General features: G+C 40.6%; 2 protein-coding genes, 2 non-coding genes and 2 pseudogenes across 8 annotated transcripts; 1 reads left to right on the top strand and 5 right to left on the bottom strand.

The window, feature by feature from the left end:
- Nucleotides 1-40556: 40556 nt before the first annotated feature.
- On the bottom strand, nt 40557-46703 carry LOC119620306 (cAMP-dependent protein kinase catalytic subunit PRKX pseudogene; annotated as a pseudogene).
- LOC119620421 (U6 spliceosomal RNA) lies at nt 43601-43707 on the bottom strand. The gene has a single exon (XR_005236947.1). It is a non-coding gene; the product is annotated as a U6 spliceosomal RNA (small nuclear RNA).
- Nucleotides 46704-48186: 1483 nt separating the features above from the next.
- LOC119620401 (U6 spliceosomal RNA) lies at nt 48187-48293 on the bottom strand. The gene has a single exon (XR_005236929.1). It is a non-coding gene; the product is annotated as a U6 spliceosomal RNA (small nuclear RNA).
- Nucleotides 48294-61606: 13313 nt separating this feature from the next.
- LINS1 (lines homolog 1) lies at nt 61607-90639 on the bottom strand. Of its 5 annotated transcripts, XR_005236787.2 has the most exons (8): nt 90506-90639; nt 68914-69410; nt 68730-68819; nt 67361-67502; nt 66017-66607; nt 64277-64448; nt 62824-63038; nt 61607-62490 (listed from the first exon to the last, which is right to left on the bottom strand). XR_005236787.2 is itself a non-coding variant. In XM_007990573.3 (7 exons), the coding sequence occupies exons 2-7, from the start codon at nt 69310-69312 to the stop codon at nt 61611-61613; spliced, it is 1974 nt and encodes a 657-aa protein (XP_007988764.3). In that variant the 5' UTR covers nt 69313-69410; nt 90506-90636; the 3' UTR covers nt 61607-61610. The 5 variants fall into 5 exon arrangements, 4 of the variants coding, with proteins under 4 accessions (XP_007988764.3, XP_072869067.1, XP_037843562.2 ...); XM_007990573.3 differs by lacking the exon at nt 62824-63038 and having other exon boundaries at nt 66017-66307; nt 90506-90636; XM_073012966.1 differs by lacking the exon at nt 62824-63038 and having other exon boundaries at nt 66017-66148; nt 90506-90636.
- A 110-nt stretch (nt 90640-90749) lies between these two features.
- Nucleotides 90750-140449, top strand: ASB7 (ankyrin repeat and SOCS box containing 7). The gene is made up of 6 exons (XM_007990571.3): nt 90750-91431; nt 91614-91712; nt 98141-98262; nt 100526-100787; nt 118234-118839; nt 137056-140449. Exons 4-6 carry the CDS (start codon nt 100577-100579, stop codon nt 137193-137195), a joined length of 957 nt encoding a protein of 318 aa, XP_007988762.1. The 5' UTR covers nt 90750-91431; nt 91614-91712; nt 98141-98262; nt 100526-100576; the 3' UTR covers nt 137196-140449.
- LOC103228766 (ribosome biogenesis protein WDR12 pseudogene) lies at nt 133525-135020 on the bottom strand (annotated as a pseudogene).
- Nucleotides 140450-144179: the final 3730 nt, after the last annotated feature.

Raw genomic sequence — 144179 nt, 5'->3', positions numbered from 1 at the left:
ATCTGAGAAGCGACTTGTAGTTAGAATATGTAAAGGACACTGACAACTCAATGAAAAAAACTGACAAATAATCCAATTTAAAAATGAGCAAAGGATCTGAATAGGCATTTTAACAAAGACAATATAGAAATGGCCAATAAGCACATGAAAAGATGCTCTGCCTCAGCCATGAGAGAAATGGAAGTCACAACCATACCCAGAGATGCTCTTCACACCCACAGTTGCCATCCAACAGATCACAAGTGCTGACGGGGTGTGAAGAAACCAGGACCCCCTCCCCAACCAGACACTGCTGGTGGGAATGTGACAAAGTGCCACTGCCATGGAAAACAGGCTGTTGGTTTCTTAAATGGTTAAATATACAGTACCCATAAGACTTCGTAATTCTATTCCTAGGCATATACTGAAGAAAACAGAAAAGATTCATGCTCAGTATGGATGACCCTTGAAAGCATGATGCTAAGTGGCCAGACACAGAAGGCCACATATTGTATGATTCCATTTACGTGAAATATCCGGAAGAGATACAAAGTAAGTTAGTAGCTCCTTAGTGAGGTAAAGCAGAAGTGGGGACAGATGGGGGAAAATGAGAAATGGCTTCTGATGGATACAGGGTTTCTTTTTAAGGTGGCGAAAATGTTTAACATTTGAATGTGGTGTTGGTTGCACAATTCTGTAAATATACTAAAAAATATTGAATTGCACACATTAAATGGGTGAATTGCATGGTATGTAATTTATACCTCCAAAAAAATTAAAAAGTTAGGAAGCCTCCTTCTCAGCTTCATCAACTTTTAACCTTTATACCTTTTAATCTATGGCTTATCCTGAATTTCATGCTGCAGCTGCCTGTTTTTCATTTCTCCTGAGTCAAGCTTGCATCCACGAACCCCAAAAACTAAATAAAAGAAATAAAGACTATAACCAGGTTCAGACTTCAGCATGACTTTAAATTTCATGACTTCATGGAAGAAAAAAAAAACGGTATGCTTTAAAAAGTAAAATTGAACTCCCCTGAAAAAGTGTCTCTCCCAGATGATGGCTGCTTGAAAATAAGGGTGGTCATAGACTCCATAAGCCAATATTTCAGCTCTGGGCATGGGCTTTAATGGTCCAGGCTATCCCTCCAGCCAGCCTCATCGTCCCTCAAGATGAGATCAGAGGCTAAACAGACAAAAGAAGTGAAGACTGTGACAGTCACTCTTCTCTAATCCTCTCTGCCACTTCAGACTATTAGCAAGAAACAAGTCACATTCTCATGGCTGCTCTAAGGCCACAGCCTGTGGTAACCCACAGCCAGAACCTCTGGGATCCTTCAGAGTCACATTTACCTGATCCTAGTATACTGGACATGTCATTTTGGACATGCCACCAGCTCAGCACCCAGCCCACATAGTAGTCAGGGAAAATTGCCACCATGTGTGAAGTTGGTGCGATGCCTTTCCCACTGTGAATGTGAAAGGGGGCCATTCTCCATCTGCTGGCATTGACCTGACCTTAGAGCTAGTCATTCAGATGCTTTTCTTGGGACTGAATCTGGAGCAGATAATGCTATCCGGCAGTAGCAGCAGATGGCATCCTGCTGAGGCAGCGGCGGCCGTGACTGCTGCTGCTGAAAAGATAGTCCCGGTCTCTCAGCTTCTTGGATTTCCTGATTGTCTTGGTTTCCACTGTTATCCAAGTCTAGTCCACTAGCCTTCCTTCAATGATGTGAGTCGCCTCCAGTGAAGTCTTTTATTTAAGGTACTAAGAAAGAGGTAAAAGAGGTAGATTCTATTGCCTACAACCAAGAACCCTGACTTATACGTCCAGCATCCTCCACACCCTCCTTTAGAGAAACTGATGACTCCAATTTGGTTGTCTGAACCTAAAGTGTAGCAGAGGTACCTATTTTTAAGATTCATAACTGGGAAGTACACAGCCTGCAGCATTTGTCAGTTTCTCCCTCTGTTTAGCCTCTGACCTCATCTTGCTGACAGTGGGCACTCACTTGCTCATTTGTCCCTTTTTCTTCTTTCTCTCCCATTTTTGTCCCTGCTCTTCCTGTTGGAAATTTGACAATGACACTCTTAGTTACTGCTTAAGGTGGTTTTTCTCCATGTAAAGGAGGCTGCTGGCTTCCCTGAATAGCCTTAGAAAGATGCTTGGTGGATGAAAAAAACATATCACCTATACTGTGAGTAGAACGATACATTTGTGCTGGGTTAACTATGTAAGTATTGTAATACTTCAACAATACTCAGATGGAAAGGACAGTTACAAAATATTGAGATGGAGAGATATCTGCATTTTTAAAACCCCACGTCACTGCTGTGAAAAATTCTTGACCCTTCACAGCAATGATTCTGTCATTTAAGGACCCTGATTGTAAGTCACTCACTTTTCGGTCAGTCTCAGGAGCCCACTGATGCCCACATTAAGTTCTTAGCCCATCTCCCATCTTTAGTCATTTGACTCAATTCTAGCAATTTCTGGCAATTTAAAAATAAACTCTGTTAACAACTCTTCAGTATCTCTGCTTGGAATTCTCTTGGAAGCAAATGTACTTATTTACCCTTGGGTCATTCCCAGTTCCTTTTTCTCTCTTCAGCTACTCAAGGCCCCTTTTTCTCATCCCTTGTGCATTCTCTAAGTTCTGCAATTTTTACTCATATAAAAATATCAGAAGAAATTCTGATTTTATTTACATAAAAAATATCTGAGGCTATTTTTTAAATAAGAAATATTTGCAAGAAAAATGCCAGCGGTTATTTCTTTGTACTTTGGGGGAAGCAATAGGAACGGATGAGGCATCTCAGCCCCAGCTGTGTTTTTTGCTAATACTGTGGAATTCTTAAACCCTATTTTCGACTTGGCAGCTGCCAAAAGTTTCCAAGAAGACAATATAGCTAACGTGGGGGGCTCATGGTCATTCTTTTCTAACCTCATAGGTATAGAACCTAATGTGTAAATGAAGACTGCTGAGCTACTTCCTCAAATGGATGCCATTCCATTCGACCTTAGGACTGAAGGAATAAAACTAACTGGGCCACAAGTTTATCACTATTCGAAGCAACATTTTTGTAAAGTTTTAAAAAATATGACAGTCTAACTCTCGCTGATGTAAGAACTCCAATCCACGATGAGGCTTTGGACAACATCTGGTAATTATTCATCCTATTCATACTGTAAGTTCCACACCAGCTTAGAAGATATCGCTATAGAACATATCCCTCAGATAGAGGAGAGCAACAAGAAACTATCTCTACACAACAGAAGGTCTCTCTCAGACAGAGAGCAGTAACAAGAAATGGCAAGGTGGGCAAACAAGTCAAACCGAAGTAAAGGTATTTTTCTGACTGACAAAGTGAAAGGATGCGCTTGAGTCAATATTCGCAATCTCTGAGTACTATTATGGTTGGAGGATATGAGTTGGCGAGAGCTTTTGAAGGTCAGGTGACCAACTAGGTTATAAGTGACCAGCGTTCTCTGGCGAAGGGAAAGTCAACTCTGTAACAGAAGGACCTTCTCTGTCTTGCTCACTATTGCCTACTCAGCGCTGGCCACACAGTAGACACCAAACAAGAATTTATTGAACGAATGGATGTAAAGCTTACTGGGGCTAGAATGCATTTTTGAACAATCAAAGAGTGATGCTTCAGCCAAAAATAAAATCTGATTCAATTATCTAAAAACAACCTCATTTTTGTTAGTTGTAAAACAATCCTTAAAATTTGGTTAAAGGGTCGGATAAACATGTTTATCTACATTAGTCTGTTTGTGCTTTCTTTGGAACCAGCTCTACAAACCCAGCCAAAAAAAAAAATGGTATGACTTTAAGATAAAACACAAAGGAAAACATTAGCATCTACGCACCTCCTGTGCACACCGTTAAGACCAAGCCCACTGTAAATTCCAATTCTAAATGCATTTAAAATTGTACCGTTTCACACGAAGAAGGCAATGCAAATGATGGAACAATTTAACCTTGAAGGATATTCACTGTGACTAAGTTAGTGCATTTAAAAAAACTATAAATTCTTTAGGCTCTAACTGTAAAAAAACTGAAGAGAAAAAAAAAGAAAAATATCCTGTACTTTCATGTAGAGGAGCAATTAACTTACTATAAGACAAAAAATAATTTTAAGGAATTCTCCTATACAAAATTTTACAATTATATTAATTTAAAACCTGGAAGAAATTCATAATAGACTTAGAGATTTTTTTTAAAAAAAGAAAAATTCATAATATTTGTGACAAAAATATGCTATCACCTCAAAGATGTCATTAAGTGGTCAGGATGCTCCCAAGTATCCATTTATTCTTTTTAGTCACACACCCCCAGCCCCCACCCAAGTTACACCTGGCATGTAGCTGCCTGCTCCATGAGGCGGTATTCTCCAGCCTCCCCAGATGTGGCACGTGTGACTATGCTTGGGTCAATGACATAGGGGTGGAATTGATTTGCATAATCTCCCTAAAGACCAAGCTGCATGTCCTGGTTTCTCTCTGCCTTCCTGATAGCTGGAGATGCAGCTGATAGGACAAGAGTGATTTTTAAAGCCAATTAGCTCATTAACCCTGGGCCACTCATATCTGTACTGTTACATGCAAGAGAAATCAACTTTTATCTTAGTCATTGAATTTTGAGTTCTCTTTGTACAATAGGTGAGACTGTGACTCTAATAATACAGAGAAAATAATAGAAAAGATAAGTAAACAAGAGCTATCATTTGTGTTGTTTCCAGGTAGACTGTAAAACATGGAGACTTTTGCTCATCAAAAGATACCATAAAGGTTGGGCGCGGTGACTGACGCCTGTAATCCCAGCACTTTGGGAGGCTGAGGTGGGTGGATCACCTGAGGTCAGGAGTTCGAGATCAGACTGACCAACATGGTGAAACCCCATCTCTACTAAAAATACAAAAATTAGCCAGGTGTGGTGGCAGGCGCCTGTAATCCCAGTTACTCAGGAGGCTGAGGTGGGAGAATCTCTTGAACCCTGGAGGCGGAGGTTGTAGTGAGCCAAGATTACACCACTGCACTCCAGCCTGGGTGACAGAGCAAGACTCCATCTCAAAGAAAACAACAGCTTTAAGAGAATAAAAAAGTCACAGTACAGACTGGGAGAAAATAAGTGCAATATAAAGAACTTATATCTAGAATATATCAAGAACTTCTATAACTCAATTTAAAAAAATAATCCAGGGAGTTTTTCCATCATAAGTCCATTGGGAGACTGGGTTTCCATTAATACTCTGTTACATGCTCTAGAGAGAAGCATCATAAGTCTTCGCTCTGCTTACAGGGCTTCTTTTATGAAGCTTGGGCCAGTTGTCAAGTTAATGCCTCTCAACTCCAAATTCATCCTTTTTGTCTGCTCTGGGAAAATGGATTCAATCCCTTTATGTATTTTCCCTTTTCCAGCTGGCCAGGAAACTTTGCCAGAAGAGGGTCATGGAGCAACATGGTGGGAGGAAAGGGTTTCGCTTTTGTGATCTGGGGCACTTACAGTGAAGGGCTCCAGCAGCCCCCAGCCGCCAGCAGATTTTAGCACCTCCTTTGGGGGTGTTGTGGCACCGTGCCTCCAGGGAGATACCTGCTAACAAGCAGCTCTCCTAGCACCCTATAGAGCAGATTTATGGCAAGTTCCAGAGGGCTGGTTTCCAGCAAGTTCCACTATTACCATAAAGACTCCTTTCAAGAGGGTCTGCATGTCAGCCTGCAGGGAGCCTCTTCCTTGGGTGCTCGATATCCCAGAGGTGTGATTGCTTCTTATACGTGCTAGTCCAATATTCATCAGAGTTGTTACTAGCCAATCTCCCATTATTCTAGCCCTGACTGGACCCAGTCTGCCTTGATGGAAAAGTCCAACCATCTTTATGTGCTTACTCTAATACTAGATATCAAAGGCTGAGGGTATTCTAAGCAAGTCAAAAAAAGCCTCTGAAGCCCAAATGAGAAGGGAGAGCCCTCTCATTTTCCCTCCTATCACTGTTGGTAGAGTTTGCTTTACTTTATCGTGTTTATAAATTAGGTGATGACTTGAGGTTTCAGGATGATGTGATTCTGCCCTTCTGCTCCCACTGATTCCAAAATTTAAATTAATGTCTCTATGAACCAGCTATCACTCTCTACTAGGGTAATACTTTCTCGTTGTTACTAAATATAATTGGGATATTTTCCTAGCAAAACTAATAAACCTCAAAAATGCCAATTAAACATTTGGCATCTGTGTGTGGTCAAGTTCCCTTTCAGGCCAGAGCTCTCCCCTCATGCTCTTCTCTTCAAGATGTGTTTCTCTTGGCTCTGAAATAAAACTCCACGATACACTGTGATCTAGGTTGCCATCTATCAGCCCCTTCCTAACCTAAATTTTGAGCCAATGAATTAATTCTTAGAAATGCTCCAGGTAACTACTGCTGTCTCCTGTTGTGTGCAGAATAAACTCCACCTGGGGAAGGTTCTGTCAGAGGCTTTTTGTCCAAAATGAGTCCGCCTCTGTCTGGAGGCAGCTCCCTATCTTACCTCTACCTGCACTCTCCTGTAACTGAGATGCTTGCAGGAGGGCCCTGGTTGGTTGGACCCCTGCCTACTTTTCCAGTCCTTCTGTGCCCCACTTCCCCTCAGTCTGTGATACTGCAACTGTGAGGGGTCTGCTTTCTAATCTTTGAAAGCAAAAGGCAAAGTTATTGTTTTCTTTACTTTTTTTTTTTTTTTTTTGGAGATAAGATCTTGCTCTATCACCCAGGCTGGAGTTTAGTGGCATGATCATGGCTCACTAAAGCCTTGACCTTCTGGGCTCAAGCAATACTCCCACCTCAGCCTCCTAAGTAGCTGGGACCACAGGTGTGCACCACCACACCTAGCTAGTTTTTCATTTTTAGTAGTGACAAGGTCTTACTATATTGCCCAGGCTGGTCTCAAACTCCTAGGCTCAAGCAGTCCTTCCACTTCAGTCTTCCAAAGTACTGGAATTACTGTCAAAGTTCTTTTTTTAGCCTTAAGGCATTTGCATAAGCCATTCCTTCTGCCTAGAATGCTCTGCTCACCCCTTCACCTCACTCTCTCCTCCTAAATCCTCAAGTCTCCATTTAAGCGTCTATAAGATCCTCATCTAGGCTTTCCAGAGCCCCAGATCCCCCAAGGTTCCATAACCTGGCATACAGAAGGTACAAATAGTAAGTGCTCAATACATATACCACAGCAGTCAAGCACATGGACTTTGGAGCCAGGCTCCTCAGGTCTAAAACCTAGTTCTGACACTTAACTAGCCACGTGCCCATGGACAACTAGCTCAGTTTCTCCATCTACAAGATGGAGTTGATCATTGTACCTTACCTCCCACGTGGGGGACTAGCCACGTGCCCATGGACAACTAGACCTCAGTTTCTCCATCTACAAGATGGAGTTGATCATTGTACCTTACCTCCCTGCAGGGTTGTTAGAATGAGTAAGTGGGTAAATGCTTGTAAATCGCTTTATTTCATGTCCGTTAAATGATAAATTGGAGTGAAGCTATTAAATACCGTGAAATTGCCCTTCTAAAGAAGGGAACTACATAAACTTCCAGGTCCTAAAATTCTTTAATTGACACGTATTAAGTTAGAAGAAGTTATTTAAAAATAATATTCAGTGCAAACTACAATATAGTAAAATTACTACACGCATCTGTTACTGGTGGCAACATAAATGATAGTATCCTTTTGGAAATGAGATAATAAATTTTAGGAGTCACTAAAATGTTCAAGTGTACCTGGGAATATACATAAAACTGGACACAATTTTTGAAAGCTACAATTAATAAATAACACTTCAATGTCAGTAATAATAGTTTTTAAAAACCAGAATGTTTAAGCACATTTGAAATATTAACTCCAGATAATATCCAGCTAACGTTAAAAATTATAAAATGTATCAACATGAAAAATCCCATGACATATTTAAAAGTAAAACCCAAATTCAAAGTTGTATCATACTATGATTATATGATGCATATGATCTCATTATATGATACTATTTTATACATATCATATGTATGTGTGTGGGTATAAAAATAAAAACTAGAAAGAAACATAAAAAATAATTGGTATACTAAAATGATAAATTCCGGGTGGCTTAAACTTTTAAAATATTGTTACTACTGATTCAACATTAGGAAAATGTATCACTGTTTTCTTATTTGATTATTCAAATAAGTGAAAGCAAATTTTATTCTAAAAATCATGCAACATCTAGCCCAACGCTATAAATATGATGAAAGTGAGTCCCAGGGAAATAAAATTGCTTTATCTGAGTAAAGCCAGGAAAGCCAGTGTTTTTCCAATACACACCTAGTTCCCCCTGACCAAATGATGATTTGTTTCACATTAATACTTTAAGAGGCTAATTTTTTATAGTAAATGTTTCATATACAAAAGCTAATGCCTTCACACAGATAATATGTGGATTAAACTGATTTGAAGTAAGGCAAGTTTGCTACCTACATAAAAACTTATCACAGCCATTTTACTCACACAAACAGTTAACTACTGGAATCTTTTGGATTTTAACAATTTCAGAGAAAATACAAAGTGTACTCCCTTAGTCAGTAGGAAGACAGGCTCTTGAAATCTACCTGTAAACTGACTTTACAGTGTGGAGGTAATAAAGACACAATAGCATATGGCTTTCCAGGAGGCAGTGCTCACCAAAATGGAATTCTCCCAAGGCCCCTTCACCTTAATCTGCTCAGGCTCATCTTTGCCCGATCATTACCTTGATAGAGATTATTAAAGACCCACTCAGGACCCAGGGTGGTTAAGTGATCCAGGAAGTTGACTTAGACTGGTAATGTGGATAGAAATTTGCAGAAAAAACAGGTATGACTGAAATCAGAGGGGTGTAAAGCAAAGTTAACAGAACAGAAATGTCTTAGAAGAATGTAAATCTTAGGGTTCCAAAAAAAGGGATCCAAGGTGATGGGGAGGAACACTATGAGATTGATAGTTCTGTTTTCAAAGGTAGAACTCCCCTCCCCACCTTTTTGTTGGTTCACTTTAGGAATCTAAAATGTACATTGGTGGCTGGGTAAGTAGGCAATGGTGTTGCAACATTAAGAAATGTTAATCCAAGTAGCATCCTGTCAGCATTTCCTTTCCAATTGCTGGTAAACATCTTGCTCCTCTCCACTGACCACCTTCGCGAACTCTCCTCCCTCGCCTGGAGAACACATCTTGCCTCACAAATTACCCTTTTATTAGTGTCGGTAATTAGTGTCTGGTCCAGGCCAGAGCAAAGGAATTGGGAACCTGCTGCCAGTGAGTCACAAAGGGCCTAAGGTGAGTCACCTGGTTCTGTCTCAGTTTTCCCATTTGAGGGACTAAAGGATTGCCTTAGTGTCTGCAAAGACCTCCTATGTGCCACTCAAGGTTGCTGCACTGGCTTCCCGTCACCTTATCTAGTTAGAAAGGGGTGGGTAAGGCCGTTATACAAATTGCAAGCTGGCAATTGATGAATACAATAAAAATAACAAACAAAAATGAGTGAATGCAGCACTTCACATACCACAAGCAGCTATAAGTCTTGCACAGAGCCTAAAATCTTTCAAGAGAACTGTGGCTCTACAGTCAGGAAACATGGTTTGAGGGCCAGTCCTGTCACTTAGTAGCTGAGTGACCTCAGGCAACTCAGTCTCTCTGAATCTTTGTTTACTGGCCCTGTTAAATGGGGTTAATTCCACCTACCACAAAGACCTGTCATTGGACTAAGGGAGATTAGGTATACAGCCATACGTGAACACAGTAACCCACAAAGCTGGGTAAGTGTTATGTAGTAACCTCATCTTATTATCCTCACCTACTGGGCACAGGAAAGAATCAGATGTCAGGCTGGTTTAAACAATAAAATTAAATACTAAGTTTAAACAGATTCCTCAGAGAGAGAAATGGGAGAACCTCCTACGGCTTCATAGCCTCCTCCCCCATCGTGTTCTCATCTCTCTCACTACTGGATAAAGATAACTGGTTTCACAGCCGTCTTTCAGTAAGGAAAGCCCACATAATGGGTACCAACTGTGCTGAGTAAAATACCCAGGGACGGGTCCTGGAGAGTCTGTGTTGCAGTGTCAGGTGGTTCCAAGCTTTCCAAAGATGGGCCTCACCTGGGAGAATGCCCAGATTTCCCTCCCAACCCCAGCAAACGGGAGTAGGATTTCCAGGACAGGACATGTGAGAACCCAGGACCTAGTGACTTGCTAATAAAAGGAGTTTGGGAATCTGAATGCCATTTTCACCACTTTCCAACCACATGGCTTAGAGCAAGCGATGTTTTCTAAGCCCTGAATTCCTCACAAAGCCTGAAAACTTAGAACTGTGGTTCTGGAGTCAGGAAGCCCAGTTTGAAGGTCAGTCCTGTCACTGAATAGCTAAGGGATCTTGGGCAAGTCAGTCTGTAAAAATAGACACAACATTTTATGTTTATTTTGTAAGTTCTAGGTTAGGATTAAATAAAGTACATCATGTGTCTCAATTACCTAATGTAATGCCTGGCACAAGGCAAGTGCCCAATATACTGTTGGCATTGGTACTGCAGTCACTATTTACATTTCCTCATCAATGGCACTGTGCCTTCCAAGTGGCATGACGGCCAGCCAGCAGTCCCTCCTTTCCTACAATACCCTGATCAGGGTTTAGGTCAGCCTGACCAAGTGTTGGTGGGGGAGTGGCTTTTCTGAGGGATAGTGTCACTTGCAGGTTGACTCATTTCCTCAGTGTCAGCAGGATTTCTTACCTCATAAAACTTGCTTGGGCAGTGCCACCAAAGGAATCATTTTATGAAAAAGAGTAGGACCTAGAGGAGGGTGTGAGGCCACCTCTTGATCAAGAAGGAATTTGGAACATCTGTCTCTCACCCACAGATAAAGAGGAAGCTGGGTCACTTTTAGGAAAGGATTTGGGGTTACTAAGGTACACTGATGAAGCAAGCTCCAAATTTTAATATTTTAAAATAAGTTTTTGTTATGTAATGTTTGCAGTCAGCATTTCCTGTTGTACAGCCCCCGCAAGATAAAGCACCCCTTGGAAAAGAACAGGATGACAAAGATTCTAGTAGTTCTTGGAGGAGGGTGGGGTGCAGCAGGTATGAGCGCCTACAGGAGAGGCAGGGAAATGGTGAAGGAGTCCAGAAAAACATCACCCAAATACAGTCTCAACTGCTTTCTTTTCAGACTCTGAAATCACAAGAAAAGTCAGAGCAATATCTCTGGCCAAGGGCCAATGGCACTGAGCTGGGGGATTAGGCACCTGTTGAAATAGTTACTGTTTTCTACCTTGAGCAAATGGGGATTGGTCATTCATCTCTCTGGCCAGGGCAGCTGCTCCCTCTGTCAGTGATCACCAGCCCTTGCTAATTACCCACCAAGAGAAAATAAACCATAAGACTTCACACTGGAAACAGGCTAATCTTTTCTGTCTAGCCCTGTCTAATGCAAGAACCCTCTTAAAGAAAAAAATGTGTAACACCCCGATTTTAAATAGATAGGGGGGTGACAGAGAGATAGACAAAGACAAACACAGAATGAGAGAGAGAGGGACAAAGAGAAAGAGACAGAGAGACACACACACAGAGAGTGACAGGGAGAGACAGGGACAGAGAGAGAGAGAAGGACAGAGAGAGAGAGAAGGACACAGAGAGAGAGAGAAGGACACAGAGAGAAAGAGCATGGCTCATACAGAATATTTGCAGTGCCTGGAACATTAGAGAAAAAATTTCATTTATTCAATTTTTTGATTAATGATTAAATCTATGACTTTGAATTTAGAGATACTTCACTTACAAAGATGTCTGGCAGAAAAAGTCTTGGGCATATTGTTTGAAAATGTAACATATTATTTAAAAATAAAAATTTCCAGACTTTTCAAATATACATTCTTTCAAAGGAGTATCCTTAAATTTCTGTCAATATGCATTTACACAATTTTCACATCATCTCTCTGCCTATTAGTGAAAATCAGCTGGTATGAATGTGAGATGATACTGTGCTAATAACATACACAAGATTTCCTACCTCAACACTACACCAGGCACATGATCAGCTCCTTTTCCCTGGGGGATCAGTCAAACATGTGCCAATGTGATCTTCTGATTCTCCTCTATTGATCTGTATCTGGGGTCACTGAGTTCCTAAGCCTTCTTTTTAAAATGCTTTCTTTAAGACTTATTGGATATTTTATTTTAAAAAATTCCGCCAGACTGGGCGTGGTGGCTCATGCCTGTAATCCCAGCACTTTGGGAGGCCGAGGCGGGCGGATTGGTCAGGAATACGAGACCAGCCTGACCAACATGGTGAAACCATCTCTACTAAAAATACAAAATTAGCCAGGTCTGGTGGTGTGCATTTGTGATCCCAGCTACTCAGGATGCTGAGGCAGGAGAATCACTTGAACCCGGGAGGCAGAGGTTGCAATGAGCCAAGATGGCATCCCTGCACTCCAACCTGGGCGACAGAGCAAGATTCTGTCTCAAAAAAAAAAAAAAAAAAAAATCGCCAAAAAATATACTTGGCCAAAGTGCTACTGTGAATCACAAGTCCAGATTTTGTGGAGGAGAACGCTGGAAATGAGACAGTGATGGAAGTGGACTTGGAATTGAACTGACTACTCCGACCCCCTTCACTCCCATCCCCACCTTCCAGCAGCAGCTCCAGGTGCTATGTGAGGGGACTCAGAGTTCCTCAATGTTACTCATGTTCATGAAATTTAAATATAGATATCTTTAGGTTGCTCTAAAGGAAATAAATGCTCTGAAAAAAAAAAAGTGAACAGAAGGGTCATAGGATATTCAGCTTCAAATATACCAACTATTACCTGGAATATACATATAAAAGACACTAAACCTACATGGATTCTAAAAATATACCAAGAGTCACCCATCTGAGCCTCAGTGATGTCCTCTTGTTTGGGGAGAGGGAGAGCCTTGGATTGTTTCTCTTCCCCGCCCAGTGAAGTTTTTTCTCAGTAAACTGCTCTTCCTGTTAGCACACAAGGTTGGGAATGTCACTCATCTGCCATCTTATGAAATCTCAGCCACTCCAACCTTTGCCACGCTTCTAGGTCGATGTTTATGGAACATGGAGGTGGAAGAAGAGCAATACTTAGATATTCCACAGCAATTCTGACATTGCTCAGCCTTTGTCACTCTGTCGCACATCAGTCAAAGGTATGATTAAGTGCCATCTGTGTACAAGGACGCTGCGCTTGATCCTCAAGAGCAGCCCCACCCTTACATCTGGCCTTAATTTAAAAGACCCCCACTCTGGCCCTCCTCTGGCCTCACTTCTTCCTTGCATGAGGAGTCCATGGGTTCAAGGAGACATGCACACCCACATCCATGCCCCCTTTCCAGACTTGCTAGGTGATTAAGGATCCTAGAATTCCCTGCCTGAGCAGCTCTGAGCCCACTTCCAGGACCTGCATGGGCCCTTTTCTAGGTCTGCCCTCTTGTAAATGACAGCACAGTATAATGCTAGGCCTGGAGAAGGCCCAAAGAAGACTTGGGGAGGGGAAGGCAGGGAACGTAGCATGCAGTGGCCACACACATGCACACCAGGCTCCTAGCGGAGCAGGACATAAGTGGGGCTGGGAGGAAAGACCGGGCCCAGCTGAGGGCTGGTGCCTCCATTTGTATTCTTGCCCCGTGTCTTGCAAATCTTAGGGGTAGGCCTGTTCACAGGGCCTTGGGATAGGTCTGAACCTCCAGAAGTCCCATGAATTCTGGAAACCAAAGATCTGTTCCGGCTGTGTAGCCACCAGAGGGGCTGATAGCATGACCAAGACAGACATCCTTATGTGACTCCTAAAGGTCTCACTGGACTGCTCCTTCCCACAGCAAGCACTTTCTTTGTGAGCAGGGAGTATTTCTGCCTCCCATTAGGCTACCTGTTCACCACTGTCACCTTCACTAAAAAGCAGGCTGGGAAAATACATATGTGATGACCTGCCTTTGCTGTTTAGCAAAACTTTTGGTAAGAAGGTGTAGAATACGATAGGCCCAAGGCAGGGCGTTGCCTTGGATGGGAGCCTCTTCTGCCTGAGCCCACCACTGTCCCATTAGGAGTGGGCAGGGTAGAGAGGAGGGGAAGCTCTGTGTGAGCAAGCACAGCTGGTGCAGGGAGAGCATAGACCTGGGATCAGACATCCAGCAGCATGAGTATCTGGTTCTTGCAGCTGAAAACTGGGAATAATAACACCAGCTTTTCACAGACCATTGCAAAAAGTAAATGAGATGATTAAAATTATAACGAACAACTGTATATACCACAGCTTACAATGTTGCACCCACAAGCATCCACTCATTGAATCCTTACAACAATAATAATTATTCATGCTTCCAATTTGCAGGTGAACAATGACAGATAGATTTAGAGAGATAAAGCAACTTGTTCAAGGTGATACAGAGCCAGTCTCAAATTTAGACATTAACGGTAAAAGTGCAACTCCTCCCCTCTATGTACCTGACTTTGCCTTTCATCAAGTCAATATTTGTGAACATGCTTCATGAATGACTTCCTCGTACAAATGATCATTTTTTATCATTTGGGGTCATATTTTATGATTTTGAAGGAATGTGGTTTTGAAAGTTCCTCCTTACAGGTAAGACGTTGGAAGCTAGAGGCCTGCCCAGCACTGCCAGCTCTTCCTTCCTTCCCATCAGAACAGCAGGTGTTGTGGGGGAGGGAAGACCAGAGCACAGACAGCAAATGACACCGAATGATGGCTCTTTGCTACCTGCTGCTATCACATGAAGCTTTCTCCTGCATCTCCCCTCTCAAAAGGAAAATATACAAATCTATAGTATTTCATAGAGAATAGCATGGTACTGGCTTTGCCCAAAACTCCACTTGTCCCCAGAATATGCAAAACAGTGACAGATAATCAACTTCTGAGTCACAGATGTTAATTTCCCAAGCTTATAGTTAAGAAAACACAGTAGAGATAAAATAAAATAAAATAAAGATAATTACCTGAGTATATATGATAGCTTTCTACTGAGGAACTCAAATACTATATGTATGTATATATATAAATGTCTCCTTTTGTTTCACAACATCCCTGCAGAAACAGAAAAAGATAAACATAATTAATATACTATACAACTGTGCCTGTAAGCATCCTTCTATAATAGGTCTAAAACTTAAGTCAGAGTTTCAAACCAATGGGAGAGCTTGGTGCTGGCAAAGTTGGGCCTACTAGTTTGGACTGGTGCATGGGGCTTTAAAACAATTTCAGCCAACACTGAAAATTCAGGAATTTGCATATAGAAATCCAGATTTGCAGCTTCACTCAGAAACTCAGAAGATTGGCAAGAATCACTGGAGCCACAGGCCTTAAATGGAACACATGGTTACCCACCTGGCCAACTGTTTTCAGGGACCTGACTGGCTTTCTAGGGCAGTTAACTTTGTGACTCCTTATGTTGCTAATATTTCTCAATATGAATTATGTCTTCAAGTCAGTGTAACTTGAGCAGAGATAATAAGGACCTAGCACAGCCTGGTGTAAAAATTACAGTTTGTCATAGCACATGGGTTTTCAAAGGACCAGTCGTGAACCATTAGTGCACTGGTTCCCAACCCTGGTTCTACATGTGAATTCCTTGGGAGAGATTTTTAGACTATGCTTTCTACCTAACCAGATCAACTAAACCAAGATTTCTGAAGGTACAGTCCTGGTATCAGTATTGTCACTGCTGTATTGTTACTGTAATATAACTACTGAAGTATAACATACAGATGGTAAAGTGACAAAGCACAAAAGAATACGACCAGCACCCCAGACTCTTCCTCATGTCTCTCTCTGTCACCACCATGGATTCATGTTGCCTGTTCTTGAACTTTATGTAAAAACAATTGTTTTGAGCACATTCCTTGGCATCTGGATTCTTTCACTCAACTTTCAGGACTGAGACGCATCTCTGTTGTTGTATGTAACAGTAGCAAACTCATTTTCATTGACGTTTTATATTCCATCCCATGACTATATCACAATCTGTTTTCCCATTCTGTTGTTGATGGAAATATGGGTTTGTTTTGAGTTTGGGATTATAACACTTAAAGGTGCCATTTATGAACATTCTTGCACATGCTTTAGGTAAATACGTGAATGCATTTCTATAGAACACATACCTGGGAGTGGAAACGCCAGGTCATAAGGCATATGTATATTCAGCTTAATGGATATTGCTGAACAGTTTTTCAAAGCTGTTGTGACTATTTACACTCCTCCCAGTGACGTATGAGAGTTCCAGTGGTTTCATATCCTTGCCAACATTTATAATGTCTATCTTTTAAATTTTCACCTTTCTGATGGGTGTGTAGTGGTACTTCACTGCAGTTTTAATCTGCATTCCCCCAGAAAGCTAACAAGGTTAAGTATGTTTCATGTTTCTTGGCTCTCTGAATATGTTTTTCTGTGAAGTACCTGTTCAGACCTCTTGCCCATTTTTCTGTTGTGATAGTCTATCTTTCAGAATTGCCTTGTTTCTGTTTTGGATAGGACTCCTTGTTTGTTACATGCATAACAAGTCATGTTATATGCATGACTCCCTGCATGTTATTTGCATGGCAAATGTCTCCTCTCCTGCAGTTTGTCTTTTACTCTTTTAGTGGTATGCTTTGAGAAACAGAAGTTCTTATTTTTAACGTAACCAATTTATAGATATTTTTCATCATGTTAGTACTTTTTGTATCTTGTTTAAGAAATTGCCGGGTGCAGTGGCTCACACCTGTAATCCCAGCACTTTGGGAGGCCTAGGTGAGAAGATCACAAGGTCAGGAGATCGAGACCATCCTGGCTAATACGGTGAAACCCCATCTCTACTAAAAATACAAAAAACTATCTGGTCATGGTGGTGGGCACCTGTAGTCCCAGCTACTCCGGTGGCTGAGGCAGGAGAATGGTGTGAACCAGGAGGCAGAGCTTGCAATGAGCCAAGCTTGCGCCACTGCACTCCAGCCTGGGCAACAGAGCAAGACTCTGTCTCAAAAAAAAAAAAAAAGAAAAAGAAATCACTGTCTACCCAAGGTCATACACATATTCTGTTTTGTCATCTAGAACAATGCTGTTCAGTAGGAAAAAAATGGGAGTAACATATGTAATTTTACATTTTCTAGTATTTCAGGTACTCAATAGCCACATGTGGCTAGCAGCTGCCATATTGGACAGTGAAGATCTAGAAGTTATATTGTTTTACCTATCACATCTAGATTAATACTTAGAGCTGTACAAATTTTAAGATGAGACTCAAGAATCATTTATTTGTACATGGACATTCAAATGGCCGTCCTTTCCTGTAGTGCCAATGTTGTCATAAATCAAAGGTCCAAATTTGTGGAGGTTTTTTTCTATCATCTTAGTCCATTCCATTGGTCTATTGTTCCCTAGTTGATTATAATTTTCAGAGAGTATTGAGAACCACTACCAGTAGGTCACAAAATTAATCAGTAGTTTATGACCAGAAATTTTGTAAAGTGTAATGAAATGAAATAGAAAACATCAATATCTATAGGTATTGTTTTTATGAAACTATTATTTCAGAATTGTGTGTGTGTATGTATCCTAAGTTGAGATCTGAAAAGTATTTCTTACTATCAGTAATGGTTAAAAACGTTTGAAAATCACTGCAATAGTGTAATCTACACAACAATCACTTAGGAAAATTCAAGTTGCATACAATTTTATAGTCATCCTAAAATAGCTCTGAAGTTTTACTCTTACACAATTAGTTATAGCCCAGAATTCCACATAAGGCAGATCTCTGTTGGAATCAAGCCAGGAAAAGCAAGCTACAGCTAATGGGATAGCAATAGCTCATTATGAAACCCTGTAACTTTGACCCAAAGTGGAATATAGTAATGATCCTGTGATGTGAATGTTACAAATGAAAATTGCTAATCTGCAGAATTTGACATTTGTTCAGCATCAGTATATTGTATGTTTTTAAAGTTTTAATCATGTGTCAAACAAGAAAACAAACTTTGAGGGGAAGAAATTGAAGCCAAGTTAGTTATTAAATGATGTCAAGTAATCTTCATTATTGAAGAAAATGCTTTCAGAATGTTTTACTTAAATTTTGAAATAATTAGTTTATTGTTCAGCTGTGTCAGGGTCAATCCAATCAACAAGTATTTATTGACTATCCAGTAAAATATGTCTGGCAAAGAAATCAAAATAAAACAAATAGACCTTATCCCAGCAGAGAATTAAATGGATTATCACATGATTTTTCTTCACTAAGTACTTCATCTTAGAACATGAATATAGTAAGTAAAAATGGCTTCAAGCTCCTTAATGTAATATTTTACATTTTCAAATAACCTAAATATATGCCTTACCTGTGAATTTTACACTTTTCTCATCACTGAGAAATGTATGCATCTTTTGGTTGTGTTTTCATATTATGCACATACACACATACATGCACACATGCACACGTGTGTGTATGCGTGTGAGTGTATGTTTACCAATCCTGAGCAGACATATTTGGGAATTTTGGTTAAATATCTTAGTTTCCTGGTATTTCCTAAAGATTTAACTCAGGAAACAATAAAAAGGAAACTTTCCATTAGATCGAAACATACAATCCCAACACCAGCACAAATCGTCTCCACAGATTTTCCAGCGGCCAGGTAGGCCAAAAAATAAATAACCAGAACCCTTTAATTTTATATTTGAGTAGCAAGAAGATACTCACAGATGGAGAAATTTAAAATTCTCATATTTGGGAAAGGTAAAATTTATTTCATGGACATCCAAGTCAAATCTCATCAGAGCTATTTTCTATTTATTAATGGAACTTCTCAGCCTTGAAATTATGATAATAACAACCTTTGGAAGTGATCTAACTGAAGCCCATTTACAACTGAACATCTGTCCACCATCAACAGAAAGCCCTGTGGAGAATTGTGGCTGTTACAGTTTTATACAAGGTCAAAGATTCTTAATCTCTCCGTTTACTTGCCAATTGGGGTTTTTATACATAACCCTAATTTATTTATTTTAATTAGACTTTTAGCTTCATTTGTTTTCATCATTTTAAATTCCAGCTACAAGGACAAATCTTAAGGCAGTACGTACAGTATGGCTGTAAAATGATGGACTTGATTGTTGCACAGGACTTAGGAAAATAAATCCTGCTACTTTAGAATGCCTTCTTTCATACTGCCAACTGTCTGGTCTAGGGTTGGCACAAGGATTTCTTCAGTCATCCTAGGTCCACTCAGTAAATAAAACCACAAACTCAGCCTGTATAAGATCAGTTAGATTGTTGTAGTGTGTGTTGAGGTGTTTCCAGGAGAAAAAAAGAATCTACCTGCAGCTGATTCCAGAGAGAGCTTCCCTGTGTTCCCCTCTGCTATCTCTCTGCTATGATCTGCGGTTTCTCCAGATTCAAATATAGAGAGATTGCCAAAACACCATTCTTGATGCCAGCTGGCCTACTTGATGAACTTGACTGAAGGCTTTTTGCCAAAACATAAGTCAATCGCTTTTGTCCCAAATCCATCCTTATAAAGGTGTACATCTGCAGGTCAATCTTTGCATCGCATCCCTAAATTCGTGTTGGGGAGGGCTTGGAAAGTCCAAGCTTGTTGTGTGGATGGCTTGGGGCCCAAGATAAATGAACAGTTGCCACGATACACTCCGTGCTCTGTGAGCGAAGGGAGCTCCCTTGGAGCCAGCCCAGCACCCTCCTTCTATGAGCACTCCGCCAGCTCCTGGCAGTGCTTCTGCTGTGGTGTGGAGGCCAGGGAAAACCCACATAAACTCTGTGTGTGTGTGTGTGTGTGTGTGTGTGTGTGTGTGTGTGTGTAAAAACATAACTTTCCTGGCCTACCACAACAAACTGACTTTTGAAAAAGAAGTATCTGATGTTCTTGTTCTTTGCCTGATTTTACTGTGCTTTGGGGGATTTTTGGCATAGGACATTCATTACTTTGCTTAAGAGGCTGTTTGAAAGCTGGATCAGCTCCACAAAGGAAGATAATCGCAAAGTGATTTCCCAAGAAAGTACACTAGGATATAAGGAACAAGTACCAGTGGAAAGACAACTCCCTGAGGGCAGGGACTTGTGTACTTTGTTCACTGGTGGTACCCCCAGTCCTAGAACAGGATCCAACTTGTCAAGAGCATGAAGAAATCACTGCAAAATGGGGAAATGAATACTGTTTACCAAGGGCCTACCCCTGTCAGGTCCTACGGAAGGCATTTGACATACCCTGCCTTTTTATGCCTTATAATAAACAACCTCGTTTGATGGATGTTATAATAATTATCTTATAAATAACTGAGATTTGAAGAATTTCACTGATTCCAGGGTCACACCTGGAATCCCAGCACTTTGGGAGGCTGAGGTGGGCACATCACTTGAGGCCAGGAGTTCGAGACTAGACTGACCAACATGGCAAAACCCCCATCTCTACTAAAAATACAAAAAAAAAAAAAATTAGCTTGGTATGGTGTCACATGCCTGTACTCCCAGCTACTTGGGAGGTTGAGGCATGAGAATCACTTAAACCCAGGAAGCAGAGGTTGCAGAGAGCCAAGATCATGCCATTGCACTCCAGCCTCAGTGACAGAGCGAGACTCCATCACAAAAAAATAAAAAAGGAATTTCAGTGACTTGCCAGGGTCACAGTTAGTAAGCAGGATGCAGGAATTTGAATTTTGATCTGTCTTTCTAGTCAATGTTCTGTCCACCACGCCAAGCCTTCCCCCAGCAGCAGAAGCAGGCAATAAATTGATTGATTTTGGCCTTTTGTTATAAGACATCAAGTTAGAGTGTTTGAATATTATCATGGCTTCAGGAATCCCTCCACACAACAAGGACCCTGTGAGGGGTTAATGGAATTGAATGGGAATATAGAATGGGCTGAAATCATATACCTTAGTGTGTAGAAAGGCAATAAAACTGTGGCTTTCTCACATCCCTACTGTACCACTGTAAATCTCACTAAGCCTCAATTCCTCATCTGAAAGTGGCGTATCATGAGCCCTAAATGGGAAAATGCATGTACACACAGCAAGGACTTAGTAAATGTAGATTATTATTAGCCTAGAATGATCGTCAAACTTATGTAAATCAATTTGATTGATACTTTAGAAAAAGGCAGAAATATTGTTAATGAGAGGACCACACAATTATTACCTTTATGAACATATACTTATTTTCTCTTTAAAGAATTTGTCCCTTTTTCCAGAAATTCTGTTGATGAAATTAGAAATGGAAACTCCTTTTAAGAAAAACAAAAGGCTTGTAGGGGTAAGGCAATGAAAAGGTGAAGTTTCAAGTCAAACACTCACTTACGGTAGAGAAGGCACTTGAACATTGTGGGTTAATGAATAAATTAAAATTCATTATCTGGTCAGCCCTAAAGGTTTATTTCCCTTGCTTTGTGTAAAGCTTTCAAAAAAATAAAAACGCTTAACAGAACATTCTTGCTAAACGTTTGCTTGGATTAGAAAAAGTAGTTTGATTTTGTTTCATTTTTTTTGCATGAGACTGGCAGCCTTAGAACTGAACAGCTAATTTCTCCTGGCATGACATTGAGCACTATACCTCTCAGGACAGAAGCAGCTTAGGAAGGCTTGCCACTAGGGGTGAGCAAGTCCCACCTTGTTCTCAGTTTAAGGCACTCTGAGACGGTCTGAAATGGCCTTTGCCATGCCACCTGGCAAAGATCTGTGGTGACCCCTTTCATTCCGCCTGGAGTCAGGGCTTTCCTAATAAACCAAGCTATGCTGAGCATTCAGCGCATGTGATTTCATTGCCCAAACCATTCTTCCTAACCCTCAATGAATCAGTTTAAACTCGCCCGAGAGCAGTGCAGGTCAGGAGTGGAAGTTTGGTCTCAACATTTACCCTCCACTACTAAACACTTACAAGCAAAACTCTACAAAGCAAAGGGCCCCAAGTCTGTCTTTTCTGTATTTCTCCCAAACATCAGACTTCATTTAGCTGCCTCTCCCCCACTCTCTGTCTCCTCTCCCTCTCTCTGTCATGCACCCAGGCACACATACACCCACAAGCTCACACACGGAATCACGGCCACCTTGGTTTTTAAAGTCGTCAAATTCTAACTACATCAATGAGATGGTGCCTACCTTTCTGAAATGTCAGTCCACCAAAGGTGCCCCTTGCTTGTGAAGTGTAGTCAGAGAGCAGCTTCCAGCATTCCAGCCAGCTTCGTTCTCCTCAGAGAGCAACACACCTCATCTCTGCGTAAGCCCTGAAATTCCTTCAGAGACCCACCCTCCAAAGTTGCAAGTCGAGATTTCTGACTGAGGGCAGTCAGTGACGTGAGGCAAAGCTACTGGATGGCACCTCAGGTTCTTCCTGATGGGATGTTGCTTCCTGTTTCGCCACTTTGAGAAAAGAAAACTGGAATTCCGTCAGACATTGAGTTACAAATGCATCAATTGCCTCATCGTTGTCACCTTTTGGTGCACACAGTCATTCATCAACTGCTCAACAGGATGATCTTGCTGTTTGTATTAAAAGGAAAGGGCTTATGCGCAGAGAACCCCAAAACACCAGTCACCACCCTGCACTAGGAGCTGGTTTGACAAGTATAGTACTCTCCAGAAAACAGGCAGGGCTCTTGCTAACTAAATCACCACCATGCCACAAAACTCATCCACTAAGGGCATTGGTCCACAGGAATGTGATTTATCTGCCTTCTTCCTAGGAATTGAGAAAAAAAATTACTTTTTTGAATCATATAACCGCCAAAAAATAAAATAGTCTGGCAATCTTTTCTTTTTAGAACAGTCAGATATAATTTGCATTTTTATCTGTTTGTCTCTAAGAACAATCATCATAGGTAAAGACAGATAAGCTCATTAGTATCAGGAAATAAACATTGTTGCTTGTCTCCATGTGCTTGAACCACTACAATTTCAAAGGCAAGTGTGGATGCATTTTATAGTGTAAATGCATTTGAGATGTAACCTTTGAAGCCATTTTCACTTTCTCTTGCCTGAAGATGAAACAACTCTGGGCTTGGATTATTTAAAGGTGCTTTGACAAGTAGCGAGCTTCAACAAGTTGATTCCTGTATCACTCATAAACCAAACATTAGCAGTACCGCCCACTCTGAGAGCCTGATTCTCATTAGCTGTCTTCAACTGCTGAAAGACAGTTTTCCTTTGTCATCAGCTAACAGATGACCGTAAATTAAAAATGGACTGGATGCAGATAAAGGGAAATGCCAGTTTCAAATTCATTGAAGCTCCAAAGTTTCTCAGATTTCACTAATGAATTTAGTTCAAAGAGAGAAGATTGATAAATGCCCTTCCTTTCACTGGGTACTTCTCACTCAATGCTTCATAATCTGCCTTTCTCTTCGAAGACTTCTCTTTTTCATTAATGGGCTCATACATTTTTAAAACCATCTGGCAGAAGCGTTGAACTTAAAGCACTGAGATAGGCTCAGCTCAGGTCTGCCTCATTTCCTGCCAGGAGATTTACTGCAGAATTGGTTTCCTGACATGAGGCTTTCTATGTCTGGTCCATCTTCATCCAATTGTCACCTAACTCATGTTCCCATTCTCATTTCTTTTTCTTCTGCTGATTAAACTCTACCAGCCACCTTCCTCCTATAGGATCAAGACCAGGCTCCTTGGCACAATGGCCTGGTTGCAACCTGCTGCTCCAGGACCTCCTTTTGCCCTTTCCCACTACATTCCAGACACAACATTGGGCAGCTTCTGAGCCCTTGCCATGAGCTGCTCTCTCACCTCTGTGCCTAATGAAAGTCTGAATCCTGCTCAAGCTTCTCTAGCCTCGGCCCTCTCTGTTCTGTAGGCATACCTTTATTGCAACACTTACTACACTATCACAACTTAACTGATTTTTGTATCTGCTTCCCCACTACTTTGGGAATCATCACTGGACAAGTCTTAGATGTCTTTCTATCCCTGGAGCTCAGCTGTTCAATACTGGTCAAACAATTAGTACCCCAAACTGTGATCATCCAACACTCTTTAATCCAGGGATATCTTGGAAAAGAATGCTCCTGAACCCTATTTTGGACTCTCTTTCTCAGAATTAAACAAGCCAAAAGAATATTGGGGAACGAGGCTGGGCACAGTAGCTCACAACTGTAATCCCAGCACTTGGGAGGCCGAGGTGGGAGGATCCCTCGAGGTCAGGAGTTTGAGACCAGCCTGGCCACCATGGTGAAACCCAATCTCTATTAAAAATACAAAAAATCTCTACTAAAAATACAAAATATATATATATATATATATGGGCGTGGTGGCGGGCCCCTGTAAGCCCAGCTACTTGGGAGGCTGCGGCAGGAGAATTCCTTGAACCCAGGAAGCAGAGGTTATAGTGAGCCAAGATCACGCCACTGCACTCTGGCCTGGGTGACAGAGCGAGACTCTGTCTCAAACAAACAAACAAACAAACAGACAGACAAACAAAAAAACCCAACATTGTAGAACCACATGTTTTCATGCTTTGTTTTAGTCACTTCTATAATGAAACACATGTTATTTGCTGATAAAATATAATGTTCAAATCAAATCGGAACTATTCAGACATAATTCTATAACTCCTGTTTAATCAAAAGAACCCCGTCAGCATCTGCTATCTTTTCTTGAGTCACCGTCAAGGTGTAATTCTTCCCTCTTCTTCAGGGATAAGATGTAAAAATGAGACTATTGCATAACTTGTGCTAGAGGGATGAGAGTGAGGAATTTTGAGGGTTTGCTGGTGAAGACTTTGTGGGAGCTGTGGATCTATGTGTAAGTCTAGTCATCTCCCCATAGCTCCTCTGAGGAAAATAACCAAGGGCAGGAAATAGGCCATGTGTGGAGTCAAAAACAAAAGCAAATATGGTTCTCTCAAGGATTCCTAAGTTGATTCCTTTTTTCTTCTCTTTCTTACTTGTGCCTCACCATAAATGTATCAGTGCATTGCTAAGAGAAAAGACAGAACCCCAGGAAGCATTATAGGAAAGAGCAAGATGCATGCATGTGGGTGTCATTTCTCCTAGGTAGTACTTAGCTGTTTCCTTTTATGAGAAAACTGAAGCCGTGAGTTGAGACATTAAATCAGTTTTATATTGTGAATCCTCATGAATAGATATTAAGTCACTTATTAGCATGTTAATGATTCACTGCATTTAAAAAAGTGAACATCAGACCTCTGACAAATGAAATGTAGAAAATTAAGCATGACAGTGGAGAGGTGTTGGGAGCAGTAGAGGTGCATTACAAAGCGTCTACTTGGTGACTTTCACATAGTAAATTGGGAAGGAGAGAGATAGGAGCAGTGTAGACCAGAGGCAAACCCAGTCAAGGTTCTGGAGGGCCACTTAGGAACTAGAAGAGGAAAACACAGTAAGCCGGATGCAGGAAAATTGACTCTGGGCGCCAGCAGCAAGATACTGCGCCAAAAGCTCTCCTAGCCAAGGGCAGAGGTCCCATAGATGCATGGGTATAGATGGGGAAGAAGGGGAAGCAGGCAACTTCTAAGCTGCATTTTATGCTTTCAGCCTATCCTTAACCTAATTTCCTAGAGAAGAAAATGTAAGAATCAACCAACTTTTCCCTCAAAGGAAGGAATCCCTTCCAAGAAACTTAACGAATACAGTTTTGGACTTATTGTGCTTAACCTAACTGGCAAAACTTTTGAGGTTTTACTATCAACAAACTGTTTTCCTCTCATGTTTTATCTTATCATTTTCATAGACCTTCCAAATGCTATTTGTTCACAGACAGAAATTTAAGTCAAAATGCTACCAAACTACCAGGTGCAGTGGCTCACGCCTGTAATCCCAGCATTTTGGGAGGCCAACGCAGGAGGATTGCTTGAGTCCAAGAGATCACGACCAGCCTGGACAACATGGCAAAATCCTGTCTCTACAAGAAAAAATAATAATAATAAAAATAGCTGGATATGGTAGCTGTGGTCCCAGCTACTTGGGAAGCTGAGGTGGGAGGATCACCTGAGCCTGTGAAGTCAAGGTTGCAGGGAGCTGTAATCCACCCAATACACTCCAAACTGAGCGACAGAGTAAGACCAAACTGCATTCTTTAAAGAAGTGTGTGGAAAAACTCCTGTGGGATAATATGAAACAAGCAAATGTCTTCACAAGTGGTTCCCCACTACACTGGGAATTCTCAAGGGACATGACTTAGGCATCTTTATATCCCTGGATCAATACCTGCCCCAATCAAATTGGAAGCCTATGTCTTATCGTCATAAAATCATCTCCCCTCCCTGACACAATGATTCCTCTAGATCCCCACATGGATGATAGGATGAGAGGACCTGAATTTTATCTTCTCTTCCCCCCTCCACTCCGCTTCCACACTCACCCTGGCCCAGGGTTGAAAGCCTCTCTGCCGGATGACCTGAGAGGCCATTTGGTGACAAAGTGAGAAAACTAAGGAGAAGACCGTCTGTTGTCAAATTATTAGGAGAACAAGTGCTTTCCTGCATCCAGACTCCCCTGGGGGCCTCCCTCCCTACAAACTCCAGCCCCTCTCCTGCTTCATTTTCCTCCACATCACCTGTCACCTTCTAACTTACTGTATCTCTTATCTGCCTCTCCCCCATGTAAGCTTCAGGAGGACTGGAATTTTCATCTGCCGTGTTCAGTGCTAAATCCCCAGGGGTTAGAACAGTTCCTGGCACAGAGTTGACACTTGATGCTGACAGCATACATTTATGTATCTATATATTTGCCATTGTGTCTCTTCCTCGCTACCACAGTAGGTAGTTACTTTTTGAAAGCCAATTCACTGGGCTCCTTCCTTCCTCCCTCCCTCCCTCCCTCCCTCCCTCCCTCCCTCCTTCCCTCCCTCCCTCCCTCCCTCCCTCCCTCCCTCCCTCCCTCCTTCCTTCCTTCCTTCCTTCCTTCCTTCCTTCCTTCCTTCCTTCCTTCCTTCCTTCCTTCCTTCTTCCTTTTTTGAGATGGAGTCTTGCTCTGTCACTCAGGCTGGAGTGCAATGTCATCATCTCAGCTCACTGCAACCGCTGCTTCCCGGATTCAAGCAATTCTCCTGCCTCAGTCCCCCAAGTAGCTGGAATTACAGGCACGTATCACCATGCCCAGCTAATTTTTTTCTATTTTTAGTAGAGACAGGGTTTCACCATGTTAGCCAGTATGGTCTCAATCTCCTGACCTTGTGATTCACCTGCCTCAGCCTCCCAAAGTGCTGGGATTACAGGCGTAAGCCACTGTGTCCAGCCCATTGCGTTCTTTCAAAACTTGAAGTCAGTATGCTGTGTCATGAAAGAGGTCAGCTCTGAGTTTGCTGGGAAACCGGGGGATTTTTCCCTTGAAGAGTTTAGTCAATACTGAGAACTTCATGCAAAGGAGTCTTAGAATTAATTAGCATGTACTCTGGGAAGGCTACAGTGCTATATGCAGGCCAGACCATGTCACCATGTGAGCAGGCTCTCAACACAACTGTCTCTCTCAGCTCACCACCTCCTCTGAGGGCTGGCCAGATGGGTAATGGCCACTTATGCCTACAGCCCCTGGCTATACGTGTGGCTGTCAATGACGGGACAGGACATGGCTCAACTTGCCTCCTCCAGAAAATGTTCATTGCTAACCCCCAATACCACTTTGTGCTCACTATGTGACCTTATTCTTATTAGCTGTGTGACTCCAGACAAGTTACTTAACCTCTCAGTCCTCAGGTTTCTCAACTTCAAAATGAGGAAAATAATAGTGATACTTACAGAGTTGTAAAAACATTGAATGAGTTAATATATTGAAAAGCACTTAGAACAATACCTGGCTCATAGCAAGCAGAATGTGAATATTAGCTAAGATTATGGTTATGATGACTATAATTATTAGTAGTATTGTAAAAGGAAAATAAATCTTGGGACCCCAAAATCACTAAGCTAAAGGGAAAAGAAACTGGAAATTGCTCAGGGCAAACCTGCCTCCCATTCTATTCAAAGTCACCCCTCTGCTCACCAAGATAAATACACATCTGATTGCCTCATTTGCAGAGGCTAATCAGAAACTCAAAAGAATGCAACTCAAATTGCTTAAGGCAAACCCTAAGCAAACCCGAAGGAATTTCCAGTTTATTTTTCCCTTTAGCTTAGTGATTTTGGGGCCCCAAGATTTATTTGCCTTTCACAATACTAATAATAATTATATTCATCATAATCATAATCATAGCTAACATTCACTCTGTGCTTGCTATGACTCAGGTATTGTTCTAAGTGCTTTTCAATATATTAACTCATTCAATGTTTTTACAACTCTGTAATTTGTCTCTTACCAACCTATGACCTGGAAGTCCCCTCCCCACTTCAAATTGTCCCACCTTCACCTCAAGTTGTTCCACCTTTCCGGACTGAACCAATGTACATCTTACACGTATTGATTGATGTCTCATGTCTCCCTAAATTGTATAAAACCAAGCTGTGCCCCTACCACCTTGGGCACATGTCTTCAGGACCTCCTGAGGCTGTGTTATGCATGTGTGTCCTCAGCCTTGGCAAAATAAACTTTCTAAATTAACTGAGACCTGTCTCAGATTTTGGGGTCCATAGTATATTTAATTATTTTATCCTTATGTTACTTTGTAACAGCCTTTATTTTATACACATAGACTTAGTTTTTCCACTTAAATTTTGAGTACAAGGATTGTGTAAAGTTTCCAAGTTGCAGGCATTACTGTTCTCCGAACATAGCATTCAGTCATTAACTCATTCAGCCAGTATTTATTGGTTCATACTATGCGCCAGGCTCATCACATCTTTTGAAGGACCTAAGGATGTCAAGAATAAAAATATAGCATGACTGCCAAAACAGACACAAGCACACACTCACAGACCAATTATACAGAAGTGCAGAAAGAAGTATCCATATGTGTATGTGATGTGGGTATATTCATATGCTCATATGTAAGTATGAATTAAGACCACAGAGAAGATTTACTCTCAAGATTTACTATTTCATATCCCACATCCATGAAAGAATAAACCGTGCATTTTATTTTTTATTCTTGTTTTTGAGACATGGTTTTGCTTTGTTGCTCAGGCTGGAGTGCATCAGCGTGATCATGGCTCGCTGCAGCCTCAACCTTCTGGGCTCAGGGATCCTCCTACTTTAGCCTCCCAAGTAGCTGGGACCACAGGCACATGCCACCGTGCCTGGCTAGTTTTTGTATTTTTTGTAGAGACAAGGTTGCACCATGTTGCCCAGACTGATCTCGAATTCCTGAGCTCAGATGAACTGCTCACCTTGGCCTCCCAAAGTGCTGAGATTACAGGCATGAGCCACTATGCCTGGCCTAAGCTGTGGATTTTAAATGAGGAGCTAAGACTACATAATATGAAATTAGGAAATAGAAGTAGGCAGATAAAGTGTCCACCTCCCCAAATAACCAATCCCATGACTGTCTTAGTTTGGAAGATAGAACTTAGTAGCTCCAATATCCACAATTCCTTTACTGAACACTGTGCTGGGCATCTCAGTCAATGTTCCATGTGCTTTGAATAGATTTATATGAGTTGTGCCACCACTAAACAGATAGGAGGCCTAAAGAGGTAAGAGGGCAATGAGTGTCTGAATGATATCTGGGCTGTCAATACCATGTAATATCTGAACAAGACAATGAAGAAACAAAATGCTTCTTATTCATCTAGCCATCATTCATCTGACACATGTATTGCACAAGGTACTTGAAATACAAAGATGAAGGCAATATCCCTGATCTCAAGGAGATTATGATCTAGCTTTTCCCTCTTCCTGCTGTTCTACCACCTATCCCATATCCTACCCTGCCACTTGCTAACACAGAACTGGGAGAACTACTTGGGAAACCTAGGACACTCAAGAAGGGGTACCCTCTCTTCAGCCTGTGAATTCTCTAGTGAAATTTTTTAAAAAGCAAAATGGGGTCCCTATGAAAACATAAGCTAGGCTAAGTTTCATAATGTCAGCCAACTATGACCCATTCCCAAGAAAAAGACACTCACACTCTCTGCCTTCTCATTAACAAAAGATTTGGTTGTTCCAGAGGGCATTAGAGAAATGGAGACTAAGCTTGAGGTTGAAGTGAGCATGTGTAGCATTGTGGCTGTATTGGTCCATTTTCACACGCTATAAAGAACTGCTTGAGACTGCGTAATTTAAAAAGCAAAGAGGTTTAACCGACTCACAGTTCAGCATGACTGGGGAGGCTTCAGGAAACTTACAATCATGGCAAAAGGCAAAGAGGAAGCAAGGCAGCAGAAAGGAGAAGTGCCCAGCGAAGTGGGGAAGAGCCCCTTATAAAACCATCAGATCTCATGAGAACTCCCTCATGATCACAAGAACAACAAGGGGGAAACTGCCCCCATGATTCAATTACTTTCATCTGGTCTCTCCACTGACATGTGCAGATTATGGAAATTACAATTCAAGATGAGATTTGGGTGGGACGACCAAACCATATCATCTGTCCTGGCCCCTCCCAAATCTCATGTCCCTTTCACATTTCAAAACCAATCACATCTTGTCAACAGTCCCCCAAAGTCTTAATTCATTCCAGCATTAACCCAAAAGTCCAAGTCCAAAGTTTCATCTGAGACAAGGCAAGTCCCTTCCATCTATGAGCCTGTAAAATCAAAAGCAAGTTAGTTACTTCCTAGATACAATGGTGGTACAGGCATTGGGTAAACACACCCATTCAAAGTGGGTGAAATTGGCCAAAACAAAGGGACTACAGGCCCCATGCAAGTCAGACATCCAGCAGGGCAGTTAAATCTTAAAGTCCCAAAATGACCTCCTTTGACTCCATGTCTCATATCCAGGTCACACTGATGCAAGAGGTGGGTTCCTGTCGTTTTGGTCAGCTCTATCCCTGTGACTTTGCAGGGTACAGCCCTGCTCCCAGCTGCTTTCACAGGCTGGTGTTGAGGGTTTGTGGCTTTTCCAGGAGCACAGTGCAAGCTACCAATGGATCTACCATTATGGGGTCTGGAGGATGGTGGCCCTCTTCTCACAGCTCCACTAGGCAATGCCCCAGCGGGAATTCCGTGTGGGGACTCTGACCCCACATTTCCCTTCTGCACTGCCCTAGCAGAGTTACTCCATGAGGGGTCTGCTCCTGCAGCAAATTTCTGCCTACACATCCAGGCATTTCTGTACATCCTCTGAAATCTAGGCAGAGGTTCCCAAACCTTTATTCTTGACTTCTGTGCACCTGCAGCCCCAACACCATGTGTAAACTGACAAGGCTTTGGGCTTGCACCCTCTGAAGCAATGGCCTGGGCTCTATATTGGTCCCTTTTAACCATGGCTGGCATGCAGGACACCAAGTCCTGAGACTGCATGAAGCATCGAGGCCCTGGGCTGAGCACACAAAATCACATTTTCCTCCTAGGCCTCTGGGCTTGTCATTGGAGGAGCTGCTGTTAAGACCCCTGGCATGTCTCCATGCCCTGGAGACATTTTCCCCATTGTCTTGGTGATGAACATTTGGTTCCTTGTTACTTATGCAAATTTCTGCAGCTGGCTTGAATATCGCCTCAGAAAATAGGTTTTATTTTCCATTGAATCATCAAGCCACAAATTTTCTGAACATGTATGCTCTGTAATTCTTTGAAACATAAGTTCCAATTCCAAATCATCTCTTTGTGACTGCATAAAACTGAATGCTTTTAAGAGCACCCAAGTCACCTCTTGAACACTTTACTTTTGAGAAATTTCTTCCACTAGGTACCCTAAATCATCTCTCTCAAGTTCAAAGTTACACAGATAGCAAGAGTCAACTTTATTCCAGTTCCCAACAAGTTCCTTATCTCCATCTGAGACCATCTCAGCCTGGACTTCATTGTCCACATCACTATTAGCATTTTGATTAAAGCCATTCAACAAGTCTCTAAAATGTTCCAAACTTTCCCACATCTTCCCGTCTTCTGAGCCCTCCAAAGTGTTCCAACCCCTGCCTGCTAACTAGTTCTGAAGTTGCTTCCACATTTTTGGGTATCTTTATAGCAGCACCCCACTCTCTGCAGTACCAATGTACCTATTAGTCCATTTTCATACTGTTATAAAGAACTGCTCAAGACTGGGTAATTTATAAAGGAAAGTGGTTTAACTGACTTACAATTTGGCATGGCTGGGGAGGCCTCAGGAAACTTACAATCATGGCAGAAGGTGAAGAGGAAGCAAGGCACCTTCTTCACAAGGCAGCAGGGAAGAAAAGTGCTGAGTGAAGTGGAGAAGAGCCCCTTATAAAACCATCAGATCTCAGGAGATCTTGCTCACTGTCATGAGAAGAGCATGTGGGAAACTGCCCCCATGATTCAGTTACTTCTACCTGGTCTCTCCCTTGACACATGCGGATTATGGGGATTATAATTTAAGATGAGATTTGGGTGGGGACACAAAGATTAACCATATCAGGTAAGCTTGGTCACTCTTTGATCATTTCCAGACCCTCTCAAGGGAAAGAGCAAAACCAAATGCATTTCCCCTTATCAGTTGCTTCTGTGCCACCAAAGCATCCCAGGAGAGCTGGCCATCAGTGTGACTGAAAATGGTGCTGAGATTCCAGTCCTGGGAGGCTGTTTCCCTTCCCTTTCTGGTCCTGAGGCAGAGCTGTCCTCCTGCTTGCTATTCCAAGTAATCTCAAAACACAGCCCCTATCAAATTACTTTCTTGCTCCAGAATTTATGGCTTCTTTATGCTGATTACGTTAAATCTAAACTTCTAGGATTATCTATTTCCTAAACCACCCTCTGAAGTTCTCTCCTTCAGTTGAGTCCACTGGCTATGATCACTCTGACCTTAGCTCAGGCCCCATCTGTGATCCCTCATTATCCAAGTCCCATCCCTTTCCTCTGGGAAACTGCTTCTCAGATTAACCTTTCTTGGCCAGGTACAGTGGCTCATGCCTGTAATCCCAGCACTTTGAGAAGCCAAGGTGGGTAAATCACCTGAGGTCAGGAGTTCGAGTCCAGCCTGGCCAACATGGCAAAACTCTGTCTCTACTAAAAATACAAAAAATTAGCTGGGTGTGGTGGCAGGTGCCTGTAATCCCAGCTACTTGGGAGGCTGAGGCAGGAGAATTGCTTGAACCCAGGAGGCAGAGGTTGCAGCAAGCTGAGATCGTGCCATTGCACTCCAGCCGGGGTGACAGAGCGAGACACTGTCTCAAAAAAAAAAAAAAAAAAAAAAAAAAAAATTAACATTTCTCTTCCTAAATTCTTTATGCTAATTATCCAAATTACACCATTAGCCCCATTTTATATGCAGCCTTATTGTTTAACAGTACCGCACAAACTGCTTCTGCAATACAACTTGATCACAGTATGCGTGTAGTGCATGTGTGTATATGTGTGCACACAGGTATGCGCTCTGTCTCCAGTAAGCTCTTCATCCTATGAGTCCAGATCTCACCCCAGAAACACTGTTGGGTTGACAAGAGACCCCCAAATGTATTAATTAAGAGTGGATAACACCCTGTTACCTGAGGATGATATCAAACTCTTAGCAGATTATAACAGTCTCTACCTCTTTGTTTCAAGCTATGTATACTTTCTCCTGCTGTTCTTCTTTCTTTGGTGTTTTCATGTATTCAACAATGATTTATTATGCACTTTTTATGTGTCTAAAAATAGAGAAATCACAGTGAACAAGGCAGATACCATCCCTGCTTTCCAGCTACTGAGAGTCTGTAGCTTTGGTTGGAAAAAGCTAGGACATCCCTGAATGCCAGCAGACATTCACTCTCCCTCTGTGGGGGTCTATCAACAGATCAACTGAGCTACGTGGCAAGCAGCAAGTGCTGGGGTCCAGTATTTTGGAAGGCACTTAAGAGATATGAAGAAAATCATAACATACTAAGTTGGTTAAAAAGTGTCCCTCAGGTGGGCAGATCACCTGAGGTCGGGAGCTCGAGACCAGCCTGACCAACATGGCAAAACCCTGTCTCTACTAAAAATACAAAAATTAGCAGGGCATGATGACACACGCCTGTAATCCCAGCTACTCCGGAGGCTGAGACAAGGTATTCCTTGAACCCAGGAAGCGGAGGTTGCAGTGAGCCAAGGTCGTGCTACTGCACTCCAGCCTGGGCCACAGAGCGAGACTCTGTCTTTAAAAAACAAAACAAAACAAACAAACAAACAAACAAAAAAAGTGTCCATCACTGGCTTTTACTAAGACCTTAATAAGGAAAAAGAAAAACTAGAAAGAAACTGGAATCTTTGTTTTTTTAACCTCTGTTGTACTGGACTGGTTTTGAATTAGAAATTCAGATGTGAACTAGCCTGTTTCTTTGTTGGATGCTGTTTGAACATGTTCTGTAGGACAGGATGATTTCTATTCACTCATCTCTGTTCAGACAGATGACTTATTGCTTCCCTGAAAAAAACTTGCCAAAAATTAGTCTCTCATTTAAAAAAAGGAGTAAAAATTCAGTTTACTAAAAAGTAATAACACATCACAATGCTTAGATAAATAAATTATAACATTCATTCATTCATTTATGGAGCTCTCATCAAAGCAGTTATGACACCAGTGAGTATGGTTAAAATAAAAATAATTTGCTTGATCCTGTTAAACTCTCTTCAAGGCCTATTTACAAAATGGGATACTAGCCATTTACAATTAAATGTCTGGACTAACCATTAGAGAATAAATGGTATACCAGGAAATTATTTCCTAGAAATATAGTCCATACTTTCAGCTATTTAAATCCTTAAAATCAAAATCAACTAACGAATCAATCAAAATAGAAAATATAAAACTAATTATTACAATAAGCATTAAATGCTTCAACCTTTGCTCAAAATTTAAAAAAAAAATCTTTTATGAAAGCTGAAATGAAAATTATCTGACTTGTTAATAATGAAACCCCTTCAGCCTCAGGAATGAACTATGACCAAGGTCCTAAGCTTTCTGAGAAAGTAACATAATAACTGGAACAGACAAGAAAACTCTTGGACTGTTGAACTTCTTTACTTTGTTTCAGCAGAAACAATGTAAAGCAAAAGATCCTTATTTGGTCACACATGCAACAGGAGAAGTAATGTATAAATCACGCATATTTTCATGGTAACAATAATGGCTCATGGCTTCCATAATCGGCAACCGCCACAGTGACTGTTCTCACATATTGGAACAATTCTGCCATTGCATTCCTTACAAGTCAGGAATGATCTATTCTTAGTTTGATAGATCAGACACTCAAATGCATGCCATGCTAATACTATGTAAAGTAAAGGTAAAACATGGAGCTAATAAGTGCATAAAATACCATTGAACTCTTCTATAGTTCCAATCATGTAAATAATTAGTATGCAATAATTATTACTACCATAGGGCACTTTCTGTATATGTAACAAATTTATCCTGGTTCAAACCCAGTAACAATTTTAAGAGTGTAATTCACAATAAATACATGTTATATCATGATCTAATACAAATACCTACAAATATATATGTATATGTATGAATATATACATATATATACACACACACATATATATAACTGAAACCACATTTTCACAAAATAATACTTATCTATGCTGTCCATTTATGATACACTCTATTGCGTATTCAGGTCTAATTTTTTTTTTTTTTGAGATGGAGTCTTGCTCTGTCACCCAGGCCCGAGTGCAGTAGTAGGATCTCAGTTCACTACAACCTCCACCTCCTGGGTTAAAGTGATTTTCCTGCCTCAGCCTCCTGAGTAGCTGGGATTATAGGTGCCCACCACCACACCTGGCTAGTTTTTGTATTTTTAGTAGAGGCTGGGTTTCACTATGTTGGCTAGGTTGGTCTCGAACTCCCGACCTCAGGTGATCCACTTGCCTCGGCCTCCCAAAGTGCTGGGATTACATGCGTGAGCCACCATGTCTGTCATATTCAGGTCTAATTGAGACTCTTTATTTTGAAAACTGTTGGTGTGGACCCTGGCACTGGTTTTCTGACGGTTAATGCATGACGATGCACACTTACGCTGCCCAAACCAACCTAACTGAACTAACTGCTTTACCATTTCTACACTCCACATGCTACTTAGATTTTGTTCTCATTTCAGGTGATTTAAAAACATTTTCTAATGAGAGTTTTGAAATTGGGGGTAAGCTCAAATATCAGAGTGATTCAGTCCTCTGAACTATAACCACAAGTGAAGGCTTCCTTCCTTCCTTCCATTCCTTCCTTCCTCCCTCCCTCCCTCCTTCCTTCCTTTCTTCCTTCCTTCCTTTTTTTTTTTTTAAAAGAAGTTTTGCTCTTGTTGCCCAGGCTGCAGTGCAATGGCCTGATCTCGGCTCACTGTCACCTCCACCTCCTGGGTTCAAGTGATTCTCCTGCCTCAGTCTCCCCAGTAGCTGGGATCACAGGTGCCCACCACCACACCCGGTTTATTTTTGTATTTTGAGTAGAGATGGGGTTTCACCATGTTGGCCAGGCTAGTCTCAAACTCTTGACCTCAGGTGATCAGCCCGCCTCGGCCTCCCAAAATGCTGGGATTACAGGTGTCTGCCACCGCGCCTGGCCGTGGGTGGATGCCTTTCTTACCTTTGAGGTCCTAGCATCTAGAATTGTAAGTTCTAGGTACATTCTGGACCCTTGATACATGTTTTGAATTTCAGAATAAGTTAAAGGGTATCTTTAGTGTTCGTTTAGTCATGATACAGGGCTAATAACTTACACCTGGGAAAAACAAAGCGCACTCCAGGAGGCTTTGTAGCCGGGGTAAAGGGGATGGTGGCAGTGGAATCACATCCAGGCCTCCAGCACGTTTCCGGGCAGTCTCCAGGGCTTCCCGCTGAATCCTGTGCCTCAGCACCCAGCAGGAACCTGGGCCGGGGACCTGTTTACCTGGGTGGGGTTAGTGTCCAGAGGAGGGGGGCCCAACCCAGCAACCCTCTTCTCAATTTGCGACATATAAACCCACGAAAGTAATCACAAACTTGTTAACCGCTGGGCACTGTAGCCCTGGAGCACTCTTAACGGACTTTGCAAGGCCCAGTACCCAGAGGCTGCAGCGAGGGGGCGGCGACTGGGCCCCAGGACACCGCCTGTGCAGGGACAGGGACTCTGGGCCTTGGCCTGCGAGGGAACAGGCGCCCTCTGTCGGCCTTGACCTCCGCGGGGACACGGGCCCCCTTTCGGCCTCGGCCTGGGCCTGGACAGAGACGAGGACTTTAGGCCTAGGCCTGCGCGGGGACAGGGGCGCTCTCTCGGCCTTGACCTGCGCGGGGACACGAGGCCTCTCTCGGCCTCGGCCTGGGCCTGCACAGGGACGGGGACTTTGGGCCTGGGCCTGCGCGGGGACGAGGACGCTCTCTCTCGGCCAGGGCCTGCACGGGGACAGGGACCCTCGGCCGGGGTCTGGGCGGCACCTGCTGGGGGCGAGGTCGGGCAGCCCCACACACCGCAGCGGGCAGGGCCTGAGGACCGTCCTCCCTCCACTTCCCGTCCCCACATCCGCCCCGGGCCCCCCACCTGCCTCCTCCTTGTCGTGGGCCGAGGTGGTTCCGCAAGCGGGGGAAAGAGGTCCCCGCAGCGGTGCATCCTGGGACACCGCTGCACAGCTGGTGCCGGGCACTGCTGGGGTTTGCACCTGGGCCTTTCATGATTCCAAACCCAGTGCCTTACACAACCTCTTCAGAAGGTGAAAACACGAATGGTCTACAGGCTGTTGACAGGAAGGGGAAGCCGTTCTAGAATAATTTCATAAGCACCCGTGGAGTATCTCAGCTGGCAAGCCCAGGTGTGCAGTCATTTCCCATTGTAAGGTTGAATTAACAGAGACTGAAAAATAGAAAATAGATAAGATGAGGCAATGAAAACATCCCCAGCAAAAGAGAACAGGGAGCACTCTTTCTCTGAATATTTGATTAAAATACAAATCTAGGAAAACCATTTACATGCAGTGAGCTGTGATGGCACCACTGCACTTCAGCATGGGTGACAGAGCGAGGCCCTGTCTCCAAAAGACAAAACAAAACAAAAAAACATTTACAGAGGAGACAGTATAGCAGAGTAGGGGAAAACAGGCATCATAGCCATACAGCCCTGGGTTTAAACTCCGACTCATTCACTAACTTTGGGATGTGTGACTTCAGGCTTTTTAGTGCTTTTTTTCTTTTTCTTTCTTATTTTATTTTATTTTATTTATTATTTTTATTTTTTAAGACAGAGTCTCACACTGTCACCAGGCTGGGGTACCGTGGCACGATCTCGGCTCACTGCAACCTCTGCCTCCTGGGTTCAAGCGATTCTCCTGCCTCAGCCTCCGGAGTAGCTGGGACTACAGCCGCGCGCCACCATGCCCAGCTAATTTTTGTATTTTTAGTACAGACAGGGTTTCACCATGTTGGCCAGGATGGTCTCAATCTCTTGACCTCGTGATCCGCCTGCTTCGGCCTCCCAAAGTGCTGAGATTACAGGAGTGAGCCACCATGCCTGACCTCTTTTTTTTTTTTTTGAGACAGAGTCTCACTCTCACCCAGGCTAGAGTGCAGTGGCACAATCACAGCTTACCGCAGCCTCAACTTGCTGAGTTCAGGTGATCCTTTCGCCCCAGCCTCCTGAGTAACCACAGGCGTAAGCCACCATACCAGACTAATTTTTGTATTTTTTTGTAGAGACGGGGTTTCACCATATTACCCAGACTGATCTCCAACTCCTGGACTCAAGCAATCTGCCCACCTTGGCCTCCCAAAGTGCTAGGATTACAGATGTGAGCCTCCACACCCAGCCTTGTTAGTGCTTTTCAATAGCCTTTTGACACACGAATTCCCTCATGAGTAAAACCTACTTTGAATGTAATGAATTGAATTGACATGGAAGAAGATCAAATCGGGTATGAAGAAGTAAAGAGGGCCGGGCGCGGTGGCTTACACCTGTAATCCCAGCCATTTGGGAGGCCGAGGCAGGTGGATCACCTGAGGTCAGGAGTTCGAGACCAGCCTGACCAACATGGTGAAATCCTGTCTCTACTAAAAAAACAAAATTAGCCGGGCATAGTGGGGCATGCCTGTAATCCCAGCTACCTGGGAGGCTGAGACCCAGGAGGCGGAGTTTGCATTGAGCTGAGATTGTGCCATTGCACTCTAGCCTGGGTAACAACAGCAACTCCATCTCAAAAAAAAAAAAAAAAAAGAAGGTTCAGATATTCTCCCAGAACACTCAGGAGAAGATGAAAGTGGTAATTAAACATGGAGATTGGAAAGCAGAAACTCAATTTACAAATAATTCCTTAAGACAGTGAAATGTAATATTGAAGGATGGCAAAATAACTTGGAGAAAAAAATATGTGTGATGGGTCTATAAAAGACATCATATTGCCATTAACAAAAAGAATGGCAACCAAAAGACATACTCTGATACACAGTCTGAGAAAATATATCTTTCTTCTTAGGAAATTGTTGGGATGCAAACATAACCCAGTCATTTTTCCTGGAAACATTACCAAAGAAAGGAACCCAAATTAAGATTTTCTCATTAGACACATCATGAAATAAAGACTAAATAATAAATATAATGGTGATAACAAAATGTAGTGTAAAAGTCAAGAATAAAATTTGAGAAGATACATAATGTAAAAAACCACTGGGAATAGCAATTTGGTTTATAAATTCAAGTGAAATTGACAACGGCCAGAAAGCTGGCGGGGGCAGGAAGCGCATTGCACGCAGAATTTACTTCAGTCTTGGCTTTGATTACTGAAAAAAGGAATTTTCAAGCATATTTTTTGAAAAGAGGAGAAAGGTGCCTGGGTACAGAGGCTCATGCCTGTAATCCTAGTGCTTTGGGAGGCTGATGTGGGAGGATCACTTGAGGCTGAGCTTGAGACTAACCTGGGCAACATAGTGAGACCCAATCTCTACAAACAAATTTAAAAGGCTGGGCATTGTGGCACACACCCATAGTCTCAGCTACTTGGGGGGCTGATAGGGGAGGATCACTTGCACGCAAGAGTTTCAAGGGTGGAGTGGGTTACCATGATTGTGTCACTGCACCCCAGCCTGGGTGACAGAATTAGACCCTGTTTCCAAAAAACTAAAAAATAAAAAGCATAGAAAGGCAATGATTTGGCTGGGCGTGGTGGCTCACACCTATAATATCAGCACTTTGGGAGGCTGAGGTGGATAGATCTCTTGGTCAGGAGTTGGAGACAAACCTGGCCAACATGGTGAAACCCTGTCTCTACTAATGATACAAAAGTCAGCTGTGTGTGGTGGCGCATGTCTGTAATCATAGCTACTCAGGTGGCTGAGACAGAATTGCTTGAACCCAGGAGGCAAAGGTTGCAATGAGCTGAGATCATGCCACTGCACTCCAGCCTGGGCGACAGAGCGAGACTTGGTCTCAAAAAAAAAGAAAGGCAATGATTTAAAACAGATATATTTTCCAAATAACTATAAGAGAGAAATAGAAATCACTAACAATTCATATGCAACCCAAAAGAAAGCAAAAGAAACACTAAGACTAAAATAAAATGGCAAATATGTAATTTATGACAAGAAAAATTATTTAAGAGGTTACACCTATGTATGTTTTACTTTAATAAAAAGGGAAAAGAGGCAAAAGCTTGTCAATTGTGTTTATAATATAAAATTCATTTATTATCTACTACTTATAAACAATCAGGCCAAAGAAATTATACCAAAAGGTTTAGACTTTTAGTCACATAATGGAGGGTGGAACCTCAAAGCCTGGCCTTGGATTATCCCAACGCATTTTCCTGGATATACTACAGTGTTTTTTGTTTTTGTTTTTTTCTTAAAAGATACAAAGTTTTATTAAACAAACCTGGAATCAACAGTATTATTACATAAATTAGACAGCAGTAAGATTTTCCTAGGGCATATGCACAAATTACAGTGATTTCCATCGTGCAACAAACAGACAGGATTAAAAATAGGCACTCCCCGCCCCGCATGAAAAGGTGAGATCACCCCACTGGGCTCCCAGTTCTGGCTCACCAAGGGGTGCACAAACCTGCAAAGGCACTCCACCTGTGTGCATGGCATCCGCCAGCAGTAACAGGGGCCCCAGAAGCACATTGGCAACATGGTGAGGCTGCTCAGCGTTCAGCGCAAAAAAAAAATTCGGCTATGACAGCTGAGCAGAGCTCAACAGCCATCTCAGAGGACAAGAACTGTGGAAAGCCTTCAGATCCCATCTGCTAAAACACACATATAAATCCTTTTACATACAGAATAGACGTGTCTACCATGGAAGATCAAACTAAGCCTCAACAGAACTTCCCAACACATGATAATTTACAGAGAACCGTGACAGGGCATCCACCTTTTATTAGGAAGGACTGTTCTGCTGGGTGCAAGGCCATAAGGTTTGCAAAGCAAACTTGATTATGAAAAGGCTTGGTGTAAATACAGCCCCCACCTTCACCAAGACACACACACACACACACACACACACACACGCACACACCCAAAGAAACTATCCAAATACATTTAGACACCTGTTCTTGTGCTTTTCTTCTTGCTTTTGTTAAGCGAATCCCATCGGTTTAAGTTAGACTAATTAGAAGGCCTTCCTGCCTCTGTCGGCAACAGGGAAAAATGGTGCAAATGACTCCTCCAATGTGTGTAAAATTCATGCTAGCTAGATTGAAGGAAAAATGAGAGGAACCTTGGCACCCCATTTCAAATCTCTGCAACTGGAGAAATCAAAGGTTGCAAGGACTGTGTAGACTTGACGCAAAGTTAATGCGAAAATAAAACCCAAGCCAGTGCTGTGTTGTACTCTGTTCACTCAGTAGCTAGAGCAATGAATGATTGTGACATTCTGGTGTGATATTTGTGCAGCCTGAGGTACACCCTGGGCACAGAGTTGAGCCTTGGGATCTTTAACAGTATTAAGCCATAGTTTCACAGTTACAATGGTCCAAAGAACTAGAGGCCACATAGGTCAAACAAAGAAATGGTGAACACATCCCAAAGCACTCAACTGTTTAGTTCCACTGGAGATTTTTTTTAATGGGTAGTGATTTCAAATGATTTGGTCTTTTTTTTGTTTCGTTTCGTTTTGTTTTTCTTCAAAGCAAACAAATGATTTGGTCTTTAAGTATGGACAGAAAGAAACAACATGCTGAACGAGAAATTCACTAACAACTGACTGTACAGTTGTTCCATGGGCATGGAGAGGGAGTGGGGTTGAACAGCATTTTGAGGGGATGAAGTGTGCAATCTTATCCCCTGGGGGAGGGATTCTGAACAGCATTTTGAGGGGATGAAGTGTGCAATCTTACCCCATTGCTGGGGGGTTTCTGCTTCTTATTCTATCATGCTGACAGCAAATATAATTTGCCCATCACTGGCTATAGATAGTTTAGGCTAAGCAGGATTTAGACTTGTGTTGGGAAGGAATTAGAATAATTCAGTAGATACAGCGTATACTATTCGGTTGTGACCTTTTCTTCCTGGCTTTATCAATGCCTATGAAAGCAGGCTGGTGGCATTTCCCTTGAAGAAAACAAGACTTGCCCCACTATACTTCCTGTTGTGGCATATCCATTTCCTGAAGATATTCTCTTATAGAGTTCCAATTTGAGAAAATACTGCCAACTCATAAAATTACATGAAGCAAAGTAAATTTGTAATTTTTTCTGATACAAATTTTGTGATTATTGTAATGAATTGTCCTCCACATTTAGCACAGTAATTGTTTCATGTGATCATCTATGCGAAAATTTTGGAATGCCATCCAGATAAACTATTTTTATTTATTTTATTTTTTATTTTTTGAGATGGAGTCTCACCCTGTTGCCCAGGCTGGAGTGCAGTGGCACAATCCCGGCTCACTGTAGCCTCTGCTTCCCGGGTCCAAGTGATTCTCCTGCCTCAGCCTCCCGAGCAGCTGGGACTACAGGTGCCCACCAGCCAGCACGCCTGATTTTTGTAGTTTTAGTGGAGACGGGGGTTTTGCCATGCTGGCCAGGCTGGTCTCGAACTCCCAGCCTCGGTTGATCCACCTGCCTCGGCCTCCCAAAGTGCTGGGATCACAGGCGTGAGCCACCATGTCCGGCCAGGTAAACTACTTAAAAATTATACATAGTGATTTTTCCATGTTTATAGCTCATTTTGATTAAATTAACCTCTACATGACATTGGGCCATTTAAACTATGACCCCACCATGGGGCAGTTACCAGGTAGCCTGTATCACTTCAAATGTTGAAGTGTGCATGACGGTCCAAAGTGGGTTTCACACCATCACACGTTCTTGGAAGCGCTTCTAATTTCTCATTTGTTCTGTATGACTGGAGGCTTATTACAATGTCTGTAAAGAACAAGGTCATCAATCTGCTTGCATATTTCATTTTCCTGCATATCTGTTCACAATTACGGCAAGGCATTTCAGGCTTTCCTGATGCAAATTTTCATCAGTATGAAATCCTGGATAACAAAACAGGCAACCCAAAAATAGGCATGTGGACTCGTGGGTCTATGTACTTTTTAAAGTGTGCTCAAGAAAAGTGTTTCATTTACGGTTTTATTAATACTTTTTAAAGTAGAATGTTCAATAATATTATTACTATGATTTATTTTTATAGTCAGCAAACATGAGACTTACTGCTTTTCCTTCTAGCTCCACATATCAGTGCACAGTGTAACATTTTTTTAAAAAATATGGAATGCTGCATGAATCTGCGGATCTTCCTTGCACAGGGGGCCATGCTAACCTCCTCTGTGCCATTCTAATTTTAGTATACCTGCTGCCGAAGTCAGCACCAGTTTCACCTTTTCACATTCGTAGTAAAACTGATGGGAAACTGAATATGAAATGTTTAGACAATGATGGCCCTCAACTGTTAATCCCAACAGGATGGTGACTGAGGTGCACAGGCTGAAAATACAGTTGTCTAAAACATTTCCACATTTCACTATCTGAACATCATTTTCCAATTAATAACATAGTTATTAATTGTAAAGAGTTTATTCTACTCAACCCACTAATTATTCTCACCTACTTGAGTTGACCTCAACGTGAAGAAAAGGTCATTGATGAAAAAGGGTGGCTATGTTCTGTTTCTGCAATTTCACTGTGTTTTAACATTTTTTTCTTTTTACAGAGATGGGGTCTTGCTATGCTTCCCAGCCTGGTCTCAAACTCCTAGGCTCAAGCAATCCTCCTGCCTTGGCTTCCTCAAATCCTAGGATTATAGGAGTAAGCCACCGCACCCAGCTTCACTGTCCTTTAAAGTCTTAAGGTGGATGTTCTCTTCATTCCACCTTCAAAGCCATTGCCTGTTTTTGTTGTTGTTGTTGGTTTTTGTTTTTGTTTTTGTTTTTAGACAGGGTCTCACATGTCACCCAGGCTGGAGTGTAGTGGTGTGATCTTGGATCACCGTGGCCTGGACCTTCCCGGGCTCAAGCAGTCCTCTCATCTCAGCCTCCTGAGTAGCTGAAACTACAGGCACATGCCACCATGCCCGGCTAACTTTTTTGTATTTTGTAGAGATGAGAGATCTCACCATGTTGCCCAGACTGGTCTCCAACTGCTGGGCTCAAGCAATGTGCCCACCTCAGCCTCCCACAGTGCTGGGACTACAGGAACAAGCCACTGCACCCAGCTTAGATGAAATTTTTGAAACTGACACAGAAGGTGTTTTTAAATACAGTATATTCCTCCAACAACTTCAATGTCATTGTAGATTCTTGGAATAAATTCATTCCCATATCTTCTCTTTGTTTCTTCTTTTAAAGTCTCAAGTTACCACGTAGGAAGCACTAAAGCTACTGAAGGTGGATCTCCCCATGATATTTTTTTCACCCAAACTAAAAAACGCATGTGAGGTGATTTTTTTAAATCCATGCAACACACCCTTCAGATGTTGTCCCCAAGAGAAGAGATTTTTGAAAAAACAAATTGAAAAATAAAAATTATAGGCTCTGTGAAGCATTAACATTTACATCACTGCACAATTTCTGTGGATCTGCCATAATGACTTCTATATATACACACAGGTACACACACACACACACACACACACACACACACACACACATTTGTGGTTATAATCGAACAAGTCCAGTTCAAACTTATAAACTTAAGTCTATGAGAAAAACCAAGACATCACAATAGAAACACAACACTAAAGGATAAGACAAAATCTACAACCAAACAACTTTCAAAACCTTTCTACAGTGTGGAATTCCAGTTGCTTAAATAATGCCAGTTACATTATTTTCATCTATGCTCTGATCTGTTTCTGTACATACAGGCACACAGAAACGTGGAAATGTCCTTATCACGTGAAGAAGACATTGCTTCTGGTCTGCTTAGGTACAGGTCTTTGTTCCAGGCAGATTCCAATCTTCCTGTTTCTTCCAGATGTGAGCTCCTGTCCTCAGAAATTCTCGAAGATTTCTAAATCCTTCTGCGGCATGGCGGCGGCTGTGTCCTAGTCATTCTCTGGGTAAGTTTCGAAGTTGGAGGTGTCTCCGTCGCGGGCTATCTTGGGCACAATGGGAGGCTTCAGTTTTCTCTGCGGAACAGCTTCCCAGTCCACGGAGCGGAACCACCGATGGCGTTTCACATCATTAGCCCTGTTCTTCATGTTTCCTAACCGCCTTGTTCTGTCAACCACGAGCAGTTTCTTAATGAGGTCTTTTACACAGAAATCTAAATGTCTGGGGAAATCTATTCTGCCTGCAAGAATTTTCTGATAAATGCCAAATGTGTTATCACACACACACACACACACACACACACACACAAAAAGGAGGAAACCCTGAGAGCATCTCGAATATCAGGATGCCGAGGGCCCACCAGTCCACGGCCCTTCCATGGCCCTCGCTTTGAATGACTTCGGGGGCCAGGTACTCGGGTGTTCCACAGAGGGTCCAAGTCCTGTCTACCAGCTTCTCGGCGAACCCAAAGTCCATGAGCTTGATGTGGCCGCCCCTATCCAGCAGGATGTTCTCCGGCTTAAGTTCCTGTAGACGATCTCCTTGGAGTGGAGGTACTCGATGGCACAGGTGATCTCCGCAGAGTAAAAGAGACCCTTGGCGCTGGAGAAGCGCCCCCGGTTGCGCGGGTAGCTGAAGAGCTCGCCGCCCGGCAGGTACTCCATGAGCCTGTAGAGGAAGCGCTAGTCATGCCACGTCCAGAACAACCTGATGAGGAACGGGTGGATGACTTCCTTCAGGACCGACCTCTCAATGTGCACGTGCTGCTCCTGCTTCAGGCGATGACGTCGTTAATGCTCATCACCTTGAGGGCGAAGAAATGCTTGGCTGTCTTCTTCTTCACTGGTTCCACCCGCCCGAACATCCCAGTGCCCACGGTGGCCAGCGTGTCGAAATCCTGCAGGCGGTAGGCAGGCGGCTCGGCTGGGGCAGAGCGCGGGCCCCCAGCTGGGGGTCTCCTCCGCCACCTCTCTGGGTCCCTCTCCGCGGCGGCTGCCTGGTCCAGTCACGGCGGAGAGCTGGCCCAGGCTCTCCACTCAGGTCCGGGGCACCGGGCCAGGCCGGAGCGCTCTGGGAGCCGGGCTTCCCGGGACGCAGCCTCTGAGCGCGGCGCGGCGGCGGCACCAACGGAGGCTCCCGGTGCGCGCCCTCGCCTCCCGGTGCTCGGCCCGACGCTCGGCCCGGCGCGGCTGACTAAGCCCCCCGGGTGGGAGCAGCCGCCGACCTCAGGGGTCTGGCACCGAGTGCTGCGCGGTGGCGGCGAAGACGGGGACCGCGGCCAGGGCTGCCGGGGCAGGGAGGGGGCCCTGCACATTCCCGGTCTCGCCTGGCGCCTGCCGCCGCCTCCAGTTCAGTAGCCGCGAGCGCGCTCTACGGTGTTTTGCTTTTGTTTGTTTGTTTGTTTGTTTGCCAGCTGATTCACAACTCAAGTAGCACAGTGAGGGTGGACAATACGGACAGCCCAAGCATCCCAGCATCGTCTGTTCTACATATCACTATTCCAAATGGCATGCTGCTGTGTTTGTGAATCCAGCCTCCCACAGTGGGTATGTCACCACTGACCTGTAACAATCGGAATGACACATTTTCACTAGAGGCGGGCCTTGGCCATCCTCCACAGCAGACTATTAAGTAACAAAATAAGCAATACTATTTATTTACTTCTTACTATGCTGCTTTTTTTTTTAAAGCCTCTGATGAAATCCTGGTGGCTTCTTCTCTCTTCTTACCAATCCAGGAAGTGTAGAGAACTGTTGAGCCCTGTTTCCAAATCCCCAGGTGAAGCTGTGCTAACATGCCTTCTGTCCGTACAGCCCTTTCCAAGACTCAGCTATTTGTGATCCCCCTCAAATGCTGCCCTGATTCTATTATCAACTTGTAATAAAACTCACTTGTATGGTGGAAAGGCTGTTGCCAATTAATTTTATTTTCGTTTGTCACCTATCTTCCCTTCCGTGTAATCGTCAAACTGTTTGTTGTACATATTAAAAATAACACACAATCAAGAGGGCATATGCTATATTCAAGCAAAGAATGCTATGTGAGCCAGGCATGGTGGCTCACGCCTGTAATCCCAGCACTTTGGGAGTCCAAGGGGGGGTGGACCAATTGAGGTCAGGAGTTTGAGACCAGTCTGGCCAACATGGTGAAACCCCATTTCTACTAAAAACACACACACACACACACAAAGCTGGGCGTGGTGGCGCACGCTTGTAATCCTAGCTGCTTGGGAGACTGAGGCAGGAGAACTGCTTGAACCTAGGAGGTGGAGGTTGCAGTGAGCCAAGATTGCACCACTGCACTACAGTCTGGGCAACAGAATGAGATGCCATCTCAAAAAAAAAAAAAATGCTATGCAATAAAAAAATTATGTACTTGTCAATAGTCCAGTGAGTCAGGGGAACCCTTTCTCTTTATTGTGGAGAAAAATAGCACAATCAGAAAAAAAATTAAAAGACAATTTTCAGGAAAACTGACAGTTAAAAATCCAATGTTGTCTTACAAAAGTAGGATATACTACTCTTTTGTGTTTTGCAGAAAAATATCTGGTGATTTGGAGATGGACAATATATGGTCCTTAGCAAATGAAAGAAGTTTAGCTGTGGGGAAACCTGCCCTTCCTCACAGTTTATTGAATAGCTTAAAAAGATGTCATCAGCAATTATAAATGTGCTTCTGGGGTGCTAACTTCACAGGCCTCAAAGGGAGAAATGAGTCTGACAGGAGGCTTGAGGCACTTAAAAAACACACAGACATTCTGATTGCCACCCCTAGAAAGTGCTTTTTTTTTAAAGTTAAAAAATATGAAATGCTTCATAAATTTACATGTTATCCTTGAGCAGGGGCCATGCTAATCTTCTCTGTATCATTCCAATTTTAGTATATGTGCTGCCAATATAAGCATAGAAAGTGTTTTTCAGATGGCCAGGCATGGTGGCTCATGCCTGTAATCCCAGCACTTTGGGAGGCCTAGGTGGACGGATCACCTGAGGTCAGGAGTTAGAGACCAGCATGACCAACATTGAGAAACTCCGTCTCTACTAAAAATACAAAATTTGCCAGGCCTGGTGGCGCATGCCTATAATACCAGCTACTTGGGAGGCAGAGGCAGGAGAATCGCTTGAACCTGGGAGGTGGAGCTTGCGGTAAGCCAGATCACGCCATTGCACATTTTTCAGGTAAAACCATGCATCAACTCTACTGCCTTCAACGATTAGGTAGGCTCTACCAAACAGCAAACACCTGAGCCATTCTCACTGGAAAGAAAATCACAGGCAGATCACATTCCATATCTTAATGCTTCTAAATATCAGAGAACTGCTGGCACAGTGGTGTGTGCCTGTAATCTCGGTACTTGGGAGGCTGAGGCAGAAGGATCCTTTGAACCCAGGAGTTTGAGACTAGTCTGGGCAACAAAGAAAGATTCCATTGCAAAAAAACAGTATGTAAAGTAAATTTAAAATAAATATCAGAGAAGCGTACTTTGAAAACAAAGCAAAAATCCTGAAAAGGAAAAACACAAGCAATCCACGGTGTACACAAACATGTATTGTACCCAATGCAGTAAGTAACTGGACTACAGTTCATTCCAACCACTTGGTAAGGTTCACTGTGAACTGCAAACTTAGAAAGGGATCACTGTTTGCTTTTCCTTTATCTTAGAAAAGACATAGGTCAGCTTTGCAATTAAGAGGGCATACATGGCGTTTACTGTAAAGGCTTTGATGTGAGTTCAGCTCTACCATCTTTAAAATAACCAGAAAAACTCAGAAATGGTTTGCTAGTCTGATCTATGATCCTACTATTAGAAAAGGCATTTTATCAACCATAATTTTCAAATGTGCATTTTGGTAAAGCAAGACACGTTTTATACTGTCATAAGTGACAATCAAGACCAATTAAAGTTTAATATTTAGGTCAAGTGTCCAAACATCTGGGCAGTCCATGCCTGCCAAGTGCAGCCCTGGTGGGTTGTATTAAGGAAAAGGTGGGAGATACAGCAGAAGTCCAGTTGGTGCCCAGGGAGATGGTTTGGATGTCTGGAACATCACCTTTGGTGATTGTGTTAAAACTATTTTTGACTTGAATGGTATTATTTTCAGCCTGTCATTTCAAAGGTGCAACCCAGAATGCCAGTACTATTTGTGTGCAGAGAATACAAATAAATTGAAAACCACCATCCTTGGTTTCTACCTCTTCCCCTCCCGTGCACACTTGGGTCTAACTAAAATTTCTCTCTTAAATATCATCAACTGCTTCCTAATGGTCAAATCATCTGGTGGTTTCTCAGATCTCATCCCACTGTTGCTCTCAGAGATACTAAACCCCACATACATTTTCCTTCTCAAAGCTCTATACAACCTTTCTTAGTTTCCTCATAGTATTTTTTGTTCTCCTGCCTCAAATTTCCCTCACTTTCCTCCTTCTATCCAGTCCTCCCCCGACCCACCCCACCTTGTCTCTCTCCACTCTCAGGGCAATCACACTTTCTTCCATCATTTTCATAATACCTGTACACAAATGACTCATATTTGGCTCTGTCCTAATTTTCAACAGAGCATTTCTAACTCTCTGCTGGATACCATGCTGTGCTGATAACAGTATCAGAAGTTGCTCAGGTGAGAACTGAACTTTTCTTCCTCCTAGGGTTTCCTACTTCCTTACTGAGTAAACAGAGCAGCATCTCAGCATGCCAGTGAAACGATGGCTCTTTATTTCAGGTCGATCCTGTTCCTCCTTTTTAAATTTTTTTTTCCGGTTATACTTGCACACAATATTTAAAGACTAAGTCTTTCAGTTCTAAAAACTTTTCTTGAATTTCTTTGGTACTTTCTCTTTTCCAGTCCTTTTTATTCTTTTTGGTACTCCTATTATTCAATTATTGGACCTTGGTGACCAGTTCTCACATTGTATCATCTCTCTCTCCTGTTTTCTAATTTCTTTGTCCTGTTGCTGTAAAATCTAGATTTCCTCAACCTATTTTTACATTTCTGAGTTTTTCATTTTTGCTATCACATTATTAATTTATAAAAGGTATTTGTTTCCCCACTGAATATTTTTTTCTTTTTCGAGACAGGGTCTTGCTCTGCTCTGTCACCCAGGCTGGAGTGCAGTGGTGTGATCATATGATTATAGCTCACTGTAACCTCAAACTCCTGGGTTCAAACCATCCTTCTGCCAAGCCTCCCAAGTAGCTGGGACTACTCTCCTCAGCTATTTAGTTTTTTTGTTTTTTTTTGTTTTTTGTTTTTTTGTTTGTTTTTTGAGGGACAGAGTCTCATGATGTTGCCCAGGCTAGTCTTAGACTCCTGGGCTCAAGTGATCCTCTTGCCTTGGCTTACCAAAGTGCTGGAATTACAGGTGTGAGCTGCCATGCCCAGCCCCTCACTGAACATTTTTTATGTAGTATACTTTATAATTTCTTTGAGGGTATTGATAAATTAACGTCCTCTTTGTTTAATCTGTTTCATGTTTGTTTTGATCTCCGCCTTTTGGGTTAGAGGCTTTCCCCTAATTCCTGATGATCCTTGGCTATTCACTTATATGTAAGAGTGAGCCACTTAAATGCCAATTAGCTTATGTACATGGTGATATTTGCCACTATGGGCTTCATAGTAGGGTGACTTGGCTGAGTAATTTACTTGGGGAACCCTGATATCTGTCTTTAGATCTTTTTTCTTGGGTTTGTTAAATTCCCCAGAAAAGTCTCTTCTAGCCTCCTACCTAGAGTTAGAAGTGTTCTGGCAGTAGAGTTGGGGAGAAGGCCGGGGAGGATGGTGGTTATATTTAGTATGTACATGTTTAATGAATCCTGTTTTCAGTGTTTTATTCCTATCTCCAGCTGTGTCTGGTGTTCCCTAGTCCAAAGACGTGTTGTTTCACACTCTCCGGGAATAAACCTCTAATCTGCTAGGTGGTGGAGGGAGCAATCGCTAACTACATGGAATGGGGCAGAGGATCTAGAAGTAATTGTTTCCAATTGCTTTTCCACCCACCACCCCATGGTACAGCATGGTACTCAAGACTACAAGCTCCTGAGACTTCAGAGGAATCCAGCTCATAAGTCAGGCTTTTTCAGTTTTTCCCATTCCAGATAGGAATGTAATGTTCCTGGGTCGACTAAGTTAGTTTGAACCCGCCACTGCAAAATTGAAACTGAGACAGTGAAAGAGATCTGACCTAACCAACTCCATCTTGCTTCTAACCTCCAAGCTGTCCTTGTTCATCCCTGGGCATAGGCTGAACTAAGTTTGGGAGGAATTTAGTTTATAGTTTAAAACAAAGATAAGAGGCAAATCCCCTTCTTGACTGGGGACTAGACTGCCTTTATAGGATTAACAAATTAGTCACAAAATTATAAATTATGGTTTAGGAGTCATGCAGCTGGAGGCTGCAAGATTCTGACCCTCCCTAAACTGCTCCTAAGTCAGTAACTATTTTGCAGAGTCTGCACTTGATGGATCAGCTGGCATCACCCAGATTGATAAACTGGCTCATCTGATCTTGGCTCTTGTGGCCCCCACCCAGGAACTGACTCAGCACAAGAAGACAGCTTTAATTCCCTGATTTCATCTCTGACCCAACCAATCAGCACTCTTGACTCAACATCCCCTACCCACCAAATTATCCTTAAAAACTCTGATCCCTGAATGCTTGGAAAGACCGATTTGAGTTATAATAAAACTCCAGTCTCCCCCACAGACGGCTCTGAGTGAATTACTCTTTCTTTATTGAAATTCCCCTGTCTTGATAAATCGGCTCTGTTTAGGGAGCAGGCAAGATGAACCCACTGGGTGGTTACGAATTTTCAACCTACCTACCTTTGAGCTTCCAAAATTGTTTTCTCCTTTTCGATTTTGTCCTCATGTGTCTTGTTGCTTGTGATTTGGCCTCTTTATTGTTGTTAGTGGGTGTCTGAAGGCAGAGAAGCTGATGTGAGCATTCAGCCAGGCCTGGATCCCATTCCCATTGCCCTTGCCTTCAGTGGGATTTCTGCAACAAACGCTTCCCAATCTTTGTGCTTGTCAATCTAGCCACTATATTGCCACTAAAGTCACTTTCTTCAAACACAAAACCAGTCATTTACTCAAAAACCTCATCAGCTGTCTACTGTGTATAGAAAAGTCAATACTCCTTAGCACATCACCCTAGGTCTTGGATGACCTGACTCCAATATACTTTTATGGTGTGACTTATACCACCCACCACACATATCCAAAGCTGCAACAATTTTCATTTTAATAGTGTACATTCCTCACCTTCTGTCTTGAAGGCAGGGAATAAATAATGCAAGGAGTCTGAGAAGAGGTTGGAACCCAACTACTTGAATCCATTACTTCAGCTCTGCCACTTTATGATCTTGGGCAAGCTACTTAATCTCCATGTCTGCAAAACAATAATAGTAATAATAATAGGACCTACTTTCTAACATTGTTACAAGGATTAGATGAGCACTTAAAACAGTGGCAAGTAGGAAGTGCAAGGTAAGGATAATGATTATAATTCTCTGCACATCTGTCTCCTCCAGCAGATTATCAAGTCCCTGGAGAAGGATCACTTATCATTTATTCAACATTTGTGCTGTGCCTATGATGTGACGATGTAAAAAGAGCTTAGCAAATGGAAAGACTGTTGACTTATGGTTCAAATATAATGCGGCAAATGATACAACACAGGAAAGAGCAAAATGCAGAGAATAGAGCATGCAAAATTGAATGGTGCGGAACAGATGGGGAAAGGCTTCACAGATCTAACACTGAAGATGGGGCTTGATGAATGAGTATGTAAGGGCCAAGAGTTGTGCAAGGAACAGTGGATGGGGAAAAAAGCACAGACAGGCTGGAGAAGCAGGTTGGGGCCAATTGCACAAGGCCCTGCATAACCTGTTTACCATACACTTTATTGTTTGACCAGTGTTTGTTAATCTCAGTGTGCTAGCATATAGGGTGTGTCAGAGAATTATGAGGAGTCAAAGTATTTTGTTACTAATAATAGCTGAAATGTGGGGCCTTTTTTTTTCTTTCTTTTTTCCTGAGATGGAGTTTTGTTCTTGTTGCCCAAGCTGGAGTACAATGGCGCGATCTCAGCTCATTGCAGCCTCTGCCTCTGGGGTTCAAGTGATTCTCCTGCCTCAGCCTCCTATGTAGCTGGGATTACAGGTGTGTGCCACATGCCCGGCTAGTTTTTTGTATTTTTAGAAGAGACGGGGTTTCACTACATTGGCCAGGCTGGTCTCGAACTCCTGACCTCAGGTGATCCACCCATCTCGGCCTCCCAAAGTGCTGGGATTACAGGTGTGAGCCACCACACCTGGCCAGGTACTTGACATTTTAAAAATAAATGAGGACACACTCCCAAATGATGTTGAACAGAAGAATACATAATCTATGACTCCATTTATAAGAGTAAAAGAAAGAGAAAACCAGGGAAAGATCATTTCTGTTGTCTCAGTTCACGACACAGTTACCTTCAGGGGTGGACAGTGACAGGGAGAGGACTCAAGAGGGACTTCTGGGTGCCTCATGCTATTTCTTCATCTGGGGACTGGCTCCACAGATGTGCTGTTTCTGAAAATTCAACAAACTGTATACTTATAGTGCACTTTTCTATCTCTTCTGCTTTAAAACAAGTAAGTTAGGTGCATGGCACCATGTACTCACTTGCATTTCCATATGCTTTTACTGGAAGGGGCGAGGTTACAGACTGCTCTTGTGTTGTACTCTGGGAACTTACTGTGCAGACATATATCAATAGTTTTGTGTTCCTTTATGATGTAACTCTGGGAATAGCGCTTACATGCTCAGAAGGGCCAAGGATAGTGATCACACCAGCCAAGGGTCACCTTTAGCAAAAGCAGGGCTTAGTGAGTGTGTGATGAATTGACTTACACTCTAGTTAGTTATAAATGTAGAGATTCTCTGAGAAATTTGATGGACTGAAGCCTTCTTCTCTCATCTCGTCGAAGTCATTCTCCGTCCAGCTTTGATCCGTTGCTGGCGATGCGCTGCAGGCCAACATTCAGATCCAGGAAATACAGAGAACGCCACAAAGATACTCCTCGAGAAGAGCAACTCCAAGACACATAATTGCCAGATTCACCAAAGTTGAAATGAAGGAAAAAATCTTAAGGGCAGCCAGAGAGAAAGGTCGGGTTACCCACAAAGGGAAGCCCATCAGACTAACAGCAGATCTCTCGGCAGAAACTCTTCAAGCCAGAAGAGAGTGGGGGCCAATATTCAACATTCTTAAAGAAAAGAATTTTAAACCCAGAATTTTATATCCAGCCAAACTAAGTTTCATAAGTGAAGGAGAAATAAAATCCTTTACAGATAAGCAAATGCTTAGAGATTTTGTCACCACTAGGCCTGCCTTACAAGAGACCCTGAAGGAAGCACTAAACATGGAAAGGAACAACCGGTACCAGCCATTGCAAAAACATGCCAAAATGTAAAGACCATCAAGGCTAGGAAGAAACTGCATCAACTAACGAGCAAAATAACCAGTTAATATCATAATGGCAGGATCAAGTTCACACATAACAATCTTAACCTTAAATGTAAATGGACTAAATGCTCCAATTAAAAGACACAGACTGGCAAACTGGATAAAGAGTCAAGACCCATCAGTCTGCTGTATTCAGGAGACCCATCTCACACGCAGAGACATACATAGGCTCAAAATAAGGGGATGGAGGAAGATTTACCAAGCAAATGGAGAACAAAAAAAAGCGGGGGTTGCAATACTAGTCTCTGATAAAACAGACTTTAAACCATCAAAGATCAAAAGAGACAAAGAAGGCCATTACATAATGGTAAAGGGATCAATTCAACAGGAAGAGCTAACTATCCTAAATATATATGCACCCAATACAGGAGCACCCAGATTCATAAAGCAAGTCCTTAGAGACTTACAAAGAGACTTAGACTCCCATACAATAATAATGGGAGACTTCAACACTCCACTGTCAACATTAGACAGATCAACGAGACAGAAAGTTAACAAGGATATCCAGGAATTGAACTCATCTCTGCAGCAAGCAGACCTAATAGACATCTATAGAACTCTCCACCCCAAATCAACAGAATATACATTCTTCTCAGCACCACATCGTACTTACTCCAAAATTGACCACGTAATTGGAAGTAAAGCACTCCTCAGCAAATGTACAAGAACAGAAATTATAACAAACTGTCTCTCAGACCACAGTGCAATCAAACTAGAACTCAGGACTAAGAAACTCAATCAAAACCGCTCAACTACATGGAAACTGAACAACCTGCTCCTGAATGACTACTGGGTACATAACGAAATGAAGGCAGAAATAAAGATGTTCTTTGAAACCAATGAGAACAAAGATACAACATACCAGAATCTCTGGGACACATTTAAAGCAGTGTGTAGAGGGAAATTTATAGCACTAAATGCCCACAAGAGAAAGCTGGAAAGATCTAAAATTGACACTCTAACATCGCAATTAAAAGAACTAGAGAAGCAAGAGCAAACACATTCGAAAGCTAGCAGAAGGCAAGAAATAACTAAGATCAGAGCAGAACTGAAGGAGATAGAGACACAAAAAACCCTCCAAAAAATCAATGAATCCAGGAGTTGGTTTTTTGAAAAGATCAACAAAATTGACAGACCACTAGCAAGACTAATAAAGAAGAAAAGAGAGAAGAATCAAATCGACGCAATTAAAAATGATAAAGGGGATATCACCACCGACCCCACAGAAATACAAACTACCATCAGAGAATACTATAAACACCTCTATGCAAATAAACTGGAAAATCTAGAAGAAATGGATAATTTCCTGGACACTTACACTCTTCCAAGACTAAACCAGGAAGAAGTTGAATCCCTGAATAGACCAATAGCAGGCTCTGAAATTGAGGCAATAATTAATAGCCTACCAACCAAAAAAAGTCCAGGACCAGATGGATTCACAGCTGAATTCTACCAGAGGTACAAGGAGGAGTTGGTACCATTCCTTCTGAAACTATTCCAATCAACAGAAAAAGAGGGAATCCTCCCTAACTCATTTTATGAGGCCAACATCATCCTGATACCAAAGCCTGGCAGAGACACAACAAAAAAAAGAGAATTTTAGACCAATATCCCTGATGAACATCGATGCAAAAATCCTCAATAAAATACTGGCAAACCGGATTCAGCAACACATCAAAAAGCTTATCCACCATGATCAAGTGGGCTTCATCCCTGGGATACAAGGCTGGTTCAACATTCGCAAATCAATAAACATAATCCAGCATATAAACAGAACCAAAGACAAGAACCACATCATTATCTCAATAGATGCAGAAAAGGCTTTTGACAAAATTCAACAGCCCTTCATGCTAAAAACGCTCAATAAATTCGGTATTGATGGAACGTACCTCAAAATAATAAGAGCTATTTATGACAAACCCACAGCCAATATCATACTGAATGGGCAAAAACTGGAAAAATTCCCTTTGAAAACTGGCACAAGACAGGGATGCCCTCTCTCACCACTCCTATTCAACATAGTGTTGGAAGTTCTGGCTAGGGCAATCAGGCAAGAGAAAGAAATCAAGGGGATTCACTTAGGAAAGGAAGAAGTCAAATTGTCCCTGTTTGCAGATGACAGGATTGTATATTTAGAAAACCCCATTGTCTCAGCCCAAAATCTCCTTAAGCTGATAAGCAACTTCAGCAAAGTCTCAGGATACAAAATTAATGTGCAAAAATCACAAGCATTCTTATACACTCTTTTGTGTCTCTATCTCCTTCAGTTCTGCTCTGATCTTAGTTATTTCTTGCCTTCTGCTAGCTTTCGAATGTGTTTGCTCTTGCTTCTCTAGTTCTTTTAATTGCGATGTTAGAGTGTCAATTTTAGATCTTTCCAGCTTTCTCTTGTGGGCATTTAGTGCTATACACCAGTAACAGACAAACAGAGAGCCAAATCAGGAATGAACTTCCATTCACAATAGCTTCAAAGAGAATAAAATACCTAGGAATCCAACTTACAAGGGATGTAAAGGACCTCTTCAAGGAGAACTACAAACCACTGCTCAGTGAAATAAAAGAGGACACAAACAAATGGAAGAACATACCATGCTCATGGATAGGAAGAATCAATATCGTGAAAATGGCCATACTGCCCAAGGTAATTTATAGATTCAATGCCATCCCCATCAAGCTACCAATGAGCTTCTTCACAGAATTGGAAAAAACTGCTTTAAAGTTCATATGGAACCAAAAAAGAGCCCGCATCGCCAAGACAATCCTAAGTCAAAAGAACAAAGCTGGAGGCATCACGCTACCTGACTTCAAACTATACTACAAGGCTACAGTAACCAAAACAGCATGGTACTGGTACCAAAACAAGAGATATAGACCAATGGAACAGAACAGAGTCCTCAGAAATAATACCACACATCTACAGCCATCTGATCTTTGACAAACCTGAGAGAAACAAGAAATGGGGAAAGGATTCCTTATTTAATAAATGGTGCTGGGAAAATTGGCTAGCCATAAGTAGAAAGCTGAAACTGGATCCTTTCCTTACTCCTTATACGAAAATTAATTCAAGATGGATTAGAGACTTAAATGTTAGACCTAATACCATAAAAATCCTAGAGGAAAACCTAGGTAGTACCATTCAGGACATAGGCATGGGCAAAGACTTCATGTCTAAAACACCAAAAGCAATGGCAGCAAAAGCCAAAATTGACAAATGGGATCTCATTAAACTAAAGAGCTTCTGCACAGCAAAAGAAACTACCATCAGAGTGAACAGGCAACCTACAGAATGGGAGAACATTTCTGCAATCTACTCATCTGACAAAGGGCTAATATCCAGAACCTACAAAGAACTCAAACAAATTTACAAGAAAAAAACAAACAACCCCATCAAAAAGTGGGCAAAGGATATGAACAGACATTTCTCAAAAGAAGACATTCATACAGCCAACAGACACATGAAAAAATGCTCATCATTACTGGCCATCAGAGAAATGCAAATCAAAACCACAATGAGATACCATCTCACACCAGTTAGAATGGCGATCATTCAAAAGTCAGGAAACAACAGGTGCTGGAGAGGATGTGGAGAAATAGGAACACTTTTACACTGTTGGTGGGATTGTAAACTAGTTCAACCATTATGGAAAACAGTATGGCGATTCCTCAAGGATCTAGAACTAGATGTACCATATGACCCAGCCATTCCATTACTGGGTATATACCCAAAGGATTATAAATTATGCTGCTATAAAGACACATGCACACGTATGTTTATTGCAGCACTATTCACAATAGCAAAGACTTGGAATCAACCCAAATGTCCATCAGTGACAGATTGGATTAAGAAAATGTGGCACATATACACCATGGAATACTATGCAGCCATAAAAAAGGATGAGTTTGTGTCCTTTGTAGGGACATGGATGCAGCTGGAAACCATCATTCTTAGCAAACTATCACAAGAACAGAAAACCAAACACCGCATGTTCTCACTCATAGGTGGGAATTGAACAATGAGATCACTTGGACTCGGGAAGGGGAACATCACACACCGGGGCCTATCATGGGGAGGGGGGAGCGGGGAGGGATTGCATTGGGAGTTATACCTGATGTAAATGACGAGTTGATGGGTGCAGCACACCAACATGGCACAAGTATACATATGTAACAAACCTGCACGTTGTGCACATGTACCCTACAACTTAAAGTATAATAATAATAAATAAATTAAAAAAAAAATGTAGAGATTCTGAAACACCAAGTTAGCATACCTGTAAGATTGCTTTTCCCTCATTTTACATGTAATGAGGGGCTGACAGTTCCTTGCTAATCCTATAGAGAAACACAGGTCAAAACCACACCTGCATAAGCATGAGTTATAATGCATTCAACATTTATGTACCCTTTGGAACAATATTCATTTTTTTTTTCTTTTCCCAGTTATTTCCATTAAAACACAGTTACCCATGTGTCACTTGACAGGGACATGTTCTGAGAAATGAGTTGTAAGGCAATTTTGTTGTCATGTCATGTATGTTACAGAGTATATTCAACAACCTAGATGGCATAGCCTACTACACACCTAGGCTGTATGGTATTGCCCATTGCTCCTAGGCTACAAGCCTGTACACAGCATGTTACTGTACTGAATACTGTGGGCAACTGTAACACAATAGTAAGTATCTGTGTATCTAAACATGCCTAAACAGAGGAGAGTTACAGTAAAAATAATGGCTTGATAGTCTTATGGGACCACTGTACTATGTGGTCTGTTACTGAAATATCCTAATGCAGTGCTGCATGTATCCAGCTAAAAATAGTACAAAAAGATGAGAATTTGTCTTCCACATCAGACCTGTCTCCTAAGGCAACCACTATTATGACTTTCTTATATAGTCTTACATACATATTTTATACATGCACAAAAGCACATATATTAATGTGTATTACTCCTGCCCTGCTTCTTTCCCTAAATAATTGCAAGCCCCATGTATTTACTTGTGTTTTACTGGAGATGTTTCACATCCACAAACATGCATAAAATGCATTATTTTCACAGGCATATAGTATTCCACTGAACAAATCCTGACTTAGTTAACCAGATATTTCTAGTAAAACTCTAAATAAAACCTTAAAATATTTTGCAAATAATGTGGCATCCTTGAATACACATTCTTTGACGTGCTTTTTCAATTATGGTAGAAACTGCCTCAATGCCGTTTCTCAACAGCCTCACCAACATCATGTTAAATGCAAACCTTTTGACCTTTGCATTGCTATTTGGCTAACACTGGTACTTCACTGTTATTTTAATCAGCAACCTTCTATTTAGCTCCACTGTTTTTTCCATTTCTACCTGAATTAAGTACTAAACTGTTTCAAATACCATAGCCTTAATATATATATTAATGTCTGGTAGGTTTAGTCTTTATTCTGTTTCTCTGCAAAGAGACCATTTTAAAAAAAATTTACAGGCAATACTTTAGACTGCCTTAATGCAAGACTTAGCAGCACAATGTAGCTATTGCTCCTATTACACAAACATATTAAAATTGACTTTACTGCTTCCCTTCAAGAGTAGGGAACACAATTATTCATGTCACAATTTTAAATAGGAAAATTACATAGTGATTAAAAATTTTTTAGAAAGAATCATGTTCATACAGTAGGCCAGGTATAATAACTTCTCAAAGAAATGGCTAAGGTTTTACATTTTTAATATATTGCTTTCTGTGTAAATACCCCGGAAGGAAATAGTAACTGTATTTGGTTAGTGACCCTCCTGGATTCAAGTCCATCAAGAACACGTGAAAGTGACCTTATCTGGAATTAGGGTCTTTGCAGCTGCAATCAAGTTGAGACCATACTGGATGAGGCTGGGTTCTAATCCAATGACCAACGATGTCCTTGTAGGAGGGAAACTGGACACCGACACAGGAAAATGCTATGTGAGGCAGGAACTGGAGCGATGCCGCTACAAGACAAGGGACACCATGGATGGTTGGCTGCCACCAGAAGCCAGAAAGGGGCAGGGAGGGATTCTTCTCCAGACCCTGAGAGCACTGCCCCGCTGAACCTTGAGTTTGGATTCTGGCCTCCGGAACTATGAGAATAATTTCAGGTGTCTGAAGCTGCGGCACATGTGACAAGTTGTTACGGCAGCCCTAGTTAAGGAGCGCGATCACCACCCCTGATTTTGTATCAGTTCGAACTGTCATAAATCTCCAGTGGTATATAGGTATATTGAGTGACTTGTCACTTGATATCTCTTTTTCAGTCACTAGGTTGCTTCCAATAAGGCAAAAAGTAAGAACTTGTTTAGAAAACCCAGCCGGGCACAGAGGCTCATGCCTGCAATCCCAGCACTTTGGGAGGCCAAGGCGGGTGGATCACTTGAGGTCAGGAGTTCAAGACCAGCCTGGCAACATGGTGAAACCCCCGTCTCTACTAAAATACAAAAATTAGCTGGGTGTGGTGGCGGGCACCTGTAATTCCAGCTACTCGGGAGGCTAAGGCAGGAGAATCACTTGAACCAGGGAGGTGGAGGTTGCAGTGAGCTGAGATCGTACCACTGCACTCCAGCCTGGGCGACAGAATCAGACTCTGCCTCAAAAAAAAAAGGAAAACCCTTTTGTGGTGATTATTTTATACCATTATTTCATTGAGACGTAATTTATATTAAGGAAAAACAATTCCTGGAAAATAAAATGCCAATGTTTTACAAAGTGTTCATAGTTTTATTACTTATCACTTCTATGTATTTTAACAACTTCAAAAGTGCAGTTGGATTATATGGGAAAAGATTTTTCTTTTGCAAACGGCAGATGGCATCTTGTAGTTCCTGGAAGCATTTTACTATTGTGTAAAATATTCCCACTTCAGAGACGACATCATTTGGGGCTACTTCACAATCAAAGGAGAAGGCAGTATCAAATTCTTTCAGAAACAGAGGCCTTGATGGAGGCTCAAGGCTAAATTCTTCTTTATCTCTGCTTGTCCCAGCTGCATCCTGAATCTCCATAGTTGCTTGTTGGTGTAAAGATGTCTGTTTACTGTTAGCTAAACACTGGTCTGTAGATTCCACTTCAGAATCATCAGAGCTGTCGTAATCTACCAGACTTTGAGAGGCCCGGGGGGAAGACAGACTAGAAGTACACATGGTGTCAGTCCCCTTGGACATCACAGCTTTCAGTGATTCAGAGGGAGCATTGGAAGCCCAGGAGTGCCGAGCACACACATCTATGTGACTATGAGGAACAGTCAAATGATGGGGTATTGTTCGGTTGGTGCTTTGGTCTTGGACAAGTGAGGGGACACAGTCACAAATATTTATGTCATATTTAGATTCAGTTGCGTCAAAGTTATTGCAAATGGTGAAAAAATTATCCCAGTCCTTTTGCAGTAATTTTAAATATCTAACAAAATATTCAAGAAAACAGGTTTCTGATGAAATCAAAAAGTCAAGAAGAACTGTAGAATCAAATCCTATATTTTTCAAGAAGAACAAGAAAATACAGTGAGGATTATAGCCATTTTCATGTGTGTGATGGTCCCACATTTCTTTTCCTTGGGTCAAGCTTTCAGTGGCTTCACATCCTCTGAAAATGAAGATAATGGAGAATCCAGATTAACGACCTTACAAAAATAAGCAGTTTTAACAGATATAATTCACATACCATAAATTAACCTATTAGATTACTTTTAAATCTATGCATTACTTCTTAAAAGAAAAAATTTCAAAACCTATTCCTTTCCCCATAAGCTCTAAATAAGTCTGACTCAGTAAAGAAAAATCCACTGACTTTGGCAGTTCTAGTTTTTGTCTGCCCAATAAAAGTTCTCTGTCATCCTTTCTCTTGACATCAGAATTCCTCATTCTTACAGGTAACCAATTCCATGTGGTAAGATAATTCCTAAACCTCCTTCCTTACCCTCCTCAACAAGGGTGGGCATGGTGACCCAGGCTGACCAATCAGAACACTCCATGCTCCTGGCCACCATGACTGGTTCTGACAAGGCTCTGCAACCCAAGTGGGTTAAATCAGATCTCTCCTGGGACTTTTGCTGGAGCTATGGAAGATTGTAACTGTAGGGCTGAGGTAAGCCTTGAACTGCTGGTGGCCATGCCTTGAGAATGAATTCAAAACTGTGAGACAGAGAAAAAGAGAAGTGACTGATGACATGATTATACTCCCTGTACATACCTAACTCCAACTTGACCATTTAGAATTCCCAGTTATGAGCCAATAAACTTTGGTTTTCGCTCAAATTAGAGTTGGTTTCCATCATTTACAACCAAAAAAATCTTAACAAATACAACTACATCTGAAAAAAGTATCTATGTTGTAAGCACATGCCTCTCTGGACACACCGAACTGGAATTAAGAAAGTCAGAAATTCACATACAAAGTAAGTTTAATTCAGGGGTTTCCACTTCCTGAGGAGTAAGGAGCTAACTTTGAGTACAATTAAGATATACTCTTACAGGCGTGTGCATTTTCAGACTGAATTTGTATTTGACCGTTTTGAACCTAATTCAAATCACATGCAGGAATTTTGTGTTCTTGATTAGAATCTTTTGAAAATTGGCCCCAAACACTTAAGAGTCTAAGAGCAGCCATTGCCAGCGGTGTCATAATACAAGTAAGTACTGGCAGCACAACACTGCACCACAGATCATTAGCAAGAAATCCCTTTCTCCCAGGCCAAGAAAGAAATGGAAATAAAGCAAGTATGTGAGTGTTTTAATAAAGCAGAAGCAGAAACAGTGGAAAAGGTCATCAGTTATTAGCTTCATAACCAATTATAGATATTTGCCACAAGAAGATATTACCTCAAGTACAGCTATTTTAATAAAGCAGAGACAATCAGTATAAATCATCAGTAACATAACCAATTTCAGACATTTGCCTCAAGAAGGTATCAGCCCAAATTCAACTGAATATTGAAATGAAAATTCAGAACAGCTCCTTTTGACTATTTCTAAGTTTGTATTCACCTTTACAAAAGCAAAGATCATCTTACTGAAGCTTAACACAAAAAAGTAAGTCTTAGGGGTGAAAAGAGGTCTTAAATGAACAACAATTAGGATTCAGAGAAGTGTACTGACTTACTGAAGACTAAATCAGAAGCCATGGTTTTAGATACCAGTCTACTTATACCACCTGCGATCTGCCCAGCCAGCCAAGTTTTCACAGTGATGTAAATGCAGTCTCCTTTTCATGTAAGTCAGGGTTAAAGAAAGGAACTGCAACTTACGAGGAAACCACAGGATGTTTTACCCCAAATGATGCAAAGTAAGCAACACGCCTAGCACATTCTCAGAAATGTTTTCTGCTTTCCTGACTTGTAGGCCGTTCAATGAATACTTTAAAATACACTAACCTGGTCAGTGTTAAGTAGATGCCCAGTGATGCCTTGGCAGCCTCCAGCATGTCATCGTCTTGTTCTATGAAAACCCTAGACAGCCATTTGCATGGATTGTGTAATTGCAGAGAGGGCTGAAGGTGAGGCTTTAAGAAGGTCAGTAACTCAGACATGAACCTCTGTAAGTCAACTTCAAAAAATGCAAATTTCAAACTATAGGCAATAGCTCATGAATGAATTAATATCTTGCCTATATATAAACTCATAGTGCCTAGACTACCTTAAGATGCAATTATCCTAATTCACTTTCAAAAAGTCATCAGGAATCAGTTAGGAATCATCTTTATTTGGCAAATGAGGACTCTGAGGCTCATTCCAGAGCATACATTTAAATGTACAGCTAGATCATCCATTCGCAACAACTGCCAAATAACTGTCTCTCAGAAATAAAAGCTATGTGATTTCTTGCTAAAAGCAGATAAATAAATGAGCAGACCACAAAGATCACTTCATCGGATGCCAGAGTTGTCTGTTACTAGAGGCAAGAATGCGACCAAGCAAAAATAATTTTGTCTTCAAAATAAAAGAAAAACATTTTTTGTTTGTTTAGAGCATAGAAGTACTACTATTAAGCACAAAAATAAAAAACATTTTATGTAGTTTTAACTACAATTTAAAACTGAATTATATAACAGGTGCCATCTAGTGTTATAAATTATAACTGCACAGAATTATAACTAATGTGTAGTTATTAGAAGCTAAATTATATCCAAAGCAATTCAGTGATGTCACTGCTCACATTCAAACTTTTCACTGAATCTGTATGCTGCTTGTTTAGAGACATTTACTATTCATTTTTCTCAAGTAAAATGGAAGACTTTGAACTCCTGTGTTACTATCCTGGAAATTATATATGTAACAATTTCTTTATCAATATAACTTCTCATATATTAGCTTCAAATCAATATCTAATTTTCAATAATCTACATTAGTAGAATTAATAATTGTATGAAGGATTAATATAAATGGGGTGGGGAAATGGAGGCGGGAGGATTGCTTGAGATCAAAAGGTTGAGGCTGCAGTGAGCCTGGGCGACAGAGCAAGACCCTGCTTCGAAATAAACAAACAAACAGTAAACATAACAATAACAAAGAAATAATAACTAACAATAGTAACAACACTTAAGTGGGAGTGAACACATTTTTCTTTAATCTCTCTGTCTCCTCACTCTCTTTCTCTCTCTCTGACAGGATTTCCATCTGTTGCACCAGGACTGGAGTACAGGTGTGCGATGGGTCACAGCTCACTGTAGCCTTGATCTCCCAGGATGGGACCTCCCAGGTTGGGACGGGAGGAATAGCATGGGCCGAAGGCAGGCCAGGGCTGCAGTGGGCCATGGTCACGCAACTGCACTTTAGATTTTTTTTAAAAAAGAAGGATTAACATAAATAAAATGCTATAAATACTTGAATATGAATTTCCATCACTTACTTTGAGATGACTCAACAGCAAGTTTTTTAAACCTAAATCATTCCTTATACTTTACAAATTCATTGTAGCCACAAAAAGCTGACATGTTTCTTAAAGGTAAATCTAGTTCTCCTTTTTTTTTTTTTTTTTGGAAAATGTAGCAAGTTATAAATAGGATAACATACAGCTTAAATTAGTGGAATTTATATTAGTCCTGAGATTTGATAATTATGAATTACTATACTTAATAAGTACACGCTGCATACAAAAGGAGTTCGGGGAATTACCTTTCATTTCACTTGCTGACGAACAATTCTGAAACTTGATTTCCAAGGATTTCATTATAACTAAGCTTGCTGCTCTAAGGATCACATGATCTGGACTAGTGATATGTTCACATCCAGGTTGAACTTCATCACCTCCAAAAAAGGAATGCTTTCCATAAACAGACAGTGTCTTCAACAACCCCGAATTCACAGCTTGCAAAACAGCATTAGCTAAAGCCAGCATGTCCATTGCTACATGACGGTCTGGCGGCATTAGGGGAGGCACAGATCCACGGCAAAGGTCTTCACCCACTTTAAAGAGAAGGCATTTTTTGAGGAATATGATGACCTTCCTTTTGACAAAAGCCTGAATAGGCCAGGTAATAACTTCTAGCATGCAAGATGGTTTCAAAAATAAAATCCTCTGGCAAGTGAAATGTAACTTCAGGTAGATTCTGGAGGCTATGAGAAGCTCAAGCAACTCCAGGAAACATATCAGGATGTTTACTATTTTAGAAGTATCCTGGCAGTTTTCAAAATGCTGAGAGAATAAGGAATTGTAAAACACTTCAAAAATAGTGTCGAAATGAGTCAGGAACTGCTTTAGAATTTCTGCAATTATAAAAATAGGAATTATAAACAGGGAAAATGCAGTCTTCTTCAAATAATTTTACAATTCGGTTTTTACAAATATCACTTTATAAGATGAAAAAACAGATTTGGAATGTTTACCTCTAACATTAACAAATGAGGTTACACAGAATAATGGCCAAGAACCACAGTTAAAATTCATTTTATGGTCAGGTGCGGTGGCTCACAACTGTAATCCCAGCACTTTGGGAGGCCGATGCTGGTGGATCACTTGAGGTCAAGCGTTTGAGACCAGTCTGGTCAACATGGTAAAACCCTGTGTCTACTAAAAATACAGAAATCAGCTGGGTGTGGTGGTGAGCACCCATAATCCCAGCTACTCGGAAGGCTGAGGCAGAAGAATCACTTGAACTCACAAGGCAGGGGTTGCAGTCAGCCAAGATCATGCCATTGCACTCCAGCCTGGGCAACAAAGCAAGACTTGTCTCAAAAAAATAAAAACAAAACAAAAAAAAAACAAAAAAAAAATCATTGTACGAATATCAGTAGCATCAAACAATGCAAGGGATTTACGACCATGAAAAGTTTTACTTTTTTCCTTATGCTTTTTTCTTTTAAAACAGGTTATCCTCAATCAAAATATATTGGAAGAGACTGAGTTTTTCATTACTTTAAGACAGATCAGATGTTCCAAAGTAAGTTTTGTTTCTCATTATAAATACAATACTCCCAGGAGCAAGACGACGATTGTTTATGGGGCCATGTAATCCATACCTGTTTTTTGTGAACATGAATCTTTAAAGATTTCTTTTATTATTGCTGTAAGAGTCCAGAGGCAGTATATTGCTTTATTACTCTCAGAGTATTCAGAAAGATTTTTCTGGCAAAAAGCAATCCAGGAATTACTTAAGGTTATCTGCAAGTGAGAAAATAAAGAAAGTAGTTAAGGGAGGCCGAGACAGGCTGATCACGAGGTCAGGAGATCGAGACCATCCTGGCTAACATGGTGAAACCCTGTCTCTACTAAAAAATACAAAAAAACTAGCCGGGCGAGGTGGCGGGCGCCTGTAGTCCCAGCTACTCGGGAAGCTGAGGCAGGAGAATGGCGTAAACCCGGGAGGGGGAGCTTGCAGTGAGCTGAGATCCGGCCACTGCACTCCAGCCCGGGCGACAGAGCGAGACTCCGACTCAAAAAAAAAAAAAAAAAGTAGTTAAAATACAATATTTTCTTTACATAATACAACTGTATACCACACTGTTTACACATTTGGTCAAAAGAAGTATGATAATATGTGGTACACTGAGAAGGAACAGAAATATCCTAATATAATTTAAGTAAAAAATTTGAATATGCCATAGAAATAAAATAAAAAAGGAAGATGAAAATGTTAGCAGTGTTATCTCTAAGTGGTGAATTTTTAATTTTAATTTGCTCTTTATACTTTGTCTATTTTCCAAATTTTCTACTATAATATCACTTTTTATATTCAGGAAAAAGTTATTGAAAGAAGCAAGAGATTATGGTTGAAAAGTCAGTAGATACTTCATTTGTTTAACTAATTCAGAGATAAGAGAAAAACTCAACTCTGAATTTGTTTATATTGTTTTACATTATGCTGAGGATTGTGTTAGAATTTACATTAAACCTGTGAAAATAGGCTTGTTCTCAAGAGGTGGTTCCTAAATCTTTTTAGGGGAAAGGGGTCCACATAGTAGTTTGAGAATATGCAGAAAGTTATGGACTCTTACGTGAAACTCACCTCTCAGGTTAAGAATCTGATTAAGATTGACAACATATTTAAGACTCTAATCCTTGACACAAATCATCTATTCTATTCTTAAATTTTTATGGTTTTACATATGTTATCATGTGAGCAAACGTCTTATTAATACAAACATTTGAAGGGTAAAAATCAAATGTCAAAGAGCAATTTTAAAGAAACTATAAGAGAAACAAGTTGGGTGCCACGGCTCTCATCTTTAATCCCAGCACTTTGGGAGGCTGAGGCAGGGGGATTGCTTGAGCCCAGAAGTTTGAGACCAGACTGGGCAACACACTGAGACCGTATCTCCACAAAACATTTAAATTAAAAAAAAAAATTAAGAAAGAGAAATAATAACGCACTTTAATTACTTATCTTACCTTTTCTCTCAATTGGAAATAGAGAAGCAATGCAAGGCACTGTGCGGCCATGTGACATAACAATTTATCTGAATTTTGGAACATACAGATCTAGAGGAAAACAAATACAATTAACCACTATTGCTGAATGTTCTTAAAATTTTTATTTTAAATATCTAGATCTTTAAAAAAACAAATGGCTTACTAATTTAGAATCAACTTTGGCTGATTCTAAGAGAATTTTAATTATATCTCTGTATTTCTCCTTTGCATGGAACTCAGTTTTGACAGACAATATCCGGGTTGTCATCACTTTGATCACTGTTAACTGAAGGAGCATTACTTCTCTGGAACTGCGCATCAGAGAGTTGGTCTTCAAACATGCAGGTGCTACAGCAATGGGAGCCACACCGACAGAGATAGGCTGATGCCTGCCCTGGATACCATAGGTGTTTTCCCATTCTAAGGAGGTAGCTGTAGAGCAATCTTGATCTGAAACTCCTGGGTTGAGATAAAAGATGTAATCATGGCTGTCATTTTCAAGTGTGACTCCAAGAAGTACCTTCTTGTATAACTGTTCTAAAACTTCACAGAAAACTTTCATTTTGACTTCCAAAATGTTTAAGAAGGTCAACAACTCCAAGTTGTAAACATTAAATCTCAGAGGTGCAATGAATCTCTAAGATGTTTCTTCAGTGAAACCTAAAATAGGAAAAGTAATAAAAAAATTCTAAGTGCTATACACTTATTACAAGAGAAAGCAACTGTTTCCACTTAATCACCAACTCTCTCAAGTTAAAGGGTATGCTGACTGCTTAATTTTTAAAATGGAAAATTGTAATAGGAACATTATTTCAAGACCTTAACAATGAAATGGATGCTTTCCACACAGATTTGAGAGCATAAAATTGTTTAATTTTAACACAGCAGAAACTTGAGCTTCCCTCTAACAGTTTTCAATGACTATCAGGGTTTCTTAATCTTGGCACTATTAATATTTGGAGCCAGATAACTTTGTGGTGGGGAGCTGTTTTGTGTATTATAAGATGTTTGGCAGCATTCCTGACCTCTACCTTCTTACACGCCCAAAGCACTTCCCACCTGACCTGCCACATTTTGACAACCAAAAAAAGTCTGCAGACATTGTCAAATGTCCCCTGGGGGACAAAATCACACCAACTGAGAACCACTGAGCTAATTCAAATTCACTAACCTTCACCTCCAATTTATAGATAAAAATTTAAAGTTAGACTGCTATATGGTCAAACTAGATTATGGCTATTGCCAATGAAATTCCAACTTAAAATGCATCAATATCAGAAGCAGCAAGTAGTTACTATAGAGGGAGTATGGCAAGGAAAACTTAGGACTTTGGCATAAGCAAAAGAGATTACTGAATATCATGACAATGGAATGCTGGAGCAATCTGACCCTGGGGGGGAAGGGGGTTTTGCTCCTTTCATTGCCTTTGAGCTATTTCACACCTCAAATAATTCTTGTACAGAGATATGTGAATAACTGTCTGATAAAGAGGCAACCCTCTCCCCAGCGGGAAAAATCAGTTTTGCTTCCATCTGTACACCCTACATAGATTTCATGGTTTTCTTACTGCTCCTTTAAACAGGTTGTGCCTGGTTCCCTTACTAAAAAGGTAAATAAAATCTTTGATACGTGGTCATTTTATATGCGTTGTGATTTTGCACTCTTGAAATTTACCCTTTAACAAAATTACAGACTTCTCTGCCCTGACCCTTTTATAGACACCCTTCCCATCTTCAACTTCCAAAAGACTTCGGAAGGCTACCACTTATACTGGGTCTTCCGTCTACAATATGGCCCACTAGCCTAGTCTTGGTCTTTAATGGCTGGCTTCTTCCCGATTTAGCCTGAATTTCAATTGTTGATTACTCCACAACACAAAGCTGCCCTGTTTTAGTCCTTTCATGGAGAAATAAATATTAAGAAACCTATAGATTTTAAAGTTATGAATGAAACTTTTGATAAGTCTTCTCTGAATCACACTTTCAACCTGTGGTATGCATCCCATATGATTTATTAATACAAATGTTCATAATGTTGTTCCATCTGACAGTGTTACACTTTATCTTAGCCCTGAGTGCTCTCAGAAGGCCAGAATGGATAAGCACCACACCCTTTTTTAAACCAAGAAACGGTTAACCAGAAAGGACCAACTCAAATACAATTCCCAAATAGGACCTACTTCTACCCTTCCTTGATGACTCCCTTGTTTTACTAATCCCTACCTTTTCTCCTTCCTCTTTAAGAGGTTTCCCATTAGTGAACATTCTCCCTATTGCAACTGCCTGAACAAAATAATCTCCTTAATTGCCTGATATATCATCTGTCACACATCAGAAATTAGGTCTTCATGTTCCACCTCAAAGTCTAATTCTATTGCACTTACTTTATATTTTAGTTATAACATTTCTTTTCAAACTACTGATACTATAAAACAGAATATTTTGTTTTAATTACTATCACATGCTCAACTCTTTTAGTAAAAATTTCAGCAACAAATGGAATTATTTTTATTTAAATGCTATAGCAATAAAAATACTTCCAATAATATTCTTATGGGTCACTAAGTCCTTAAATTTTACCAAAATGAGAATGAAATTGCTATCTGACCCAGTTTCAACCCACACAAAGGGCAATTTCATATGGCTCAATCATTTTAGCACACCAACCAAAGTGAATGCCAGTAAATAAATATTCCAGGGGGTTGATGGGCTGTTTTCTCTCATGGTGGGACCCAGGTTCTTTGGTAAGAGTGATTGTGAGAAATTAGACTGAAAGGTTGTAAACTTTAAGAAATGCAGATTCAAAATGAGCCTTTAGAGACAGAGGGGGAAAAAAAAGCATTGGGGTTATGAGAGGAAGAAATAAGCTCAGTTTCTTCCACTATTCTCTTACAACACGCTTCTGACCTCAGATGTGTGAAGATTTCTCCCCACCAGCCAGTAAGCAAACAAAGCAACTCTGCACAGACCACTACCTGGGCATCCTCCAATTCAATTCTACATTATCTACCTGGGGATACCATCAGATCACACAGATTGAAGACTGAGCCACAATTCTAATGGCAATTGCAAGCCCCAGGATGTTTCACCTGTGCTTCTGATCAACTGGCTCTAAATCGGAGTTCCCTTGACTTCTCCTTTGGGTTTGATTAATATGTTACGGCAGCTCACAGAAATCAGAAAAACATAACCATAAATTCTTCCCTCCCCTACTCGACTGGCTAAGGACAAAAGAAGCCCACTCAGGCTCCACATCCTATCATTACAGTTCATGGCTGTCACTCTAGTGGAACGAGAAGCATGGGAAAGCGTGGTCTTATCAAATTATACAGATGCTGAAAGTTGGGGATTACACCCAGGTATCAAAGGAAAGCGCACAGCAAGCCATCACCTCTGGAGGAAAAGTATACAAAGCAGCACCAGTACCCACCTAAGGTCAGAGACGTCTGATACTCTAAGATTGGACTCCAAAGGGGAACACCCCACAGGGATCTTCTGGACCTCAATCTCTACAAAGGGGATGCCCTTGGCAGAGGTTCTGAGGTCTAGTACTAAACTCTCCTTAGAACTTTCTCTCGTAGTTGCAATACTGTTTGGCCCCAATATTGTTTGGAATCTGGAGTTTGTCCTTGAATGGTAAAGTGGGATGGTGTTGCATGTATCCAGGCTTTTGTGCTGCTGTTCTAAGCAGAGGGCCTGGTTAACGTGTGGTGCTCTTGTTTGGAACTGTTTGGCTCCAGTGTCCTTTGGGGTCTGGGGAGGTTTGGCGTTTAAAAATCAAACTGCCATGGAAAATGCTTTACTCGAAATTTTGGTTCACAGCCTTCATGGGATTATTTATTGCGGCAAACGAAGTAAAACCGGTGAGCTTGTATTGCTATCTCACGGCTAGGGTTCCAAGCTATTGGATCTTGGTTCGTGTATGTGTATACATGTCTAGATGTGTTTATTTGTATGTACATTTGTTGTTATATGCTGTGTTTACTGAACTGACTTATAAGAGTGCTCATAAATTAACTAAGTCTAAGCAATTTTTAAGTTCACGTGACTTAAGTATAACTTTACTAAACAAGCTGGCTTTAAAATTACTGGTAAAATAAAAACAAATGCCTTCAGAACTATCAGCATACATTTTTTGTCTGGTTTTATGTTTGTCTTTGCTAGATATTTTGAGATGTCAGCGTTTGGAATAGAAGATTATAAAACTATAAACCCAGCCAAAACAAAATGATCTTGGTTTGCGTGACTTTTTTTTTTTTTTTGACAAATCAGAGAAATCTGTGAAAGGAAAATATCTTGGGCCCCCAAAATCACTAAGCTAAAGGGAACATTCAAGCTGGGAATTGCTTAGGGCAAATGTGTGTCCCATTTTACTCAAAGTCATCCCTCTGGTCATTGAGATAAATGCATATCTGATTGCCTCCTTTAGAAAGGCTAATCAGAAACTCAAGAGCATGCAACTGTTTGTCTCTCACCTACCTGTGCCCTGGAAGCCCCCCCTCCCCACTCCCCTTAGAGTTGTCCCACCTTTCTGGACTGAACCAATGTTCATTTTACATACCATGATTGATGTCTGATGTCACCCTTGTTAAAACTGAAAGAACTGAGCACACTGAATGGGATAAATGTTTTAGGTAAACTTTTTGTGTAAATTAAATGTTTTGAGTTATTTTTGATGCTCATTTAATATCTGGGTCATTTCCAATGAAGAAAGGGATGTGATATGGGGAAGTATGTTTCTAAATTGTGGAACTGTTCTTATCTATAAATGCCCACATCTGATGGTTCAGAATTTCTTGCTTTTTGGGGTTTCACACAAGTTTTAGGTTACTAGGGATAAGAATTCTAGTTAACACATAATTCTGTAGATAATATGTGCCAAAAAGTTTATATTACTAGTGAGAAACATAATAATTTTGTCTAATTCAGAAGTTATCTAAAAGTTAGTTCAGATTACAGATTTGAAAAGGTTATTTATGAAATACCGTAGTAAGAAACCAGTAAGTAGTGGAGAAAGATGTGGAAAAGGTTTAGATAATAAAATATTCTTTAAAACCTGATAGAGAATTGGAGACATTTGGCTAATTAATGTTTTCAGTTAAAGCTCTTAGTCTTGATTAAAATAAAGTAAGTATTGTAAAGAAATGCAGCCAGGTTCAATGGCTCACGCCTGTAATCCCAGAATCTTTGAAGGCCGAGGTGAGCAGATCACGAGGTCAGGAGATAGAGACCATCCTGGCCAAAATGGTAAAACCCTGTCTCTACTGAAAATACAAAAATTAGCTGGGCGTGGTGACCCGCACCTGTAGTCCCAGCTACTCGTGAGGCTGAGGCAGGAGAATTGCTTGAGCCCAGGAGGCGGAGGTTGCAGTGAGCCAAGATCACGCCACTGCACTCCAGCCTGGCAATAGAGGGAGACAGTGCCTCAAAAATAAAGAAAATAAAAAAATTAAAAAAAAAAAGCATTAGCAGTTTGGCAATTCTTTAATATAGTTAAGCCTGAAGCTGGATTTAGTGTAGAGCCAAATTTCACATACATGCACGCATTGCTTCACACTATGTTTACTGTTTTGCATGGATAGTGCTGGCACTGAAGTACTTACTGGTCATGTGCCTAGAGTGAATTTCTTGATTGCACAGGATGTATAATGATACTGGTGAACTTAAGGAAACTGAATTGTGTAATAGTAACTAAATATTCATTATGTGGGTTTTTTGGGGCCCTGGGTAACACTGTAGCCTCCAAGATAGACTCAGTAGGAAAATTTATGGTTGGTTTTCTGCTTCTTTGTGCTTCTAGTTTTCATTTGTTTGCTGTTTATTCTCCTCTGGGCTTTGCTCGTGTATGCATATATATAAAACCAGGATTTTTTAAAGTTCCTAAGTGGAAGGCTTTTATTTGGTTCTGTGGGTATTTTGTTTCCTATGGGTTTCTAGAAAGTCATCATTTGTCCCATTTATCTGGAATTCCTAGGCTACCTTTGTTGGGAATTAATGGAGCACACCAGCTTTTTAATCTTAAACTAACTTTTTTGGAGTTTAGGCTTCCTGATACTTTAAGTGTCTTGATTATACTTTTGTAAATAGAATTTAAAACATATTTCTCACTCTGCCTAATTTCTCCAAAATTTGTAAACCATTTGTGAATATTCTTAACTCATGTGAATGTGTTTGTTTGCATTACAGTTGACTAGGGTCACCAGGGTTGCTTAGGGAGAAAGAGCCTAGAAATCTGGCATGCCATCAAAAGGGCAAGAATTTCTTAGTAGTTAGACTCTGGCCTCTCTCTCTCTCTGTGCAAACTGGTTAAATGAAAGGTAAATGTCACTGTTTATCTTCTCTATAAAGTTTTAATTAATACAAAAGGAATTCTGAGGCTGGTTGTAAGCTGCAGTGACTCTGGTGTGCTTTGTGTGTCTTCCTGTGTTGTTCTGTCATAAAGAGGGGTACCTTAGGATAAACTGTGTGTGTAGGTCCCCAAAAGCCCACTATTCAAGATGGCCCAGCAAATTGGTCAGTCATGTCCTTGGGAGTTTGACCTTGTAACTATGTGGCTGTACTTTCTCTTTTCACAACGGTGGCCCAGTTTAGGGTTCAATTCCTGGCTCAGGGAATGAATCCTTTATGTTATACCTGTGTATTTATATGTGTTGTGTGTATAATATAAAAGAGCTTTAATTAACTGGTTAATTAAGAGCTTAAATCAAATATTTTGTCAGAAAAGTAAAAAGTGTAATGCCTTTCATTTAGTTCATGTGACTTAAGTAATCTCTCGGAAATAAAGACAGTTTTAAAGAGTATTGGTAAAATAAAAATATCTTCACAAATGTAAACATTTGGTCTAAATTATGCAGGTCAGATATTAGGTTTGCTAAATGCTTTAAGGTCACAAACTGCTTCTTTGACTTTTAAAAATTCCTTAATTTACTCTGGAGCATTAGATTCTAGATAAGTCTTGGGGACATGTGAAATGAGCCATGCCCTCTAGCTATGCAAAGAAGGTTTTATATAAGAAAGGATCTTGTATGATAAATTCTTGTCCTAAAGTAAAATAACTGCTAGTTTAAAAGAGGGATGTTTAGGACAAGTCAGAAAGTCCAAGCATGTAATAGATGGTCTGTGTAAGTCACGAAAGAATTTATGAAAAAGAATTTATGCAAGAAATGTTGTACAATTTAAAGGTGATTAGGCCTCCTAAATGCTTTGTAAATGCCACTATGACTCTTAACTGTACAATTTGCCTGTTTTACAGCTAGGTAGGGCCTGGGACACATGGAGTTAGATGCTAGAAAGGGTCAGACTTTATCTGCATTTCTTTCTGGGTTCTAGGCTCCTCACACCTAGTACTTAATTAAAACCCCAAACTTATCAAAGTTTTCACCAAAAGTAAAAGTCACTAAGAGTTAACATTGTAACATGTAACTGAGACTACTGAAGAAACAGTTTTACATGCAAGGTGTGTAAGAAAAGTGAAAGGTGTTGTTCATAAAAGACTATAAGAAAGCATAGGAATGTACATTTTTGCCTGGTTTAAAGGGTTAAAAAACAGAAATAACCAAATTTCCTTGTATAAAGCAGCTAACACAACTAGAACAAGAATGAATTAAATACTTTAAGAAAATACTTTTTGTCAGATTTTCATGTTAAACCAGCTAATACTGAAATTGTTTATATATACATTATGAATGAACTCCATGATCTAAGTCAAATTACCTTATGATAACCCATCAGTTACTAGTGCTATGCAGCTAATTTGGAGAAACAACTGGCATTCAAGAGGATATAAGTCTAATATTAATTAAGCATGGACTCACTGGGAACCAGGATGGTCACCTTGTCCTTTCCAAGTCCTTAAAGCTTTTATTATTAAAAGTTCTGCATTTGATGACTCATCACAGAAAAGATAAAAGGATCCAAACTGAATATACTGGTGTGGTGACTTACAAATTACTGAAATAGTTTATAACCAATGTTTGGGCCCATATTCCTAAGAAAACAATCAAAGCTTCAGGTACATTTGGTCACCTGATGGGCCATCTAAACATTTTATAAAGTGATTTCATTCAATTGTTATTTTCAATGCATGTTTTCTGGTTGTATAAAAGCTCTCCTATGCAAGAAGGCTCATGTTATAAAACTAAGACATTATACCACGGTGTATTTTCACCAGGTAGAGAAAGTTTTTTATGGTTCGCTGAGGACAATCAACCCCTTCACAATCTAGAACCTAAAGATTAGATCTTCTGAGAACATCAGAGAAAGATTGTCCTTGCCATCCACATTGCAGCAAAATTTTGGAACCCTGAACTTTGGGTTCATAATCTCACAACTGAAGAGGGTCCCTCCACACTCTTGGAGCTGTACACCCACAGGAACCCTTAAGATAAAGCTAACCAAGGAAGTCTCTCCCCAGAAGAACATGGCATCCTTGATGTGAACAGCTTTTTCCAAGATCACAGATCAAGACTTCTACTATTATGAGACTCTTATCTTTGAATATTTTTTGTTTATGCCTCTAAGAACAACAGAAATGAAAAGGGGGTCTGTTGTATGCACTTATGTGGTACACTTTTATTTGTGAAGGATTTTGCTGCCAGCCTCATATATGAATAACCTTATACTTTGACAGATAAAATATGAAGGTCCAATGCAGGTGAGAAACTTTAATGGTACACACATTGCCTCATAATCAGTCAGAAACAGAACACTGGTTCACTCCTCTTAACCCATATCACGAGTTAAAGAGAACATTGCTAGGAGGCATTCAATCTTGTAGAAGGGCATCATTTGTTAGGTCCTTTTTCCATGGCCCTTTTCCATTGCAAAAGAAGCAATAATTAGAAATGCTTCCCTCATGACAGGCTGTATAACAGATTCTTCTGTAAAGGCTACAGTTACACAATAGACTTTAAATTCCCTTGTTAAAGTTATGATAGAAATGGCTGAACACGGCCACTGCACTCCAGCCTGGGGGACAGAGCGAGACTCCGTCTCAAAAAAAAAAAAAAAAAAAAAAAGAAATGGCTGAACAGAGGAGCTGCTGGCACTTGTGGCCTATGGAGAAATACAACAAATGAAAAGTATAGAGATTCATTGTAGGGCATTAACAAAAAGACTGCTTGGTTAAATGAGTAGGCTCTTGAGCTCATTCTTTGATCTATTTGATTCTAGGTGGTTTGGTTTATGGGAACCCCGGGTAAGAAGCATACTCCAAACTCTTGGTATTATCCTCCTGATAGTCGTAACAATGGTCTTGGCCAGGCGTAGTGGCTCATACCTGTAATCCCAGCACTTTGGGAGGCTGAGGCAGGCAGATCACCTGAAGTCAGGAGTTTGAGACCAGCCTGGCCAACATGATTAAACCCTGTCTCTACTAAAAATACAAAATTAGGCAGGCGTGGTGGCACACACCTGTAATCCCAGCTGCTCAGGAGGCTGAGATGGCAGAATCACTTGAACCTGGGAGGCAGAGGTTGCAGTCAGTCAAGATCGCACCACTGCACTCTAGCCTGGGCAAAAAGAGCAAAACTCTGTCTCAAAAAAAAAAAAAAAATAATAATAATAATAGTTTCCCTTGTGCACTGTATTCTCTTAAAGGTTTTAAATGCTTGCACGCAGCCATCTCTAGAATGTCAAATGGTCTGTCTTCAACTGGAATGACAAGAGCTGAAAGAAATGTGTGAACATGAGGACACCATAACCTATGAATCACACACTGAGACCAGAAACCCAAAATGAAGGTAACTGAGAGAGGTGCTAAGGCCCTAAGTTTTGGTCACACTCTCACCTAAGTGAGAATGTGACCAAAAGGGGGAATTTTTTAAAACAAAATTATGGGAGGCCATTGTTTTGGACTGAACTCATGCACTAGGCCCCAACAAACCAACAAACCAAACCAAATCAAACCAAAATGGAGTCGCTTGCATTAAGACATTAAGGAAACACATAGATCCTAGAACAGACTAGGTTTTGTTTTTCTCCTACAAATCTCTAAAAAACGTTCTTGGCAGCATAAGTATCCACTCCCTGAAGTTCCCATTAAATCTTTTAACTAAATTCATTTCCTCTCGCCTAGAAACCATCAAGCTTCAGATGATCATGCAACAAAGGTTCCAGCCAGTTCCAGACACTACTCCTGGTCATCAAGAAGCTACCCTGCCTCCACTAGACAGAGTGGGGCGAGAGTTCTGTTGATTCCCAATAGGTAGGGACTATGCCCCAAGCCAGCATGAAGCAGTTACAGAAGACAGATCATCGGTCTCTCTGCCTCCATAAAGATTTATGGGGATCACATCTTTCTGGGGGGAATGAAGCAAAATAGGGTCTGGAGGTAGGAACATAAGGCTAATTCATGCTGACTTTCTAGAACTAAATCAAATGGAAACACTTCACCTATGAAGTATCCTCTCCATTTACATAGCACGTAGAGTAAGTAAGTGACTTGACTTTACCCTCTTCATTTACATAAGGCGTACACCTAGTAATCAATGGAAACCTCTAGAGGGTATGTAAACGCCAAAAAATTCTGTAACGGGGCTCTTGGGCTTGACCCACTCCCACCCTGTGGGGTGTACTTTCGTTTTCAATAAATCTCTGCTTTTGTTGCTTCATTCTTTCTTTGCTTTGTTTGTGTGTTTTATGTGCCTTTCCTTGCTTTGTTTGTGCTTTCTTTGTTCAAGACGCCAAGAACCTGGACACCCATCAACTGATAACACTTCTGGATTTTTACGGAGGCTTCCTTACTTAGGCATGGTTGATGAAATCACTGGCCCTTGGTGATAAACTCAACCTCAAGTCCCTCTCCTCTTCCTGAGACTGGGGATAGGGCTGAAAGTTCCAACTCTGAACAAAGGGCTGGTTCCCTCCCCGCAGCCAGCACTCCATCCTGTAGCCATCTAGATGGTCCAAAAAAAATCACCTCATTCACATAAGGTGGGGTGTGTGAAAGGTGTTTATTATAAATAACAAAAGACTGCCTTTGACCTTTAGTGCTCTGAAGCTGTTCTTGAGCTGCTTCAGGAACCCAGGACAAAAGGCCATATATTTACTTTAACAGAAGATCAACTTATTGTTCTAGTTCCATAGGAAATAATAGGCTTAAAGGAGATGAGCCTGGAATCTTAGATGGAAATCAAAATACATTCGTCTTAGTAATACAGGTCACAAATGCCAAGGGGCCAGGCAGTTAATGAATGAATGACGACAATAGGTGCTAGGCTGTTTTCTATTGTGATCAAGCATAAACTCCTCTTAATTACACTGTCTTTAAAATAAATGTCTGTGGGTAGCCCAGTGGAATTGAAAATTGCAGTTTGTGTGTGTTTTTTAAATCAATTGTGGTATTAAAGGAAAGGATAAATCCTTAAGAAAACAAACTAGGGGATTTAACTGACCACAATTTTTTCTGAAGTGGATGCTCTGAGGTTTGCACATCTCATTCTGCATTATCATGCTGGCCTGGGGGAATGTGTACTCTTCAGACAACAAGCTTTTAAGAGACACCAACAAACCCAAGTGTCTGAGGAAGGGTGCACAGGATGCTGACAGGCTTTGAGGCCATCTATATATGATAAATGAGAGATTTATCTAGCCTGGAGAGGAAACAAACAATTGGGGCAGTCTTACTAGGTAAATGAAGGGGCAGTGCTTCTCTTAAGTGTTTTCTCTTGACAGAGGAGCTGAAATCCCACACCACATGGCCTAAGGGTGACCCATATTAAGTATAAAATTTGTCTGAAGCCTCTATTAATTAAGTTCTGTAAACTATTTGAATTTTGCATTATATGCCTAAGAAAACCATGTGTTTATTAATATAAAATAACATACTTTCTACCCATCTTCACCAAAATTGCTGTGTTAGGAATACGAATCGTTATTGAGTACCTACTATGTACCAGATACCGCTCTAAGTGAGTTTCACAACAACTTTATGGGGGGGGGTACTTAATTATTGTACCCATTTTACAGATAAGAAAACTAAGACAGAGAGATGTTATGTCACAGAGCTTAATGGGCAGAGTCAGGATGTGAAGCCAGAAAATCTAATATCAGAGCCTGTGCCCTTCACCACTCCACCACAGCACTCTTCAAACTTCCACTGGTGCTCCAAAAGCCCAGGACAAGAGTTCAACATTGGACCCCAAATTAAGTAGTAACTTATACAGCTTAACTGTTCACATTGTAAAACAATATCAGTGCTCAGAATCATTTTCACACGCCATGCAAGATCTAAAATCAAGGTCAATTACTATGCAATTTCCCAATATAAACTAAGATTATTTTTTTCAAAAGATACTCAGCAACTACAGGTTGAAAGGTGAATCAGGACAACCATTTGACTGAATTTTTAAAATTATATAGTCACTCCTCGGTACCTGTGGGGGATTGGCTCCAAGACCCACCAAGGATACCAAAATCCATGGATGCTCAACTCCCTGGCAAAAAATGGCATAATATTTGCATATAATCTGTGCACATCCTGCCATATACTTTAAATCATCTCTATATTACTTATAATATCTAACACAATGTAAGTAATGTGTAAATAGTTGTTACACCGTACTGTTTTGATTTGTATTATTTTTATTATCATATTGTTATTTTTTATTTTTTCTTAATTTTTTTTTTTTTATCTGAGGTTGGTTGAATCTGTGGATGTGGAACCCGTGGATCCAGAGGGCTGACTATAGTTCCACTTAAGCCCCAGAATCAATAGGCCAGCATGGTAATCAGACCTTCAGGGGTCTCTGATTTTGGTTAATGATCATGAATCTTGTGAGATCAAATGCTGTTGGTAGTGCTACTGTCAGTGACATGGTTTTCTGGAATTGTGAGTTTCTGAACAAAACAAAGAGCAGTTGTCCCTCAGGATCCATGGGACATTTGTTCCAGGACGCTCTAAGCATACCAAAATCTACAGATGCTCAAGTCCCATATATAAAATGGTGTAGTTATTTGCATATAATCTATACACATCCTCGTAGGTATTTTTAATAATCTCAAGATTACTTAAAATATTTGACACTGTACATTGTAAATGCTATGTAAATATTTGTTACACTGTATAGTTTAGGAAATAATGACAAGAAGAAAAAATCCAGACATGTTCAGCACCAACTCTGAGCACAGGGCTGGTTCCCTGGCAGTCAGCACACCATCCTGTAGCCAAAAATTTTTCCCAATTCCCTAAATACTTTTGATCTGGGGTTGGTTGAATCCAAGGGAACAGAACCCACTGGAATGGAATCCGTGGATATGGAGGGCTGACTGTACTTTTAGTGGCTGTACCAAACCCAGCAAGCTCCTCGTGAAGAATCAACTATCCACTGTTCCTCCTCAGGCATCAACAGTTCATCAACATTAAAGGCACTGTGAATAAAGGTGACTATGACCTTGATTTTGCTTTCTCTAAAATAATTCCAACCTTCTACAAAAATTAACCCTAAATGGGTCATGGCTGTAAAATTTAAGCTTTTAGAAAAAAAGTGTAGGAAAAATCTTAGGGATCTGAGGCTAGTCAAAGCATTCTCAGACTTGACTATAAAAGCATGATCCACAAATGTAAAAACTGATAAACTGGAACTCAGCAAAATTTAAAACTTGCTCTGCAAAAAACCCTAAGAAGATGAGAAGACAAGCTACAGACTTAAAGAAAAACATTTGCAAAGCACATGACTAGTACCTAGAATATACAAAGGACTCCCAAAACTCAACATTAAAAAAAAAATTGAACTACAAAATGGATCACAGACATTTCACCGAAGAGGATATAAAGATGGCAAATAATCACACAGACAGATGCTGAACCATATTAGACATTACAGAAATAAGAATTAAAACTACAGTGAACTACCACTACAAGAAGAGCTAAAAATGATTCCAAATGCTGGGAAGGATGCTGAGAAACTAGACCTCTCTTACACTGCTGGTGAGAATGTAAAATTGCACATCCTCTTTGGAAAACAATTTGTGGTTATCTTTAAAAACTAAATACGCAACTGTCATATGACCCAGCAACTGTGCACCTGGGCATTTACTCCAGAAAAATGGAGACTTATTCACATAAAAACCTGTACCTGATGTCCTTCAGTAAATAAATGGTTAAACAACCTGTGGTCCACCCATACCATGAAATACTACTCAGGAATAAAAAATGAAAGTACGATTGATACATGCAACAACTTGGATGGTTCTCAAGAGAAGTACATTGAGGAGAAAAAAGCCAATCTCAGAAGGCTGCATACTGTATGATTCCACTCTTGAAATGACGACATTAAAGAATGGAGAAGAGAGCAGTGCTTGCCAGCTGTTAGGGAGGCCACTCTCACTTGGTGGGAAGGACTATAAGGGGTGACGTAAGGGATACTTGTGATGATGGAACTGGTGGAGGACACGCTACCCTACATATATGATAAAGTTGCACAGAATTAACTATACACACACATAAATGAATAAAAGTAAAACGGGAAATCTGAATAAGCTGGTGGATTGTGTTGGTGTCAATATCCTGGCTGTGATATTACACGATTGTTTTGTAAGATGCTACCATTAGGGCAAAGTGGGTAAAGACTATATAGTATCTCTCTGTATTAATTCTTTTATATTATTCACTGCTTATGAATCCATAATCATCTCAAAATAGTTTAATAAAAAAATTTCAGACATCAGTCTTTTGATTCCTAGCATTAATATGTATAGGATTTCATTAGTATCAATTAAAATATAAATAAAATATATTTGAATTTTGATTTTAAAGGGCTCTAGACCTAAAACTGAACAGAATGGTATCTAAAAATGTTAAGAGTATTTTCTTACAGAATATTTAGAGACAGGGTCTCACTATGTTGCCCGGGCTGGATAGCGGTGGCTATTCACAAAGGTGCAAGTATAGCACACTACAGCTTCAAACTCCAGAGCTCAAATGATCCTCCTACCTCAGCCTCTCCAGTAGCTGAACCACAGGCACATGCCACTGCACTCAGCTGAAATACGAAGAACGTCTAAGTACACTGTCTACTCGTTAGAAAACACTCTCCCATCACTTAACTTCGAAATTATCAAAGAACAAGCTCCTAGTAATTTAATCTTTGTTTTTACGTGACAAAAAATGCCACTACTTTTTAGGACATTTTCTTTATTCAGAATACAAAAAAAATCTAATTTCATGGTCAATATTAAAAGTAAAAAAATTAAAAGTAAAAGTAAAAAAACTAGTTTTCTTAATATGATGTGGCTACTATACAGACTAATAGACTGGAAAGTCAATAGTGGGCCTTCCCCTAATTCAACAACAGGTTCAAATCTGACCACAGCCCAAGAGGATGCTTAATCTATTTTGTTCCATTAATGAAGATGCAATGACACTTGAAGCAGAAGTTGAGGCACTCCAAACCAAGGCTGTCTTCCAAAATTCTGGTTCCCTCCACCAATCAAAACTGCATGAATTTTGACAGAAAAAAATAAAATGGGTCTGGTTAGACAAGAGCACCTCCCTCCCCTATTAAAAGAAGTGGGCCAGATATCTTCCAACAGCATGCCGTGTGCCAGTATCTTCCCTTTAGTTCCATTCTTCACCCTCCTCAGTGCCCCAACAGGCTCCAGGAGATTTGGAGTGGGAGGGGCCGAAGGCAGGCTGGACTTTCAAGCTCCAGCAACTGCCAGATCTCCTTACCTTCAGGGCTAAAGCGGGTGCTGGTGGTTACTGGCCCTTTCCTCAAAACAATGGTGCTCAAACTGTGCTATGCACTTGTTTATGAAAGCAGACTGCAGGGCCCTACCCCAGGAGTTTCCCGTAAGATAGTTCTGGGGTGGGGCCCAATAATTTGTATTTCTAACAAGTTTCCAGGTTACTTCTGAGACAGTGAGAACACAAATTCTGTCACATGTTTGTAAATTGTCTTCCTATTAAACTCTTGTCTTAGGACTCTGAAAGAGGCCAGATTTTTTTGGCACGAAGGAAAAGCCTGGCAATCAACTTATAGATAAAAGACTTAACGCTTAAAAGCATTTTTCTGTCAAAGTGATATACTGGTAACAGCCTGATGATACAGGAGCTAGAAATTATTTAGACAGATAGTGAGGGTAAGAGAGTCCTCAGCAAGGCTTCCCTTTTAATGAAAAGCAGCCCCCAAATCATTTCTTTTCTAACAAAAAGCGGCCTGAAAAATCAAGCTGCAAGCATAGATATGCAAGCTAAAAGCCTGCATAGGTGAATGCCGGCAGCTATGCCAATAGGAAAGGGCTACCTGGGGACCAGGCACAGATAAGAATGTAACAAAGAGGAAGCCTGCTGCAATTGGTTAAATCCAAGCTGGCCAAAAACTTGACCGAATGCATACTCTTGGCTGCACTATGCCCCTATTACCATAAAACTTCCCTGGGGAAACCTCCACTCCCAGCCACGTACCTGAAGCCATGACAGTTCCAGATTAACCACATTTAGTCAAGAAAAGGGTGGCACCCTTATTCGGGGAACTGCCTGCCCATTTCCTGTAAACCTTCTCCTTTTATTATAGAATACTTTGTGCCTTCATCATGCCTATCTGTGTAGTGAGCCCGGACCACATTACATGCCTCTTTAGAGCATATCCACACTCCTCTTTTGAGTGTGTACTTTCACTCTGTAACAAACCTACATTTTCACTGTGGTCTCCCTTTCAAATTCTTTTGTGCAGAGAAGAACCTGACCTGGCCTACTGGCAACAGTATCTTTCTCAAGGAGCTCTATTATGTGACCACTCCAAAGGCAAACCTTTTTTTTTTTTTTTTTTTTAAACATAGCACAGATTAATGCTGGACATTAGAATCATAACGTGTTCATACTAGAAAAAATCTCAGAGATAATTTAGACATAATTCTCAAACTGCAGCATCAGAATTCCCTGAAAGGCTTATTAGAACACAAATGGCTGGGCCCACTTCCAGAGATTCTGATTTAGTGGGTCTGGGGAGGGCCCAAGAATTGAACCAGGGACTATGCTTTGAGAACCACTGTGCAATCTACTTGATTTATTGATGAGGAATCTGAGCTCCTTAGGTTTTTATCATATTATGCTAATGCTAAGCATTTTTTTAAATAAATGGAAACTCTCCAATGTATCAATATGAATGATACTTTTCTACACTTAGTTGCTAAATTATGACTGTATGCTTTAAGTGGTACTTCAGAATGAAGTATTTCACAGAAAGGTTTTCCTTAGTCTTCCCCCTTTCCAGTCTATGCCTTGTCCCTTTTCCATCTGCCCCCACAAACCCACCACCAGTGGCAGGGTAGCGTTTAGGAACTGTCTATAGATGGGATACTGTCCAGATTTTACTGAACTCCTAAATTCTGTATGCAGACAAGATGTGATTTTTCAATAGATAAAATGAGATTATCTATCTACCTCAGATAGCGCATACTCAAAAATTTGCAAAAATTAACTGGCTTATATGTGAAAACACCTATAGAACCCAAGTAGGAGGACGTCGGTATGTCTTTATTTACTAACCTTGAAAGGTTCCTTCCAGCCTCTGGGCCTTGACATAATGTTTCTCCTTCCGCCCACTTTCCCTTTTGTTTTAGACTTAAATATGACTTTCTTTGGCAGGGGGAGGTCCTCCGGTGACATTCTGTCTTCCAGTTCTGGTGCCTTATCTTACAGAATGTGTCACAATTACACTTTAACAATCTGTGCAATGATTTGTATGATTTACTAGACTGTAAACTCTGTTAAGAGTTGTCTGCTTGGTTCTTCCCCAGCTCCTAGCACAGCATTTGATACACAGTAGGTACTTGTATTTGTGGGATACATTCCTAGCTGAAGATTAATTTAGTAGTGTATATGTCTCAATCCTAAAATCAGTCCCAAAGTATATTTTAGTACCATTTTGATCTCAAAAAACTTTTAAAATACCATGTAATATTTTAAGTTCTGAATTTTAAATTAAAATAAAAATGTAGTATCAAAAAACTACAAACAGTAGTATCCATAGCAGGGATTAAGTTCTGAGCTCGTTCAGTCTTTACCGTATTATACATCTGACAACGTACTTGACAGAAGCAACACACATTGAAGTACCATCTTAAAATGGTTGTGGTAGAGTACAAATTAAAACTACCCTGGAAGACCAAAGTCCCTTAAATTATCAGTGCAAGAACTATAAGGAACTCAAAAGCCTCCAGTTAGCTTCCTTTCTTTCAGCATTCTTTTTGCTGTGATGACTAAGGTCTGAAATATAATTTGTCTACCCAGCCCCATCTCCTTTTCTGCCAGGTACAGCTGAACTAAGTTGGGCTAACAAGGCAGAAAATGGGCTCCAAACTGTGCTGCATCTGTCTTTCTGGTGCCCCTCTTTATTACACCAAGATCCCCAGACACCACCTGCAGGCCCAGAACAGTGCCTACTGCCCAGAACAGTGCCTACTGCCAACTAGAGCATAAACTGCTCGTTCTCTCCACCACCAAGTGCTTTATGGGCCAGGACACAGCCTCCTGGGCAGTGGTCCTTGACCTTGGAATCTGACCTTGACACTGACATCACTGGATCATTAGGAAAATCCATGAGCCTTCGACTCCCTGGAGACCAGCTAAATCAGAATTGCTGCAGTGGGGCTGGGGCATTTTTCCAATGATAAAGTCTTTTTCTACTCAAGAAATAAACTCAATCCTGATTGAGTCAGGGTTTCATGAATTAAGCTTCCTACTTACCCCAAATTATTTCACTTATATGTTGTAAGATGTTTCCATTTTTGTGAGTTTTGTATGGTTAACTAAGTGAATGGGAAATGAAGTATATCTGTTAAAACCTAATCAATATTAACTTGTTAAAAATACTCCACAATCTAAACTGCTTTTACATCAATGAAAAGTTTGTTTCAACACCAGAGGATAAAAAACAAATCAACAAAAAGTTATAAAAATTAGCAAATCTGATAGCACCAATTCAATAAAGCAATTTAAAATTATCTAGTAGCACATTCTGTGAAACTTTGACAACATGATGTTACTTGGTTATGATATAATCATGTACTTCAATCATTTGAAAAATGGTTGTTTAACTCGAAGGCAGGATTTTAAATGAAAAACAAATGGCCAGAAATACAAAGAACTAGGAATTAGGAGACAACTCTGTTTCTAGGCTCTTCACCAACAAGTTCTTAGCCCCCCATCTCTCTACTTAACCATCATTTAGCAAACACACCATATGAACTGCACGGGTGCCGAGTCTGCTATAAGAATGAATATATTCTCCACAACAATTTACATATTTATTCACCTCTCTCTGCCTCTTTTTCCTTCTTTTTGGAGTTCAAAACTTCTTGAGTCTATAATTAGTAAATGTTATAAAACTGAACATATATATTATATGTGAACTGTTAAAAAACAAAATTTGAGGCTGGGCACAGTGGCTCACACCTGTAATCCCAGCACTCTGGGAGGCCGAGGTGGGTGGATCACCTGAGGTCAGAGGTTCGAGACCAGCCTGGCCAACGTGGCAAAACCCCACCTCCACTAAAAATACAAAAATTAGCTGGGTGTGGTGGAGCACACCTGTAGTCCCAGGTACTGGGAGGCTGGGGCAGGAGAACTGGTTGAACTTGGGAGGTGGAGGGTGCAGTGAGCCAAGATCGTACCACTGTACTCCAGCCTAGGCGACAGAGTGAGACTCCATCTCAAAAACAAAAACAAACAAAACTTGAACAAATTTAAAGATGTAATTGACTTTTATTAGCAATTCATGAATCTGGCAGCATCTCAACTGAAAATTTAGAAAAGGTGTTCTGATTAGCTGAGCAGAGGTGGGCTGAAGAGGGTTGAAGAAGCAAAAAGAGAATAAAAGACAGACTGGTCATTTCAAAATTACTTTCCTTATAGAGACAAAATGGAGGAGAGACTTTTTTATCACACTGGCTCAGGCAAGCCAGGCCCCCTTGACTCCTTGCTGTGTATCTTCTGGATTTTTTGACAACTGGCCTATTTCTAAGCTGTTTTGATTATGTGGCAGCTAGCACCAGCAACTCCATTCTGATTTGGCCTGGTCTGTTGGGCCTAGTGCAGGAGTTTAATCTAAAACAATGGCTTCCTATACATTTCATTTAACAATACTAATAAAATACCGCTTTTATTTTATTTTTTACATTGGAGTCCTGCTGTTAAGAAAAAAAAAAAGAACGGAGGAATCATGGTAGAATCGAAAGACCGAAAGCTACTAAAAATTGATACCATTTAATAGTCCTGAATAAGTTGTTTCTAATTATAATTCAGCTACCAATTTCAAGGAGAAATGGAAATTTATAAAGTTGAAATTATGAAATATGATGGCTGGGAAGTACAAAGGGACAAAAATAAAAAAGCTGAATCTATCTTCACTGCCACTACTGCACTTCTACCCTGGACAACTGCAACCGATCCCTTCCAAAGTGGTTGTATCCTGGCCCACCCTACACCCACTTCCTTCTGAAAAACCAATCCACTTTCCTTAGGATAGAGTCCAAACTCCTAAACAAGGCTTACAAAGGCCCTTCAAGATCTGACTCTTGGCGTCTTCTCACCTTTATGCCCCACGCCCCAGTCTCATTACCAGTCATTCTTACCTCTATGCCCCACCCCCCAGTCTCATTACCAGTCATTTTCCCACCACTCTGCTTCAGCTACCCTAGCCTTCTTTCTGGCAGTTCCTGTAAAGAGCAAAGCATATTCTGGCATCAGAGGCTTTGCATTCCTAATTCTCTCTGCTGGCAAAATCCTTTCCCTAGACCTTGGCATGGCTGGCTATTTGTCATTCAGATGGCTGCTCAAATGTCACTTCCTCAGAGACCTTTCCTATCTTTCTTAGTTCGTTTCCTTTTGCTTATAAAATAATTTCTGAAACTCGGTAATTTATAAAGAAAAGTAATTTATTATCTACAGTTTTGGAGGCTGGGAAGTCTAAGACTGACGGACCACATCTGGTGTCTGGAGGCAGCGCTGCAAAGTATCACGTGGTCAGGGGGCTGAGCAGGTTCACATGTTGTCAAGTCTCTCCTTAAAAAGCCACCAGTTCTACCTCCATGATAACCCATTAACCCATGAATAGATTAATCCACTCATGAAGACAGAACCCTCATGATCCAACCACCTCTTAAAGACTCTACCTCTCAGTACTGCCACATTGGGGATTAAATTTCAACATGAGTTATAGAGGGGATGGATATTCACACCATGGCACTACCTATCTAATATAGCCCATCACGTCCTGGTCAAAATCGATCCCACCATTCTGCTTGATTTTCCTCATATAACCCATCCCTATCTGATAATTTTGTGTATGTCTCCCCGAAATCACTATCTTGTTCACTGTTGTCTCCCCAAAGACTAGAACTGTGGCCAGTAAACACTTGCTAGATGAATATAAAGTGCTTAATAAACATGCCTTGATCAGTTTATCTCACATTTTCTCCACGCCCCTCTCCATTCATTCACAGGAACCCGCCAACGTTGCTATCCTTTCAGGAAAGTCCTTGGCCCGGCATCGCCATCCCAAAGACAGGCCCTTCTCCCACTCTAGGGGAGGCATTGCCAGCCTGGAAGCTACCGGGGTCTCAGGGACCAACAGCCGCGCCAAGACCGGGTACTTGCGCCTGAGAAGCGTTGAACGGGGCGGAGAGACAGGGCACCCCTTTTCTTGCTTCCTGGAGCCTGCCGCCCTCCCAACCTTAAGCCCTGAACCAGTCCCTCATTTGGCCGCACTCGTGCCTCCCCTGCTGCCAGCTCAGCGGCCCCTCCCGGTTACCTGCCTGGGATCTGGCTCAGGCGAACACTCTTCACACCGCCATTCGAGGGAACACAAATGCTCCCTCTGGGCCACCGTAGTTCACAGAAAGTACAAGCTGGCCCCTCCTTCCGCATGCGCAGAGACCGCGCTCGGCGTATAGTGTCTCTTAGCAACGGCTTTGAGTCCCTCCGCCAGGGGCGGAGCCTCGGAAGACACCACGGGGAAGCTGTAGGGGGAAGTGAGTGAGACCAATCGGAGACGAATCTCTGCCTCGTTCGGCACGCCTCCCTTAACTGTCGCGAATGCAGAGGCAACTTTACGGCAGGCAGAGGGTGGGGGCTGCTGGGGGTAAGGAGGAGAGAAGGAAGCAAGCAACCAACCAAGTCGCCCCCACTCCCCCCACCCCCACCCATCCCGGACCTGGTTTACGGCTCCAGGCTCAGGCTCCACTGCGGCCGCTGATTGGTTGCTGAAGGCTTGGTCCCATCCCAGTGACCCCAAAGTGCTGGAGGGAGGGGGCGGGGGTGGCCCAGTGCAAAGTGCATCTCGAAAGCCCCCTGTCCGGAGACCCCACGATTGGCACTTCGGGCCCCGTATGACCTGGGACCTCGCCGTCCCGAGACCTCCTGGGTCCCTCCGTAGCTGGAAGCCTCTGGCCCGGAGCGCGGCAGCCCCCTGCTCCGAGCCCTGGACCGGGACTGCCCCCCCACCGGAGCCGGGACTTCCTCCCTGCCTCCCTGCACCCCTGCCCCAAGGCTGCCCGGCGGCCGGGATCGCCACCTCTTGCCTGCTCGTCTGTTCGGATGCTCGCCGGGCTGGGGCCGTGAGGCACCGAGGAGGTTCAGGAACGCCAGGGTCCGGCCCTGCCTGGGGTATTTCTTCAATGGAGAAGTTGGTGAGTGTAGAGGAGGCTGAAAGGAGGAAGAGAAGCAGCAGCTGAGGAGACAGGTAAAGTCCTTTACCTCTCCCGAGGGGAAGAGGGCTGGCTGAGGAAGGAGGGAGGAAAATCTCTGCTTTTTCTTGCCTGCTCTTGCCACTCTCCATCCCCTTTCCTGAGCTCCCCCTTCTTCAGAGCCCCCTCCTCCTCACCCCTGAGGCACTACACCACTCACTGGTTTCTGTTTTTCTAGGTTTGAGCTGGCTGAAGAGGACGCGAAAGCAGGAAGGGGTCTGCCCACCTATCAGAGAAGCAGAAGGCACAGTGCCTCTGACCAGCATCGTCTATAAAGGTAATGAGCCAGCCCTCCCCTCCCCCACTGTTTATTCCTGGCCCCTACCTCATTAAGCAGTGGTTTATTTTCAGGGTGGTTGCCTGGGAATGCAACCTTTTCTAACCCCTCCACCCCCAGTTTCCCAGGAAAAATAAAAACATTACCCGTGCCTGATCCTTAACATTTTATAACTTCTCTACTCAGGAACGTATTTTCCCACTTTCTCTCTGTACAGTGTGTTTCTGTGTTTTTCATTATCTTTTGGTACACTGTGCCATTTACTCTGCTCTGAGGCTTTGAGACCTTTTTGTAGCTACCCTCCCTTCCTTACTCTCGTAGGAATTCCTCAATTCCTTGTTAATTGCTTGTTAATTCTGAACGACTTTCGTTTTTAATTAAACCACAATTTACTGTTTTCCCTCTTATTCTTTCCTATCACCTTTCTTCTACCAGCATCAGAAAAATCTTTTGAGTTATCGAACTGACATCGATTTGGTAGAGAAAGGTAAATTATTGGCCTGAGATTTATGAGTTTCAGAAAATAATTTGATTTTATTTCCTACTAGAAAGCCAACCTATGTACCTTAAGAGTGTGAATGGTATGAAGGCAACATTATTACCCTGAAGCACTAGGCGTAATTAACTCTTTGGGCTTTCTGTGTGTTTGTGTGTGACAAATGTGGATGGGCTTTGAAACTTATAAAGATACAAACAATGTTTGTTACACCTCAGATTTTCTAGAAGAGCTTTTAAAAATTTACACAATATCTTATTAATCATTTGACTCAGGATTTTAAAAACAAAGGAACCTTTTGGTGTGTTTACATATCTGGGTCTTAATTTTTTAGCACTCTATAAAAAAGATTTTTCTTTCTAAAACCTTTACATAGAGTTTGCTAGATTGAAATTTAGGCATCTAATTCATGTGATCACTTTTCTGCTGCCATATTTTGTTGTTGCTTCTGAAAATGCACTGAAAGTAAACTTAGGACATTAGTGTAATTCCTAAAAAGGGGATATAAGCATGAAAATTATACAAGGTTTAATTCCACAATTAGCCAAATGAATGACTTTTCTAACGTCCAGTAGCAAAAGTATAAAGTGACTTGTTAATCTGAGTTATTTTAATATCCCAGATTGTTTAGGGAATTTTTGTTACAAGGAAGTACTTAAAATAGCCGAAGTTAATATTTTTGATTTCCTATGTTCCACTGGACTTTCTGCCTTCCACAAAAAGAAATTAGCATCTTTACTGATTCTGTTAATTCTCAAGACATAGCTAAAGACGTTTTTAAGGGGATCTTCGGTATACATATTCTTGAGACATGGAACTGCATGCTAAAAGACGAGATTCTAGGGAATAGGATTTAGAATCAGTATCTACCAATGACTGTTCCCTGATGAATACTTAGGGCAGCTTTTGTATGTATATGTAGAGAATCAGGAGTACTTGACTACGTCATTTCAGTAAAAGCTAAGCAGAAATCTTTCAAGGCTAATTTTTATTATGTAAGTATGGAAGTTGCCAGGGAGATGGCCTAATGATTACTTCAGAACTTTTAAAAAATGCTAAAATATTTGAAGTATGTTTTAAAGATCAAAATGAAGTACTGTGTTTTGTATTCAAGCCTCTCAGTTAAATATTTTTTCAGCTTTAGATTTAACTCTAGGATGCTTTCATTTCTAAGAAGTAGTTTCACCTGAGATGGTAAGGGAGGGAGTCATGGCTAGTCCAGTATATAAGGTAAGAGAGGAGAAGGCTTTACTCTGACTCTCAGCCAGTTCATTCTTGTTGCTTAAATAGTATTGGATCATCTCATCTTTTAATGGTTTTTCTAAGATTAGGGAATATATATAAATTGTCAACGTCTGTCATGTTTCTAATATCAGAATGATTGAGAGAGTTTTGTCTAGATTATACCAGACATTTAGAATATTTAATTTGGGTATTTATTTACCAACATGGCTAGTTAGGTAGCTTACATTTTTTAACCTGGCAGTTAGCTTTGTATTAATTCTATTGCCAATCATGTGGCTTTAAAAAAGTCCAATTTATTTGGTCACCAAATATAGATTTATAATCATGTAGTGCGAATAATTGATTCTAATTGAAGATATACAATGATGCATCTTTAGTATACTGTGGCCAGTACTTACATTCTTTACACATAAAGTGATGTCATTTACAATTATTTAATACTGTGACACATACAATATCTCTTTAATTCATTCATGGTTAACTTTGGTGACACAGATACACCTCATCCCTAAAAGGTCTAAAGCCAGATATCATTTATATTGGCATATCTGTTACCTGACTTGCAGCCTTCCATTTCATAATCAACTGAATGCACTTCTTATGTAGGATGATTGTCTCCTTTCTTGCAAACTTTCTAGGAACTGACACATGAGGCTGCAAAGATGGTGTTGGCAGACCTGGGTTAATAGGATAATATTGACAGGACCTCATTGTTATAATACTTGTGATTTAAGCTTTGAGTTGGGTCTGGATAAGTGAATTCTAAAATTTCTTCTGTTGCTTCATCCACACTTCATGAAAGTTACTGGTTTCTCTGCTGGAATTTATGTGAGTCATGGATAAGCTGTGCATGGTAATAAACCCTTATGTTATATGGAGGCCCATAATTTGGAGGAAATACTAATGCCTTTATTTGTTTTAGAACATAACCACTATGCTATGTTTTGTTGAGTGTTACTGAAATAACACTTCTACTTTATTTTGGGTTCCAGGCTCCTGATCCTATCAGCAGAGGTTGTGAACAGGCGTCTCAGCCATGTTCTCCATTTTGGTAGGGCCGTGTAGTGTTTTTGCATCCATCTTCCCTCTTAGATCTTGTGAATGTGAACCATTGAAGGATTTTTTTTTTTCCTCAGACCCAGTGTCATTGGAGTTGCTGATTGCATTTATTTTCTTAGCAGCATGTATTTTTGTTTACTTTGCAAAGAAATGCTTATTTCTTTCTTTGAGCAGCAAGCCAATATCTTGTTTCTAAGTTTATGTGACATCAGAAAGCACAGTTCAGTTTACATCACTTAATCAAAACTGTGTGGACTTTTAATGATAATAATATGCAAAAAGTCATTAATGTCTAATCATTTATGCTGAAGGAAATTTGGGAAATATGGTCAAATTTGGTGAAGGTTTTGTAACTTTGGACAGGTCTTAAGCATATTTTGTTTTATGTTTATTTTATTCTTCACTCTGTTCTATCAGTATAGACTTTTAACTGTGTGAAGCAAGAAGTTTTGGGTTTAAATGAACTACACTTGGCATCTATGTGGAAATTAGATGCTAATGTATTTGAATTTCTAAATTAGTGGTTTTTAATATGGTCAATAGTACTAAAGCTTGGAGCCTAGATTGTTTTATTTTGACCCCGAGTGGAAAAGAAAGTCTTCCTTGTTTGTATGCTTTTTTTTTCCTTCTGACTGAAACCTAGAATAGAATTTCTAAAGATCATACCCTCAGAGTATCAGTAGCTCCTGAGTCCACAAAAGCTTAGCTGAACATACATAACTTAGAAAATTACCTCCTGGCCGGGCACAATGGCTCACACCTGTAATCCCAGCACTTTGGGAGGCTAAGGCGGGTGGATCAAGAGGTCAAGAGATTGAGATCATCCTGGCCAACATGATGAAACCCCGTCTCTACTAAAAAAACACAAGAATTAGCCGGGCGTGGTGGCTCGCGCCTGTAGTCCCAGCTACTCGGGAGGCTGAGGCAGGAGAATCGCTTGAACCCTGAAGGCAGAGGTTGCAGTGAGCCAGCATCATACCACTGCACTCCAGCCTGGCGATAGAGCGAGCCTCCGTCTCAAAAACAAAAACAAAAACAAAAACAAAAAAATCCAGAAAATTACTTCCTTTGCTGTATTCGTTTTTTATTTTATTGGTGACTTCCGTGAGCTATCAGTTTTTTAGTAAACTCCCTGAGGGAAAATAGACTTTCTTCCATTCTCATCTCTGGACTTCCTCTGTCGTTTTTTAATAGACATCTTTCCCACTGGATATTGTGTTTGCTTTTCAGCTCCATGGTCTTTTCTTCATTTATACACATGTGACTAGCCCTACTCTGTCAGGCGCAGCTCTCATAAAGTAATACCAAGAGGAAATTACTTGTTCATGCTTTTGACTATTTGGGGGTCTTTTATAATAAATTATTGTCTGTCACAATTCAAAGCAGTGCACTGATAGGGATCATGTGTGCATGGCTTGTGTGTATGTTTTTTTCTGGTAAACACTGATGCACTAGTACATGCAGGGAGTACTTTTTTGGTTTAAACCTGTGGTTATTGTTTATAGCACTTGGTATTTTCAGAAAAGAGAAAAATAATCTTAAAATGTCTAGGATTTTTAAAAATTCATTTTAAGTATGCAGAACTCTGTTGTAATACCACCTGGAGGTGCTACCTGTGGCCAGACCCTGTCACTGTGCCAAGTACTTGTGAAGCATTCCGTAGACATTTGTTTGTTTGACTGAAGGAGCTCATATGGAATTATCACAAGTTGCTACCGCCTGTGCATCTTTCTTGTGGGGAGAAATAGTTTCGCCACTTCATCTTCTACCACCAGGCCTTCTCTTGTTGTTATTAATAAATTAACACCATTTCCTATTCTGCTCAGCTCTCATGCCCTCTTCCCTGTCACCTCCAACTGCCTCCATGGACGTGGAGATGGGTAGTTGGAAGCCAGCAACAACCACAGGAATTCTTACAGGCTTGAAGCTATATTGGGTCATTTTTACTTCTTATGGGAAGCAAGGGGTGCTGAGGACACACTTAGAAGTGAGAAGTCCAGTAATGTTCACTCTTGAAATGTAGACGTAGCTCATGTGAAAAGTGGTAGCATATTCATTTGTGGCAATGTGTGAGGCTCATCATTGGAGATGTTGATTTGCATTTTAAAATAAAATTTATTATAGGAAAGCTTTGGATTTACAGAAAAATTACAAAGGCAATACAGAGTTCCTAGATGCTCGACACTCAGTTTCTCCTATTAACGTCTTGTATTAACATATATGTTTGTCACCACCTTGAGGAGGGACTATCTATACAAATTATTTGGAATTCTGAACAACAGATGTGTTTCTCCCCCTCTTTATTTATCCAGTCAGTTATTTGTATCAGTGTGAACTCTTGGTATCTGCTTCGTACTTTGTCATTTGGTACTATTTTAAGTATTGCTCCAGTTGTTCCCTCTTTGGCTATTGAGGGATCTTTCAGTTGGCTCCTGTGTCCCTTTGACTTCCCCCATCGTGGTGTCTTTCTTTGAGCACCTCCTTGCTTTCTGGCACCGTGCGATGTTCCAGTCTTGGAATCAGCCATTTGTATAAGGATCTTTTTGCATGTTTCACAGCTTGTTTCGTAGGATTTGTTCTGATCCTGTCTGCCTCATTTATTTAGAAATAATAATAGAATTTTAAAACAAATTTTATTTCAAATAGCAATTTGGCAAACTGTTTACCTTCCTTGAAGAAGTTTGACAAGGAAAAGTAGATGAGAATAAAGGAAAAGAGAGAAGTGGACTATACCAATTTGGATTGGTTGAAAATTCTGGTGTGCAGCTGGCAGGACATACAACTGCCACATGCCAGGTTGCTAAGTGGTCTGACCTTTTCTTGTCTGAAGGTTTAAGTGATGCTCACCCACCATCGGGGGATGGGGTAGTAGTTTTCCCAATACGTAATTCCTAGAGTTTTGTGTGGAAGTCACTTTGTGTCTTTAACCTTCATGGAATTAACAGAGCTGGAATTTAATTGACAAGAAGAATGATCCCTTTTCTTTTAGTTGTAGAGAGAGTTTATTCAGAATTCACATGGGGAACCTGGCAAGGCTGTTGTTAATGTTTTATCTAGTTTGGTGTATGCATAGAGGAATAACAATTTCAAAGTGATTGACTTGATGCCTTTAGGGCATGTGAAGAAAAAGCATTTAAAGACGCAGTCTCCTTTTAGTTGTCGTAGATTTTATTTTAACCCAGGCCACCTACTATATTTAATGCACACATATTCTCATTTAAGTCCTGTTTAGAAAGTGCAGGTGACTAATGGTGTCAGTTAAAAAGTAATTCAGATAAAGCAAGTCTGAAACTATATTCTTAGTAGAGGAAAATGAAGAATCTATGCTTGCATCCAAATTCCAAATATGTGATTTATTATTTTTTTTACTTACTCTTTTTCAAATAGCTGCATTTTGGGGGAAAAATCCTGAAACTAAATTATTTCTTACAGAAAATAACAAGATTATTATTTCTGTAAGAAAATAATCTTGTTATTTTCTGTAAGAGTTGATCTGAGTTCTTTCTCTGCTCTACAGATTTATTGTAAAGCCCTGAAGTTTAAATTCATCAAAAGATAGACTGTACAGACAGCTATGATTATTATTTTAAGGAATTTTCCTATGATTGTTATTTTTATTTGTTTTTAGGTCAAGAAGGCTTTTTTGCTCTGCAGGCTGGACATATTTTGAAGCCCCTCCCCACGATGCTGTATGTGCACAATGGTTATTAGGCAATCCATACATCAGGAGAAGGGACACTCTTCCATAAGGTGAGTTGACTCAGGGTCATTGATCATCTGTGTTGTTCTGGGGGAAAACTCATTTAACTTTTTTACTTCTCTCTTAAATCGGTTAATGTGTACTAAATACACCACTCACTAAAGAAAACCCAGATTTGTTTTCATATTGTTTCCGTCTTTTTCTTGTGTGGTAGACCTCATTTTAAGTGCCAACATAATCACTTCATTAAAAAGAAAATCTGTTAAGGATGATTGTGAGCATAGTAAGTTTCCATTAGTTCCTTCAGATGGTCTTCAGCATTTTCTGTTATAACTGAGAATAAGCAAAAACCTATTCTGAAAGGATTCTCATTTTAAAATTTCTGAGAAGGGACGATTTTTGTGAAGGAATTGAGAGAAGAAAGACAATCTTGTGGCGGGGCGCAGTGGCTCAAGCCTGTAATCCCAGCACTTTGGGAGTGCACATCACGAGGTCAGGAGATCAAGACCATCCTGGCTAACATGGTGAAACCCCGTCTCTACTAAAAATACAAAAAAATTAGCCGGGTGTGATGGCAGGCACCTGTAGTCCCAGCTACTTGGGAGGCTGAGGCAGGAGAATGGCTTGAACCTGGGAGGCGGAGCTTGCAGTGAGCCGAGATTGCGCCACTGCACTCCAGCCTGGGGGACAGAGCAAGACTCTGTCTCAAAAAAAAAAAAAAAAAAAAAAAAAAGGAGGCAATCTTCTCTGAGGAAATAGCTATTTGTAGAAGTAGCTTGATATTTTTAAGGTTGAGCACTTAGTCATGATACTTATGAGTAGGTAATGACACCATTTCCTATGTATAAAACAACATAGGATATTTGTATTATTAAGTTGTAACGATTTAACTTAAGTTAGCCCTAAGTTTGCCTTTATACAGTCTATAATAAGTTTTTGCAAGATAAATGATTGTTGGTAGCAAGATTATCCTGAGATGTCTAACCTACATATGAGAACAGAAATGTCTTTAAAGGGCTTTATCACACTTTAAAAAATTTTTAGAAACAGAGGCTGCTAGTTAAGAGATGAGTCTAATCTATTCCTTCCAGTTAGCACACCTGGAGTTGCTTTCCAGAAGCTTGTTAGTTTAGTTTGCTGTATGTAGTTAAAAACTTAAAAACACACTAAAAATGTTTTTGTATACACGTGTAAGATGCAACTTTTTACCATTTCACTTTGGACTGTTCCTGTTTCCATAAAGGAGGTCTCATTTTACTTTCTTTAATTTTTGAGACAGGGTCTTGCTCTGTATCCCAGGCTGGAGTGCAGTGGCACAATCACAGCTCACTGCAGCTTCGATCCAGGCTCAAGTGATCCTCCTGCTTCTACCCGAGTAGCTGGGACTACAGGTGCACACTACTATGCCTGGCTAATTTTTTTATTTTGTATTTTTTTTGTAGAAACAGTGTCCTCACTGTGTTGTCCAGGTTGGTCTCGAACTCCTGGGTTCAAGTGATCCCTTCTGCCTTGGCCTCCCAAGGTGCTGGGATTACAGACGTGAGCCACTGTGCCTGGCCAGATATTTCATTCTATATTTGGTTTTAGTACAGTCCTCTTTTCTGAACTATGAGAGTATGCATGTGGTTAATCACCAGATTGTTTAGATTCTTTTTTTTTTTTTTTTTTTGGTGACAGAATTTCACTCTGTTGCCCAGGCTGGAGTGCAGCAGTACAATCTCAGCTCACTGAAACCTCCACCTGCCAGGTTCAAGCAATTCTTGTGCCTCAGCCACTCAAATAGCTGGGATTACAGGCATATGCCACCACACCCAGCTAATTTTTGTGTTTTTGGTAGAGACGGGGTTTCACCATGTTGGCCAGGCTGGTCTCGAACTCCTGGTCTCAAGTGAGCCGCCTGCCTTGGCCTCCTAGAGTGCTAGGATTATAGGCGTGAGCCACTGTGCCTGGCCTGATTGTTTAGATTCTTAAGGTTTTAAAATATATTGTATCATCTTGCTAGTTTTTTTGTGTGTGTGTTTTTTTTTTTTTTTTTTTTTGAGATGGGGTCTTGCTCTGTGGTCCAGACTGGAGTGCAGTGGTGCTGTCATGGCTCACTGCAGCTTTGATCTCCTGGGTTCAGGTAATCCTCCCACCTCAGCTTCCTGAGTTGCTGGGACTATACGTGTGCACCACCACACCCGGCTAGTAGTATGCACTGTCATTAGTAAGGTTTACTGATTTAGCAAATGGAATGTTCTGTAATATTTAATGGACACAGTATCAGGAACCAGCTATTCTAAATTTTACATTTTCTACCTTCTCTTCTTAAAGGCTGTTCCCCGTGACCTAATGAATCCTTTGTAAAAAGTGGACTCAGCTAGGATGTTACACCATCATTGTCGAAGGAACCCTGAACTCCAGGAAGAGTTGCAGATTCAGGCTGCGGTGGCTGCTGGAGATGTCCACACAGTGCGAAAGATGTTAGAACAAGGCTATTCTCCAAATGGCCGAGATGCTAATGGCTGGACTCTGCTTCATTTCTCTGCAGCAAGAGGAAAGGAAAGATGTGTTCGGGTTTTTCTAGAACACGGAGGTGAGTTTTGTAGAAGCAAATCTTTTTCCCCAAGGAGAAGCATAAATTATTTTTAGTTTAAAATGTGTCTATGTGTAATTTTTAATGCTTCTTTTCTGTTAATACTCAACATTTTATTCTCTCTCCTTTGTGAAGATTTGCTATAAGTGTGCCTTTTTGTTTAAAACCAGATTATTTAAAAGATCAGTTTTATGAATGGATTATTTTCCCTGAAACTGTAGTTTCTGTACAGCCAGGTTTGCCCAGGTTATTTCAGCTAAGCAACCTTTCTTCAGGTTGTCCAATTGCTTTTGTTTCAGAAGCAGAAGTGGCTGTGGTATACTCATAATTGGAGAATTACACAAGTTTCCCCTGTTGATTATTGCTCAAGCATATACACCGAGCACCAGTCCTTTAAACATCATGGCCTAATGATACCCTATCCTTATCTTTTTCTTTTAGATGCTTTCCTTTGTTATTTTAGAGCACTTGTTTTTTCCAGAAACTGTACATAGTTTGTAGGTATACTGTAAGAAGATTGGTTATCTGAGATCTAATTTTGTATAAATACATGCAATTGGAAACTATATTTGACATATTAATGTTTTTGCTTCAAAAAACTGTCCATTCCCATGGTTTTTAAACCAATAATTGTCCAAAACTGCTTTCTCCAGTTGAATTTCAACCTACTTTATTTTCCTAGAGATGGATTTTATATATATTTGATCATGTATACCCATATTATCTCTGTAAATTATGGTTGAAAGCAGCTTGGTTGGGGACTCAAATTACATACGTGCCATTCTAGGGCTTTAATTGCTCATTAGAAGTGATTTAGTTTCCCTGCTAAGGTGCACTTTGTTACAAAACTAGCCAAACTTACTTGCATTTTGAGATGCAGAAAAATGTTGGAAGTTCTAGAATTCTTATGAGGGTCATGTGAATAATATGAATACAAAGGCTAACAGGATGGACTGATGGCAAGGCGTGCTAACACTGAGATTAGGAGTAGCCGCATGGCCCAGGGGCCTTGAAATGGGAACTATTTGCCTGAAATAGTTGACCGTTGTCAGAACCCAGAAATTCTCTGGCCTGTGCCTACTTTGTAGCTTGTCTTCCATGTAATTTCACCTTATAACACAAAAACCTCAGTTCTGAAGTTGATGAAAGGGAAATAGAAGTGGAATGCCAGGAAAAAGATATGTAAAAAGTAAAAGGTGGGTGTAAAGTCAGAACGGTTAAAATTTTATGCAGGGTTTCATGACATTAAGACCAAGATCAGGGCTCACAATGTTTATTCCACCTAGTCCTGTTGCTTTTCACTTCTGCCAGCCTCACTTTAAAAAAAGTTAATAAAAAATATTCTGTTATTCAAGTAATACATGAATATTGTCTCTTTCAAACAAAGCAAATCTTCAGTTAAATTACAAATAAAGCCAAAGTCCCCTTTGACTAACCCTAATCCTTGTCCGTCTGCCTCTGTGTGGATGTAACTGGGTATACATTTGGTTTAGTGCTTACCCTTCTTGAGTATTTCCTAACACTATTACATGAACTCATAGAAATTCAGTCATATGGCCAGGCACAGTAGCTCACGCCTGTAATCCTAGCACTTTGGGAGGTCAAGGTGAGTGGATCGCCTGAGGTCAGGAGTTCAAGACCAGCCTGGCCAAGGTGGCGAAACCCCATCTCTACTAAAAATAAAAATTTAGCTGGGCATGGTGGCGGGCACCTGTGATCCCAGTTACTCAGGAGACTGAGGCAGGAGATTCGCTTGAACCTGGTGGGTGGAGGTTGCAGTGAGCCGAGATCACGCCACTGCACTCCTGTCTGGGCAAAACTGTGAAACTGTCTCAAAAAAAAAAAAAAAAGAAAAATTCTGTGGTATTATGTTGTGTGTGGTTTTTGAACATCGATAATATACTGACTGTGTAATTCTACAACTGTTGTTTTTTATACAACTGACTTAAAGACTTTTTAATAACAGGGGTCTGCAAACTTGTTCTGTAAAAGGCCAGATAGTAAACATGTTAGACTTTGTATGCCATAGTGGCTTTTGTAACTACCCAGCTCTGCTGTCATAGCATGGAGGCAGCCACAGATAGTATGTAAATTAATGGATGTGGCAGTGTTCCAATAAAACTTTATCAAAACCAATGTGGGGTGAAAAAAAGAAAAAAACCAGTGAGGGGCTTAGAGGCTGTAGCACGGGTGTCCAATCTTTTGAATTCCCTGGGCCACATTGGAAGAAGAATTGTCTTGAGCCACGAATAAAATGTACTAACACTAACAATAGCTGATGAGCTTTAAAAAAAAAAAAAAAAGCGAACAATTATCATAATGTTTCCAGAAAGTTTATGAATTTGTGTCAGGCTGCATTCAAAGCTGTCCTGGGCTGCAGGTTGACCAGCCTGGGCTAAAGTTTCTGAATCTTTCTCTCTGTGTATGTGTATGTATCTGGTTACATGCAGCATAAGGACATTCTGCTCGATCATGGACCCCATTTACAATGGTGGTCCCGTAAAATTATAATACCATGTTTTACTGTACGTTTTCTATGGTTAGGTACGCCAATACCATTGTATTACAGTTGCCTACAGTATTCAGTATAGTAACATGCTGTACAGGCTTGTGGCCTAGGAATGGTAGGCAATATGATATAACCTGGGTGTGTAGTACGCTGTGCCATCTAGGTTTGTGTAAGTGCATTTTATGATGTTCACACAAGAGCGAAATCACCTAACAACCTAGTCCTTAGAATGTATCCCTGTTGTTAAGCAGTATATGACTGTATATCTATATATGTTTTAATAGCTTTATTGAGATATAATTCAAATGCCATAGAATTCACTCATTTAAAGTGTACAGTTAATGGCTTTTGGCATATTCATAGAGTTGGATATTCATCACCACAGTCAATTTTAAAACATTTTCATTATCCCCAAAGAAACCTTCTGTGGGTTCTATTAATACATATTGATTCACTCTTCTTTTCAGCTGCTGAATATAGTATTGATAAGTATGGATATACTATCGTTTGTTTATTCTCTTTTATTTTTTGAGAATGGCTGAAATGTTCACAGCAGGAGATTTTGTTTTTTAAAAGGTAGTGTATACATACATGGTTAAAAAGCAAATTAAAGCTGCTATAGACTGATCAATGAGGGGCAAATCTCTAACTTTTAGCCCCAGTCCCTTACTCTTCTTCCTAAAGGCCATCTCTTTCACTGGTTTCTTTTGTACCATCCAGAGATAGTCTATGCATGTAGGCAGAAATATTTTTCCATTTTCTACCTTGTAGCCAGCTCCCTTTTTCAAACGTTCTGTTCCACCTCTTGATTTTTTCACATGACAGTTAATTTAGTGATAGTTCCTTATCTGCATAGGACTCTGTCTCAGATTCCATCGTATAGATGTAATGTATTTACACTTACTTTCTATTGTCGGACATTTTACGTTTTCATTTTTCTGCTACTAGAAACATTACAGAGAATGTCCTTGACTGATCATATTACATTATGTGAGAGTTTATTTCTTGACTAAGTGCTAGAAGTGCATTTGCCAAGTCAAAACATTTTTTATGGATATTGGCAAGTTGTCCTCCAAAGAGATTGTCATCATTTTATGTCCTTACTGACAGGGCAGGATAGTGCCTGTTCACCTGCCTTTGTAGTGATGTACTACCAGATGGTTTTCTCCTTCCTGGTGTGATATGCCTGCCTCTCTTTTTTTTTTTTTTTTTTCTTTGAAAAAATGACATGAGTAACAGACATTGAAAGACTGGGCTTTTTGTCTTATTGAGTTGTTGGGATTGTTTATATATTCTCCTTTGTTAATATGTTGCAATATTTTCTCTCTTTTTGTAGTTTGTTTTTCACATTCTTGTTTCTGTTGTTGGGCAAAAGTCTACTTTTTAATGTAGGTGAATTATGGTTTTCTTTAGCCTTATAGTTTGTGCCCTTTGTGTCTTGTTTACGAAATATACTGCAGGGTCATTATTTGCCTTTATTTTCTTCTAAAATGTTTTATGACATTTAGGTTTTTTATCTGTTCAGAATTGGATTTGGTGTATATGAGGTATCCTGGTAAAGTTTCCCTTTTTTTCCATGAAGATAGCCTAAATCATGCCTTCTTTCTTCATTACCGTGCACTGCTAGGTCAGATATAAGAGTTTCATATATGTGTGGTTCCATTTCTGAGTTTTTATTTAAAACAACAAATATTTTGGATAAGCCCTATATTTGTTTTTATATAGCACCTCCTACCTGATACCCTTTCCCTAGTAGAATAAGAGTTTCAGAGAGTGTTTCACCTAGTGTATTATGAACCAACTTTAAAAAATTAGTAGAAGAAAACACCTACTGCCCCACTTGCTTATGGCCACTTTTGGTGCTTAGGTGTGCTCTGTATTTAGTCTAGTCCTGGCTTGTGACCTCTAGACCAGTGTAGCCAAGTGTGTTTAACCTCTGCACTCCCATGGCTCATAGACGTCGTCAGCACAGCACAAGCTGTGTTCATATTCTCACTACGGTGTTCATTCTAGCAAATGACACCACAGCCTCTGATTGCCATGCCAGGAATCTAGAAACCATCCTTGGTACCTTTTCTTTACCTCCAATATGACTGATGGCTAAGTCTTATTGATTCTGCCTCCTAGAAAGTTGTCAGATCTTTTCACTTCCTTTCCCTGGAGATGCTGCCCCATTCTTGGACCAGGAAACATTCCTCACCAGGACTGTTACAGTGGTCTCTTCCATCCCTGCTTCCAGTCTTGCGCCCTCCCAACCTGTCTCTAAATAATGTGACCTGTTAAAATGGAAATAAAAATATTTCCTTTTAAAAATCCATAATTGGGCCGGGCGCGGTGGCTCAAGCCTGTAGTCCCAGCACTTTGGGAGGCCGAGACGGGTGGATCACGAGGTCAGGAGATCGGGACCATCCTGGCTAACACGGTGAAACCCCGTCTCTACTAAAAAATACAAAAAACTAGCTGGGCGAGGTGGCGGGCGCCTGTAGTCCCAGCTAGTCGGGAGGCTGAGGCCGGAGAATGGCGTAAACCCGGGAGATGGAGCTTGCAGTGAGCTGAGATCCGGCCACTGCACTCCAGCCTGGGCGACCGAGCGAGACTCCGTCTCAAAAAAAAAAAAAAAAAAGAAAAGTCCATAATTGGTTTCCTATTTCTCTTACGATGATATTGAAAGTTTATAATGTGATCCACATGGTCCTGCAATGCCTGGCTCCTCTTACGTTTCCAGCTGCAGCTTTGAGCCACAGCCCCTCTGCGTTCTTTCAGAGTCGCTGAGTGCAAAGGTTTTGGCCTGGGACCCTCTTGGATCACTCTTCTGCTCACTCCCCACCCCTGCCCCATCACGTTGCTCTGCCTGCTTCTCTCTCAGCTCTCACTGATCCTTTTCTCAGGGAAACCTTCTCTTACCAGCCAGACCAGGTCACCTAGAATCCTTGTATATATCCCTGCTATGTGATACTATTGTTCCCTGTGTAATGTTATCCTTCTGTTATATGATATTATTGTTCCCTGTACTTTTTATTATTACAGCTGTCATGAGCACAATGAATTGTTTTATAGATCTTTATTTAATGTCTGTATCTTTGATTAGTCTAAAGCTTCTTGAGGGTAGAACCTGTATCTGTTTTGCTTCCACCAAGAAAGAGAGCAAAAACTAACACCAATTATCTAAAGTAATTGTTCCTCAGTTTTACAGAGACAAGACTAATCTTTGCTTTTATCAAAAAAGATTGGAAATGGGCTGCCTTTTGGTGGGATTAGGAAGTCGCTTGAATACATCATACATCCCTCACCTCCCACAGGGTCTCCCTGTGTCACTCAGGCTGTGCAGTGGCACACCCAGGAGTGTAGTGGCATAATCATAGCTCACCGCAGCCTCTACCTCCTGGGCTAAAGCTGTCCTCCTGCCTCAGCCATACCTGTTACTTGCAAAACAAGGTAGTTTATCTTTCCTTTCCCTTTCCCTTTCCCTTTCCTTTTCCCTTTCCTTTTGAGATGGAGTCTCGGTCTGTCACCCAGGCTGGAGTGCAGTGGCGTGATCTTGGCTCACTGCAACCTCCACCTCCCAAGTTCAAGCGATTCTCCTGCCTTAGCCTTCCAAGTAGCTGGGACTACGGATGTGTGCCACCACACCCGGCTAATTTTTTTTTTTTTTTTTTGGTAGAGATGGGGTTTCGCCATGTTGGCTAGGCTAGTCCCGAACTCCTGATCCCAGGTGATCCATCCACTTCAGCCCCCCAAAGTGCTGGAATTACAGGCATGAGCTACTGCACCCGGCCTCAAAACAATGATTTCTTTAAAACTTTGTGAACTCCAGTCAGATTGGCTCTTCCTGTTAGTAGCTTATTTTGTGGTGCATAGTAAACCAAAAGGAAGTCAAAGATCTCAATAGGGAACAGTGAGTGGAAAAGCTCATAAGAAACAAGACTTGACTTTTCACTCTCCCTCACCTTCTCACCCTGCTCTGTGTGTGTGTGTGTGTGTGTGTGTGTGTGTGTGTGTGTGTGTAGAGACAGAAAGAAAGAACAAGAATTCATATATGTAGATAGACAAGGTGGCCAGTTGATCCCTTATAAACTATGTATTCAGCAAATGTTAATTGAGCGCCTAATAGATGCCAGGCCCAGGGCTGGGCCCCAAGATGCATAAATGAGCAAATATGGGGCTCTCCTTCTGGTATTTCATCATCTGCTGGGGGATAGAGTTATAGCCAACATTTATTGAGGGTTTAGTATATGCCAAATTCCTCACAGCTCTTTTAGGATAGTAAGTATTATCAGTTTTTACATTAAAAATTCTAAGCTACAGAAGAGTAAGTAATTCACCCAAGGTCATTACTTCATAAGCAGTGGAGCTGGCATTCAAACCATTGTCTTACCTATAATTCTGTATTGCCCCTAAGAAAACAAGGCAGTTCCAAAAGAGTGAATTTAAGTGCCATGTGTAATAAGATCCTTGCTGTCTGCTGGGGTGGGTGGATGAGTGCAAGGAAGGCTTCCTAGATAAAGCAGGGTTGGAGTGGAAATCTGGAAAGGTGAGGCAAGGATGGAGACTGGAAGGATGGAGGTGTGGAATTATTCCAACTCAGGGTACACTACATGTGACGGGTTGAAGGAAAGAAGGAACACTTTTGGTTTTAGGAGCTGAAAAATGTTCAGTAGGATTGGAACATATCCAGTAATTGTAGGGACATTGGTGAGGTGTCAAAACATTTGACAGAGGAATGGGAGAACAGATTCGTGGTTTAGTAATCTAGCTGGTTGTAGTATGTGGACATATCAGAAGGGCGTAAGCCCTAAGGCAAGAAAATTAGCTGGGATGTGAGGTGAGAGTGAAATAAATCAAGAATGATTGAGGTTTTGGCCTGAGGATTAGGAAGATTGTTGTTAATTGAAATAAAGATTAGCAAAGGAACAGGAGTGAAGATAGCCAGATGCAGTTTATTAAATGGGACATAGGTATCTAATACCAGTCACTCACCCAACTAGAAATTACTCAAATATATTGATGGGTCAGATTTTACTCGTGTTAAATTCAGATACCTGCCTAGTGAAACCATCGACCAGTGATCACACAGAGCTAGCCAAAATCAGAGAAAGAGATTGTCTGTGACCATAGTTTGGAGAAAGCATTGTGACCACAGACAGCCTGGTGGGGAGCGACCACGTGAAGCCACACTTGCTGGCGCTTCTGGAGAAATCCAATTTTGTTGAGAACGTGAGCGAGTTTGAGTTGGGTAACTGACACTACCTATATTCCAAAAGGAAAACACAGTGTGGCTCTCTTTCTAGTTTAATCTAAGCCTGTGCTGTCCATAGCAGGTGTGGTTATTTAAATTTCAGCCAAGTTAATTAAAAAGTTCAGTTCCTCAGACACACTAGCCATGTTTTAAATGTTACGTGTGACAAGTGGCTGCCATATTGGAGAGCACAGTTGTCCTTTGGTGTCTACAGGGGATTGGTTCCAGAACTACCCCCTCAGTGTAACAAAACCACAGATACTCGAGTCCCTGGGAGAAAATGGCATAGTATTTGCGTATAACCTACACGTATCTTCCTGTATACTTTAAAATCATCTTTAAACTACTTATAATACCTAACACACTGTAAATGCTGTGTAAGTAGTTATTATACTGTATTGTTTTTTAAAAATGTATTTTTATTGTTGTATTGTTATTTCTAATTTTTTAATCAAATTATTTTTCATCTGTGGTTTGTTGATGCTGTGCTAGGGAACACATGGATATGAAGGACTGACAGTGGAACATTGGCCTGTGCATATAAGTGATATATTCCTGCTTTACTTTCAAGCATCCTGCTTCAAAATGATGAAAACTTAGGGTTTTGCAATGGTCCAAAATTATTTGAGTTTTTAAAAACAAATGGGATGCATATAGTAGCACATCTGTACAAATCCTGGTAGTCTTTCTGACCAGGTTAGTGTACTGTTAGAATCATAATGGAAGAGTCTCTATTTTAACGGTGAAAATTGTAACAAACTCCTGATTGTCTTCATTTCCCAATTTTGAGTCTTCTAAAAACTCGAAGACCATGCTGGACGTTTCAAGAAAATAATGTTGAAGAGACAATGTCTTAGTGCATTTATTCATCTTCAGATTCAGTGTTTATACAAATTGGCCTGAGGGAAGTTGGCTTAAGATCTAGAAGTTAAGTCTATAAAGCAGATCCCCAGAGGAACCTGAGAAAACGTCTCGATAAAATAGGTAAAATCCTTTTGGTGAAACACAGGGAAAAAAGTGAGAGATAAGGGGGTAATCAAATCCACAGAAGAATGGTGAAAAATACTTTTAGCTTTTCAAAAATGAAAGATTTTGCAAATGATAATTCCAAATGTGGTGAAACTGGCACATTGATGGGAATTTACAAGAGTACATTTGGAAAGCAGTTTAGTAGTATGTATTGAAGTCTTAAAAACAGTAGCTTCTCTTGCCAGTATAGAAATTATATTAACTCTATTCATTTAAATTAAGTTTAGTTAATAATTAGATTAAATACAATTCTTTTAACGTGGCCAGAGGAATCAGTCTTAAAAGCAGGAAATATTTTCTATATAAAAGGTTCACCTTACTAAATGTCATGATGTATTGAAAAAAGCCTATCTTTCATTGTATATAATTTTTCAAATGTAGGCATTCTCAACGCATATAGAGAAGCAATTAAGTAATTAGAGTATGGTTACAGCTACATATAACTTTTTAAAAATGTGTAGCAGAAAAGCTGAAAGTCTATCATCAATGTTGACAGTAGTTTTTAGGAAATGCTGTTCTTTTACCTTTGAGGAGTTTTGCCACAGACAGTATATTTTTGTCATCATTTCATCTTTTAAACAAAAATAGACAATAATTATGAAATTAAATTGTTGTTGGGCTTATAACATATAAAGATGAAATATATGACAGTAATTGCACAAAGAAAGGAGCTATATTGAAACAGTTTCTGTATACTTCTAGAATCCAGTTAATCCCAAAGTAAAAACAGGAATGAAGTAATAAAGAGAATAATTGAAATCAGTGGAATTGAAAATGGGTAAATTACAGAGAAGATAGAAGGAACTGAAAAACAAAAAAGGATTCTTTGAAAAGATCAATTTTATTGATGAATCTTTGTCTAGAATGGTGGGGGGGAAAAAAAAAAACAAGAGAAAAGATACATAATATCAAGAGTGGAAGAAAGATTTCCTGTAATACTGGAAATCCTAGCCAGAGCAGTCAAGCAAGAGAAAGGAATAAAAGGCATTCAAATTGGAAAAGAGGAAGTCAAATTGTCCCTCTTTGCTGCTGATATGATCTATGTCTAGAAAAACCTAAAGACTTTACCTAAAAAACTCTTAGATCTGATAAATCAGTAAAGTTGTAGGATACAAAATCAACATACAAAAGTCAGTAGCATTTCTGTATACCAGTAATGAAACAGGCAAAAAAAGAAATCATGAAGGTATTCTCACTCATAATAGCTACAAAAAAAACAAAAAACAAAAAAACAAAAAAAAAAACCTAGGCATAAATTTAACCAAGAAGATGAGAGATCTCTACAAGGAAAAGTACAAAGCACTGATGAAACAAATTGAAGAGGACACAAACAAATGGAAAGACATCCCATGCTCATGGATTGGAAGAATTAATTTTGTTAAAATGACTCTTCTGTCCAAGGCAATGTGTAGGTTTGAGGCAATTTCTATCAAAATACCAACGTCACTTTTTGTGAAATTAGAAACAACAATCCTAAAATTCATAAAGAACCAAAAAAGAGCCTGAATAGCTGAAGCAATCCTGAGCAAAAGGGACAAAGCTGGAGACATCATACTACCTGACTTCAGAATATACTACGAGGCTCTAGTAACCAAAACAGCATGGTATTGACCTAAAAACACAAACCAATGGAACAGAGAATCCAGAAATCTGTGTATTTATAGCAAACTGATTTTCGACAAAGATAACAAGAACGTACATTGGGGAAAGGACACCCTCTTCAGGTAAATGTTGCTGGGAAAACTGGATATCCATATGCAGAAGAATAAAACCTGACTCCTGTCTCTCACCATATGCAAAACAACACAAAATGGATGAAAAACATAAGCATAAGACCTGGAACCCCAAATCTACTGGAAGAAAACAGGGAAAATGCTTCAGGACATTGGTTTAGGCAGAGATTTTATGGCTAAGACCTCAGAAACACAGACACCTAAAATATAGGCAAACGGGTCTATATTTTAGAAACTGAAAAACCTCTATACAGCAAAAGGAACAATTGATAGAATGAAGAGACAGCCTGTTCAATGGGAGAAAATATTTGCAAACTATTCATCTGACAAGGGAAATTGTAATATCCAGAATATACAAGGAAGTCAACAGTAAAAACAACAAATAATCTGATTAAAAAGTGGGCAAGTCAGGCGCGGTGGCCCACACCTGTAATCCCAGCACTTTGGGAAGCTGAGGCGGGTGGGTCACCTGAGGCCAGGAGTTCAAGACCAGCCTGGCCAACATGGTGAAACCCCATCTCTACTAAAACTATGAAAATTAGCTGGGCCCACGTGGTGGTGGGTGCCTGTAATCCCAGCTACTCGGGAGGCTGAGGCAGGAGAATCACTTGAACCCGGGAGGCAGAGTTTGCAGTGAGCCGAGATGGCGCCACTGCACTCCAGCCTGGGTGACGAGAGCGAAATTCCATCTCAAAAAAACAAAAGTTAGCAAAGGACACAAATAGACATTTCTTGAAAGAAGGCATGCACATGTCCAGCAGGTGTGTGAAAAATTGCTCAACATCATTAATCATTAGGGAAATGCAAATCAAAACCACAATGAGATATCGTATCCCAGTTATAATGGCTACTATTAAAAAGACAAAAAATACCAGATGCCAGCGAAGAGGCAGAGAAAAGAAAACTCTTAATATGATGTTGGTGGGACTGTAAATTAGTACATCCACTGTGGAAAACTGGACATTTCTCAAAGAAACTAAAAATAGAAATACATGTAATCCAGCAGTCCCACTACTGAGTATCCAAAGGAAAAGAAATCAGTATGTCAAAGGAATACCTGCACTTGTGTGTTTATTACAGCACTATTCACAATAGCAAAGATTTGGAATCAACCTAAGTGTCCATCGTGGTATATATACACACAATAGAATAAAATTGGGCCATAAAAAAGTGAGATCATTTGCAGCCACATAGATGACTGGAGGTCATTATGCGAGGTGAAATAAGCACATTACGTTCTCACTCATGTGGAAGCTAAAAAAGTTGGCCTCTCGGGAGTAAAGAATAGAATGATAGATAACAAGAGGCTGGGAAGGGTATGTTGGTGGTAGGAGGAGATGAAGACAGGTTGGTTAATGGGTACCATTTGTTAGAAGAAATAAGCTCTGACTTTCAATAGCAGAATAGGGTGATTATAGTTAGCAACAGTGTATTATGTATCTCAGAGTAGCTGCAAGAGAAGACTTGAAATGTTCCCAGCTCATAGAAATGATAAATGCTCAAGGTGATGATGAATAATACAAATACCCTGACTTGATCATTACACATTCTGTTCATGTAATAAATATTCCCATATACCCAATAAACATGTAAAATATTACCAATAAAAAAAACTTAAAAAGAATGGAAAGGGGTATGTTTCTACAGATCCTCTAGACATCAAAAAGATAATAAGGAGTATAATGGGCACCTGTGTGCCATTAGGAAAAATGGACAGATTTCCTGATGCACATTGCTAAAACTGACCCAAGGAAAAAATAGATTAATAGCCTTATATCAATTTAAGAAATCTAGCTAATCACTGAAACTTTTGACTGAGAACACTTTAGGCCCACCTGGCTTCTCATTGAATTATTTCAAATATTAAAGGACATAAATAAGAATTCTACACAATGTTTTTGACAGAGGAGGCAACACTTCCAAGCTTGTTGTATGAGGCTTGTGTAGCCCTGATACAGACCAAACAAAGACCTTGGAAGAAAACTATAGGACAGTATTTTTCATGACAACAGATACAAAAATTCTTAACAAAATATTGGCAAATTCAGTCTATTGGTGTATAAAAAAAGGATATTATGCCCAAGTAGTATTTATTCCAGGAATGCAATATTTGTTTGACATCTGAAAATCAATAGGCTAAGTAATTTGTCACATTAGTATAAAACATAAATACCAAACAGTCATTTCAGTAGATTCAGAAAATGGGACAGTCTTAAATACCTTCATGAGAAAGACAGGAAACCAGAAGCAGAAGGTGATTTCCAAAGCAATGAAAAGCTACAGCTTCCCGGGTGGTGAACTACTGATTTCTTTCCTTTTAAGATCAGGAACCAAGGGAAGGGTCTCTGCTTTTGCCACTTTATTCAGCACTCTACTGTAGGTTCTAACCAGTGGAATGAGAGCAGAGCAGTAATCAAGGGTCATGAATTGGAAAGAAAGAAGTCAAACTGTCTTTACTTGCAGAGAAAATAATTGTGCATGTAGACACTGGCAAGAAAACTACAGGCCGGGCACGGTAGCTCACATCTGTAATCACAGCACTTTGGGAGGCCGAGGCGGGCGGATCAAGATGTCAGGAGATTGAGACCATCCTGGCTAACACGGTGAAACCATCTCTACAAAAACTACAAAAAAAAACCAAAAAACAAAAAACCGGACGTAGTGGCAGGCGCCTGGAGCCCCAGCTACTGGAGAGGCTGAGGCAGGAGAATGGTGTGAACCTGGGAGGTGGAGCTTGCAGTGAGCCGAGATCGTGCCACTGCACTCCAGCCTGGGTGGCAGAGCAAGACTCTGTCTCAAAAAAAAAAAAAAAGAAACCTACAAATGTGTACTAGAACTAAAAGTGATTTTGGGTAGATTATAGAATACACAAGTCAGTATGCAAAAATCAGCTTTATTTCTATCAACAGTCATCATTTGGAAAATGGAATTTTAGCTCATTATAATAGCAACAAAGTTTAAAATATTTAAGAATTTAACAAAATGTATGCATGATGTATATAAGCTATAAAACATTGCTGAAGAGAATTAAGACCTAAATAGAGAATTATCCCATGTTTATGGTTTGGAAGAATCAATATTGTTTACATCATTTTAGAGAGGTTGCCGTACTTAGAGTCAGTGGAGTTCTAATCAAAATTCCAGCAGACTTGTTTGAAGAATTGACAAGCTGATTCTAAAATGTATTATCCCAAATATTAATAATTTTAAAGAAGGCTAGAGAACTTAAGCTACCTGCTATTAAAACTTATTGTAAGCTACAGTAGTCAAGACAGTGTAGGTTTGGTGTATGGAAAGACTTTTAGACCAATGGAACAAAACAGTTCAGAAATAGACCTACACTTTTATGGTAAATTGATTTTCAGCAGTGACACTAGGGTAAATCATTAAGGAAAGAGTCGTTTTAACAAATTGCGCTAGAACAAGTAGGTATCTTTGTGGAAAGTACTCAACCTCGAACTTACGGTATACCACACACAAAAATTAATTATGGGCCATTGATCTAAATGTGAGAGTTAAAAGTGCAAAATTCCTAGAAGAAAAAAGAAAATCTTTGTGACATTGCATTGGGCAAAGATTTTTAAAATAAGATACAAAACCACAAACTGTAAAATAAATAATGGACTTCATCAAAATCAAGAGTCTTGCTCTTCAAAACATAATACAGAAAATGAAAAGGCAAGCAACAAACTAGGAGAAAATATTTACAAAACACATCTGACAAAAGGCTTGTATCCAGAATATACATAGAATTTGTACAACTCATTAATGAGGAGACAACCAATAAAAGTAGATAAAGGATGTGAACAGACAATTCACAAAACAAAGTATATGAATAAGTTCAGTATAGCTAGTTATTTGGGAAATGGAAAAGTCACGATTCTACCTGTCTAGAATGAGTGAAATTAAAATTACTAATGATACCAAGATGTAGAACAATTTGAACTCATCCATTGCTGGTGAGAATGTAAAATGGTATAGCCATTTAAAAAGCCACTTATAAAAGTTTAATGTGCATTTAACATATGACCCAGCAAGTCTCTCGTAGATATTAAACCCAAGTGAAATGAAAACACACACTGTCCCTCTCTCCTTCTCTCTCATGTATTGATTCATGATAGCATTATTCAAATAGCCTCAAATTGGTAATAACTCAAATGTCCATCTTCTCATAAATGGATTAGAAAAACTATATATCTATAGTATACGGTACTATCCAGCAATACAAAAGAATGAACTGTTAATACAACGTGGAAATATTTCAGAAACATAATGCAAAGTGAAGTAAGTCAAACACAAAAGTCTACATATGATTCTATTAATGTGAATTTCCAGAAAAGAGAAAACTTTTTGTTGACCAGTGGTTTGCATGGGACCCAGAGTCTGGGAAGGGCTAAAGAGAGATGAAGGAACTTTTTGAGATGATGGAATGTTCTATATTATAAATAGGGTGGTGGGTTATATACCTGTATACAATTATCAGAGCTAATCAGTCTGTACACTTAAAGTGAATGCATTTTACCTCAATAAAGCTGTTAGAAAAAAAAAAAAAAATCCCCTCATATTCGTAGGGAATGCTTCTTTGCTTCTGTTTATATACATTACATTTTTTTTCCCAGTAAATTTAAATGAACCCGTTGAGATTTTGCTACAGCTTATTTAAAATAAGTTCTACCTGGGGAGAAAATATTCGATAAGGGGACAAAGTAATTAGTTTGGTGAGGTTGCTGTTTTAGATGAAATGTTTAGGGGAGGCTTTTCTTTTTTTGATAAAGGGACATTTGAATGAATACAGATGACATGAGTTGAATTAATGTTTTCTTTTCACATGTCTTATACATTTCTTACTGAATTTCTGTCTAGGTGTTTTGTAGTTTTTGTTGCTATTACAAATGACATATTTTTCTTACCTTATTTCATGGGCTAATAATCTTTAAATTACATTTTGTTTGCATTTTCATTTGCTTTCTAATCTCCCTTTTGGTTTTAACAGAGACTAAGCAGGTCATTGTTGTGTGTGTTAATCTCTATTTTTCCTTAGCTCAGTGTAGCATCAAAACGTACATAGAACCTAAAAGAGACCTGAAATGGAAACCAAAGATGCAAGTGCAGTGTTTTGTAACATAATTTTAATTTTACCGTCAAATAGAACGAGTATAGGATGCAAATAAGGATGTTGGCTGGCTCCTTTAAAAGCACCGCTGGTGGCTGAAAGGTGGGAGAAGTGAAAGAAGGTATTCTTAAATTTCACTTGCAGATTAAGAGGGAGTATCTGCAAGCAGTTGACTGGCCAGGTATAGATTTGAAATGACCTTTGGCAAGATTTTTTGTTTCATTTGAATGGGAGAGCATCTTGTAGATTTCACGCCTGATTTCAAACTTTTGGTGAGCGATGCACCTGAAACAGGCTTGAGTGACTTGAGGGCTCAGCAGTATCTGCCCAACATAAACATTAGTAGCTCATGCTCATGCCTTACCAGCAGATGGCAGCAAAATGCTGTGTTAAAATGTTCTTGCCCTATTTATTTAAGTCATATAGTAAACAGGTACTGTATATTTTTCTTTCAGTTAAGACCAAGGTAGATATGATGCTCTTATTTCCTCTAAATAGATACAACTAATACTACCATTGTGTACTGTCACTTTACAATAAATATTTTTAGAAATCTACATGATATGGCTTACCTAAAAAAATCTTATTTTGTATGGGTTTTGTTAGCAACTGCTTCACTGAAGTACTCTCCACAGTGTTATTTTACATACAGTTTTCTGCCTCGTAGATTTTTCTGAGAGAACCATTTATCATAATATGTTCTAGACCTAAATAACATTTATTAAATAATACATGAGTTTTTGCTCACCTGTGGAGGCTGTGTGTGTTGTGTGTGTGTATGTATGTGTATGTGTGTGTGTGAAACATTAATGATTTTTTTTTCTTTTGTTAACAAGCCAAAACTTAAGGGTGACTTTTACAAGAAGAGAGCATTTTCATCCTGGGTAGTTAAGTCTGATCAATTTGTCTTTTCACGGAATTGCTGGCTTCCAGGAGGTGCCCTGCATAACTAGTCCTTGTCCCTCTTCTGCCCCCAGCCAGAGATGCCATGGGGTGAACACCATCAAGAACCAGCCTTTGGCTTAATGAAATATCTGAGGCCAGTGACAAAAGTCTGTGACTTGAGTCACATAGCAGATAAATTATTATAGTTGTTTTTTCTTCTGCAGAGATCAATTAGGAGAGGTTTTTGGAACTGTTTTAGAAAATAATATTTACACAATACTGAGGTTATTCACATAATGCATTGCTTAATTCTTATAAACTCTAAAGTTCATATAAAACTAGGAATTCAGAATAGACTTCTATCTTTTGAAAAAACAATTTATCAAGATTACTTGACATATATCTGAAATGCTTTGGAATTTTTATAGACCACAGAAAAACTTTTTTCTTATTACTTAATATACCCTAAAACAACACAGTGTGCCAGACCATAGTACATCCGTAATTTAGAGCAGCAGATGTTGCTACACATGCTTCTCTTTAAGACCAAGAAGAAGCACAAGAGAAAATAAAACAAAAAGTTCAAAACAGAAGAGCAACGTGAAACAGTGCAGAGATGAAGGAGTTGAGTAGCCAAAGGCAGTTGGTTAAATTAGCAAAGACAGGATATGGTGATCTGTACTGCGTGTTTTTTGTGTGTATCATTTTAAACACTTTGTCTTTCTCCTTTCATTAACCCAGACGTGATAACATTCTACAGAATTTATTTTCCATTAAAACTAGACTTGAATTAAACTGAGGAAAAAAGTACTTGATATTCATTACAGTGGTTGGTTGCTTCACATTTTATATGAGAATTGGCCACAGTTTGCTGTGCCATGGTAATGTTTGTTGTTTTGTCTTAGAGTCTGCTAATACTTTCATTTTGGTTTTAACTCCAGCTGATCCCACAGTTAAAGACTTAATCGGAGGCTTCACGGCTCTTCATTATGCAGCCATGCATGGCCGGGCCCGTATTGCACGCTTGATGTTAGAATCTGAATACAGGAGCGACATCATTAATGCAAAAAGCAATGACGGCTGGACTCCCCTCCATGTGGCTGCCCACTACGGCAGGGACTCATTTGTCCGGCTTCTCCTGGAGTTCAAAGCTGAGGTTGACCCACTCAGTGATAAAGGTACCACACCGCTTCAGCTCGCCATTATCCGAGAGAGGTCAAGCTGTGTGAAAATCCTCCTGGACCACAATGCCAACATCGACATTCAGAATGGTTTCCTGTTGCGATACGCCGTGATCAAAAGCAATCACTCTTATTGCCGAATGTTCCTTCAGAGAGGGGCAGACACAAACTTGGGTCGCTTAGAAGACGGACAGACTCCTTTACACTTATCTGCCCTTAGGGATGATGTGCTCTGTGCACGGATGTTATATAATTATGGAGCAGACACGAACACACGGAACTATGAAGGACAGACCCCATTGGCTGTTTCAATAAGTATTTCTGGAAGTAGTCGACCATGTTTGGATTTCTTACAAGAAGTCACAAGTATGTAATATAATTATTACTTTATTGCATTTAAAAAAAATTTGCATCTTCTGAGGAGCTTAATGTGTTTTTGCAACTTAAGATGACTAGATACTAATCATTCCTATAACCACTGCTTGGTAAGCGATGCCTCATTCTTCTGAAATAAAAAAATAACTTTGAATCACAAGATTTCATAAAAATTCAATTGTGTTTCTAAATGTAATAGGGGTAGACAGTAGGCGTGAGGGAAGGAATGGAGAGAAGGACAGAGAGGAGAATTTCTTTAAATAAACAAAGATCTGTGTTAGAACAAGGCAATTCCTGTTGGTCATAAGGATAATCTTACCTGGCTTCCATGGACTTCAAGTTGAGGAGTTAGAGGGAGAATTTTGGATTTTAGATTCCTTAGCTGTGAAAATATCCTAGAATTTGTGCTTTATTGCTAAGTTGTTCACGTTTTAGTTGTGGCTTTTCTGCTTCATGAGAACCCACATGAAATGGAACAGTGGTACTGTTTATTTAGGGATACTGCTAGTGGAAGTTAAGGATGCTAGAAATTGTTGTAAGAAAATATTTGCTAGCAGTGGGAAGTTTGGCACCACTGTCCCTGGACCACATGGCTTCCATTGTATTTGAACAATTTTTGTGTGGGTGCTTTTTTTTAAAGCCTTGAAGTGTCTGACCCACTTTCTGTAGTAATACATGCGTCCTAGTTGTTTCTGTGATGGGGTATCAGTTTGTATGGACTTAGCCATCCTCTCTCGTCAAGCTTCCATGTGACCAGTCGATTGTGTGTCTCATGCTTAATGTCCAACATGAAGCTAAAATCTGTAAACAAAATTGATTTTGCTGTCTGCTGAACTTTTTAATGAATTCCTTTTTCCTCACTGGTTTTGAATCTTTGATCATGATTATAGAAGAAGACATATTAATATCCTGGGTACCAGCTACTAGAGGACAAAGGCTTTACTTGACTTGCTTGTAAATAACCCACTCTACCCCTTAGAACTGACCTTTGGAGTACAAACTTACTTTATGAAGAAACAAAATGTAACTTGAATTTTGCAGATTCATGGAAGAAAAGATGAAATTATTATCACTAATGTATTCAGACTAAAGCATAAGAAGAAATCACACTACTTTGTCTACTCAGTGCTGGCTAGTACCAGTTTCTGTAATGTTGGAAATGGTCTCTCATTGCTGTCCAGTATAGTAGCCACTGGTCCCATGTGGCTGTTGAGCACTTATTAATGTGACCATTGCCACTGAGGAATTGAAATTTTATTTAATTGCGATTTAAGTTTAAATGGCCACAAGTGCCTGGTGACTCCTTTGTTGGTCCACACAGATCTGCCTGCCTTGGGAGAGGTATTTGGGGCTGACTGGTGGGCGTTCCATTGCAGAAAGCTTCTGAGACACGCGCAAGTAGCCAAAGATGGGAGATGTGATATCTGCAGTGCTGCAGTTCCTGGTTGCCTTGTTGTTGTTGTTCTTTTAACTTCTACATTAGAGACTTAGTTATCAGGAGTGTGGCTGCCCTTAGGAAGGCATGTCATATACTCACCTAAATGCCTCAGCCCCCTTTTTTTAAAATACTTTGTTCAGCGGTTAATGGCATAGACTAGAGCTAGACTGCAAGAGTTTGAGCCCTAACTCTATCACATGTTAGCTGTGACCTTGAGCAGCTCACCTAATCTCTCTGTGCCTTAGTGTCCTCACCTTCAAATTAAGATAATATAGGCTTGTTATGAGAATTAAATGAGTTAATATTTATAATGCACTTAACACTTAACACGTTCCAGGCGCTGTTCTTTGTAATTGTTTTTCAAGATAAAGTGTGTAACTAATAAAGTGAGGGTGGATTAACAGCGAGGACTGGCTTGCTACCAACAGAGCAAATCTTTAGATTCATATTCAACTCAAGCCTCCCAGTTTCAACCGTATATACAACTGTTTAGAGTCTGTACGTGGAGGCACGCAGCCAGGTGGCTGAGAGGAGCCGCTGGGCAGGAAAAGCATGTGGGCAGCCGCCCTGTGTCCCTGAGCCCTTAGAGCTGCCCCCAGCAGTGCTGTTGCACAGCAGGAATGTTGAGTTAAAGGCTCACATGCACTTTAAAATTTGAGCAGATAGAAACATCAGTGGGGACTGCCTCTGTCTGTGCTTAAGTTCTCCACTGCACGAGGAGCAGAGCTGTGCATCTAGGAGGTCCTCAGTAAATCCAGGCAGTCTGGCTGACTCTGTACAACAAGGAGTGAGGACTGAGGAAGCACAGACTGCTTTCCTGAGTGCAGGGCCCTCTGTCTGTTAAGGCTGCAGTTGTCCTTTATCTTCAGGTGCCTCAACATAATTTAGTATTTCTTGACTCTCCAGGGGTGTTTCCTGCCAAAAGCAAATTGGTGTTTCTGCTTCACCTGTGTGTTCTTTGGCTCTAAATAGGTTTACTTTTCCTGGTGAACAATATGGGCCAGAAGGAGCAACTGTGGCTGATACTCTGGACTGAGCTTTCTTATGAAAAGCAGCTCGAAAGAAGGTTGGTTAGTTCAGGGAGCACTAAATCAAAGCTGAGAGCTCCTTCTAGCCCGTGTGCTCTAAGCACTGCAGCCCCAGGCATCGTGCTGTTGGCTTATGATTGGAGATCGCAGACTGCCGAGGCATAAGGACAGCAGAGGGGCCACATGGTGGTCTTCATTCAGGCACATTTTACTCTTCATCACACTGTTTTGGCTAAAAACAGATTATTTACATTGGAAGAGACCAAAAAAATTATAATACCGGAATTTAAAAACTACTCTGGCCTTTTAGAAAAATTGCCATAAAAACTCTAATATATAGTGCAAACAAAAACAAAACAGAGCGCACTCGTGGCTTGGTAATAAAGTAGCATCTGCTGGTGACTTGTTGATGCTGAGTAGGGGGAGAGGTCAGGAAGAGCTGCTGTTGCTGTTCCCTTCAGCCAGCCCGCTGTCTAGCATTCAGACCTCAGAACCTCCCCCTTCCAGGATGGCAGGAGCACAGCGGGGCCCATCCATGGAGGAGCCTCTTCTCTGTGCCCAGGAATGATAAACGCAGTTAGAGGAGCCAAAGCACCTGCCTGAATGATGAGCATCACTTGTGGAAGGAAAGCTGTGTCCTGCTTAGTTGGCAGTGTTTATGAGAAGCCAGTTTTTAGTTTTTTACTTGTAGTCAAAAAAAAAAAAAATGAAATAAATAAAAGAGAGAACAGTGAAGGTGTGACCCGTGTCAAGTAGAAATGGTAGTGACGGCCAGGCGCAGTAATCCCAGCACTTTGGAGGCCGAGGCGGGCGGAGCACCTGAGGTCAGGAGTTTGAGACTAGCCTGGTCAACGTGGTGAAACCCTGTCTCTACTAAAAATACAAAAATTAGCTGGGCATGGTGGCACATAGCTGTAATCCCAGCTACTTGGGAGGCTGAGGCAGGAGAATCACTTGAACCCAGGAGGTGGAGGTTGCAGTGAGCCGAGATTGCGCTACTGCACTCCAGCCTGGGTAACAAGAGCAAAACTCTCTCAAGAAAAAAAAGAAAGAGACAGAGACAGAGAGAGAGAGAGAGAGAGAGGAAGGAAGGAGGGAGGAAAGGAGGGAGGGAGGGAGGAAAAGGAAAAGGAAAGGAAGAAGAAAGAAAGGAAGAAAAAAAAGAAAAGAAAGAGAAATAAATGGTGATGAGGACAGACAGCAGTGGCCATTCTAGAGGTAAATAGCCCCTTGTACCTGGGCCAGGACTAGGATGAGGCAAGTGACGTGGCCAGGGCACAAAACTTAGGAGGCCCTCATTCTCAGGCTCATGCACACAAAGTGGAATAATGCGTACATAATGTTTGCACACACACCACTCCAGAACCAAGACGATCCCAGAGGCTCTGGCGTGTGGGCATTGGTTACAGTCCTCCAGCCTCAGGTGAAGAGCAGAAGGTTGCGGGAATGTTTGCCCCATTCAAAAGAGAAACTTAGTGGTTATGCACAAGAAAAGGGTGACACGAGAAAATGTTGTTAAACAGGTACAGTACTATAACCTCGTGAAAAGATCGTTCCTCAGTAAAGCTTGAGGAGTAAATAATAATACTGCCCACCCTGAAGAATCAGATAGTGAGTTAGTGATTTTTTTTTTCTTCTTGCTCACAATGTAAACTCCGGTAGTCAATGTATGGACCAAGGAGTTATTCAGAATATGAAATCTTCTAGAAAGAGATTCCATGAGAAAGCTGAACCTGAGGCAGTGACTAGCAAGAACATTTAATCATACATATATTCACATATACACACACATAAAAACGAGGCTTTAATGATTGGCACAACTGGAATTTTGTTCAAAGAGAAGTAGGAGAGAACGTATGTTTTTGGGGAAAACCCCACCTCAGAATGCTTAAGCACAAATTATAGACCTGGCAAGGTAAGTACTGTTCTCACTCTAAAGCCACTTCTTTAGGTGAAAGGAAAGGATTCAAAAGAAAAGAGAAAGGGCCAGGTGCAGTGGCTGACACTTGTAATCCCAGCACTTTGGGAGGCCAAAGCAGGTAGATCACTTGAGGCCAGGAGTTAAGAGACCAGCCTGTCCAACATGTTGAAACCCCATCTCCACTAAAAGCACAAAAATTGGCTGGGCGTGGTGGCATGCACCTATTGTCCCAGGTACTCATGAGGCTGAGGCAGGAGAATCTGGACCCAGGAGGCTGCAGTTGCAGTGAGCTGCAATCATGCCATTGCACTCCAGCCTGGGTGACAGAGTGAGACTCCATCTCAAAAAAAAAAAAAAAGAAAGAAATAGTAGCTGCAGTTCCTTGTGCAAATGGTATGGAAATTGGAGGAAACTTTTCAGTAACACAGTCCAGTGAAAGTTGAGACAGCAGTAAACAGGATGGCTCCCTCCTGGAGAAGGCCACTGGAAAGGAGGCGGTGTCTGATTGGCTAGATTATTTGCAGAAAAGATGCCATACTGTGCTTTCTACCTAGGAATTCCTTTCACTGTGAGGCTTTTTACCCTTTATGTAGGGGGGAAAGGTTCAAAAGGCAAAGCGGAGTCAAAGGTTTGTTTGCCCCAGCAGACAAGGTACAGTGCTGTTGGAGGGGTCACCTTGTCACTCCTTTTCCCCTCTGCCAGTGACATCCACAGTGACATCTCTACTGTGTTGAGAATTTCACCTCCTCAGAGCTACTGCTTATTAAGGCATGAAGACAGTCAAGATTTTACAATTACCATTTAATAATTTCATTAATCTTAATAATTATGGTTATTTTAAATTCCCTGACTGGTAATTCCAACACCTGTGTCATATTTAAGTCTGGTTCTGATGCTTATTTTGTCTCTCCAGACTGTGTTTTTTTTTCGTGCCTCTTAGCATGTTTTGTGATTTTTTTTTACTGAAGCTAGACATGGTGGGTAACAGAAACTGAGGTAAACAGTCCTTTGACGTGAGGCTTTTTGTTAATCTGACTGTGAATTGGGCTGTGCGTCATGTTTATTGCAGCTGTGGGTGCCAGAGGGTTCCGGTCCCTGCAGTGCCCTTGTTTTTGTCCCGTGTCTTGGCTTTGGGCTTCCCTAAGCACCCTCGTTGGAGAGAGGGTGCATCCTGCAGCTTTCTTGGCTTTCATCCTATGTCACACGTTGGAGCCCCATTGGTGCAGTTGTAAGGTGTGGGAAGGGCCAGTGGTCTGCAGTCTTCTGATTCACTCTCAGTCTTTCAGTGGACCTGTGTCTCTAGGCTGCGTCTTCACACATGTTTCTTCTTGTGTAGCTTTTCCAGCCCTATAAGTGAGACAGGAAGCCAGAGGGGACTGGACTCAGGAATGCCCTTTCCTCATGGCTCTGAGACAAGGCTCTGAGAAAGTCTTCCCCACCTCCAGGATGCGGGCCTTTATCATGGAGAAGGTTCTGGGTGCATTTCACAAGGGTTACTCTTCACCTCCTCATGCTGGAGCCATGAGAGGGTCTTTACTGGCTCTTTACCTTGAGGACTTGGTGGGGTTCCTGGGATTAGAACTCACAACCAAGTGGGAGGCTTCATAAGACCGGCTGCCACTCTCAGACTAGTCAATTCACAGTCTGGCCATTCGTCAAAATTACCATTTCAGTGTTCCTACCAGTTTATGGCTTCAGTGACTTCGGCTGCAGGTACACAGATCTCAGCCATGGCTCTGAATTTGTTTCCTCTCCAGATTTTGTGGTGGAGGTTTGCCCCACAGCTTCAGTTTTCTGATAGATCCATGAAAAGTCATTGACTTCGAGTTTATTCAGGTTTTTTGTCTTGTAAGGATAGGCGTGATGATTTCCAAGCTCTTTACATGTTGGAACTAAAACTGGAAGTCTATTTAGTTTTATCATTTTTATTTAAAATAGGAAAAACATACTCTGTCCATTGTCCTTTGAGCTGGTTAATGTTTTGCCCACTGGGATCAGGTGTCTCCCGTACATCATCCCAAAGATCTCCCCACTGTGCCTGTGCCAGAGGCACTGTTGGATCAGTAGGATGGGATGGTAGAGCAGCTGATGGGCTTCTGATCTAGTATCTGACTCGCCTTAGAAACTTGGACAAGATGTTTAACACTCCCCCCACCCCACTGGCATCAGTTTCCTTCTCTGAAAAACAGAGGAATTGGGACATAGTCCCCAAGTCCCTCCCTTTTAAAATTTCTTGCCACTAACTACTCTTAAAGGCTATGATTTTCTGCTGCTTATGATTGAAAACGAAACAAAAATGGTTTTTCTTTTTTAAAGTTATGTTAGAATGTTTTTCAGTGTGGACTTTATAGCCGGGGCTCCTCAAGATTGTTTTAGGTGCCTATGAGATCAAAACTAATTTCCTAACAATACTAAGATGTGATTTGCCTTTTTCACTGTGATGACATTTGTGTTGATGGTGTACAAGCAGTGGTAGGTGAAACTGCTGGCATGTTAGCATGAATCGAGACAGTGGCCCCAGCCGGTACTGGTCATTGTTCACTGCCAGACACTCTCAGGAAAAAATGATTCCAATTCCACTTAAGAAGGTCTGTGATGAAGCGGTAAAATTAATTTTATTAAATCTTGTCCCTGCGAATACTTTTTAAATTTTCTGTGGGATGGAAATGGCAAGTATTCTTACTGCATACCAAAGTGCAGTGATTTGATTGAGGAAAAGCAACTTCAATTTGTTTGAGCTGAACTGGCAGCTTTTTCATGGAACACCATTTTTACTTGAAAGAGTAACAGCTAAACTCTAGCCATTTAGTCTTGGGTATTTGGCAGACATTTTCTTGAAAATGAGTAAAATTCACTTGTCACTTTAAGGAAAACAACTGACGGGACTTATGGCCAGTCATAAAATTTGAACTTTGCAAATGAGGATTTTAGAAAACTTATATTTGCTGCTGTGAGATTCCTAGTATCTAGACACTTCTTCAATCAATGAAGATATTAACAAAGTGATTTTTTGATCTTATATAATGGAACAAGTTAACATTTGGAAGATCCACATAACTCAATGAACCTTGTTTTCCAAATGACTAATGCATAATGTGACAACAATCACACATGGATAAATGATCCATTTCAAGTGCGAGTTGAACCAGTGGATTTTAATGTAACAGAGTATGAAAGTTCATCAATTTGGTACCAGATTTCATATAGTAACTAACCATTAAGAAACGCCCACTTGTCTAGTTTTGATGGAGTATCAGAGAAGATCCACAGTTACTTGAAAAAAATTATTTAAAAATTCCTTCCGTTTCCAACTGCGTGTCTGAGTGAGGCTGGATTTTCTTCAGGTGCTCCAGTCAAGACAGCGTGTTGTAGCAGATGAAATGCAGAAGCAGATCTCTGACTGCGGCTGCCTTCTGTGAAGCCAGACATTAAAAGAGATTTGCAGAAAACTGTAAGAAGTGCTGTTCTCACAAAAATCCCTTTTGTTTTAGAAAGCAGCTCTTATTTTTACATAAAAATATTTCAATTGATGATGGATTTTTAAGTGAATTGGATATTTAAAAAATTTCTCAATTTCTAAAATGGTAAATGTAGGTAAGTATAACTGACATAAAGATTCTTTGCGCTTCTCCGATTTTAAAAGTGCAAGGGGGTCCTAAAACTAAAGACTGAGACCTAGTGATATACATTCCCTACAATCAGATTTTTAGGGCGTCCTGTTAGCCTAGTGTTTCAGAATTTGATGAATCTCTAATGTATTTCTGTTTAAAGTTAAAATCTGTGGATAATACGAGATGTATTACATTATTGCTTGCCGTTTACTATCATATTTACTGTGTAGGCTCTGCAGAGATTCGTGATTTCCTGAAATTTGTTTATGAAACTGGCTGGCTAGTTCAAAGGTAGTGTCCACAGTCAGTTACAGATCAGATCCTTCGTTCTACTCTTTCCTCCGCTCTCAAGACTGCACTTGACTAGTCTTAAAGAAAAAGAAAACTTGTGGTCTACCAGATACTGTGGAGTCAAGTGGATTCATGATTCAAATCAGTTTGGAAGACAGGTACCTTGGATCCTAGGTCCAGGTTTCAGAGGTTCACTGTGCACAGTAACATCAAAGGGGCCAGGAAGTCCTTGAATAAATAAAGCATTTATTTGTTCACTAGTGTGAACAACTTACTTTCACATCTTACTTTTACACTGTAGCATCTTTTTAATTATTATTGTTTTAAGTTCTGGGATACACATGTAGAACGTGCAGGTTTGTTGCATGGGTATACATGTGCCATGGTGGTTTACTGCACCTATCAACCCGTCATCTAGGTTTTAAGACCCGCATGCATTAGGTGTTTGTCCTAACGCTCTCCCTCCCTTTGCCCCCCCACCCTCTGACAGGCCCTGGTGTATGATGTTCCCTCCCTGTGTCCATGTGGTCTCATTGTTAAACTCTCACTTATGAGTGAGAACAGAGCATCTTCTATTCCTGTGGCAGGCTCTGGTCTAGGTGATTCTTAAGTCAGAGAATATGCTAGTTTGGTATTTACTATCCATAGGAGGCTGAGCTGAGTAAGTGAGCTGCTTGTAGTAGACACTGTTCACAGACTGGAAGCCACCACCAGTATGCTTTGGTGGTGTATAACAGGGAGGGCTGGGCTGTATTTTGATTTGTACATTTTAAGGAGTTAACTGGCATGTATTTCTACAAGAAAAAGATCAGGTAGATGGGAATTGAGTTGTATAAACGGTTTTGCAGAAGACAGTCTGTCGAGTACTTAAACTGGTTGCTTTCTGGAACATTAAACACAGATATTTGAAAATACTATTTTATAAATATCACAGTAACCTGAAATATTTTTGTTTAAATTTTAGCAATAGTCAAGTACTGTGTTCTAGCTGTAGAAGTAAACTTTAAAGACAGCATTTCCAACTTTAAAATAACTTAAATAAGGCATAATAAAAATCACGACTCCTCCTTTTTTTTTTAATTTTAAGAAAGCAAAATTTAGGCTTCGGCTTTCTCAGGTTAAACCCCATACAGCAATAAGTATATGAGCAGCTGATCACACAAAATGCCTCTAAAACAAGTGCCTTCCCCTCCTGTGTTCCTTTTGAATGCTACTTTGATATTTTTGTAGGATGGTTTATCCAAAGCAGTGTTGTATAGTACAACTCTTTGGAGAAGTAATTTGTGTAATACATTTTAACCAGGGGCATTTTTGATTATTGATTTATAATTATATCATAGTCTGACTAGGTTTTTCAGTCCCAGTTACTAAGAATCGCTTTTAGAAATAAATAGTAACACAATTTTTAGTCAGATTGCATCACATTTTAAGGTTCTTTGATACAGAAAATATCCTGCCGTTTATAGTATTTGTATTACTTTATATTTTTAATATAGACATCTAGAGATTTCTTGTCATTTGACTTAGTGCAAATGGAAAATATAATTCAGAGCTCATTTACCTATGGAAAAAATCTAGCAATAGAAAAATATCCTAAGCCTGATGTTGTATACATTAGGATTCTATCGAAGAGAATACCATAATTGTTATTTTAAGGAGAGCTGGAAACTGCCTTTGTCCTATAAAGTAAGATTTGTTTAGCACATTTCATACTAGGTCCCTGTGAAGGGAATTCAGATGCAAAAGGAATAAAATGTATTTATGGTAGGAATTTTTTTCTCTTTTTCTTTTTTTTTTTTGGAGACAGAGTCTCACTTGTTGCCCATGCTGGAGTACAATGGTGTGATCTCAGCTGACTGCACCCTCCACCTACAAGGCTCATGCAATTCTCCTGCCTCAGCCTCCTGAGTAGTTGGGACTACAGGCACGTGCCACCATACCCAGCTAATTTTTGCATTTTTAGTAGAGATGGAGTTTCGCCATGTTGGTCAGGCTGGTCTCGAACTCCTGACCTCAGGTGATCTGCCCACCTTAGCCTCTCAAAGTGCTGTGATTACAGGCGTGAGCCACCATGCCCAGCCTATGGTAGGATTTTAAAATGGGAAGCTGAAATAAAACAGAGAGATATTGGACGACCATCCCAGATGTTGACCTAAGATGGAGAGAGTCTGGAAGGACCAGGTCAGGTGTGTAGAGCAATCCAGAGGATGCAAATCTTTCACTTATTCCTTTGTGCCTCCCCTCCACCTCCAATTTCTACCCCTCTCCACCCGAAAGAACAACTTTGGAACTTTGTTTTGCCTTCATTTTGCTCACTTTGGGTATTTAAAAATATTTTTCTTCTCTACCTTTATGAATCCAGATATTTTTAAACAGATAAGTTGATCCTATCATAAAAACGGTAATGGCGATGTCACAGGGAGGTGATTTAGGATATTTAATTTTCTAAATTATGCCGCTGGCCCTGGTTTTGTAATTTATACTAGACCCTTCAAAAGCTGATTTCCTATTTTATACCAGCCCAATTATTACTAATGATGGGCTTCTTTATAAAATGGAAAGACTAATAACTCTTTGAACTATTATGTAATTCCATTGTAGCTCATTAATATGAATACCTGGTAGTTTTTTCTGCATCCCCTAAAGGGTTTCTAGTTCTTTAAATTATGCTCTTTTGTGAGATGTCGTCCAGTTTTCCCCTGTTATGATCCCATGGACAGGGAAGTTGTTCTTTAATGGGAGGAATTAATTTTCTAAGATGCCTAGTAAATGGTGTGCACATTTGTGTTGATTTTTCTTCTTTCATTCTCTTTATTCTCTTTCTCTGCCTTCTCTTCTTCTGCCACTGCCCTTCTCTTCCCTTGGCCCTTTAATCTCTGGGATAGTGCATTGTTGAATACATATAGCATTAATAGATGCTCAGTAAATACTTTTAAGCGATCAGTTGACAAAAAAATAAGTACTTCTCTTTCAGTCATAATCTTCTATTCCTAAAATGCCATTTCTGAAAAAAATAGCTCCTTAGACAGTCTTAGAAATGACAGTACTTACCATGAGCAGTCCTTATTATGCCTAAAATTTAGCTCACTTTTCACTCAGCAATACTGGTACATGGCAAGATGAGTTCATACCTGTATACTCGTAGAGAAACAGTGTAATGATAGCCCTCACTTCATCTCTGCACATCTTTTTATACAGGTAAAAGCCCTCACATCTCTGCCTGATTCAAGTCAGGCAGGGATTTCTAGAATATGATTTATATCAATTTGCCCAGGACTGTTTCCCACTAATGGGTTTCCAGTTGCTCCTTTACTGTTAAACTGTCACCTAGTTTTCTTACTGTCCTGACACCAGGAAGATGGAGACTGCAGCTTCCAAAGAGGGCCCTCTACTTTTTTGGTAACCAGAAGCAGACATCCTTACAAATATTTAAAAATGTATTTACCTGGTACTTACTGTGTGCTTGGCACTATTGTAAGCACTTTACCAAAATTAACTTTTTTAATGCTTGTAAAACCTTTGAGGTGAGTGTGATTATTATGAGAAAACAGGCAGGAAGCTAAGGAGCCCAAGATCACACAAATTGCAAGTGGTGGTGGGGCCAGGAGCCAAATCCAGGCAGCCTGGCTCCAAAGTTGATGCTTTTAACCACTATGATATGCCTCTATCATTAAAGGAAATTCTGCAGACAGGAGTTACACATGGTCAAGAAACCTTTAAAAGGTCAAATTCTTCCAACAACACACATTTTAAGGAGAAGAAAAATTAGTCTACAGTATTTCAACATATTGACTAGAGCATTTCAACATATTCAGGCCTAAGAATGTGCGTTTTTCCCTGGAAAAGGCTTACGCAGAGATAAATAACTTGTGAAGATGGTAGTATTTCTGTTGGTGCTTCCCTTGAATTAAAGTTATTGTCTCATTTTTGCCCTCTTGCATCTTATCATAGATAATGAAGAAAAGCCAGTGATACTTACAGTATTCTGCCTGAGGAATCTACTTAAATAGACCATTAGGTCATAGGACATTTCCTGTTTACCACATTACCCCAGGTGACGGTGTTGCCAGACTTTGCACTGTTACATACATACAAGGTTTCCCTGTCTTCCAGCTTCTAGTAACATTCAAAAAACTTTTTTATACAGCCCCAGCCAACAGGCCTCTTAAAGCCCTTCTGGCTTCCTTGTAACACTCACCTCAAAGCCCTCCCACTGCCTGGTCAGCCAAGGGCAAAGCCCCACTTTCAGGTGCCAGAGTCTCACTCGGTTATCTAATGCTGCAGAACTTTAGTGGCTTAAAACAACAAGAGTCATTTGTTTTACTTCCCTGCTCCACATTATTTTCTGGAGCAATTTGACTGGGGCCTTTCTGTTTTGAAAATGGCTCACTCTTGCGGCCAGGCGCGGTGGCTTACGTCTGTAATCCCAGCACCTTGGGAGGCCGAGGCAGGCAGATCACCTGAGGTCAGGAGTTTGAGACCAGCCTGACCAACATGGTGAAACCCTGTCTCTATTAAAAATACAAAAATTAGCCAGGCGTGGTTGTGCATGCCTGCAGTCCCAGCTGCCTGGGAGGCTGAGGCAGGAGAATTGCTTAAACCCTGGAGGTGGAGGTTGCAGTGAGCAGAGATTGTGCCACTGCACTCCAGGCTGGGTGAAGGAGTGAGACTGGCTAAAAAACAAACAAAAGGCTGGCTCAGGTGGCTGGCGAGTTGGTGCTGGCAGTTGACTGGGAGCTCAGCCAGGATTATTGGTCAGTGACCTCAGTTCACTTGTGTAGGCTGCCAGGGCATCTTCGTGGAATGGTGGCTGTGCTGCAGTAGTAAATGTCCCAAGAGTCTGGCAAAAACTGCATCACCTTTTATGACTTAGCCTTGGAAGTTACATAACAACTGTATCACCATTATCACAGACCCACCCAGTTTCAAGAAGAGGGAACATAGACCTCATCTCTTAATGATAGGAACGTCCAGCCTCATTGTGGAAAGGCATGAGAGATAGGAGGTAATGTGGTCATCTTTGGAGAGAAGTCTGTCACAAAATAAATCCATGTCAACAGATCCCCCATTCCGTAACCTTTTGTCTCAGTCCCTTCTTTTTTTTATTTTTTGAGACAGAGTCTCACTCTTGCCCAGGCTAGAGTGCAGTGGCACGATCTTGGCTCACTGCAACCTCTGCCTCCCGGGTTTGAGTGATTCTCCTGCCTCAGCCTTCTGAGTAGCTGGGACTACAGGTGCCACCACCATGCCTGGCTAATTTTTGTGTGTGTGTGTGTGTGTTTGTTTAGTAGAGACAGAGTTTCACTATGTTGGCCAGGATGGTCTCAATCTCCTGACCTTGTGATCTGCCCACTTCAGCCTTCCAAAGTGCTGGGATTACAGGCGTGAGCCACCGCGCCCGGCCAGCCCCTTCTTTTTTACTTTAGCTAAGCAAATTCTAGTAATTTAGTTTTTACCATTCTTTTGAATGATGTTTTCATTTAAGTATGCCTGTATACACATATGTAAACTCGTTCCTCGTCTGTTTTTGCCTGAATATGTTGTGGTGGTTCTTTTTATTAATATTAAAAAGGGCCTGGCATGGCAGCTCATGCCTTGTAATCCCAGCACTTTGGGAGGCTGATGCAGCTGGATCACTTGAGGCCAGGAGTCCAAGACCAGCCTGGCCAACATGATGAGACCCCATCTCTACTAAAAATACAAAAATTAGCTGGGCATAGTGGCACATGCCTATAATCCTCGCTACTCAGGAGCCTGAGGCATGAGAATAGCTTGAACTTGGGAGATGGAGGTTGCAGTGAGGTGAGATTGCACCACTGCACTCCAGCCTGGGCAACAGAGTGAGACTACTTCGCAATAAATAAATAAATAATACTTAAAAAGAACCCATCATCTATTAGGAAAATCAAATTCTTTAAAGAAAGAAGATTCACATCTAATTCACATTCCGGTTTGCATTTGCAGATCAAATACTATAAGCATTTCCTGAAAAATGACAATGATAATTTATTCTTTTCCTAAAGTAGCCCATGAATAGTGTTGAAAAACAATTCAAAACAGGCTTGGAAATGATTTGCTGTTGACCTGGTGTGTTTTGCATTGACTGTTTTATACTTTAAGGACAACCCTATTAAGCATTCATTCAACTAATATTCGCTGAATACTGTGTCAGCTGTCAGGTTTACATTGGCAAATGGAGCCAGACATGGTCCTTCCCTCATGGAACATGTCATATAGTGAGGAAGATGGGCATTAATTAACACGTAATCACCAAATAAATGTGAACTCACAACCTTATTAAATGTTATAAAGGAAAGGAACTCTGGGAGTATCTGATGGTGAATCCTGACATGGTCCCCTGTGATGAAGTGCTATTTTGGCAGAGATCTGAAAGGTGGAGGAGACATAATCCTCCCAAGAGACACATGAGTGTGTGTGTCACATCCCTGCACAGATCCATGTACAGACATCTGTGGATACACATATTCCTAGTTTACAGACATTTGTAAGAAAGCAGTCACTTCTACTGCCATTCTGTTAAGAGACCACATAGCAGGTAACCTCTCGAAAAGCATATGTTCATACAGGCCTTACAGAGCAGAGGTCTAAGTCAGCCTTTGTCATTTATGAAGAAGTACTTCATTTTGAATAATGGTGATCACGGTAAGCAAGTACAACGGATATAAGGGATAAAGTACAAGAATAGTTTTCCAAGTATGGTCTAGTGGGCCCTGGAGTCCCCAAGACCCTTTTGGGGTATCTGTGAGGTCCAAATGATTTCTTTCCTTTTTTTTTTTAAATAGAGAATGCAAGCCACAGTTTCTGTTCTATAAACGCAAACTTTTGTATTATAAATACAAAATAAGAAAAGACAGTGATATGTTAGCTGTTATGAAGGGTGAAAACTTTATATAAACTTCAAAAGGCTGCTTTCTGCATCTGCATCAATGTAATTTCGTGATTCTCTACCAGTTTCATTTATAGAAAGAATCTCTGTAATCAAATTATTATTCGTGTTTGTGTCCCCCATATCTGTAGGAATACAGTTTGTTGTCTGCTCCTCCACTCGAAGGAGCCCTGTGTCTGTCTAGTCTGCTCTCAGAACTTTGTCTTCATGAGCAGCCACATCATAGAGAGAAGCCTTACAACTTCTTGAATCCCACAGCTTGACAGTGTTATATAAGGATCCTGAAATCAGCTGTGGTTCATGGGTAGGAGACTATTGTACTGATGTCTCCCAACCTGCATGTGAGGTTAGGGACGCAACATGAAAGAACCGTCTTTAGTTTGGGGATCCCACAGTCTGATATACCTATATGTGCTTCCAGATGCTAAACATTTACAAAGTGGAGAATAGGAAATACAATTAAACACTTTATTTCCTGTAAAGTTGACTTAAGATTGCCAAACATGACATCCCATACACTAATTGTATGGTCCCAAGGTACACTGCAGATTTCTTCAGCAACTGACCACAGCACTGAGGAAATAGCTTCCTTGTGGCCAGAGAAGGTCACTATGGGAGTCCTTGTTAGTCCCAACTGCTCTGTTTTCTCTTTCTTTCTTGGTCAATTTGTGGATTCCTTCATTTCATCTTCTTCTGTAGGGACTGTAGACCAGATCCTTAGCATCTTATCCCAGTAGCCACTGCAAAATTTAGTTGCTGAGCTATCAATAGCTGTAGAATCTATACTTGTGCTGCAGTGTAGGGTTTTCACTTTGTTTCTCTCAACATTCCACTCCCATGAGAGAATAGTCTGATCCATAGAGGCACTCAGTAATAACACAGTGCCTGGGTGTTTTATCACCCAGGCCATATCTTTTACAACATCCATGTGTCCCACAATTGTCAATGTTGACTTTCCTTCCAAGGACCAGATCCAAACCAGTCAAGATCCATACCTCTGTCCCTTAAATTGAACTGGTCCAGTCATCATGGACACATCATTCTGGTTGGGGTGCAGTATACTTCTCCGCGTATTCTATTTCCACAACTTCTTCTAATGAGATGTTCTCCTGTTCCATGTGTTTGACCAAGGGCATTCGCAGAAACTGATCCTTAAAAAGGAAATCAACTCCATATATTTGTGGAACTCATTTCTGTCCTTTAGTAATTTATTGATGATGTTAGTAAAGTCATCACTTTCAGAGACAGCAGTGATTGAGAAGGGAACATCATCAATGACCTATTTCTTGTGATCAGTGTAGAAGTGTGTTTGCAGCTGAGCAATGGCAGGGAGTGCACACAAGACTTGGCCACAGAAACATATGGGTTAGTAGGCTGAGAACGGGAGCTCCTGTATCTTAGGACTACAAAGAGACAGCTCAAAATTACACTGCACAGGTAAGCGAGAAGCTGCAGTCTAATCCCGGACTTTGCTTTCTCTCCATAGGTCTGCTCCTGATTTTCATAATAACACTGAGATGTGATTTGCCTTTTTCTCATTCCTTTTGACACGAGTGTCAGTGTTTTCCAGAGACGAGGTGGTGTGATTGGTGTGATTTATCTCAACAGATTGAATTCAGAAGCACATATGAAAATTCAGCTATCATCTATTAAGCCAGACATTAAAAGCTTTGCAAAAATGTGAAACAATGACATTCTTCTTGTTAAATTTTTTTTTGGTTTTGGAAAATATAGTTAATTTTCATAATGATGTGTTATTTATGTTAACATGTAAAGGGTTTATTAGAATGAATTTAAAAGTATTTCTAAAATTTCTGTTTTAACTTAAAATATGGCATTTATCTATAGGGATAGCCCACATAAAAGTTTTTTTGGGGTTTGCAATATTTTTTTTAAAGTGTAAAGGAGTTTTGAAACCAAAAAGTTTGAGAATGACAAATATGGCATTCAACTTGACTTTTAAGCATGTTACTTAATCTCTCTGAGACTCTATAAAATGGGGGCGGTGATCAAAGTACTTCCCTCATCAAAGGATGAAAGGAGTTAATACATGTCATTTGCTCTTAACAATACATGGCACAGAGTAAGTATTCAATATATATTAGCTTTATTATCATGTTTAATATGAAAGCAAAACTCCCTTGACTCCAAACACTACTGAAGCACAGTTGAAGAATTCTTGCTTGTTTTTGGAGCCATCTGTATTGTTTTTGTAAAACAAAATATTCCAAAGGGAAAGAAATAGGATTTTGTGATTTTTCTTTTGAATTGAGATATAACAGGAGTTTTTATTGGCAAATGATCAGGGTGTAGAAGCTTGAAGCGATGTAGATTCAGAATACCTTGAGGTGCTTTTTCACACCCCATTCCTGCTGCACTCCTCAACTCTCAGCCTTATAACCAAGGTTCTGCTATGTTCAGAATCACAGAAAACAGGTGGGCAGATCTGGAAAGCTCGTTTGGAAATTTCCACAGAGACCGTGGTGGACTTCGGGGCTCCAGTGTCCTAGACCCAGAGCCAAAAGGGAGGCTCACAATAGGGGACATCTCATTCAGTCCCCACACTTTTCAGATTGAGAACCCAAGACTCAGAGCAATGATTGGCTCACAGTGGCTCACCCAGCCTGAGAGAGACCTAATCAGGACGAGAACCAGAGTTTTCCTGATTTGTAACAGAAAGGATATGAGGCTTAGAATCAGAACTGTTTTTAGTCTCAGTCTAAAGCCTTAATTGGTTGTCTGATATTAAGCAGCTTGTTTACATCTGATACTCAGTATTCTTATTTGTAAAATGGAGGTGAAAATATCCACCATCCCAGAGTTGTGAAAAAGATCAAATAAGTCATCGCATGAAGGTCCTGGGACACTTTGTTTGAGTTGGTATCTTTCCGGGCCTTTGCGTGTAAAGTCCGTAGAGAGAACTTCTCAGTGAAATAAACAGTTCTTTTCAAAAGTGCCTTAAATATTGTGCTTTGTGGCTTTGTAACATTCTCTTTTTTCTGTCTTTTTAGGACAGCCCAGAAACTTGCAGGACCTGTGCCGAATTAAAATTCGACAATGTATAGGCCTTCAAAACCTAAAGCTACTTGATGAACTACCAATTGCCAAGGTCATGAAAGACTACTTAAAACACAAATTTGATGATATCTGATATACCAGAACTGTGAGCAGGATTAGGAGTTATATTCCAGATACTTAAAAGGCTTTTTGCCTTGCACAAAGTATATCCTATGCAATTTCTGATTTGCTGTGAAATCAGAAAGCAGGTATACACTTTTGGGTTTTCTGTTTGTTTGGTTGGTTTTCATTGTAGGGGAGGGATTTTTTATATATATATAAAAACACACACCACATGCTTGAAGGTCTTAATTTGGTTTCTTGGTCCAAGTTTAAGAGGTCCAAGCTTTGTATACAATACTGCATTTAGAAAAATTGTCTTTTCTTAAATGACACAAGCAGGTTTGGAGTGGAGAATTTACCCTTTCCAAATTTATGGTTTCCTTGGTAAGCACGATATTCTAAACCAGCAGAGCACTTGTTAACGTTTGGAGGCACAGTTTCACCCAGGGGGGCCCTGGGTTCTTCTGGAAAATGCCCTAAGAAATGTTTAAAGTAATGCTGTCACCTCATTCATTTTTAATGAGTACAAATTGGCCATTTCAAACTGTTCTTTTTCCTAATTAATGTAGCTTTCGGATGACATAAATTCAGTACCTCTGCTTTTCTTTTGGTGTGCTCTTGTTTTTAACTTTTTTTTTTTTTTTTAACAACTGTAGTACACTACCCTGAGACACTGTGTCTCGATTTCTATCTCTAGTTAGAGTTGTGCTTTTAAAAAAATTAACGGGAAAGAAACTAACTTTAATTGAAGCCAGTGTATTCTGTTTTTAAAACTGTGCCTGCAGTGCAATACTCTTTCTGGTGTATTTTATCCATTATTTCACTTGCTGGTCATCATTTCACAGCCAGCTTTGACATGCCCGTGAGAACAGGAGCCGCCACTTTAATTTTCATGGCAGAACCATAGTATGTCAGTTGCAATTTCCATTTTAAGCTATGTCTTTTACTTCACTTTAAGCAGAAAATTTTGTATCCTGGTGGTAGAGTCTTCCCTTAAAAATTGTTAAATCATTTGGCTTTAACGGTTCAATAATTTGGGGTGGCTTCATAGTGTTTCTTTTTCTCCCAGTTAAAAAAAAAAAACAAAAAAAACTTTTTAAGGGTAAAATCTTTAAGGGATACACATTTATAAGTCTGGCTAATTTCTAATATGCTAATTAAACATTTCCTATTTTAAGGTTATATACAGTGAGGCTCTTCAGGACAATTATTTTCTGGGTTGATTGGGCATTTGTTTGCTGTGTAAACACGGATATGATAAGTGTCAGTAACAATGGAAAAGGTCCCAGAGGCATTAGGCATCTAAGATGATGCCTTCAGAAATGCATTCTGTGCTTGATTTGTGTTATTAGCTTCAGAAGAACCTTTTCAAATGTCCCAGTATCGTTTTTAGTGCTTTGGGAAAAAATATTCACACACTGTTAATAAATTTGTTATCAGAAGTTTACAAGACGAAGGGCTTCTCTCATCTGAATTTCTAGATTTAAGTCATAAAGCGTAAAACTGTTTCACCCAGAAGTGTAACTAAGCAGAATTAGGAGTTGTCTCTGGCTTTACCTTTTTCAGAGCCAGCAGTGCTGTTTTCTCAAGCACAGCGTTTGTTCTCTTGGGTGCAGAGTAGTTGTGGCGTCTTACACTCTGATCTGCTTGTGCCTAGGCATTGCACAGGTTTCCAAAGACGGGCAGCTTTAGAAAAAAGGATTATTCGGGAGATTACTGGTGTGACCCATAGACTCTTTGGCATAGACTCTTTCGCAGGCAGCCAGTCTGAGTGTGGCCAGTTCTATAGCCATCCCCAAACTAGCTGGAGCCTGATGGATAGGAACAAGTAGTCTGTCCTTTTCCCCATAAAAATATTCCAAAAATTTATCTCCAGAGAGAGTCCCCTGTGAAGACAGTTGCCAAGCTATATTCTCGTTCTTTAAACCAATACCCAGGTCAGGGCTAGGACACACTAGCAGTCTTAGGGACATGGTGTGGCTAGAAATGAATTGAGTGTGACTTCTCCATAAAACCCCAGGCCCAGGGATGTGAGGAGGCAGAGGGGTGCCTGGAGTTTCTGCACTCTGAGCAGTGATGTTAATGTTACACTTGCACAGGGCTTTTTTCCACGTATGTGTGTGTTAATTTATTCACCTAGTTTAAAATGATTTTCTCTCCCCAGCCATTCAGAGGTTTCCAAACTAAGCCACTGAGTTTGAGTCAGGGAATTCCAAGTTAAAAGATCAGATTAAGGTAAATTCTTTGTTCTGTATTGCTGCTGTGACTTCAGAAAAAAATTATGAGAGCTCTTCCTGGAATTTTGAAATTTCTATTTAATGAAGAAGTGTATAATTCCATTATTTATTGTTTGAGGTTTGATTTATCTGGAAGCTTAAAAAGAATGTTTTATTTTTGTTGTTAATAAAATCCCAATCACATTTCACAATAACTAAAATGTCTCCAAGTGGGTTACTGGTAGATTATAGTGGTGAAACCTGCAGGTCTGCATTTGAATTGGATTGACAGAGAAGCATTCCGTGGTCACATAATTGAATAGGGAGAACAGAACTTTTCAGAAAAATCAACTGATTGTTTTTTCCAGAAGACAGAACAGAAAGTGTTCAGAATATTTTCAAATTTGTCAGATTCTTTTATGTTTCCTTTGAAATTTATTATTTAAGCCTATTACTAAACCTTTATAAAAATATATTTGGCAAATACACCAAAGAAACCAGCTCATAAAAGATGATGATCATTAATGAACTGTAAACCTCATCTTTCGAAAACAAGGTTTTGTGTGTTTTTTTTCTGTAAATATTTGTGTTTATAAATGTACAGCAGAGTAAGAGTGTTTTTTAGATTATTTAATTCCCATATTTCTAAACTATTTACTACACAGTAATCCATGCCTGTTAGTTTGGAGGACTTGACTGTTTCGTTTTTTAATTCATTATCAGTCATGCTTGGAACAGCATTTCCACTGGAGAATTCAGTGTTCTGGCAGTAGCAAGAGTGCACATCTGGAGCATGAGGGAGTCTAGCATGATTTGTCAGATGCACACCCTAAGAGACAAGAATGTGTAGTTTAATGACCAGCGTGGACCATACGAAATCGAGATTCTAACTTTCCTGCAGAAGTGCTCATTAGCCCAGAATGTGATTGGGATAAGGCCATTTGCCCACAAATTTAGCTTTCATGTAACTCCTAGTGTGTTATATCATAATGTATTTTGTTCTTCCTTTTTAATGTAAGTTTTGCTTTGGGTCAATTTGAATTAAAAAAAAATCAAATCTGATTTAAAACATGTTGGAGTTGTATTTTATTTCCAGTCTACCTTAACTTTTTAATATGTCCAGCTATTTGGTGAAAATAAATAAAACTCTGTCCTTCCTTCATCAGCATTTTGATCACTGGGAATTGTTTAACAATATGATGATGCAGAAAACAATACCACTCTACATTGTCACCAGATAAGCCATTTCTTACCCTCCTTTAATTTGTTTAATGTGTTCTGCAAATACCAACCAACTAAAGATGATCACAGTGTTGAGTGTATCGATCCAGCACCGAGCTTTCTTGGGCCGTAATCGCCACCTCCCTCACGCGTGTCACACCTTGACTGAGGACAGGATTTAGACCACAGCGTTTCTAAACGTAGGACAGTATGCAGTCAAAGCAATGAATCTGACGGAGTTACCCTGCAGGAGATGAAGCAGAACAACTTTGATTTCACATTTCCTCTATAAAACATAAGCACAGCTTGATTCAGGAGAGACCCAAAGTGAATATGAATGATGGTGTGCTAAGAGAAAGGGAAGAGGGACTGCTTAGCACCCCATGCAGAAGTGGGATGTTTTGGAATTATAATCTTGTTGCAGCCTTGTCCAGGGTTTGGCACGAATGAAGGCCAAGAATAGGACATTTGAAACTATTTCTAATGATCAGCAGGGGAGTTCAGCTTTGAAAAATTGCTATGTTGCTTGGGAACCTTGAGATCATTCCTTTTCCAATATGATGGAAGTAGTGTATTGTTTTCTCAGCTGAAAGACAGTTTACAAAAATAGTTTACAGCTATTGATAAAACATTATCTACTTGATGAAAAAAATAGTTCCACATCTCACATATTTGGATATCTGAGATGAAAGAACATGGATTTGTATCTCTGCCTGTATTTATGTAACTTAATGTAACTGTGTGTGCTTAACCGAAGGAGTAAGAGTGAAGTTTTACAAGTTTTGATGATAGAACTCAACATACTAAGATACAAAGATAATTTTTCTTTATTCTATCTTTAGTTATTTTGTTATTACCTATTAAATGAAACAAAGGTTCAGACAGCATATGGCCAACTGGATCTCATGACTTCTCTTGTATGCCCCTGAAAAATAGTGTTCCACTCTTTGTAATATATTTCCTGAAGACCGTGGCTCATTTGATGGATATTTCCTTATCTTCCAGAAGAACTCTGTATTCCTGAGTGACAGTCAACATTCTGAATCACATTTGAAAAGACTGAGGTGATTTGTGTATGGACTATGAAAGATCATCAGTGTGGGAGTAAAACCCTGAACTAGCCCTGTTGCCCCAGTGCTTGGTCTCACTGTCCTGAGCGAGTATCTTACACTAAATGATTAGATGTGATCTTTAAGTCTCATTCATCCAGCTATGCCTAGAGCACCTCGTGCTGCTTTTCAGTTGTGTATCTGCAAGGCAAGGGTTTGATTCATTCTGACCCTTAAACCATTGGAAGTAAAGGATCACATTCAAGCACAGTATTTCTCTTCTTTCGCAGATGTGACCTTTTAAAAACATGTCATCATTGGTAGTTATCGTAAGTTTATTTTATTTTATTTTATTTTAGAGACAGAGTCTCACTCTGTCGCACAGGCTGGAGTGCAGTTGGCACAGTCTTGGCCCACTGCAACCTCTGCCTCCCAGGTTCAAGTGATTCTCCTGCCTCAGCCTCCCAAGTAACTGGGATTATAAGTGTGCTCCACTATGCCCGGCTAGTTTTTGTATTTTTATTAGAGACGGGGTTTCGCCATGTTGGCCAGGCTGGTCTCGAACTCCTGACCTCAAGTGATCCACCCGCCTCAACCTCCCAAAGTGTTGGCATTACAGGTGTGAGCCACCACGCCCGGCCTGTAAATATATTTTCAATCTTGATTCCAGTATCTTGAAAATCTCACCTGGAACCTTTATGTTTCCTTTTTATTAGAACACTGTTTTAAATTAAAAGTGTAATGTTATGTTACATTAAGAAGTAATGAAGTGATTCACTTTTTTGTGAAATAGTAGTTTATGAATCCGAACAGAGATGGCTGAATTTGGACAATGACATTCAGTTTAAGTTGAGAAATTTGGTTATGTGATGAGTAGACTGACACAGAAGTACTCCAGCTGCAGAGATTTCCTATTTTATCTGGCAAATGTAGTCATATTTTTCTTGCTGCTCAGTTTTGAGCTAATGTTGCTTTTCTTCCTCTAATAGTTTCAGGTCAGGTCACTTCTTAGTTTTCTTTTTCTTTACCAGAAAAAAGAACAGTTGTGGGGCATGGACTTACTGTACATGACCATTTTAGATTTCTCTAGAGAGTTTCTAGATTTTCCCTCTCTTCATTCTGGTCACTTAACCCTTTAGTGAGGTACATGCCTATGTACAAGGTGTAGACTCAGCCTCATCAGGTTGTTTTACTGTGCTGATTTTAGAGTTCCCAAATGGCTTATTTTCTCTGCCTTACCTGAGTAGAAATATAGCTTATCATTTTGGAAGAATGCCTCATCAGTTGGCTACAGCCATTTTCCATCTTGGGTAGCACCAGAGAACAAATTGCATTTCTTGCTGGTTTACCACTGGTGCTCTTAAGAATTCATTTGCTGTGAGTCCACTGGGCAGAGAGTTCCTTGAAGACAAACAGAGGGTCTTATTTGCCTGACCCTCAAACAGTATTTGCCAACAGAATCCATTTTCCAGGGCCTTAGTGGCATGTGGCATTTGGTCCCTAGCATGTTAACTTTGTTCCTTCAGGGCTCCAAGGAAAAGAGGGTCAGGTCGTTCATAGCTTTAAGTCTCAGGCCCTCCTAATTCCCACCAGTATTGCCTTTGGCTCTTCCTTCTTCCCTCCGCCTCCTCCCTTCAGCCTCCCTGCTGTCAGCGTCACCTGGCAGTGGAGCCTAGCTACTGGTCTCGTGTGGGCACTGAGACCTTCAGCAGAGACCACTGGATTTTGGTTGCCAGGAATTGTATCAGTCAGGAGTCTCCCTCCCTGAGCCCCCACAGTGCTGTGAGCCCCCAAAGGAGGCAGGGCAAGGCACAGTCTAGATGGCTGATGCAGAGCTGCCCCCAGGCACCTGCCTCGCTGGAGTATCTATGCAGGCTCCAGCTGTGCTTGTACAGCGCTCTCCGTGAAGCTGGATGGGGACTGAGGTGGATCCCCCGCCCCATCTCTACGCCGTGTTGTTTTTTCTCCATTGTTTCATACACCGCGTGGGTGGTATTCTTACATAGGAAAGCCCTGGCCGACTCGGTCCTGGTTTGACCGTTTCTGCCCTCTTTAGTGCCTGGCTGGCACAGTGCCTTTCACACTATGGATGCTCCCGCAGATTTTCAAGTGAATCTAGTCCAAACCCTTCCTTGGACAGGTGGGAAAGCCAGGCCTTCTTATGCTGTTAGCTGGCCCTCACCATCCCTGAATTGGTGTCACTCCTCTCCTGCTGGCATCAGTTGTTTTCCACGGAATGGAAATCACCTCATTATGAGGACAGCAATAATAGAGTGAGACCCATCTTGGCAAAAGTTGGCAAGGCTTAGGATTTCACATGTTATACTTCCTGGATTTAAAGCCCACACATCTATAAAATGCCTGTAATTTCCTATAAAATGTGGCCCAAGAGTTCAGCCTTAGCCTCCACCATGCCTTCCTTTTTTTTTTTTTTTTTTTTTTTTTTTTTAATTGAGACAGAGTCTCTGTCTGTCGCCCAGGCTGGAGTGCAGTGGTGTGATCTTGACTCACTGCAACCTCTGCCACCCA

Source organism: Chlorocebus sabaeus, chromosome 29 (assembly GCF_047675955.1).
Source record: "Chlorocebus sabaeus isolate Y175 chromosome 29, mChlSab1.0.hap1, whole genome shotgun sequence".
In the NCBI taxonomy this organism is placed as follows: Eukaryota; Metazoa; Chordata; class Mammalia; order Primates; family Cercopithecidae; genus Chlorocebus; species Chlorocebus sabaeus.
This window is presented reverse-complemented; position numbering and strand designations above follow the sequence as displayed.

Bases quoted from the DNA above. Each gene is read 5' to 3' on its own strand.
- LINS1 (XM_037987634.2), bottom strand. From the start codon at position 69,312: ATGAAAGTTTTCTGTGAAGTTTTAGAACAGTTATACAAGAAGGTACTT. The intron at 68,820-68,913 runs GTAAGCCATTTG...GTTTTCCTCTAG, and splicing joins CCAAAGTTGATTCTAAATTA to ATCTGTATGTTCCAAAATTC. The intron at 67,503-68,729 runs GTAAGATAAGTA...TCTCACTTGCAG, and splicing joins ATTTCCAATTGAGAGAAAAG to ATAACCTTAAGTAATTCCTG.
- ASB7 (XM_007990571.3), top strand. From the start codon at position 100,577: ATGTTACACCATCATTGTCGAAGGAACCCTGAACTCCAGGAAGAGTTG. The intron at 100,788-118,233 runs GTGAGTTTTGTA...TTTTAACTCCAG, and splicing joins GGTTTTTCTAGAACACGGAG to CTGATCCCACAGTTAAAGAC. The intron at 118,840-137,055 runs GTATGTAATATA...CTGTCTTTTTAG, and splicing joins TTTCTTACAAGAAGTCACAA to GACAGCCCAGAAACTTGCAG.